General features: G+C 40.5%; 9 protein-coding genes across 9 annotated transcripts; 5 read left to right on the plus strand and 4 right to left on the minus strand.

Moving 5' to 3' along the window:
* Nucleotides 1-8,034: 8,034 nt before the first annotated feature.
* On the minus strand, nt 8,035-12,862 carry LOC307251794 (homeobox protein unc-4 homolog; the record flags this gene model as incomplete). The annotated part of the gene is made up of 3 exons (XM_080029210.1): nt 8,035-9,204; nt 11,723-11,898; nt 12,598-12,862. The coding sequence occupies 3 exons, from the start codon at nt 12,860-12,862 to the stop codon at nt 8,035-8,037; spliced, it is 1,611 nt and encodes a 536-aa protein (XP_079885336.1).
* A 12,778-nt stretch (nt 12,863-25,640) lies between these two features.
* LOC307252283 (ubinuclein-1-like) lies at nt 25,641-32,505 on the plus strand (the record flags this gene model as incomplete). Its single annotated transcript, XM_080029920.1, has 12 exons — nt 25,641-25,886; nt 26,473-26,577; nt 26,760-26,855; nt 27,273-27,410; nt 27,601-27,692; nt 27,783-28,380; nt 28,479-28,549; nt 29,318-29,447; nt 29,534-29,658; nt 31,242-31,352; nt 31,533-31,676; nt 31,932-32,505. 12 exons carry the CDS (start codon nt 25,641-25,643, stop codon nt 32,503-32,505), a joined length of 2,430 nt encoding a protein of 809 aa, XP_079886046.1.
* Nucleotides 32,506-33,913: 1,408 nt separating this feature from the next.
* LOC307251873 (intercellular adhesion molecule 2-like) lies at nt 33,914-39,947 on the minus strand. Its single transcript, XM_080029307.1, has 7 exons — nt 39,803-39,947; nt 37,940-38,144; nt 36,859-36,934; nt 35,096-35,231; nt 34,699-35,013; nt 34,507-34,572; nt 33,914-34,278 (listed from the first exon to the last, which is right to left on the minus strand). The coding sequence occupies exons 1-7, from the start codon at nt 39,855-39,857 to the stop codon at nt 34,208-34,210; spliced, it is 924 nt and encodes a 307-aa protein (XP_079885433.1). The 5' UTR covers nt 39,858-39,947; the 3' UTR covers nt 33,914-34,207.
* A 9,157-nt stretch (nt 39,948-49,104) lies between these two features.
* On the plus strand, nt 49,105-51,558 carry LOC307252471 (uncharacterized protein). Its single transcript, XM_080030145.1, has 3 exons — nt 49,105-49,259; nt 50,051-50,329; nt 50,455-51,558. Exons 2-3 carry the CDS (start codon nt 50,065-50,067, stop codon nt 50,619-50,621), a joined length of 432 nt encoding a protein of 143 aa, XP_079886271.1. The 5' UTR covers nt 49,105-49,259; nt 50,051-50,064; the 3' UTR covers nt 50,622-51,558.
* A 3,298-nt stretch (nt 51,559-54,856) lies between these two features.
* Nucleotides 54,857-58,406, plus strand: LOC307251858 (caspase b-like). Its single transcript, XM_080029285.1, has 3 exons — nt 54,857-55,029; nt 56,018-56,296; nt 56,436-58,406. Exons 2-3 carry the CDS (start codon nt 56,032-56,034, stop codon nt 56,597-56,599), a joined length of 429 nt encoding a protein of 142 aa, XP_079885411.1. The 5' UTR covers nt 54,857-55,029; nt 56,018-56,031; the 3' UTR covers nt 56,600-58,406.
* Nucleotides 58,407-62,951: 4,545 nt separating this feature from the next.
* On the plus strand, nt 62,952-71,061 carry gpr108 (G protein-coupled receptor 108). Its single transcript, XM_080030010.1, has 18 exons — nt 62,952-63,297; nt 63,810-63,929; nt 64,351-64,401; nt 64,635-64,726; nt 64,829-64,887; nt 65,050-65,228; nt 65,307-65,369; nt 65,452-65,553; nt 65,643-65,776; nt 66,486-66,561; nt 66,673-66,746; nt 66,843-66,960; nt 67,042-67,172; nt 67,433-67,476; nt 67,566-67,615; nt 68,154-68,237; nt 68,796-68,917; nt 69,306-71,061. Exons 1-18 carry the CDS (start codon nt 63,202-63,204, stop codon nt 69,391-69,393), a joined length of 1,683 nt encoding a protein of 560 aa, XP_079886136.1. The 5' UTR covers nt 62,952-63,201; the 3' UTR covers nt 69,394-71,061.
* A 947-nt stretch (nt 71,062-72,008) lies between these two features.
* On the plus strand, nt 72,009-76,812 carry soul5l (heme-binding protein soul5, like; the record flags this gene model as incomplete). Its single annotated transcript, XM_080029921.1, has 7 exons — nt 72,009-72,113; nt 73,070-73,129; nt 73,504-73,585; nt 73,995-74,115; nt 74,207-74,346; nt 75,505-75,668; nt 76,164-76,812. Coding segments are annotated over exons 1-7 (1,218 nt in total). The 5' UTR covers nt 72,009-72,111.
* Nucleotides 76,813-78,973: 2,161 nt separating this feature from the next.
* Nucleotides 78,974-96,743, minus strand: LOC307251691 (calmodulin-regulated spectrin-associated protein 3-like; the record flags this gene model as incomplete). Its single annotated transcript, XM_080029086.1, has 19 exons — nt 78,974-80,781; nt 80,977-81,095; nt 81,196-81,308; nt 83,143-83,242; nt 83,338-83,624; nt 83,740-83,861; nt 83,964-86,385; nt 86,553-86,583; nt 86,680-86,741; nt 86,894-86,945; nt 87,053-87,146; nt 87,539-87,678; nt 88,050-88,188; nt 89,175-89,222; nt 89,757-89,792; nt 90,075-90,164; nt 90,698-90,838; nt 91,282-91,559; nt 96,608-96,743. 19 exons carry the CDS (start codon nt 96,741-96,743, stop codon nt 80,458-80,460), a joined length of 4,734 nt encoding a protein of 1,577 aa, XP_079885212.1. The 3' UTR covers nt 78,974-80,457.
* A 5,488-nt stretch (nt 96,744-102,231) lies between these two features.
* lpar2b (lysophosphatidic acid receptor 2b) lies at nt 102,232-119,464 on the minus strand. The gene is made up of 5 exons (XM_080029759.1): nt 119,092-119,464; nt 111,028-111,477; nt 109,739-110,233; nt 108,118-108,377; nt 102,232-104,362 (listed from the first exon to the last, which is right to left on the minus strand). The coding sequence occupies exons 2-5, from the start codon at nt 111,281-111,283 to the stop codon at nt 104,258-104,260; spliced, it is 1,116 nt and encodes a 371-aa protein (XP_079885885.1). The 5' UTR covers nt 111,284-111,477; nt 119,092-119,464; the 3' UTR covers nt 102,232-104,257.
* Between the last annotated feature and the right edge of the window lie 5,761 nt (nt 119,465-125,225).

Genomic DNA, 125,225 nt, shown 5'->3' on the forward strand with positions numbered 1-125,225 from the left:
TAATTGTTAGCTTAAAAAACAGCATGTCTTTATCTGAAACCGTCAAGGAGATATGACGCTCTAAAGAATATATTGTATGTCGGAGCGCCGGCCGGCGCTCCCGTGGGCATGATAGAGTTAAAGCAAGGAGAAGATTTTCACGTGTTAAAGTAGTATTTTGGAATTGGAATATTCACATTCCGAGTTACAGTGGAGGAAATAAGTATTTGATCCCTCACTGATTTTGTATGTTTGCCCACTTACAAAGAAATGAGCGGTCTATAATTTTAAAGCTAGGTTTATTTTAACAGTGATAGACAGAATATCAAAAAGAAAATCCAGAAAATCACATTAAAAAAAATATAGAAATTATTTTGCATTTCATTGAGTGAAATAAGTATTTGATCCCCTACCAACCATAAATAATTCTGTCTCCCACAGATTAGTCCTCGTGCTTTAAAAAAGTATTCCTAATCTCAACTAATTTCCTGTATAAAACACACCTGTCTCAACTTGTTACCTGTATAAAAGACACCTGTCCACAGAGTCAATAAACCAAACTCCAACATCTCCATCATGGGCAAGACCAAAGAGCTGTCTAAGGACATCAGGGACAAGATTGTAGACCTGCACAAGGCCGGAATAGACTACAAGACCATTGGCGAGAAGCTGGGTGAGAAGGAGACAACTGTTGGTGCGATTATTCGAAAATTAAAGAAACACAAAATGACCATCAATCTCCCTCGGTCTGGGGCTCCATGCAAGATCTCACCTTGTGGGGTATCAATGATCATGAGAAAGGTGAGGGATCAGCCCAGATCTACACAGGAGGAGCTTGTTTATGATCCCAAGGCAGCTGGGACCAAAGTCACCAAGAAAACCATTGGTAACACACTATGCCGTAATGGATTGAAATCCTGTAGTGCCCGTAAGGTCCCCCTGCTCAAAAAGGCACATGTACAGAACCGCCTGAAGTTTGTCAATGAACACCTGAACGACTCAGAGAATGCTTGGGAGAAGGTGATGTGGTCAGATTAGAACAAAATCAAGTTATTTGGTATCATAGTGACTCACCATGCTTGGAGGAAGAGGAATTCTGACTATGACCCCAAGAACACCATCCCCACAGTCAAGCATGGAGATGGAAGTATTATGCTTTGGGGGTGTTTCTCTTCTAAGGGGACAGGTGGACTTCACTGCAAAGAGGAGTGGTCCAAATATCCTCCTGAGATGTGTGCAAACCTGGTCATCAACTACAAGACACGTCTGACCTCTGTACTTGCCACCAAGCACTAAGCAATGTTTTGATAGGGGTTCAAATACTTATTTCACTCAATAAAATGCAAAATAATTTCTATCTTTTTTTTGTGATTTTCTGGATTTTCCTTTTGATATTCTGTCTATCACTGTTAAAATAAACCTATCATTACAATTATAGACCGCTCATTTCATTGTAAGTGGGCAAACTTACAAAATCAGTGAGGGATCAAATACTTATTTCCTCCACTGTATACTGTCTGTGCTTACATGTTTGAGGGACTTTAGTAGTTTTATGTCATGCAAATCTAACTGAATCATGTTACAGCTATACGCACTCTACAAATTAAGATTCTACAAGTGAAATATGACGCACAGACCGAGCAGCATAATAGTAGGCCTATCAGGAATATACTCAATGAGAGACATTGTAAAGGTGTGGAAAATAACCAATTTTACTGTACAAGTAATGCACTTCTGTGATTTGTATGCTACATCATGCTCCCCTGCATTTATCCATTAACTGTATTTGCTTTAATATAGGCTATGTATATGATCAACATGTGATCATCATACAGTTATTAGAAACTACCAAACATAGTTAAAATAAGCAACCTCCTTGACCAATGGACATTGATGCATTAGGGATGACAATAATATAAGATATGGTAATTCACATTATAATCACATTATGTTGTGTAATAAGTAGGCCTATGTTACTGTCCTTGTTAAATGCACATCATTGTGTGCAATGTCAATCAAGTTAATAACAGTTACGACCATTTTCCCGCCCTGACACTGTACATTTTTGTTAATGAATTTTTCTACTTAAGTTTTATTTTCACTACAGGAAATAGACGTGTTGCGGAATTTTCCTAAAGTGCGGTTTTGCTACTTTTTCTAAACTAAAGGGCCTAAATGCATGATCAAGTGCTGCAGGTCCAAGAGCTTTGTTAAAGGGCGCACTATAGCTAAACAGTCAACCAGCCAAGACAAATATATAAGGTTAGTATCGATGATCGATATGTGATGAAATTGTTCTGTTTGAATCTTTTGTCTGGACATGTGTCTGTCACCCCTTTGCTTCAGTTAACCCCAATCAGTTGGTGCCAGACCTACTATTGAACTATTCGTCTCATATACACTGCAGATAAATAATACACACTATCTATCTGTTTCTGTCTGTGTGTGTGTGTGTGTGCGCGCGTGCGCGTGTGTGTGCGTGCGTGCGTGCACGCGTGCGTGTGTTAACTCTCTGATGCTGAATCAATGCGACACCTCAGGGATGGCACAGCGGAGGGGGGAAGGGTCGTATGCCAGGCTCGTTCCTCACTTTTTTTTTTAATATTATTTTTTTTAAGGAGAGGTGTGTGCGAAATAATACCCGCTCATTAGGAGCGCGCCGGCTCCTGGTTAATTCATCCTGGACTGTCATGGGCTTGTGTACGACCCCCGGGTAACACATAAATCACGCGCAGAACCAACCGGTCGAGCGGCAAGCTTCGTGCCCCTAACGCCGCTGATTTATCAACCAAATTACTGCGAGTCCTGCTCGGCCCCAACACTTTGCCGAGGAAATCACCGACTAACCCCTGAGCGAACCGATTTATTGAAAAGCTGTCCCCCTCCACTTCCATCTCCTTTCCTCCCCGCCCTGCCCCGCTTTCTGCGTCACTCCACTCATCTCTCACTGACTTAATTAAAATCTATCCCGTTGGCACGTTGGCATTTATTACAACCACTGGGCTAATGAAACAAAGAACACGACAAAACCAAAGCTGCTTTGTGCCCATAAACGTTCATTACAGTGCAACACACACACACACACACACACACACACACACACACACACACACACACACATGTATACTTATTGGCATTTAAACAGTGGGGCCTATTTGGCATGTGTGTGTGTCTCAGTCAGCAATCTCAGCATAGAATCACTGAGGAAAAAAACAATAACCATTAAAAGCAATTCAACCCCTGTGTTTGTTGACATTGGTTATGATTCTTCATTGTTTGGGGTTACAAAGCTGTATGTGTAAAACAAACAATCATAATTGCAAAATTAAGATTTTAGAAATAGACATTTTACTTTTGTTCTGATCTAATTACAGTAAAGTGGCATCCTTTCCCTTTGCTGAAAACTGAGTTTCCACATTTCATTAAAGAAAATTAATAAATATTACATTGAAAATAAAGCATTGTTTTTACTGCAAATATGGAAAACATTAAGAGCCACATATGAAGAAATATATGCTGTTTTTGTTTGCTAAAACTCTTTTGGATGTACATGACTTAATTGAATAGATGTACTGTTTTTTTGACTTTATATGTTTGACCTCAGAGAGATGTAACTTTCTGATGTTATATTACTCCTAACAGTAATCCAAATAAACGTTTTATTTTTTATAGTTTTATTTAGTAAGGATTTTGGGGATAAGTGTCAACACTAATCACATAAAGTTTATGAAGATTTATTTTTATTTAACCATAATTCACAACTAGAGTCTGCAAAACCCAAAACAGAAAGGACATTTTCTTCAGGTGTCTTCAAGATAATGGGTTCAAAGCCTTTTTATGAGCATTTCTCATCAAATCAGACAAAGTCATGAAATATCACTGTGATACAACTTCAACCAAGTTTTTTTTCTGAGCTGTGACAGAGTCTAGAAGAACATTGAAAAAATTAAAAGTTAAACAACCGTCAGATGTGAAAGAGAGAAGCACACAGCTCTGAAGTTTAGTTGACAGGATAATAAAGTATTACTATTATACATAGGCTATAGTTAGCTAATTAGTTTTGACATAATTAGAATTGTCTTCAGTGTGTGGGAATAAGTTTAAATTGGGTTAGAAAATGTTTGGTGATCAGGTGCTTGTGGTTTATTCAATAAGTAAAGGTTGGAGGCCCTGGATTTCATTATTCTCACTTAACATTTCGTTGAATCACAGGTGTGGAGGAGGCTTATCCTTGACCTTTGTAAAAAATAAGTGTGACATCACTTAACTCAAGATTCACTTTATGGACAACTTTAAGTATAGCACCTTTTCAAAAGCAAAGTCACAAAGTGCTTTAGTGATAAAACTGTAACTGGACCCAGACACAGCATGGATCTACTGGGACAAAAACTGATTTGTTTGAACAGCAGAAGTCATAAAATAAACCTTTGACACTGGACAAGTTGCAATATAGGCTACTAAAAGGCCTGCAAAAAACTTTATTTTTTCCAAATCATTAGACTATATCCTACTATTGTGAATTTTAATAAAACCCCTTGCAATTTGCTTAAAGGTACTAGTTTTGCTTGTAAGATTGGGTTCATGTCCGTTACACTTCATATCAATAGCCTGAATGTTTCTAAGGCAGGGCCGATGGGAGGATCCTTGGTGTGTCGTGTTGGCTGTGGGCCCATCCAGTCCGGATCAAATGTGATCTGAAGTCATAAGACGCCTCTAAACCTAATGACAAAAGCTGCTAATTTACTGGAGAGTCAGAGATGGGTGGTGGTGGTGGTGGTGGTGGATTGTTAAAGGTTCTTGAAATTACGCCGTTAATTAATTGTGCCAATTTGTTTCTATTAAATAAGAATAACACGTATTAAAGAACTCAATTAGGGTTAATTAATCCTGCTTCTAAATTGCGGTAGAAAGAAACAGCTCGGAGTGGAGGACTTTCTCTGATTCTTTTTAACCTCAGGGTTTGTTTCTTCGTCCACCTCTTCCCTCTTGGAGGTTATATGCAGCCATTGGTTTCTCTCCTCCTCTCCACTGCTCTACCCTTTTTTCCACTCCTTGCCTCCTCTTGAGAATTGGAAATGGGGGATGGAGACGGGGAATGTGGAAGGTGCTAAATTAGCTGGCTGATCCGCGCTCATTGCCGCATACACATCCCCCTATTACTGCGCCCCAGCGCCGCTTAATATTCCGGGCATGGCGGGCACGTCTAGATAGCAGATTTATCAAATGGGAAAATGAATGTATGATGATCAGTTAAATTGAAAATCAGCGCCCGGGTGACAGGCCGCGCTGACACCTCGGTAATTAGAAAGAAAAATGATGGCGTCCGAATGCATAATAGAGCAAAAACAATTTACGCTATCCCCCCACGCCGTAATGATCGCGCGTTCAAATTGAAAATTTCTCCCGGTTGAAATTGAATTCATAAAGTGTGATGCATGAGCGGCACGGCCACAGCGGGAGGGCCCGCCCGGTCCAGGCTCAGGCTTGATCGATTGGTCGTTTGTGTTGGTTCGTGCCACCGAAACATCTCTCTCTCTCTCTCTCTCTCTCTCTCTCTCTCTCTCTCTCTCACCCACTGACTCACCCTCATTCACCCAGAGTTTACTCAGGGTTTCTTGTTTTGACATCTGTTTATATTTTTCTGAAAGTCACTATAGCAAAACAATGTCCAAAGCAACTCAAATCATATGATGGCTTATAAACATGTTTCTGGAGTTGATTTAAACTCTGCATTCTGTTATAATAAGTGTCATTATTATCTGCAAATTAATTAAAGCTGCGGACATATTGGCTCCAGGTCCTACACATTATTGTTCTTCACTTGGATCCTAACGTGAAATGTTAGGTTTCCTTGATGCTTAATAAATGCCGTCTTTTTAAGTGTATCACTTTGATTATATTGTTACCCATTTTTTGCATTTGGCTTGTCTCACCACGCGTGTCCTATAAGGTCTTGCTGAAGGGATACCAAACCTATATTTTCTAATTTATCGCACTCTTGAAACTAACCGATTATAATAAAGCGTTCCCCCTTCCAAAAAGGGGGAGGGAATAAAAGTAGAAATTTCACACTGCGCACGCGGAATGAACGATTTAATGTGATTGTTTCAGTCGAAGGGGACGTTTCCTGAGGCCTTATGGGAAAATAATGTCCTTATGAATTAAATAATAGGGTTATTACTTTCATTGATTTTAGCTGTCTGGGAATTTAGTGTTGAGCTTCGGTCTTAACCCATCCTCCCCCTGCTGCTTTTCACTCTTGCTCCCTCCTCGTCCTCTTGTCTAATTATTTTCCTATAAGCCCCCCGCTTCCTACAGCGCAAATAGCAGAGTCACTGAGCGAAAATTATGTAAATATTATTAAAGGGACTGAGGCACGGAAATTCATTTTTAGGTCGGCGCAGCAAAGTAAAGCCCTGTCCCTCGGATCCCCCTCAATTTATTTGCAAATAAAGGCGAGGTGACCGGGAGGGATCAGGGATATTTAGCCGGGCTGTCAACACGGCTCCTCCGTGCAACTGGCTCGCCAGAATTAATGGTTTTAATAATTGGGATTTCAGTTTCCGGGGAATTGGTGGCGTTTACACTTCATAAGCTAACACACACTCTTTTCCTGAACAGGCGCGCGAGCACGAGTAGCGAGTGCACGCGGACACACACACACACAGACACACACAGACACACACACACACACACACACACACACACACACACACACACACACTTGCACCTTCAGGCTATGAGAATCTGTCTCCTCTCCTGTCCCTAAACATCTCTAATTCAGCAATTCTTCAATCTTACTTTCTCCCACCTTACTTTCTTTCTTTTTTGAGCTCAGCCAACTATTGGTCAAAAAATTATTAATACAAGCCTGGCACATCACTCCCCTCTCCCTTCTCCCTCTGCCTCCCCTATATCTTTATCTGTCTCCCCCCGAGGGACACGCAGTCCTATTAGAACAAATGACGAGGGGCCCAGGCGCTTTTGTGAAAAGGCGCAGGCGGGCGGGCGCGCGCCTGTCCTATTATGTGCGACACATGATCAATAGGGCGATAACGCAGCAACATCAATATAAGCGACAGAACAATGAGGGATATCATCGAACATCTATCTTAATATAGCCGACTACAAGGGCCGTCTGACAACCGCGGCAGCTCATGAAAATTCCGCCCCACGAATCTAGCACCATCTCCTCCTCCTCCTCGCGCTCAATAGATGCGCACTCACGCACGCCTGCAAACACGCACACATCCACGGTGCAGCTGGCGCGGCTATTATTTTCCCATTTCAATTTGACACCCCTGCCTTTCATGCTAATTCTATTATTGTAGGAAGTTTATGTGATTCCATATCACTAGAAATCGGTAATGTCTAATAACCCTTTGGGCTGAAAGGAAGGGAGAAAAAAACTGCCTCCAGACCCGCGGCAGCCAGTGGGAAAATAATTACTTTCATATCAACTCAGCAGGAGGCGCAGGGTCCTATAGCCCGCGGCCACTAACCTCATTCCAGCTCGGCCTTTCAAATGAATAAATTTGTTAAAGCAATAAATACAAACAGCCAGACGGACTTGAGCCTCAGCTCTGGCTCACTACACAGAGAAAAAGGAGGGTTTATCTGCTGTAACATGACAAAAAACCCACGATCCAAGGTTTCCCCCATTCAACATGGCTCTAGAAAGACAGTGAATCAATTTAAACAATAACTTTATTTATCAAAATGTTTACATATAAATATCTCGTTTTTACAACATCTGAGGATTTCTGTTGTGTGTAAGATGTTTATTGAAGCCTATAGTTTCTGTTACAAGTTGGTCGCCAAAAAAGAGAGAAAGAACCTGCTTCTAAAGGTGTATAGGCCTAAAGCCTGAATATGAGGACAGCCACAGCTTTTTGGGGGGCCATCTGGATTGATCACACATTATGATTAAAAAATAGATGAGAATTAAGTCTCCTGATTCCTGATATGTTTTTAGAGTGTCTCAGCAGAGCTTTGGGAATGTTTGACTAGTCTGAGCGGTGTTGGTCCTTTGTTTATGTTTGCTCCTTGCAAGTGTTAGTCCATATCGACATCCTCTCCATCTGTTGCGGGTGTTTCTTGACAGTCTGTGTTTGCCTCGAGACGCGCAGAGAGGTCTGGAGACGCTCGCTCCTCTCTTGCACCCTTCTCTTTTGCACACGGCTCTGCAGCTTGGCAGCCATTGGTCGCTGCCTCTGTAGGAACTTTCATACACCTCTCCTCGCTGCTGTCAGAGGACTGTGGGGAGCTCAGCCTGGCCACAGCTGTCTCAGACACTCTGTTTGGTGGAGGAGACCCAGGGAATCTTGTGTTACTGCAGTCACCACCACACTCCTCCACGTCTGTCCCCTCCACTCTATTGCTAATGTGATTGTGATGATGCTGCTGCGTATTGTGCTCCGTATGATCCAAGTTAACAGGCTTAGTGCTGGACAAGCTGGAGAGGTCAGAGGGAGCGGGGCTCCCTTCACTGGGCACACACCTCTGTCCTAGGCCCAGCCTGTCTATGCTGTTGTCTGGACACGGTAAGGCCTTCAGCGCTGTTTGGGGAACTAGAAAGCCCAAGGGCTGATGGGTAATGGGGTAAAGCAAGAAATGACCTTTGCCCACAAGTGTCCTCTGACTGGGCAACGAGGGGAAGTCCAGGTGAGTTTTGCGTCGAGGCGTGGCATCAGAGAGGAGGCTCTCCACACTGAAAGGGTTGCGTTTCTGCAGGGCAGAAGACCTGGGGCCTCCAGGGCTGGAGCTGTGCGTGCTGCCTGGAGAAACCTGCTCGGGTTCTCCTGCGGTTCTTTGGTTTTGGTGGTTCTGTAGTTGGCTGAAGTTGTGTCGTGTTTGGTCACAGCTGGATTCAGTTTGGTGTCCTCCTGCACCCTTTGTTGCTGGCAGTTCCATGTGAAAAGTCCCGTTACCGTTTGAATGCTGCTGGTCGCTGTCAGTATAGAGGGAGGCCCCGCTGTCGCTCTCTGAACCTCCAGGTGTGTGGAAGTTGTCGCCGTGGAGAAGTTTGTTCTGTGACTTGAGCAGCTTCCTCTCCTGTTTCCGTTTCTTCTTCTCGGCACGCTCCTGATCCCTGCGTGCGATCTCCTCGGGGTCCATGGGCTCGCCACTGCACGTGGTCGGGTGGGAGTTGTGAGCAGGCCGCCCTGGCCCTTTCTTTGTGTTCTCCTTTTTTCTCCATTTCGCACGTCGGTTTTGGAACCAAACCTATGCACACGTAAAAAAAACACAAACATGAAATACACACATGAGAAATGTACAGAGCTGATTTTTGTTTGAAAACAATTTATTTCTATGTCAATATCTGTCAAACTTTTTGTATTTATATCAATTTGTTTGTGCAGTTTGATAAGGCTGATTAATGTATTAGATCGATTATACATAATCCTCAACTATTTCAATCACTCAGGTCATTTTTCAAGGAAAAATACAAGATGTGATTGTTTTAGCCTCTCTAACATAATTATTATTAAATTTTTTTGTAAATCAAAAATGTATGTGTTTTGGAGTGTTCAAAAAAATCACCTTAGACTCTGGAGGAAATATGATTATTCCCTATTTTATGACTAGATGCTCATTAAAAGAATGTATCAATTAATCGACAATGAACATCATTTTTATTCTCAGCATTAGTTGAGATGCATGGACTATACAAGTTTTAGAAAACAGGACATTCATTAATTTTATCCTTATTTTCAAAATCTGGCACACCACTGTGAACACCAATCTGGTGCATTCCATTCCAAAATCCCTGCAATAAACACCTCCTGTAAAGACACTGAAATGTTAATTTGTTGAGGGAATGATTTGATACAAATCTGTGCTCATTTATAAGGATCTTTTCATTTTCTTGTAATAATAAATCATCCCCCTCAAGAGAACAAAAACACTGACTTAGGCATTTTAGACGAAATGTCACTCAGGGTGTGTTTAGACAACCCCAGACAAGAACAGACCCCACACCTGCCATGACAATAAATCAGTGTCATGGTGGTTATCAGATGGTAAGGACGAAACCATATTGCCTACAAATCCAAATAAATTCCACAAAGCCCTGAAACAAATGAAACCTTTGTCCTCTGCCTGTCCGTCTATCTGTGTCACTGCAGCTCTCCCTTCAACTACACATCTAAAGAGTACAGGCCTACATTAGGTTAATAGGTCACAGAGGTGGACCAGCAGATGCACATATGTGCCCGTGTTAATTACCACTGAGTCAGTGTAATAGGCGCCAGTTATATTTAATTGTACCGTAGCTAAATCAGCCATACCCCGTCTCTATATTCTTTCACACCCAGCCCTCCGCTCATATGGGGCTTAACACTTTGACGGCAACCCCCGGCTCTCCTCCCTCCGCACCGAGCCAAGAGAGGGCGCTTCCCCCGCCTGAGAGCTCTCACTGCCCGGCCTCTGGGCGCGCTCTGGGCCGTATGTTAGGTGCTGATAACGCCAGGAGTTTAGCATGCAGAAGCAGGATCCGCGAACATTGCATAATAAGGACGGGACACCAACATCATGTGCGACAATGGCGCTTCTTATGAATTGTTAATGTTGGTTATATCTTTCCCCCGCAAACCTGGTGATAAAGGAGCGCTAAGCAGCTTGAGGGAGCAATAATCTGAGGTTTAGAAGCGAAATCCCCAAACAACACGCAGCGACGGAGAGCTCTGCTCCTGTGCCGCTTTTACTCGATCCAGCCATGCATGCGAAGTGTATGTGGCTCATCTTGAAAATACATGAACATGCCTTATATTACAGAGAATGTCCTACATGGATTCACAGCTTTTTCATACTGAGCAAATAAAATGTAGTCTTTTAAACTTGCATGCCTTTTTAAATCATTATTATTAACATCATAATTACATTAGGCTAATTTTGTTATTATTCTAACTATTATCATGCTAATGTCATATTATTATGAAATTAGATACATCTCTTAAAGAAATGTGAAAGAGAAGCTTCACTTTTCACGTAATTGCTCAAAAAGATGCACCCAAAGCTCTGGGCTTAAATTAAATTGTATTATTTATTTATTTTAAATAATATTTATTTATCATGTAAATAGTGCTGAATATTTTCCATCACACACAAAACATCTAATATTGTAATATTAATGTATGTATTGAATTGTATTGCTTAAATAATATCGTATCAATAATAATAACAGTTATTATATAATATTAATAGTAGTCAAGTAATAAATAGTGTAATAAATATAATAACAAGTTACTTGTGAGTTTAGCTTAAATGAAGCACATTTTACTGAACCACCAAAATAAAATAAAAAGAATTAGCCTAATGGTAGAATTGTGAATAAACTGTCAAATATTTAATGATTATTATTATTATCTGAAGATAGAGGAAGAATACTATAGTTACCATTTTCAACCCTTTTGCTCAGTAAATAGTCTTGTTTTTATTAACCCATAAATCAATAGGTTGCCTGCATGCATAATTCAAAGGAGACCCTTTATTGATGCTTTGATAATTGACAAATAGCGAGCTCAGCGTGGGCCAGGCCTTCATGGGTCATCACAAAACAAACGCCCCTCTGACATTTTCTTTATAATTAGCCTAGTAGTCTATATGTTTTGTGGATTTTGACATGGATTGAAATTGAATGAAATATCCGAACAGTAACCCAGAACAATAACACAAACAACTCAGTAAATGAATTCATGCTCCTCAAAATAGCCTATCTGACTCTTTTCTTTGGCGTATTTACCTGAACCCTGGATTCCACGAGGTCGAGCCTGAGCGCCAGCGCCTCCCGCATGAACACATCCGGATAGTGACTTTCGTTGAAAGCCTTCTCGAGCTCCTCCAGCTGCCACCCGGTGAAATTTGTCCTCGTGCGTCTCCGTTTACAACCGGGACTGTCCTTGTCCGGGTCCCCAGAATCTGCAGTGGTCGACGTATGTGTTTGTGTGTGTGTTAATAAGTGTGCATGTTAGTGTTTGTGTTTGTGTTGGTGTGGTGAGTCAGTGAGAGAGAGAGAAAGAGAGAAGAGACTGAATTTGCTTGTAAAGTACCAGCTTGGTGTAAAACTGACCGCTGTCACAACTTTTCCTTTTAAATATGTTGTTGCTTGTGAATTCTGATAAATCATTTCACACATTTTACGCCTAAAATAAACTTTAAGGCTATAGCCTAATTGATATTCAAAAAAAAATATGAACATTCCCAATAATTAAGGCCTAATATTCAGTGAGTTATGGAACCAAAATAATTAGCTGCCAATATAAATTTGATACAGATTAATGACAATTGGTCAATAAGCCTTTTTGCCCATATCTTAACCTAAAGTGTTTTTTTTGTCTGCAGTAAACGTACTTTAATTAAACTGCATGTCATTTATTTTTTAATTCACCAAGCTCCAAAACTTTTAATCAATATGTTATTTATTTATTTTTACACTTAAGACTGACTTTGTTGTTCAAAGATCTGCCTTCAAAGGCTACGAAAGTGATTCATTTGTTCTCAAAATCCCTAATTTGGCCATAAAACAACGCAATTTCATTGAGTACACTTGATATTACAATGCATTGTCTTCACACAGGTGCATTGATGAGGCATTGGACTGAAAGAGCCAGGCCTTACCTGAGAGTTTGTACTGCTGGCTGTCGGAGGAGAGCAGCGCGTTGGAGCTGACCACAGAGGCCGAGCAGGAGCCGTTAAGTAATCCGTCTATAGAGAAGGGGACGGTGGCCGCGGACTGCAGCTGGTGCCCGCTGGTGAGCTCGTAGACGTGCTGGTGGTGATGGTGGTGGTGGTGATGGGGACGGAGCGGGTAGGGGAATCCCACCAGCCCGCCCAAGGAGCCTCCGAACTGGGCGTGAGGATGCTCGAGTACCCGACTGTCCATGCTCGCCCGGGCTGCGGCGGGGCCGAAGTGAAGAAGCAGAGGGAGGCAGTGTGGCTGAACATGCAGTCAAACCAAAACAAAAAGTCACGGAGAGGAAGAATAAGAAGCTGCGAAGAGGAAGAGGAGAGAAGGGAAGCCAGGCGGACGGCCGTCTCCCGCGGCCACGGTAGGCTACAACGGTCTGTGGTGGAGCGACTGAGGAGAGCAGGCTATAGGATACGAGGTATTTCACGTTTACGGTCCAGCCGAGATGTCAACCCTGCTCTTTCTCTCCGCGAGCCAGCTCATTAGGACTCCTCCATCTGCTCGCGGGACCAATAAGAAACGTTAATCGCCCTGTGACGTCAGAGACGCGGTTAATGGAGTAACGGAAGGCAGCGCGCGCACGAGGAAAAATAGAGAGATAGAAAGAGAGAAAGGTTTTTTTTCTTTTCGGATCGATCGCTAATTACACCTGGCGCGGTCCTTTAATTCAGCGCTGTCAAAACAATGAGGACGAAGCTAAACCGGCGCGTCGAAGCGGCCAAGTGAATGATAGGCTGACTCCATTAGCCTGCATTGAATATAACCTGCATATTTTATATATGTATATATATTTTTTTTCTTAATATGCGGAACAACGATTTCCCCTAACTTTTAGAAGTAGACCTAATCCCTCTTTTTTATTTCTCTTTTCTGCGTCTAGTCTCTGCTCTGGTGCGTGCGCGCTTCGGCATCATGTGTGCGTAAGTGTTTTACAGGGGCATTCAGGGCCAGATTGATCCAATAACTGCGCCTTTATCATCCCCCCCCCTTTTCCTGAGCTGTCACATCGCATTTTAAACTACAAGCCTCTCACCGTCTCCCAGCACACACCCCCCCCCCCCCCCCCACACACACACACACACACACACACACACACGTACCACAGTGTGTGTGCCGTCTTACCAAAGCCAAACCCCGCGTCATTATCTCGATTTTTCACCTCAACAGCTTACACCGATGTTTAGTTGTAAATGACGAGCAGAGTGTGTTTCAGGCTACATGGGGTGACGTTTCCAATAACTCCATACATCGCATGTGCAGTCTCCTTTCAATCTGATCTATGCATGTAGGCTATAGCCTATATCTGCAAGTATTTTTATCCTGCTGTCTATTACTTTGGCAGGAATACTTTGCAACTATTGCATTTATTTTTACTGGTTTCGTCAAACAAGATAAGTCTAAATAGAAATAAAAGACATGCGTGTGTCATAGACTGCTTCTCACCTTGGAATTAGCCTAATAATAAAGTATCTTATATTGCACTTTTCAAAATACACTAAAGAAAAGGGAAAATACACACACACACACACACACACACACACAAGGTTTAAACATAAATATAGTTATCACGTATACAAATAACCCAGGATATCAATTAAATTAAAGTTAACTTTAGATTATAAACATACCATTATTATTTAAGTGGTTCAATTTCCACCCATTCTTGTCAAATGAACTGATGCAGTCTGTGTAATATAATCAAAAAGCTACACAGCAGCGTGTGTATATCTTGATGTGAGATTGTTTTGTCATCTGCTGTTTCTAATATCATGAATTAACTTTAAAACTCATTCATCAAAGACCCAAAACAAACTGGCAGAGTGCAACCAGTGAATTTCTGCAAGTATTTGAGTGTTTTGATCCCTCAAGTGAAATCCTCTGCTCTATTTTCCACCAATAGATGGAAGTAGAGAGCATCTACATACAAAGTAGGTATGAATGCTAGTATACATGTTTTGCTGCACCAATATGATAAATGATAATATGATGTGAAAAGATGTGAATCAACCTACACCGACTTCACTTTAATGATATTCTTTACAGTTTATCTGGTGGGCCTAGTTCAGAACGTATTTTCCAGTTAATTGAGGACACTCAATTAAATGGTTAGGGATGAAAGTGGCTTTCAAAATAATCTTTATAAAGAAAGAACACACATTATGACTGTATTTATTTCTTTTCTTTAAGTTAAAACTTTAGACCATGCACCATTCACTATTGTGTTATATTTTAAAAGCTGGATGTGGTACAATGAACTGGATTGATATCACAGTAGAAACAGGTTCCACAAAATATGTATACGGCTTGTGGATGCTATGTGGTTAGCCGAGGCTTTTCTCAGTTCTCTCCGCCTTTTATTAGCGGCACTTGAGATTAGCGACATTTGAACCCAGGTTTGTGTTCCTCTAAGTGTTGAGCCTCTTCTTTGAATGGTGATCTCCTTTGAATAAAATCAACCACACAATGGACACAAAGCCTTAAATGGCATTGAGTCTCAGTGGCTATGGGCTAACAAACAGCGGTAGAAAACCACAAGCTAAAAGGAGTCTTAAGGCCCTGGTGGTATTAATTCAAACACTATTACTGCTCCATTATGTATAGTTTAGGAAATATAGCAGATTGATCAGAACGCAATGCAGAACAAGCACAAAATTGGACTTCTTTCTTTGGAAAACCCTTCCTCCTCTGATTCCTAAAATAGACACTTGTGGCCAATTTGTTCAAAGATTTCTTTAGATAAATTGTGGAAGATAGTATTTGTATTTTAATAAGAGGTGAAATGGCCTTGACAGAAACTGGTCAGGGGGACTAGCATCTGAGGGCCCTGAAAACCCTAAAATACTACAGTCCGGTGAGTTACTGTTTGGGTTCTTCTAGGACAATTTCAGTGGTAGGCTAATAACGTTTTACTTTTAATGGAGATGTCATGGTTAGAACATTTATCACTTTTTATCAATATAGAAAAAAAAATGGCATTATTAGCCATTGAATGGGTGGCGACTTAAACAAGACTAAAGCTGGAATTATACGTGCTTAGTTTGTCCACAATAGGCATGGACCGGTATGATATTCTGACAGCATGATAACCTTAAGCCAAAATACCACGGTTTCACGGTATTGCGATTCCAGCTCTCAAATGTGTTATTTTGAAATGTCTGGGTAAAAAACAACATTTCGCCTGAACTGATCTTTTAATTTTTCAAACAACATGTAGAATTTTCTGAAAATTAATAAACTTGCGTAAACTTAAGATCATTGGCGGTATAGAAACCTTGACTTTTTCAAACCCCGGTATATATACCTTGTAAAGCGGTCATTGTCCCATACCACATAACACGTTGTTGAGTTTTGGGAGGTCTGCGCATCAGTTCATCTGTGAGTCTCTCCAACCTTTGGTCACCCATAAAACCCTTCTCTGTGTGGGTCAGCGATTACGTTTACGTGCAGAAAAGGTTTTCCCTCGAAGCTGCCCATATATAACAGCTCTGGGAGGTTTTACTTATATTAGTGGGCTGGAGTTAAATGCTAAGGTTGAATGCTATCATGCTCAGATTGACAAAGCTATACATGCCAATGTTTAGCATGTTTAATGTTTACCATGTTAAGGTGTTAGTTTAGTGTGTTTGTTATTTGGACTAAACACAAAGTACTTTACGTTTTGGGTAGATTACAATGTTGACCTGATGATGGCTGAAAAGTTATGAGATCACCAAAGTTAACATAGTTATTCCGCTGGGGGACATGAATGGGATGGCAATCCATCCAATAGTTGTCAAGACATTGCACTCAAAACAACAATTTTCAACCTCAAATTGCCCCTAAAGGAAAAGCAGGGTTCATCAGGTCACAGTGATTAGGATTCATCCTCTGGAAACAATGAATGTCTATAACATTATACTGTATATTAGATATAGCCTAAGAAGACACTGCCTATTCCTATCACAAACAAGGCAATTTTAGCAAAAATTAACACAACACAGAAACAGTAAGTATAAATGTTCTGTCGGTCTGGTGGAGTTTAAAAATATAAAGAGAAGGTAACTGCAATTCAAATTTCAAATTATCCTATTGAGTTAAGGGTCTGGTTTAATGGAAATTGGTGCTTGAATTGAAGTGTGCGTTGGAAAATGAAAGGTTTTGGAAATGCACAATAGTGGCACTGGCCAGGAGCAACTGAGGGGTCCAGGTGGACATATTTGGGGAAGCGATGGAGAGAGAGAAAGAGAGGGAGAGAGAGAGAGAGAGAGAGAGAGAGGGAGGGAAAGATTATACATATAAATTGTAAACGGTGTCACAGGGGCCAAATCTTGCCCGAGGCGGTGACTGCTTCATTTTGTGTTAAATTTCTTGACAGAAAGCCACCCGCGTGCTGGTGAATACTGAATGGTAATCAGAGCTGCTTGAATAAGTGCCTCCCCCCTCCCTCTTCCATTACTGTGAATTAATTCGACTTTATTTATCCAATTTCTGGAGCTGACAGAATGTTAATTTGAGTTGAGATTTCTCTCTGCTGTTCTGCCTGTGACCCGTAGCCCTGGGATTGGCGTGTTGTAATAACCTGACTCTTTCACCAGAAGCTCCGATAATTGTTACCTTATTAGCATGTAAATTGTTTAATTAATATTATTATGAAGAACCATATAATCCCTCAGTTACTTGACCCCAGGTCCACATCGCGAGCAGGCGTTCTGCATTTCAATGTCTAGTATTTAAAAGGACTCTTTAATGTTGGCTGGTCGTCGGGCTGTTATAAAGCCCCTTTCCCCAATCTTAGTGCAACTTTGAACGGCTTGAGAGGGGCTTTTGATGTCAACCAGTCTCTATATCTCTCTTCTGCTCCCTCTCTATTCCCTTTTTATTTCCTTGCTTCTCTTTCTGATGTGTATTTATTTTTCTCTGCTGCCATTTTTTGAACATCAAAACCCAAACGCCTTTTTTGTCATTTGCTTATAAAAGCTGTTTTTTGAAAGGCCCCCCTCCCTCTACTTTCCCAGTGGCTGTGCGAGCCAAACACATGCAGAGCTCGATGAAAAGCAGCCCTTGACATGAGGTCCTGAGAGACCGCAGCATTTAAATTTGCTTTTTCTTCCTCACTCGTCCTTTTTTTTTCTTTTCTCGCTGGGCACGAGTGACATTGTCAGATGCTAGCTTTAATTAATTTGATAATAAGATGGGCGACTCACACACAGGCCCGGGGTTTAGCTTTTCCTCCAGTCTTTCTTCCCTCTCTCATCTGTCTGTGCAGGCAACACAACCAATCCCCCACTTGAGGGAGAAAGAGACAAAACACTGGTCCCTGCTGAGGTGATAACTTCTAAGCTGGTGTCCTCCTAAGAGCTTGCGTTGCCCATCTTGACACAAACAAGTATTTTTTTTATTTTCTTTCCAGTGAAGAATTGTATTTGGACGTGCTTCCACTGCAGTATCCCAAAATATCATTGTCACAGATTTGCCAGCACAAGCAAAAATGGTTCAAGTGTGATCCCGATTTCTTCTTAGGTTATTTTTTTACTGGACTTCATCCATTGTGAATCTAAAGGGAGTGCTGATCTGAGAACTGGCCCTTTAACATGCACACGCCCTTCAGAATAGCTAATCTTAGCCCATGACCTCACTAAACTTGGCAGATGACGAGAGGCTGATGTACAAGTTTGACACCTTCATTCTGCCAGTTAATAATTAATAGCCAAACATACATGTACAGTGATGAGACTGGGACCTCCTGACTGCCATAACCTCTTGAAACCACTTAACTGAGACTGGAAACAGAAGGTTTAATCAACGTTTGGTGCTAGTTGCTTTGTTCATCATGTGCATTGGAGGGGCTTAAAGATGATAAGTTATATTAGCATATTAAACCAAAGGATTTATTTAGTCTTTGCTGTGATGGATCTTTAATGTTGTTGGTCTGTTGTCCACCACAACTATCAGATACAGACGTGTATCCTACTGACTTTGGTGATCCACTTTCTTTTCCTATGGCACCACCATGAGTTTCACATCGATCTGGTCTAAATAAACTTCACCGTTTGTATTTACAACATAACTGCACTTTTAAAGGGATAGTTCAGTATTTTTGAAGTGGGGTTGTATGGGGTACCTAGGCAAAGTTAGTGCGTTAAAAAAAATCAATTTAGCGTACAATTGAATTGATATTTAGGTTTTAGGTTGGCATTTATATATTTGGAGAAAATGTTTTTATTCTGGCCACACCTGCAACAGTACAATGCTGACTTCTGCTACAGCACATCTCCCCCAAACTCCTTCAGGTGACTGCACTGACTGCCATCTCCATAAGGTGACGCACTAACTATAGGTACCCCAAACAAACTAACTACAAAAATACTGAATTATCCCTTTCATGGCATTCTTCTCTGCCTCAGCTGTACTTTGCGTTTAGTGCAAATTACCTAAACTTCATCATGTTAGTGTTTTCATTGTGAGTATGTTAGCAGGCCGACGTAAGGCTTTTGCTGAAGGCAGTACATCCTCACAGAGCCTGTAGCATGGCTGCAGGCACTACAGATGATCTAACCGCTATCAGACATGCAGCAATGTGTATCAGGTCAGACACACAGTCTGCCGTGGGTAAATCAGTTTGCACTTTGGGGGCTGTGTAGTACAACCACAGTCTCACCCTGTCGGCTGCTGAGAAACTTCCCCAGCAGGACTCTGAGGTTTTAATCTTTGCTCAAAAGCAACTCGACTCTGGGAGGGGTGAGGTTTAGTCTTTTACTTCCTCACCTGTTTTTCTTACCAGAATTCCTATCACAACTCCCACCCACCCTGTATTTATAGACCCTCACTGCCACCACACATCATATATAGAATCAAAGCTGCACTTGTGACCATCCATTAGCAAATAAGCTCCCAAAGTCAAACAATTTTAAAGCTCATTTTATTTCTAACCAAGGTTAATTTGAGAGTAGGTTTGGGAGTATTTCAGGTTTAGGTTAGAATGCATTTATTTGATGGTGATATCTATTTTTGAGCTCACTTTAGACTTTATTTCAGCTTTCAAAACTTCCAGAAAAGGTCCAGAAAGGGCTGAATGGAACTGAGTAGCCAAGTTAACCAGTTTACATACTGTCCTTTACATGAGGTTACCTACATGGTTACCTGAACTATCCAACGAAGGCCCCACATTCACATTGCAATCAGGACATAGAAACATCATGTCTACACAACAACAACATGGAGTATACAGTATATAAACCCCTGACCATGTGATAAGTTACTATGTGGAAGAATAAGAACTTCCTTTGAGCAGCGAAACCCTCAATACGTCTCCTGGGAAGAGGAATCAAGTCATATTTATATTTTAATTAGCAAACTAAGGTGAAGCACGGAGAGTTAATTACTCAATTACTGCGTTCAAGTTAATTTTTAACTATCTGAAATGAAGTCAGTCATTATTTAGGCGATTGGTTGATAATTAAGAGTCTAATCTAAATTAATTGTTGGGAGGCGGTGTTTGATCCTGCAGTGCGCTTTCTGCAGCCTAAAACCAGGAAAGGATGCGATTCCAATTAAAAGTGACTTGATGTATTGATGTGCTGTTTTTTTTCCCCTCCAAAATTTTTTCTACTTGTTTTTCTCCTTCCTGACACATTATGGAAGCTTTGATGATTTGGAAAAAGGAAAGAACCCATTTCCGGGCGAGTGCTTTTCAGCTCCTTCTCTCCATGCAATTAGCAACTTTTCCTCGATCTAATTATGAGCCTAATTGTGGCCCTGATAGAAATGGGAGGAAATGCACGTTGTGATTGATTTAAAGTTATTTTCTTTTAATTCCCATTTTGTTTAATATATTAAGTGATGCCTTTAAAGTCTCCATGCGTAGCCTATATTGTGTATATAGGCTAAGTTTAACGAAAGACAAACTTCCTCCATTTCAATTAAAAGTGACTTATCACCTTTTCCTGAAACGTGCTTAAAATGCCAAACATATTCAATGCTTCAGAGAGTCCAAAATGCCATTTTAATTGTTATCAGCAAGTCAGATCTCCCCCTCTCCTCTCTCCCTCTTTCTTCTGCCCACCCCCCACCTTTTCCCCCCCTCCTTGGCTGTCTTGGCACAAGCCGCACGGAAATAGACCTAATTAACCCCCCTACCCCACAGGGAAATCCGCTATGCAAATTAACATTTTCACAATAAAGTAATGATATAATTTGAGAAATGGTGACGCCAATTTTTCACGCACTGGCTCAGGGTATTTGCATATGCATTTAAGCAGCCCAATCAATACTTTCCCTCTCATCTCTTGATCATATGGAGCGTGCGCGTGGCTATAGAGAGGAGGGGGGGGGGGGGGGGGGGGGGGTTGGAACAAATTCTCAGTAAGGATGGATTTGCTCATTCTGGCCACTGGCTGGCTACTGGAGCTCAACACAACCATCTGCCGGGAGTGGAGGGGTGGATGGAAGGAGGAGAAAGTCACCTCCTCCCTCCCCCAAAGAGCTCAGCTTAAAGCCGCTCTGTAAACGAAGAAAGATGTTTTAATTAGGAAGCAGGTTCACGCGCATCTCATTTAAATCCCCTTAATGAATGGCTCAGCCGTGAGTGGCCCGCGTGCACAGAAATGAAAGCGGACTGATGCAGTTTGAAACAAAGGTTTTTTCTTTGGTTTGGTTTTCTCAGATACTTTTTAATATATTCAATTTAATGCATAAGTAGCTAAGTGAGGAATAACACTGGTTAAAGAAAAGTCAAGTCGTCACAGCTGATTAAGCAGCAGGCCAATAAAGCTTAATCATAGTGTCTCCATTATTGAATGATCATATTTAAGTGTTGGTGCCAAAAGTTTAGTGTTTGTCTGCACCAATATATTATCAACCGCCTACATCACCTAAATCTGTACAGTATTATAGTCCGGATGAACTGACAAGCTACAGGGAGTTGTATGCATATGTTGGCTACATATGTGCTGCTAAAGGGGAAATAGGCATTATTCTCAAAACTGTAAAACAGTCATAATTTGTAGAAGATGTGCAGTACTGACTGTGGGACTATTGTGTTAAGGTTGTTTGAACCAAACAGACACATTCAGCTGTCTAGCTCACAGATATTCTTTGGTTTATAACCTTTGGGCCAAAACTTTACTGCTGTGTAAGTGTGTTTTTTGAGTATACACATGTATCAAAAGGTCATTCCACAACCACATCCTTCTGATTTTCACAGCTTGGCTCACTACTTTTCAGGAACCAGTGTTTGTGATGTGTGATCTACAGTTGATAATCCAGAGAGAGAGAGAGAGTCACTGTTTTAGTGGAACCACTACTTTAGAAGTTGTATTTAGATGCTCAGATGATTTAGACAGAATCATTTTCTTAAAGCTTCTCACTCAGGAGATTCAAGTTGAAATCTGACTGATTCCGGTGCCACTTTAAGGATGTTTGGTATTCTTAAAAAATTTTGCCAGTACATTTTCTTTTAATTCATTTTATATGTACTCATACAGTTTGGGTAAATCAGTTAAGCGTCTTAACTTTTGTTGCATTGTCGTTACGCTATAAATTAGAATAAAAGATACAGACTAAATTAACTTAACTGAACAACGTAACTGTGGATAATCGCTGAAGCTATAACTCGATCTTCAATTGCAAGATTATTGGAGGAAAGATTAAGAAAATGATGCTGGTATTAAGGCACTCAAAGCACTTCTCTTTTAACTCTGTAATTATACTTCTGTTTGTTAGTCACTCAACCACTTTTCTAGCAGCCTTTTGTTTTGCTACAGTCATAACAGCATGGAGCCGATGGCACCCGGCCAAAATGACAGGACAGTTTAAGCAATTAATGCTCAAACATATCAGCCAATGAGTGAAATAATGCCGGATAAACTGCCAGTCCACCAAGCACAGCCTGATGATACCCTCTGGAATATCCCATCCTAACATATGCCTAATTGTTTACTACTGCTTGTTTACATAAATACAAAATGTTGGAGGGAGGGGGGTAGGTTGGGTGTATGAGAGAGGAGAGGCAATACACTATAAGACGAAGCTGGAGAATTAATAACAATTTGTGGCAGATAATTACTTATCAATTAAAGCTGTTATCCTGCCTAATTAGGCGACGTTCATTAAATTCAGCCAATTTAAACCTTAATCAAAGTTAGCAGGGCCTGACAGAGAGGGAGCATCAGTGGAGGAGCGCCCCCCAGTGGAGTAGAGGGGAATTAAGGTTCCCTCAGTGTGTGAATGACAATTTTATTGATTATTTGTTTATTTTTGTTTTTATTTATTTGACTTTATTCTGCTCTGAAAATGAATTGCTATTATTATTATTATTATTATTATTATTATTATTATTATTATTATTATTATTATTATTATTATTATTATTATTATTATTATTATTATTATTATTATTATTATTGTTATGAATGGTGGTGTTGGCAAAAGTGCAGAACTTATTTTACTAAAGAAACATTTTAAATAACAAAGAATAAAAATGATTTGTTACAGATAAAACTTCTCATTCTGTAGAACATTTTCCAAATATTAAATTAATATTTATTATTATCCATTATTATCATAATTGTTGATTTCTATATCGCCAAAGAAACTCAATCTGTCAAACAACTTCAGTCAAAGTATAATGTAAAGTAAATCTGGGCCAGATTTTGATGGCTGAAAAAAAGGCAGGAGCATGGATGTAGTTTCAAGTTTTCAGTGCTATTTAAAAAATATCAACCAGGGACGAACAAGCCTAAACTTCTGAAACACATATCAGTACTCAAAGCTAAACTCTTCTCTAATAAAATTACGAAAAACCAATTGCCTAACAGTGGGCCTCTGGCTATCAGGGGTCTCTGGGTTCTGGGGCAGTTGAGTGTACTCACATAATTTAATAAAGAAAATGTACAATACAACAAACAATGTAAGAAAAATACCCTGTTACATTACAAGGTCTTGCAAAAGCAAAAGGCAGCCTAAGTAAAAGTGCTCATTATATAGATTGGCTCCTTTCTGAGTATCATAGTCGTTTTATTATTGTTGATGCGGACTAAGCAGCAAGGTGGAGCTATATGTTTCATCTATTACATATAATCCAGTTGATAGCGTATTATGTGTTTTAAATCTCCGATTACACATTTAAATCTCCAAAGTAGCCTAACTCTAAAATGTAGTTGAGTAAGAAAAAGATACCTTCAGCCAATAATAATTATTTCATTTATTTTTTCACAATCATAAAAGTCTAGACCTGGAGGTTTAACACAGCCCTTCACCCTCTGTGGTGTGAGCTCTGACTTTCAAAGCCAATTCGCTTCCAAAAATCTGTTGTGGCCCATCGACAACAAAGCACGCGCTTCTCGGGGCGCCTCGGCAAGAAGAACGAGTTAATTAATATTGGCTCTTGTTTGGTCTAGTTAATGAATGAGTGAATTATGCACCTCTGGGACACTGCCTCCCCGATCGCTTTAAATTATCCCCCACACCCCTCTTCCGAAATTGTCCTCCAATTTCCCCACTCTGATCCTGCACTGATGGGGTCCCTGTCAGCGACTAGACCACGACACACACACACACACACACACACACACACACACACACACACACACACACACACACAGAGGCTACCCATGCCGTCTCCATCTGTCTATCTTTGTCCCATACTCTAGTATATTTGAGTTCTTTGTCCCCAGCACATTTATTGACGCCTTTTCTTTTCTCTCTTTTTTAATTCAACGCACTGTTCGACCTCGCTTCGTCAGCTCAGGGTGGTTAAATAACTTCCAACCCATTAACTCGTTTGAGAGGGGAGGCTAGTCAAACAAAGCTTGGCTGCAATCTGATCCTTTCTCTCTCTCTCTCTCTCTCTCTCTCTCTCTCTCTCTCTCTCCCCCCCCCCCCCCCACACACACACACATACACACACACATCTCTGTTGGTCAGAGGAAGAAAAAAAGAAAAGAAAAAATATCCATATTATTTGCATTAAAAGCCTGGCACCGTGAAATTCATTTCTAATTAGAAAGCGGGGTGCTGTGTGTGTTATGCAGATCAGGGACATGTGTGTGTGGGGTGAGTGCCTCAGATTGGTTATTTTTGTGATATGTTAACACGGAATGTATGGTGACAGCTTGCAATTATCCTGTTATTGTAATTGTCAAAGTCAATTCACTGCTGGCCGAGTGCAGGCTGCATGAAAAAAAGTGCAGGATTTACACACGACTTCCATTTTGCTTGTCGTTTTTTACCCTCTTTTTTATTTTTCCTCCATTTTTTCTAAAGTCTCGGCTCTAACAAACGCACTGTTGTCGATCCATCAACTCAACATATAGGATGACGTTGCTCCTAAATTTGAATTAAATGCTGGACTGGACTTGAACGCTTTTGTATTGGTCCATTTGCTTCAATATCTGGTAAAACTTAAACACTCACTTCTAAAAATAAATAGATAAATACATCGCAGAATTTCCATTTACAGTCTGCACCGCTCGTCCTTGTGGATCTCCAGCGCCCCCGCCTGGTGAACAAGGCGCTGTGCATGACAGCGCGGCAATTCAATCAACGACCACTTCTTCGTGCACTGGCTCAGTGTGCTGTGCAGAATATGTTGCCTACAGTATTTTATCATGTTCACGTGATCACTTTTCTTATGGTTATACGAAAATTATTGATACAAAAGGGATGGAAATGTATGATCTTTCATCAGTGTATGGTTTTGGTTTGTCCCCGCTTACAACAACACATTGAGCCTACATATGCCCGCCTGAATCTGCCATTAGGCCTCTCTTCCAAAACATAAACATCAAACAAACCTTAACCTTGATTTTTTAAAGCTAGATTTAGAACACATATCCAACAACGTTTTGAAGAGGCCATGTTTCTAGTTGGCAGGTCAGTGCAGAGGTGAGACGGCTGAGCAGTGAGCACGTGCACACCTGCATGTATTTCTACCTAATTACACCATTCATGCCTTGTTCAAACCAAACCCCAGAGTGAGCTCCTGATGCCAGTCGTGATGGCTGCTTCCCGGAGAGTTCAGTTGACCACTCTGCCCTGTGATGTCCCTCTGCCCTCTGACACGCCGAAGCCCCCGGCCGGTGTGCCCCCTCCAGCTGTGCCCCCGTCAGGTGTACCGCAGGGGGAAGAACCGCGTCCAGACCGACCAGCGGACACCGACACAGTCCGACTGGTGCTCACGTTATTCAAGCCGGATGAGCGAAGCTTTCCCGAGTTCAGCTACAGTCAGCTCGTAGAAAATAAGGTGGGACTCTATCCTGACTTCTGCTGAGAAAACCGAGTGAACTGGGAGTTTGTTTGAACAGTCCCTATCTCAATACCCGGCTGCTACAACAGTAGCCTGCCTATTGTAGCCTATCCTTCTGTGTAACAGACTGTGGTTATGACTGAACTTTTATCGATCAAGAAAAAATTGTATATTTGCCTGTTTTTGTTAAGTTTTTAATAGGCCTGCATGCTATCCATGAAACAAACCTTTTTGGTTACATGTAGGCCTACAGATATTTGATTTTTGAAATAACCTAAGTTATTACAATTACATTTAATTACATTACAATCTTTCCAAATTATTATTATTATTCATCTTCACATCATTGGTTTAATTATAACATTTAATTTTCTGTCAACTCACTCCAAATTATTTGGCCTTTTAATAGAAATATGTGTTTTCAACTGGATGCTTTCTTCCTCTAAAAATTATCTGAATGATCAATTAATGATCAGTTTATAGTCCTTCGACAAACAGACATCATGTCTCTGTTGTTTGTCTGGTTTTTGTGTGAAATATATTGTTGTTGATATGAGACTTGACGATAGGCTACATGTTTTAGATCAACCACACAGAGGTTAAAGTCCCGCTGAGCAGATTTGAAGAGGAAGAAAAGAGAGCGAACAATGAGGCTGAAGCTATGGTGCTGAAGTTGGAGGAGAAATATGTGAGAAGCTTTGCTGCAAACTTTAAAAATCTGTTCTATTTCCCAAGGTATTCTTCAGTAAAATACAGACTGGCCTCCAATTTTAAAATCATTTTGAATTTGACTCGATAGCCACTTTTTAACGGGCAATCTCTTTAAGTGAACTCAAATGGGCAGCGAAGTCTTGCATCTTCTCGTTGCAGGGGGGCAAACATGAGAAAAAGGACCGCATTCAGGACCTGATTGATATTGGATACGGATATGATGATGAGGACTCCTTCATTGACAACTCTGAGGCCGTGAGTCATTGTTAAGCCACACGTTTGGATTTCCCAACCATTCTAACCAATCTATGTTCTTGTACCAGCACCTTTTTGAAGAGCTGTTGTGTTGTGTTGTGTAAGACACATTTGTGAGATATTATATCTAGGCCTTCGTTTTTACCATATTTATTAGGAATTCCTGGCTTTTTAAGTTTATTATACTCATCATTTACTAGATATCTTCTAGAGGAGCCCATGATGCTCAAGAAGCCTCACAATCAAAATGCAGGTTAATCTGAAAAGCGTCTGCCTTATTTCCTTTGCTCAGCAATATGGATGCTCTGGTTATCGGTTTCCTCAAAATCTAGGACCCTTTTCTTTATCTCATTCTAATATTTCTCTCATTAATAAATACTATTTTAATCAATCCAATATTGCTTCCGATCTCTGTAGTATGATGAATTTGTGCCAGCTTCCCTCACAACCAAATTGGGAGGATTCTATGTAAATTCTGGGGTGCTACAATTCCGCCAGGCTTCTGAAGACACTGAAGACCTCACAACAGAGGATCAAGTACAAGAAGCCTCAAAAGTAGGTGAAGCATGCAATTCTTTGTAATTGGTGTTCTGTCAATCTCATGAAACGGTATTAAAAAAATGTCTTCTAAAATTTGAAATATGTTCCAGAGTGATTGAAAGCCAGACTCTTCTTTGCACCAGTGTTGTTTCCCTGAAAAGTTCTTAGCTGTATCTGATGATGACTTTCAAACCTGTATTTTTAGAAACGTAAACTGAATGGTGGACAGGATAAGCCAAAGAAGAAGTCGTGCAGAGAAGACGGAGAGATGAAAATAAATGTTGATTTGAAGTCGAGGTGAGGCATTTTTACCTCCATGATTTAGATCCAGTTTGAGACTGCTGTGACATTTGATTGAATGACAAGCAACATCTTTTTAACTTCTAGCGCTTTGTCTGAAATTGGACCTGAAGACGGGATCAAGAAGAAAAAGAAGAAGAAGAAGTTTGGAACATTGAGTGTCACCAGCATGTTGAAAAAGTTTCAAAGAGAGAAAGAGAAGGAACGACAGAAGACAGACCAGTCAAATCGGAAGGCAGCAGCGGTCATGGGTGGTGCACCCACAATCCCTCTGTGCCCGGCAGATGCAGCGGGGGGCGGAGGTTCAGGATTCACCGACCCTCTCCTCAGTTTGATTGGATCGACCAATGACCACGCTCTTATCCAGGCAGCCAACACGGTGGACTTTGAGATTGATTTGGACTCCCTATTAGATGTCAGTGAAGAGACTTCAGCACCTAAATTGCTTCCTCTACCTGCCACAGAGACGCTGCTTTTCCAACCCAAACCAGATGATCAGAACCAGCCTGACACTACTAATGCTCAAGCCCAACCTCCCTATACAAAGACTAACCTGCAGTTGAAGCCTCATTCAGATCAAGTCGAGGTCCAGTCACAAAGCAGTTCTACCTCTGCTCATCAGTGGCTCCCTCTGCCAGAGAAACTTCCCCCAGTTCTGGAGGACAGCATACGCAAACTCGTGACGGTAAGGTTGAAGTGAGCTCGGTCTGATGAATAATGGTATCAATTGTAAATGGGCAAGTCCATGATTGCTTCTCATCTGACGCACACTTATTGTTTCAGGCTGCCAGGACCTCAGAGGGGGAGTCCAAGCTCAAGTTCTTCTCTCAAGAGATCAACTCAATCCTACTAGAGTGAGTAATGCAGTTATGCAGACACAAGCATATTTTGCATTTTTTTCAAACTGTTGTCTAACACCAGGAGAACATTGAAATCGTTTTTTTTTTTTAACTGCAAGAATGGTCATCTTGCAACAACTTCAGTGTTTAATATGCTGTTCAAATTTGGGTTATTTGCTAAGGAACATATTTTTTTTACACCAATACATTGTCTTAATCCCTGAGACCAAACACATTTGATTTCCTTCTTATATTAAATTTTTAACTTTTAAAGCTCACATATTATGCTTAATCTCTTCATTTCAACCCGTGTCTGAAATGTTCCGTTTTAGCACCGTCTCTATGCCCCACCTTTCAAAAAGCCAAGTCTGCTCTGATTGGCCCTGAATCCAAGTGCCAGTTTTAATCAAATTGCCAGTTGAAATCAGGGGTATCTGGGCAGGGTGCGGGTGGCTTCTCCCCTTATGACATAACAAGGGAAGATACATCTGACTGGAATTTTTAGACAGGTTTCCAGAGGGGTGTAGAAAAAAATATGTTTTTTTCTCATACTTTGGGAAACTCTATTCACACAAAGACCCATATTAATGTTGAAAAAAACGTGAAGTGCATTTTGCATAAGGTGAAATTGAACCCAGCATTGTTTTCACATCGATGGTAGCTTGCAGACATTGTTTTATTTTTTAAACCATAACGCTAAGTGTTCCTGGCCAAAGCTGAACCTGGTGATATTGATCATAGTCTTTTAAAGTGATATTCAGCTCTGTCATTGTCTTCATCCAGCATTGAGTTGCAGTGCCGGGAACTTGGAGGGCCGCTGCGCTCCAAGGTCTACACGCACCTGTCGGCTTTCCTGCCCTGCAGCAGAGACACTCTCCTCAAACGTGTAAAGAAACTGTTAGTCAAACATATGGTGAGTGTGTTGGATGTTTTCATTATCGCAGGTATTATGGCTTGTTATTTTTGCATGCGAGTGTGTTCTTGAATTTGACTGACAAGGAGGAACCCCCTGATTTGGAGGATCCCATGCACAAACTGAAGGAGGCCATTGGCAAAGCTATGCCCGAGCAGATTGCATGTTTCCAAGAAAACTGCCAAGTCTATGAGCAGGTCAAGACTTCCAAGTAAGTTCATCAACTTATATCTTAGGGTAGGGGAGATTGGCCTAAGTTGTACCACTTTTTACTCAAAGTGATTTTAAAGTGAGGCCTTGACAGTTATGTCTCCAACTCAAATATGTACATATATTTAAGGATGTTGTGCATCCCTGGCAATAACAACTTTGGATCTGGAATAAACTGTTTAAGAAATATAGCTTTTGGAAAAAAAATGTGGTGTGGTGTAAGTAGTGCCACGAGAGAACCATGGGGTAAATTGTGCCATTGATATATATCTCATAAACTGTAATGCAAGACAAATCCATAAGACAATTACTTATTTAAGGTTTATTTAAAGTAAATATTTTACAAAGATTGAAGGTCAATTTTCTTAAACAAGGCCTTGCAGATCTAGGTGGTTTTGCCTGCAAAGCTCACAATGACAAAGTCACCATTATCATCTTTCTGGCCATCTGAACTCTCATCAGTGGTGTCGTTAAGTGGAATGGAGATTTCAGTCTCTTCTGAGCTTCTGAGCTACTGTAGACAATCACTTTCTTTTTAGTGACCAGTGTATACAGCCATGCCACTGGCACAACTCTCAGAAATGTACTTCGCACTAGTTGCTCCGTGCTTGTGACTGCCACCTGACAAATGTGATTCCCCCTCCATTTCTGCCTTTAAATCAAGGCTCAAAACCCATCTGTACACCCTGGTTTTTCCTCCCCATTAACTATCTTACCTCTGCACTACTATCTTTGTTTATATTTGTGGATGTATGGGCTTTATGTCTTTTATTTGTTATTTTACCTTCATTGTTTACCTACTGAAAGCACTATGTACAGCACTTTGGACAGTGCAAACTGTCATAAATGTGCTTTTATAAATACATTTTACTTACTTACTTACTTACTTACTTACTTACTTACTTACTTACTTACTTACTTACTTACTTACTTACTTACTTACTTACTTATAACTCACCTAGGCCCTTTGGCACAAATCACCCCAAACCCAGAATTTTGGATAATAGGCATGATGCAGCAGTTCAGGGCTGACATCGTGCTAACTGTATAGACTCAAAGTGTAGCATACTAAAGCACTAAAACATGTGTCAAATGTTTTCAAACTTGTCTATAATTGTTCGGACACAATCATCAAAAAACCTTGGTCATGGAAATTTTACTTTGAAAGGCAAAAAACGTTTTTAGCTTAAATGTGCTTTAATCTTATTCCTTGTGTCTCCCTTCTTAACAGGATGAGTCAAATGGATGGCTCTTCTTAAATATGTGGTCACATTTTCAATTTCTTCCACGGTTTTCTAGAAACAAGGGGTGGCACAACTTCCCCACCGGCACAATTTAGGCCACTCTCCCCTAATGGCTTCGGAAAACGATGACTTTATTTACTGTTAAGTTGTCACCATTTATTAATAACAATTTAAAACAATGGCCATTGGAGGGAGTTGTTTTCAACAAATGTCATTTGAAGGAAAGATGTATAAACATTTCTGAACAGCTAATATCACATTATGTTTTTTTTGTGGGTTTGGGTTAACTGGAAATGTATTTTTCTATTTCCTATCTTGAACTCTGCATGTACCATGTCAGGGCTACAGAGGAGGAGAAACACAAAGTGTCTGTTGGCTCAGAGGACTATGCAGAGGAGAAAGGCGGTAAAAGAGGTCCGAGGAAGTTATTCAAATGGAACGAGGAGATCAGGTCAGATATAATGAAGTTCAATGGGATTTGAAATGGACTCATACTTAAATCTGACCTTTTTTTATTAATATTTTGACATTTGCTTTCTGCAAAAAGCAAAGGGAAATAAAGAAATGTTCTTCACACACATAATTCCATTCAAACTTTTGATTCAAAATAATCCTGTTTTATCTTAAATAGGGAGTGCTTGTGTCATGTGTTAAAAGTGAAATTGGAAAGCGATAAAAAGGAAATTAAAGGGAGCCAGGAGTTGGAGGAATATCTTAAGACCTTATTAAATAATGAGGTCAAACCGCTTTGGCCAAAAGGGTGGATGCAATACAGGTATGTCATTCACACTTTCAGAACCTTCATACTAACCTAAAATAAATTCAATTTATTTAAATCTAAATGCAGACATGCCATTTATCAACATGTTTTGTTTTAGGGTGCTAATACGAGAGAGCAGGAAAATGTTAAGTCTCTCATCATTACCGTAAGTACAATTTTTAAAAGCTGACCTCCACCTGCATTCTGTCTCTTTTCATTGGGATGAACCTCTATATACAAATTCCCTTGATGTTTCACATGTGCATTCAGAGTAAAGAGGACCAGACCTGAGAAGAAGCAGCACCAGCCATCCATAAGTGGTCCTCCCAGTGTTCTGCCAGACTCCCCATCGCTGAAAGTACTTCCCCAGGGGGCAGATGATGTCTTTATGGAGGGCTCAAATATCTCCAGTTCCATGCCACTTGGTGGTGTGATGAAGGTGGGGGATACAATGGGAAACGGGGCAACAGTGGCCGCTTTTTGCTCTACACCCACACAGTCTGACGAACCTCTGGTCAAAGCCACATCTGCTCAGACAAATTCACTCCTGAATCTCCTCGCTGATCAAGCGCTGGCTCGGGAGCAACCTGGCTCGGTTTCCCAGCACCTCATAGCAGCAGCTGTCGCCAAATACAAACTTAAAGTCCAGCGCTGGAGCTTTGGGGTTGACAAAAGTCCTCCACTTCCTCCCCCGCCTCCTCGGCCCAGCCCAGTCAATTTCCCCATGAGCGCGGGCTGCCAGGTGGGTTCGCCCAAGGTGCTGCAGATCGGAGACTTCGCCAGGCACATGGATGCTGGACAGGTGCAGATAATCTCCGATGATTCTGACACTACAATACAGTGATGACTCGCAATGCAGATTTACACAAGGTAAGGTTAATTTATGATTATTTTTTTGTTGTTAAAATGTTGTGTATGGCACTTCTATAAAGTTGGATCAAGGCATAAGATATCCTGACTTTTAGGCCCTACCACCAATCAAGCAAAACATCCTATATTTCCCATAATGCAACAAATGGCAAAAAAAAAAATATTAGATCCTCCCTGCCTGTGAAATGGCCACATCTTTTTATTATAGCCCATAGTTTTCATTATTTATTTGGAAAACTACTGTTTCCAATATATAAGACAAAATTGCTGTTATACCATGCATCTGACGAACTTAATTTCCATTGATAGTCGTTAAGATGAAACAACTACAATACAATTATTGTGTTCAGTTGCACTCAATTTTTATAGATGTTTTTCTTCAGCTGTCAAAAGTTGCTGTCCTCAGCATTTAGTGATCCTGTATCTTCCTTATTTATAATATCAAGTACCACTACCTTGCAGATTAATACTTTGTTTCAATGCCAGTAACACAGCTGTGACATTACAGACATCTTGACTGGTGAATAGAAAGTAAGCCTTGTACGTTGTTATTTGTGCTTTCTTTCAAAAGGGAGCAGATATGTGATGATGGATTGGACACATGATTCTTACAAAAACCGGAGTTCTGATATGAAAATCAGCAATGGAATACCGCTACCCAGCACAAGCTTATACACTAGTATTAATTAGGCTGTGTTTAGCTGAAACAGTGGTTACTGCTATTTGCTCCGTTATCTTCACCTGTTTGGATGAAAGTAGCCTTTGTACCAATGAGCAGAAAAGTTATGACATCCCACCAACCCTTATCTATTCTACAAGATAAAATCTTGTAGAAAATGTTAACATTGATAATCCACTATGATGATGACCCTTTATCTCAACTTGTATTTAAAATGCTTTGTTTTGAAATGTAATTATTTTTTTTTAATTAATAAATATTAAAGAGCTTACATGGTGTGTAGCCAGTTATTTTAGCCTAATGTCCTAAAAGGTTGACTATGCAAAATGTTTCAATAAAAAAAAAAAAGTATATAGTCGCACACAAAAAATCCGACTCAATGATCATTTCTGCCCCACTAGAATGTGTGATGTGTTTATCTGCAATGAAAATGTTGCATACAGCAACTAAAGAAACTGAGCATAATTCTTTTGTTGTTGTGCTTATGCCCTACACCTTTTTATAGTGTGAACTCGGAAGTTAAAGTTTAGGTCACACACTTTTTAAAACACATTTATACCCATTTTAACACTACTTAAATCAAATATGTTGCCACTTTTACGTGTTTGACATTGTATGCAAATTTTTAACTGGAATTACGCTCATTTTGACAATTAGTGAGGAAATTCAAGTCTACAGGGAAGTATTGTTTTGGACATGGATTTTAATGTACAGCAGACAGAACATCACCTCAGTGATAGATCAGATGCAATGTTAAAAGTAAAACGCGTCACTTCCTTTTCGTACAATATATACACAAATACCACGTTCACAGATCTACGATTATTCAAATGTACAAGACTTGGGTGGCTGGGTTTTTTGAAAATAAAGAAAAAAAGACACTAATGATAAACTAATCAATCTGAACTATCGACAGACAACGCAATGAGTCTTTCCTGACAAACATTTCTAACAGCAAAAACTGTTCATCCAGACAGCATGGAAAGCGTTGGGTTCTTTACAGCCAGGTGATCATCTGAAAGAGCGAGACAGCCAGTAGAAAATGTCTAATACAGCTGTTTGAAGTACCTAGAAAGAGGAAAGAGACTAATTAATTCCACCAATATAGGATGAGTTTTGCCTCAGTTTATTATTTACTCTAATCCTTTGATCACGCAAGATCTTAAAATGAGTACAGAGCAACATTTCTCTGAAATTCAGGATGACCTCAAAACGAAAAGTTTATACACTTGTAATGTGAGTTTTTTTAAAGTGCACTTGCAACATTTATTGATTGCAGACAAAACATAAACCTACCACTGTTAGGTAGGACCTCCACCTCCACTGTAAAGTGTTTATGTCCAAGAAATCCTTTCGCCAAGACTGTGCAAGGATGAAATGTTTAAAGAGAGGCAGAGACAAAGGGAGTTAGGTTGAAAATAATTATAGGTAAAAATTATATGCTTTTTTTTAAAACATGTAATAAAGAATGTGAACAGTTTCACTCACAGAGCTTTTGTGACTTCACCACTGTAGGATGTTGAGGTCCTTCAGGTCCCAGTTCCAGCTTGGCTTCACACCAGTACTGGAGTCCGTCATCTTCTTTACTGGTGTTGATGTTCAAGGTGAAGATCTCATTCACTGGTGTCTTCTCTGTGTTGTTGGACTTCAGTTGACCCAGTACTGTCTTTCCTCTGTAGAAGGTCACGATGAGGTTTTCAACAGGAGCGACATCCTGCACTGTGCACCTCAGAGTGTACTGACCATCCTCAAACCGCGGCCCAGGTTGGTTAACGAAGCCGAAAGATACACTCCCTGGAGGCTCTTTGGAAAGAAATCAACAGAATCACCACACAGGAAACGTTTGATGCATTTTCTTAAGTGTCAGTCAAAATTATTAACTCACTGAAGACTTTTAGGGGAAGCTTGATTTGGCACTGCCCAAAATCAGTCAGTGCCCAGCAGATAGGCATGACGCTCCATTCGGTCATATTCTCCACACTCCAGACCACAAAACTCTCCCCTGTTGCATTTGGAGCTTCCTATTGCAAACGATCACAAATCACAAAGCCATACAATTGTATTTAGATCTGGTTGGTACTGGTGTATTAGATCTACGTGATGTTTAGTGTGTCTTGGCCCATGGTCATGTCTCTGCCTATACAGTGCTGCTCGAAAGAATGTGAACCCCCTTGAGCATTTTGGAATTTAATTTAGTTTAACCATTAATCATACATTTTTAACAATACCAGTATTTTTTATATGAAATAAATAACAGATGTTTGTTTTTCGTTTCAACATTTTTCTTTTCTGGAAATCAACAGTTAAAACAAATGATTTGCCAACTTTTGTATGAGCAAAAGTTTGTGAACCCTGAGCTGCATTACTTAAATCGAGCAGGTAAACACAATCAGGTGGGCCAAATTGAGTGATGAAATGGACCAATAATAAGAGATCTTTAGAGAAGAAATTGGGCGGCACTAGATAAAGCAGAGATCAAACCAGGTCAGTTTGGGCCCACCAAAGTGAACCCATAGAGGTCAGACACCTAAAAGGGAAATACAATCTCAGAGGATCTTAGGAATAGAGATGTGATGTTGCACATTCACTAGATGTAATGTTTGGGTTGGCCTTTACCAGAAAAATCACTTTTCTTGTGACGCTTGTGGATATTTTTGAAGGAAGTCTACTTCTGGGCAGATGTTCAGTCACTCTTAAAGCTCTCCATTTGTAGATGATTTGCCTCACGGTGGACCGATGGAGCTCAAACTTTTTTTAAATCAATTTTTAGCTGTCCCCAGACAAATGTGCAACATCACAACTCTATTCCTGAGATCTACTGAGATTTCCTTTAGTCTTGGCATGTCTGACCTGAATGGGTTCACTTTGGTGGGCCTAAACTGACCTGGTTTTATATCTGTTTTTTCTAATGCCGCCCAATTTCGTCCCTAAAGATCTCTCATTACATTGGTCTATTTCATCACTCAATCTGGCCAACCTGATTGTATTTACCTGCTCGATTTAAGCAATGAAGCTCAGGGTTCACAAACTTTTGCACATACAAAAGTTGGAAAATCATTTGTTTTCTGTTTTAACAATTGATTTCCGGAAAAGAAAAATGTTGAATTGATAAACAAACATCTGTTATTATTTCATATACAAATACTAGTATTAATAAAAAATGAATTAGTAATGGTTAAAATAAACAAAATTCCAAAAGGCTCAAGGGGTTCACATACTTTCAAGCAGCACTGTAGGTGGGCTGTTGAGTATCTTGCCTTCTTGGAGTGTCTGGGTGTGGTTCAGAGAGCACACCAACTTGGTATTGCACAGTTTTGCTCAATCATTTTAGCACTCACATGGAAAATGATGGAAAAGACTGAAGAGCTTTAATTAAATTAAGCATATAATCCATATATGCTAGATTCACGAGACATAAAGTGAAAATTCTCAGGCCTTGTTTATTTTTTACAGTTCATGAAAAAAAAACCATCTTAAAATATTAGATTATTCCATGAGGCCAATCAAAGAAAGGATTTTTAATACAGAAATGTCGATCTTTTGAAAAGTGTGTTCATTTATGCACTGAATACTGCTGGTGTAGGTCCACTGTGTTTTATCCAGTTCAAAGTCAACACGTAGTATGTTATAGAGCTCAAATTCCCTTACCAATGGGACTTCCCAACCAATAAGAGGAAAACCCATCCTTCGCAGGGAGCAGTTTGCTTTCACTGGATCTCCAAACCTGTGACAGGAGAGTTTTACACGATTGTCACAAATGTACACAGCACTACACTGATAAAAATATCTTGCTCAATCTACTTTAAAAAATCAAGGCAAATGTTTGCATAAAATTATTATGTAGACCTCACAAGAATACTATTTGTATTAACTACATAATTTTTCTAACGTATGAAATACATTTTTCAAGTAAAGGTAACTAGATTTTCTTAAAAACGACATAATTTGTTTAATGTAAGAAATACATTTTGCAAGTAGAGGTAACTAGATTTTCTTTGTAAGAACTACATAATTTTTTTTAATGTAAGATACTTTTTGCAAGTAAAGTCAACTTAATTTTACTAAGTAGACTTTACTTGCTAAATGTATTCCTTGCATTCAAAAATATATATAGTTCATACAAATAGTATTCTTGTGAGGTCTACATCATAATTTTATGCAAAAAGTTGCCTTTATTTTTTTTTCAAGTAGATCGAGCAAGATATTTTTATCAGCGTATGGATAAAGTACATTTTCCTAACAGGTTAGTGGTAACACAAAGTGAAAAGGAGGCGATTGGTTCAATAGCTGATAGGAAAAAGCCTTTTCAGTGTTTGTTTGACTTGTAGTGCCTGCATTTAATTGCAAAATTTGTATTCTATTTTTTCGGCATTGCACAGCTTTCCTCTGTTTTAGTCATCAGCTGCTAAATAATCATAGATAATTGTCAGTACGATGTGGTTGTCCTGAAAAGTTCTGTTATGGGAGGAACAAAAGGGAAGATGCATGAAAAAATGCTATTTGGGATACTGTAAACAGACCCTTTAATCACTGAGCCTCAGCCCCACCCTAACATAATCCCATTCTATTCCCACCGGTGTTTGGTGTTTTGTGCTCCCAACAGAGTCTTTAATGCAGCGCTGGTTAAGGTTAGGGTTAGGAATAAGGTTAGGAGATAAGGCCTTCCAGACAGTGCTGCCTGGTAGGCCTCGTTGGGGGCACAAAACACCATCGAGCATTTCATCCATACCTGACCACCAGAGTGGAGGGTGAAAGCGTCAGAGGGCAGCTGTCTTCTTCTGTTGACTCTCCAGAGTTGCTGATGAGGGAAGGGGTGGAAGGTGGGAGACTCGCAGAAGGAAAAGGTAGAGATGGGAGGATGGCCGAAGAGGGAGAGGAAATTTGCAATGGAAGAGGTGGGGCCGATGTGTAAATGGAAACAGGCAATGAGGTAGCTGGGGTCACAGGAGTGGCAGAGAGATTAAAGACACAATCAGTCATTTTAAATATGTGAACATATAAATAAACATATCTAATGCATCTTAAAGGCTCCATCAAAATCATTGTGAATCAGACGAGTTTCAACACGGTGATGCTCTGAATAGACATGAAAGGTTATTTTTGTTAAATAAAACATTTAACATCAAAACATTTACACTATTTAGTCCACTAATAATAAATACAGAATATAACCAAAAAATACAGGATTTAAGGAGTCTTTGAAAGTGACCTGAATCCACACAGGTATAGGTAGTAGTGATGTATGTTAAAATATCTAATACATAGTATCCACTAAAAAATATATTGTGTATCTTGCCATGTGTTTATACTGGTGGTGCTGTGAGTTGTATGAACGTGTGAGTCATGTTCCACTGTCTTTACATAATACAGTCAAGGGTCAATTGAATTTTGCCATCTCGTGAACTAATACTCTTTTTAGCTGATCTATTGTGAACCATTGTTTTGTAGCACACTGAATACACCCAATGTGTTCCTTTGAGGAAGGAAGGACACCCTGCCCAAGTCAAAGAACTCGCTCCTCTTTTCTATGACCATTGTTCCACTGAATCCTGAGGTTGTTCTCCTGCCTATCAGATGATCTCACTCACAAGAGCTTATTGCTGAGTGTGTGTGTGTGTGTGTGTGTGTGTGTGTGTGCGTGTGCGTGCGTGCGTCACGTGTGCGTGTGCGTGTGTGTATGTGTATGTGTGAGTGTGTGTATGTTTGTGTGTGTGAGAGAGAGAGAGAGGCCGGCTGTCACACTGTTTCCCATATGCCACTCAGCAAAAAGTAGGTAAATAAGACCACTGGTAAGTTATGACAACACTGACAGCTCATCTATAGCTAAATCTAAATAAGTTAATAAGATATACAGTATATATAAGAAACTGTCATGACTGAATGTCATCTACTTTAACCTGGTTTCCTGGTATCCAGGGATGGAAGAAGTACTTTGATCCTTTATTTAGATAAAAGTAAAAACAATAGCTAAAGGCAAACTATACTTAAGGTATACATTTTTATTAAAGTACAAATACCTAAAAATTATACTTAAGTTAACACTAAATGTACATAGTTACTTTTCACCACTGCTTTTTTCATTCAGTATAAACTGACTATACTATAATTCAATGTCCTGCACATGTACCAGCCGACTGATTAAATGCCGTCATAGTGATGTATTTCCCTTAATATCAGCTGTTCTACCTGTTGAAAAGACCTCCAACTTTGGGATTAAGACCATCCCAAAGTGTCTCAAATGAATCTGAGGGATTGCAAGTTAATTTAAGAGAGTCAAAAAGAAAAAGAATGTGATATATGTAGTCAGTTTTAAAACTTTAGAGTTTGACCTCTTTAGTCCTCCAAAAAAGGTCTTAAATAAAGTTGTACTGCTCACTCCTCATTTACATTCACAACATTGGACAAAGACTCGCAAGTGCATCCATCACAGCAGTGACGCAGCAAACTTAAAGTGATCAAAGGCCAAAAATTAACTAATCAAAATAACCAAATGTTTGTTTCATCTGCTCTGCCCTGACTGCTTCCCCATTAGCCTGGTTTGCTAGCAGCATTTGGTCTCTTAGTACATTCATCCGTCTGTCATTTCACTCACCTGAGCCGAACAGGCAAAAGAGCACGAGCGTGATTGGCCATCCAGATGCCCTCATCCTTCATCGGTTTCCCTGGTTCAATGTATTGACTGCTGATTTGGAGTCTCTCTTAAACATCAGTTGCTGGCTGTGTGATTCTGGCAGTTACACAGCCAGAGACTTCTGAGAAAAACACAGGGAACTTCAGGTTTTTATGGGCATGTGGGTGTGTACAGAATAGAATGTGCGTGTGCGTGTGCGTGTGCGTGTGTGTGTGTGTGTGTGTGTGTGTGTGTGTGTGTCTGTGTGTGTGTGTCTGTGTGTGTGTGTCTGTGTCTGAAGCTGATGATCAGGCGATTCCTTTGCTTTGGCCTCTGAAACTCACCATGGGCGTTCTCTGTTGGTATATCAAGAGAGGAAGGAAGGGAGGGTCAAGAATAATGCAGTGTAGCGCTGTAGCACAGAGGGCAAGATTGAGTGGTTTGTGTGTGTGAGCAGTTACACACAGAGCTTTTGAGAAATCAAAACGGTAAGTCAATGTAAGTTGTGGTTTAATTTGTTAAAAAAAAACATCTACATATCTTTATTCTCCAGTTAAAACCACATATTTAAGCATTTTTCCATAGCACATGTATGTATGTATATATACATATACACTCACCGGCCACTTTATTAGGTACAGCAGTTAATTTTCTTGTTAACACATATAACTTATCAGCTAATCACATGAAAGCAACTCAATGCATTTAGGCATGTAGACCTGGACAGGACAACTTATTGAAGCTAAAACCAAGCGTCAGAATGGGGAAGAAAGGGGGTGTAAGTGACTTTGAAAATGGCATTGTTGATGGTGCCAGAAGGGCTGGTTTGAGTATTTCAGAAACTGCTGATCTACTGGGATTTTCACGTACAACCATCTCTAGGGCTTACAGAGAATGGCCCGAAAAAGAAAAAATATCCAGTGAGCGGCATTTGTGTGGCTGAAAATGCCTTGGTGATGTCAGAGGTCAGAGGAGGATGGGCATACTAGTTCGAGATGATAGAAAGGCAACAGTAACTCAAATAACCACTCGTTACAACCAGGGTATGCAGAATACCTTCTCTGAACACAAAACACGACCGACCTTGAAGCAGATGGGCACTACAGCAACAGAAGACCCCACCGGGTGCCACTCCTGGCAGCTAAAAACAGGAAACTGAGGCTACAATCTGCACAGGCTCACCAAAATTGGACATTAAAAGATTGGAAAAGTCTTGCCTGGTCTGATGAGTTTCGATTTCAGTTGTGAAAGTCAGATGGTAGGGTCAGAATTTGGCCTGAACAACATGAAAGCATGGCTCCATCCTGCTGTGCACCATCAACCACGCCATGTTCAAAGTCACTTAAACCCCCTTTCTTCCCCATTCTGATGCTCGGTTTGACTTCAGTATGTTGTCTTGACCACGTCCACGTACCTAAATGCATTGAATTCCTGCCATGTGATTGGAAGATTAACTTTTTGTTTTCATAAGCAATTGAACAGGTGTACCTAATAAAGTGGCCGGTGAGTGTATATATATATATATAAATTATATATATATACAGTAGGGGAGAACGGGGTTATATGTCACACGGGTTGGTTGTCACATTCAGTATATCTCGACACCAGAAGGCACTGTCTGTGAAATTTTGGTATGGAAATATCCAGAATTGGGATCAGAGGTCACCTACATAGTCCTGCTTGGAGTTAGACAGCTGAATTCTAGGTGAGAGGACAGTTTTTCATGTAAAATTGAAAATATTTAGCTCCTCAGTATTTTTCTCCTAGGCTTATACGCAATGGGTTTATAACAAAACACTTGTGACCCTTAAAAAGTGTGAAGGGAAAGCTATAGTTAAGGTTGTTGTTAGCTAGCTAACTAGTTGTTGGATGGTTGTAAGCCTTGATAATAGCGAGAAATTCCAGTTGGGGTTGTTCGTCACATTTTTGGGGGGGTTGGTTGTCACATGTTATCCAAAGGCTGCAGCCAGGAAAGGAACCCAATAACGAAAGAAAATGTAAAGCTGTTTCCTCACTGACACCCCAGAGAAGGAAAGAATAGAGCAGAAAAGGCAGCTATCATGCAAAAGAAAAAAAGGGCTACAAAATCAAAATTACCCAGTGCATCCCAAACTAGACCAGCTGCCAAGGCTTTTGCACTACAGTGAATTCCACCCCAGCTGAGGAAGAAAAAACAGAAGAGAAAGAGACAGGAGGAGGAGTCTTCATCAGATGAAGAGGATAGTTTGTGTTTGGTATGTATGGAAACGTTCTCCAACAGCCGTTCAGGGGAGGTAATCGAGAAGTGTTGTATGTGCAACCAGTGGTCACACAAGCTCTGCTTAGTGGGAGTGAGCAGACCCTAAATGTTCCATCACTGTAACTCAGATAGTGAATGTGTGTAGCCAAGTTGAGTAGGCTATTATTGTTAGACCTATTTGTTTTGTTATTTATGTTGTTATATAGGCTGGTCTTAATATAGCTTTCGTGTTTGTTTGTTTATTCCTTTCTCATTTTGTGTTAAGATGCATTAATTTATGTAGGCCTATTTGTCAACTTGACAATGCAATTACACTTTCAAATTTAGTTCTGCTTTCTTGCCTTCTTTTTTTTTTTTTTTTTCCCATTAAGATAACATTGTGACAAACAAGTGTGTGACAACCGACCCCTTGATGGGGTTGGTTGTCACACTGTGTCAGGGTGTCTTTGATGATTAATTTATTCTATATTACAATAAATTGGAAACTAAGAGGGGTACACATCTCAAGCCAACACCTTAATCTTCAATTTAATGTAGGAATGACTTTTGAAAGATGTTTTTTCCCCTATATAGGGGAGAACGGGGTAATCTGAGCCACTTTTTACATTTGCTCCCCTCTAAAGGCTGTTACATACTCCGGGAGAAGAAAGAACAAAGTTCTCGGTGACAGAGCTGCGAGAAGTTCTTTCTGGTCTGACATTACATACTTCACGAGAACTCAACTGCCGAACTCCTCACCGCGGTGCATTGTTACCATGGTAATTGACTCAGTAGCGCCAGCTGATTTCACTTCGCTTTCCTCATTGACTTCAGACTGACCAATCACACAATAGTTCTCGGACAAGCTGCGAGAAGAAAGTTCGGCCCGGGTGATGTGTCGAGAACAAGCTGCGAGAACAGCTAAACAAGAGCTGAGAGAAGAAAATTACGTCAGAACTTTGTTCTTTCTTCTCGCGGAGTATGTAACAGCCTTAAGGGAGCTACAATTATTTATCACTCAAATTTACACATTTCCCATTAATTCAGGATGTTTCCTAGAAATGGGCATTAGCAGAATTTTTTCTAGACAAAGGGCAGTGAAAATATGATTGTTTTAAAAAAAGTTGTCATGTGGCTCACTTTACCCCAGCTGTGGGGTAAACTGATCCACTTACTTGTTCCACTCTGAAACTACCATAACAACACATATTGTAACAGTAAGAATCCTGAAAGCTAGCCACACATTCCAGAACTAATGTCGGACTAGTAAAAGAATGATGGGGTTTGGTCAATTAAGCAAAGCAAATTTTCTAAACACTTGAAAGTAACTCTGAACAAAATCTAATACAACATATTATAATTCAAAAGGTTTTAATAAGATTAAAATGAAAGATAGAACCAGTTAGATTAGAACACAGTCTGGGGGTCAGAACACAGGACCCTTAGAGCCAGCTAGTGTCTGGGGGTCAAAGCATAGGAAAATCAGAACCAGCGAGAACAGCCTGGGACTCAGAACACAGGAGAAGACCCAACTGGATTATAACATCAGCCTGTCATACTCTACAACTAGGCCTACTCTACATTCCAGCCCTGAAGGTTACAGGAAAAGATGAGAAGGTGCTCTTTCCGTGTGGTTGCCCCAGGTCGTCTTCCTGGTGTATTTCCTTGGCATGATGACTTTTCTACAATGTGTATGACATTAAAATAAAACATATGTCATGTAATATTACATTAAAATATGTTTAAGACTAAACTTAACTTGTGCCTCATGGTGGGGGAAAGTGAGACAGTGGCTCACTTTCCCCCACAGCATTTGGCTCACTTTCCCCCACCACCACAATTTGAGAAAAAACTACCTCTCTTAGCATTTCAGGCTAATCTTCAGTTATCAGCATCACATGGTTTCATATGTTGGTAGTTCATCAACACGTATGATAGAAGTTGTTCTACTTGAATACATTTGCTTTGGCACAACATTTGATTAAGTTGACAGCAAGAAAATTTACTTTTACATGCAAAATACCTATTTTGGTGAAAAAAACATGCTTACCACAGCACCATGAGGTCCTCTCTTTCAGGGCCATGGGGAAATGAGAGGGGCTTAAAAACATATATCTCACATGACCAAAAATGTTTTCCGTTGCCTTGATACAGGGGGTGGCTCACATTACCCGATGCCTCAGATTCCCCCGTTCTCCCCTACTGTATCTATTATATACTGTGTATAATCAAAAAATATTCTGCTCTACAGGGCATTTCAGGTACTCTCAGCTCGCTGTTTTGATTTTCCAGCCCAACAGATTTTCTCTTCTGGTTCACACCGCTCTCCAGTGGTGACCTGAATCCACAAAGCATGTAGGTCTACTGACCTGTACAACCACAGGTGCCCACAGCATCACCCAATAAACAAAACAAAATAAATACTTGTATACTACTACTACAATATAGTCGACTGTTAATGTATATTAACAGCAAATTTGTAAAGGATCAATCTAGCCAATAGCACCCCAAGCTCAGATTCTGCACTAACAACTGAGTGTGCAAACGCAAAATTTTGAGCACAATTTGCGCAGCAGTAGTTTGTATTGTTATTTTTTTTAGTATCTCACCATGCAGAATGTTTGGGTTTTTATTTGCTGATTTAAAAAAAAATGCTATCTGAATTTTTCAATGCTGTGACGGCCATAACAAAAAAAAATCCATCCTCCTCCATTGTAAAAGAAAGGAGGCAAATACACTACATGTGTGTGTGTGTGTGTGTGTGTGTGTGTCTTTGCAAATTCCTTTCTCTCTGTATTATTTTTTTGTAATTTACATCTAACGTTTTATTGAAGCATCAGCTTCCTGTGATATGTTTGAAAATTCAATAACTGAAGCTCAGGAAATAAATATTGAAATTATGGTATAATTTTGATTATACGTGAGATTAAAACACAGGCCTATCTCATGTGGGGGAAAAAAGCTAAAGAAAATGCCACTATTTGCCTTCTGGTGTGTAGCCTAACATGTCTTCTTCAGAAAACAGATTTAATAATGGTGTAAAATATCCTTCTTAGAAGAACATTTTAAAAATCATGAAAATGTTTTTAGGTGAAATATTGTGGTCTTTCATGGCCCAAGAGAATCAAACTGTTGCTGTAACTACTTGAACTTCCAAAACTCTTGTCATCTTTGCTGTTAGCTTCACGCTGAACTTTTCACAAACTTCCTTAGAAACCGAAAGTAAAACAATGCACCATTCTCTGTACATTAGGCTTCATCCCACCGGTGTTGACAGAAGCTGAGTAGCCTACATTATTTTGGATTAAACTGCTCATTTAAATAGGGGTTTGTCTCGTTGGATCTGGTGTTGTGCCGCCTGCTCTACTGCTTTGGTTCCACACTTTGTCAACTTTTTCTTCAAGTTACAGCAGGTGAGTAAAACCTGACGACACCTGTTGGGTGTTGTATCACTGTGGTGTTTATTGTAGGTCTGTTGTTCTTTCTGCAGTCATATTGATGGTGGTGTTGTTTATTGATGTAGCTTATTGTAATCATTGACATTGATTCTCTTAATGTCATTCTTTCACCGCATACAGTCAAATGTTTTTACTTGAGTCTGTCGTCCCTGTTGTAAACACTTTTCATGAATGCGGCAGTAGGCTAGTTTAGAGCCTATACAGCAGTCAGTTCCTTTTATGAGTAGGCCTGATAAGAGCAAAGGGCGAGCCACTAAGTGCAAGGTTTTGTTACATCCTCATTCACCATGACACTTACTTTGTCTTTTTGAACCAACCCATGATTGGAGTGATCATTCTAAATGTATTAAAGAGTCAGCTAAAAATACATTTGACAACCTGGCAACCCTAAAGTTGTTCTTATTGATGCCTATAACTGATCTGCTTCAGCTACAAGATGCCATCCTAATCCAGCCTGTAAAACTGCAAATAGGACAGATATGAGGGTGATATTATTCCTCTAACATTGAAGGCTAATCTAGAAACTAATTTACTTTCTTTCAACAGTTCGGTGAGCAGAGATGGGGGTTCCACAGCTGCTCCTCAAGACTCTCGAAGGTCTGGGCACTAATGACTTTAAAACGTTTAATTGGTTCCTCTCTGAGGCCGTTCCTGAAAACTGTGAACCAATTCCTCCATACCGTCTGGAGAAACATATCCGGACAGAAACTGTGAGTGCGATGATAGAGAGATACTGTGAAGAGCCGGCTGTGAACATCACTGTTGAGATTCTGGAGAAGATGGGCCTCAGAAACGCTGCAGACAAGTTAAAGAGAGAATACACAGGTGCAGTGATATGTTTCTTAAACTACGTTATGAGCCAACCTCAGTTTCTTTACAGTTGTTGTTTTGTTATGTGACTTCTTACATGAATGTGTCTATGTTAATTATCTGTCTCTGTATCTTTTCAGCTGCAAGGGGGAGAACCGCGACACCCTCCTCCTCTGCTGTGGCTCCTCCTGCTGTAAATATGTCGGCTACTGATGGATCTGGGATAATCGCCCCGACATTCACCCAGACATTTGCCCCGACATACGCCCCGAGATACTCCCCGACATTCAATACCCCGACATACAATGCCCCGACATTCGCCCGACATTCACATTCGCCCTGACAAACACAATTGCCCCGACATACGCCCCGACATGCAATGCTCCAGAGGTGTCCTCAAGTGTCATAGTAAACGGTGACAGTGAACCAGCGAGAACAACATCAGGACCCTACAACTGAAGCCACTATATGGAATCAAGGCAAAATTCAAATGAATAAATTATAATCAATAACACCTGTGCTTTGACCACTCGGACAAGTCAAAATGTCTTTCTTGGTAAAGGCTCATAAATGATATTTCCTTCACATCTGTTTTGACACAGATACGGTTTGTTGAAGTAAAACTGTGACTGATGGTTTTATTTGCTGCTTTGATTTTGAGATATATAAATTGACAAGAATGTAGTTTTCATAGCATTGACCAATATTAAGAAAAAATCCGTTGACCTCCATTGTATTATGACGGAAACACAAACACTACTTTTTTTGAGACCATTGTGTTTTTCTTGTTTTTTTTCCTGTATTTTTCTCCTATGTCTGATTTCTATAAACATTTCATATTGAACCTCTATCATCCCTTGCTGCTGCGCTAGTTCCACATGGTCAACATTTCATCAACTTGTAGCAGGAAGTGAGTCAAATCTGTTGGCACCTGTTGACCTATAGTCTTGAGTGTTGTATGGCTGACTGGTGTTTACTGTAGGAATGTCGTTATTTTTACAATGTTCATTAACACTGCAGAATATGTATTAATATTAATAGTATTAATAATGGTGATGGTTTTCAGATGTTATCTAAATAATTTAACGTATATTTATGTCGTAATTGCAGAACCACAAGACATTTTTCAATCCTGTTTAAAAAAATATATATATTTCATTAAAGGTGCTGTAAGCGGAATGGTTCTTTTAGCTAACTTCCTGTCAGTTACTGCAGTTAGCAGTCCCCTCGCTCGTCCCTATGTCACCACATTAATGCACTGCGGTCTTCAAGCAGCAAGTTATCTAGCATCATCTCAGATCCTTAAGTGTGATAAAACATGATAAAAACCATCAAAACAGACATTGGGAAGGATTTTTACCTGCTCCGCCATTGTAGGCGCATAAACATTCACCCATCTGTTGCTATGGCGTGCACCGGCAGTGAGACCATGAGTGAGACGGGTGTCAGTTTGTAGCGTTCTCTCTTGTGATTGGATAAAAATTTCGGGATCCTCCAATAAGTTTATTTGCCGATTACATGCAGAGCAGCTGACTGAGAGATCGGCTTTATGAAACGCGCACATTATGAAAGTGATCACTATATGAATAAAGAGCGATTTAACACTTACAGTATATTAACATAAATAAACCGCTTACTTCACCTTTAAAGCTGAGGTGGAGGATTTGGGGAGAAAATGGCAGTTGGGATAGAGATTCGAATTCAAACACCTCAACCGCTCCACTTGTTCTCTTTGGTCCCTCCCCTATGGTCCCTCCCTAACACACTCTCCACACCAACAAAGTTGTGCCAAAGTGAATGGACAGTCCCAACAGCCAATAAGAACAGAGAATCGGAGCCTCGCTCTGATTGGTCAAAGCTCATGTTAACTTTGACCAATCAGAAGTCATATACCCCAGCTTTAAGGTGGCAGGAGTTTAGAGCTTTGGAGTTCACTGGCTATGACAACAAGCAGTGAGTTTCCATGACACTTCTTATGTCTTTTTGAACTAGCTCCTGGGGTACTGCACTGATTTACACAGAAGGTTCAGTGTTCTCATTGCCATTGGGATCTACTCAGCCTGTGAGAACAGATTGTACTCTTCTGGTTCACACTGCTCTCCAGTGGTGACCTGAATCCACAAAGCATGTGGGTCCTATACCTGTCTACTAATCTGTACAACCACATGTGCCCAAAGTTTCACCCAATAAACCAAAAAATAATAATTCTACTTTTAAACAAAATGTTATAAACAAACAAATATAATAATAAATAGCTAGCAGGAGAAGTAGCCTACTGTTAAAATCTAATCCGAATAATATAATGCAACAACAACAAAAATCCATCAAGTACTCCTAAATAGCCACAATGAAGGATAAGTGTGTATCATTTTAGTTCTTTGCCAATTCAAAGTAAAATCAATGTTATTGCTTTTTTTTCCAATACATGTTGTTAATCCTGAGATCAAAACACATCCTCATCTGATGTGGGAAAAAATCTAAAGAAAACGCCACTATTAGCCTTCTGGTGTGTAACATGTCTGCTTCAGAAAACAGATGTAATAAATGAGGCAAAATATCCTTCTTGAAAATTAAAAATATACTGTATATCAAAGTGTTTAGGTGAAATATTGTGGTCTTTCATGGCCACAATAGACAATCAAACTATCACTGTCACTACTTGAACTTCAATTGTCTACTCAACACTTTCCTTTTTTGACTTCAAAAACTGTCATCTTTGCTGCTTGCTTCACTCTAAACTTTTAACAAACTTCCTTAGAAACCGAAAGTAAAACAATGCACCATTCTCTGTACATTAGACTTCATGTCACTAGAGTTGACAGCAGCTGAGTAGCCTACATTCTTTTTTATTAAACTGCTCATTAAAACTAAGACGGTTTTGTCTCGTTGGATCTGGTGTGGTGCCGTCTGCTATTGCGCTGGTTCCAACTTTTTCTTCAAGTTACAACAGAAAGTGAGTAAAACCTGACGACGCATGTTGGGTGTTGTAACTCTGGCTGTGGAGTTTACTTTATGTAGGATGTAGGTCTGTCGTTCTTTCTGCAGTTATATTGATGGTGGGGGTTTACAGATGTAGGCTATTTATTTCAATCATTAATTATCTTTATGTAATTTTTTCACCGCATACTGACGAATGTTTTCACTTGAGTTTGTCGTCCCTGTTGTAAACAGATTTCATGAATGCGGCAGTAGGCTAGTTTATACCTGATAGAGCAGTTATAGTAGGCCTGTTAAGAGCAAAGGGCGTGCCTCGAGAAGGCAGGTTGTGTTAAATCCTCATTCACCATGACACTTACTTTGTCTTTTTGAACCAAATCTCAAGAGTTTGGCTAGGCTACTCCATATATTCTACACATGAAGTTTGGTAGGCTTACAGGCTACAAACGCCTTTGGATCTTTGTCTGCTTAGCCTGTGAGAACATTTAGAAAATATGATTTAGGCCTAATTAAATATCAACTGGTATCCATGTGTTTTTGACAATTCTTTTGTTTGTTTAATTATTGAATGTTTGAGTCCCCCAACTTAATAAAAGTGCAACATGAAATTGCATAAGCTGCCATTTTAGTTTTTCTTATTGATGCATATAACTGATCTGCTTCATTGTTATTAAATATTGTCATTTTATTTTATAAAATGCCGTCCTAATCCAGCCTGTAAAACTGCAAATAGGACAGATATGAGGGTGATATTATTCCTCAAACATTGAAGGCTAATCTAGAAACTAATTTCCTTTCTTCCACCAGTTCGGTGAGCAGAGATGGGGGTTCCACAGCTGCTCCTCAAGACTCTCGAACTTCTGGGCACTGATGACTTTAAAACGTTTAATTGGTACCTCTCACGAGACGTTCTTGAAAACTATGAACCAATTCCTCCGTACCTTCTCGACAAAAATATCCGGACAGAAACTGTGAGTGAGATGATAAAGAGATACTGTGAAGAGCCGGCTGTGAACATCACTGTTGAGATTCTGGAGAAGATGGGCCTCAGAAACGCCGCAGACAAGTTAAAGAGAGAATACACAGGTGCAGTGATATGTTTCTTAAACTACGTTATGAGCCAACATTGGTTACTCTAAAGTTATTGCTTTGTTTTGTGATTTCTTAAATGAATGTGCCTTTGATAATTCTCTGTGTCTGTATCTTTTCAGCTGCTGGGGGGAGAATAGTGACACCCTCCTCCTCTGCTGTGGCTCCTCCTCCTTCTGCTGCTGCTGCTCCTGGTGTAACTATGTCGGCTACTGATGGAGCTGTGATCTTCGCCCCAACACTCACTGGTTGCAACTCTGGACCAATGAATTTCACCATCAATAGATAAACTCATGAGAAACTCAAACTGGGATAATTATATGGAATATTTGATATGTTTAAATGGTTTGTCATTTACTGCAGATCACATGTGTAATGTCATGTCTCCAGTAAAATGAAAACCTGTGTTCTTTATAACCCCCATGTCTTCCAGCTCCACATTTACTATTTTCGGTATTTTTTAATCTCAGCCTAGGAATTTTAAACCTTTTAAATTAAGTTTCTGTTAAGTTTCTTTATTTGTCAATGTACACAAGGTATATCGAAATTCCTTCTTCGCAAATCCCCTCTCAAGTTACCACACTTCGGAAGGGGTCAGAGCGCAAGGTCAGCCATTACGGCGTCTCTGGAGCAGTTTGGGGTTAAGTGCCTTGCTCAAGGACACAATGGTAGACATGGTGGGCAACGTAGATGTAATACCAGCCACTACCATTTTACAAATAACACCCCTCCTGTCTGGTGCCGGGGATCGAACCAGCGACTTTGTGGTTACTAGTCGGCCCCCTTTCCTCTAGGCCATCTTATTTTTGGCAACCCTTTTCTATTTAACATTTGTCTTATAAAGTTTTAAGCATTAAGAATGGCTCGGTTTAATTCAAGTGTCCAACATCGGGAGCCTGTAGCAGCTAAATGGAATTTAGGCAAATTTCAAATGAATAAATGATAGTGCACACTACAGAAGAAAATGAGTTTATAGCTAATTCCAGTACTGCTAATGAGCTGTGCATTGTCCCTGTCAAATAAACAAAATAATCAATAATACCTGTGCTTTGACCACTCGGACAAGTCAAAATGTATTTCTTGAAAGGGCTAATAAATGATCTGTTGTTTACATCTGTTTGGCACTAATACGTTTTTTTCACACTTCTAATTTCTATTACATTTTTATATTAAACCTCTAGCTTCCCTTTGTTGTGTGTTATTTGTTTGGAAATGCAATAAAGGAAGTCCCAGAAATAAATATTAAACATATTTTTACAAAATATTTAATGTTTTTTTTCCTGGCAATTATTATAGATTTTATTGTGATATCATTTGACTTCCTGTAGTTTTTCCCTGCTTGCACTCTAAATCACCCCAAATACTAAGCTGCTGCGCTGAATATTTCTCAACTTCCTCTGAAACTGAAAGTAATATGCGCCATTTTCTGTAGGCCTACATCATCTCTGGCTGGTGTCCCTGCAGGCTGCTGATCACACGGTGCACCCTTTTGTATTAAACGGTTAATTTACAGGTGGTTTTGTCTCGTGGGATCCAGTGTGGTGCTGCTTCCTGATGCGCTGGTTCCACACTGTCAACATTTCATCAAGTTACAGCTGAAAGTGAGTCAAATCTGATGGCACCATTGTTGTATGGCTGGCTGTAGGTGTGTCGTTCCTTATTATTAATAATGGTGGTGGATTTCAGATGTAGGCATATCTAAATAATGTAACTTATTTATGTGGCAATTGCAGGACCAAAAGATCCTGTTCAATCCTGTTAAATAGATTTTGGATGTATAGATCACTGACTAACAAGTGTTGAGTTGCCAGGTTGCATTCAATTCTTCTTCACCATGATACTTTTTTACATTTACCTAGACATAGAATGAAGATAGATAAGACATGTACTTTAATTTGCTTTCATACCATAATTTGCCACAATGCCTCTTACCACACAGTGGACTGGAGTAGATTCTGACATCGTCATCTGAACTGAAATCGGGAATTGTTTTAAATCTGGAATTGAATCCTGACCCAAGAATCGGAATTGACTCATGGGATTCCAAAATATTCACACCCCTTATAATATATAACCCTCCTGAACATTTTAAATATATATAGGACAAATTTGAGGGTGGTGTAATTTTTTTAACATTGAGGGCTAATCTGGAAATTGATCTCCTCTCTTCCACCAGGTGGGTGAGCAGGTATGGGCCTTCAGAATCTGCTCATTCATACTCTGAAAGAGCTGCCAGATTGTGACTTTGGAAGGTTTAAATATACGCTCCTGCAAACCTACGAGTCAATGTCCAATCTTGAGGCGGCATCCCGGGCTGAAACTGTGAGAGGGATGATAGAGAGATGCGGTGAAGAGTCGGCTGTGGACATCACTCTTGAGATTCTGCGGAAGATGGGCTTCAACAGCTTTTCGAGGGTGCTTCAGGGGAGATACGATGGTGCAGTGGATGATACATTATTAATCTCATTTATGAGTCAAAAAATAATTCTGCTTTCATGTTTCGTTTTTATTTTTTCATTTAGTGCTTATACTTTATCTCTGCAATTGTATCTTTTCATCTACAGATTGCAAAAGAGCTATATGTTCCACCTCCTCTTCTGCCTCTGCTCCTCCTGCTCTCACAACGTCGGCTCAAGGCAGAAGTTGGACCATCGCCCCGACAGTCACTGGTGGCATATGTGTGATCGTCGCCCCGACAATCACCGGTAGCACCTCTGGATCATTAAACTTTAATGTTAACGTCACTTCTTAAAAAACAAACCAGGATAACTAGAAGGGAATATAGGATTTGTATGCGGTTTGTTTGAGATGTACTGCTGTTTACCATGCAATTACATGTCTCTGATAAAACCTCTGGAAAACATTTTATTTTCATTGGATGTGATAAACTAAAATGTAAAACAAAGCTCATCTCAGTATCCTTCTTTCATGAAAAACTGTATAGGTTAAATAGCTTAAGAATATATAAATATAGCCTAAGGTCCATGTGTCAAAAATGGTAGTCATTGTATCTTTGCTGACTTGGCAATCAGGAGATTTCCTAAAACATGGAGGGTCATTCACAAACTCTTTCAGCTGGAAGCTGACTGCCAAAAAAACGGACACAACCTAATCTGGTCCAAGTCTAAGTCATGACTGTTGGCCTATATGAGGTATCATGGGCGGTTGTCTCAGCAGAGTAGTATATACTGTACAATTCTGTAAATTGGTTCCTTCTTGACTGACCACAGTGAATTGTATGTTAATGTCAGTTCACGTGTGTGACCTTGACCTTGGAAAGAGGACAATAATACAGTCTCATGCTTAATTTATGGAAGGAAATTTAGCAAAACTCAATCCGCTTATGACGACAGGGAGATGTGGTTGACAGTTATTGTAAAAGGTGAACAGTGAGGTAGGATTTTGTTTGTATGCCGTGGTTATCTGGCCATGCAAATAAATAGTTTATTCTTTATTTGCGTCTTTTATTTTGATATGTCACTATGTGAAATGTAATTTTTTTAATGAGATGAAAACAATGATATTCATTGCCATTTCTTAGGCTATATTTTGGGGTTTTAACACGGTCTAGACAGCGGGTCAGGTCTAAAATAAAGTCAGTGATGATCACTGTAAAAAGTAAAACTATAAAATGAAGTCCCCTCTCTGTCTTCACTTCACTGCTGGATATCAGAGCGGGGTCTGCTGGCACTGGCAGTAGGACATAGACAATCATCTGTCTTTAGCGGGTCCGCATTCAAAAACCTGCGTCGAACTGCTAATTTTGTTACAATGTTATGTTACAGGTGTTATGCTCTCATAAGGTGGTTGTCATCTCCATCATGTGCCAGCAGGTGGAGCTGGGTCCTTGTGGACCATTTCACAGAGGACGACTTAAGACAGATGAAATCCTCCAAGGTGAAACAACTGTGAGAACGTATACATACCTGAAAATTAATCAGTTGACTTATCATTAGGTCCTTTATCAAATAAACCCAGTTAAAAAACTTTGAAATGAGGTGAATGTGAAGCATGTCTTTCCCAGTTGTTAAGACATAGGCCTATACAGCATGATTGCAAAGACTTTTCCTGACGAAATATTTTCAGATTTGTATCAGTTTTAGTCATTGTGCGCTGCTTTTTTGCATGGATAGCTGGACGTTTGATGGCTGTCCTCTCTAAACTTTAGTGCATCCATTGTTTACTCGTGCCATATTGCTATAGTGCTTATCCACAGCGAATACAAGCTAATCTTCATACTTGTTATCTTTGAATACTTTCTTTCACCTGTAGGCTATGTTATAGAACGTTGTAGAGATGCATCATGGGGCATACTCTTTTTTTCCTGCTTATTTGTGATCTCTTATACTGAATATTTTACTGGAGCCTTACTCTCAATGCTCTCAAAATATGTTACCAATGGCAATAGCTTTGAATTGTTTTCAAATCAAATGAATGTCATCACTGCTGCGTGCAGTCTGAACATTTCACAAACTTCCTTTGAAACCGAAAGTAACAATATGCGCCATTTTCTGTACATTATAGACCAGTAAGGCAACATCTCACCGGTGTTGGCAGCAGTTGAGTAGATTACATTATTTTGGATTACACTACTCATTAAAAGGCGGGTTTGTCTCGTTGGATCTGGTGCGGTGCCGCCTGCTGCTGCGCTGGTTTCACACTTTGTCGACTTTGTATTCAAGTTCGTACAGCAGAAAGTGAGTAGCCTGTAACCTGACTGTGACTGCCCGTTGACATAGGCCTAGCGTTCTTTTTGCGGTTATAATTAGGCTTATTAAAGGCGGTCATTGCACCGCCAAAAGGATGATATTTTCTCGATTGTTTTCTAAACAATCACCAATAAACAGATTAAATTTAAGGTGGAGTCAGCGAGTATGGAGAACGCGTTTTGTCAAAATCAATTAATATCCCCTCACGATCCCTTACCAGTCCTTAGGCCTAGATGTGCACTGAGAAAAAAAGCTGCAGTTAGCAGACAGCCTAGGCTCTGTAAACTGGTAGGCCATATTACAAAGGGTAACTAAGGGGGGGGGGGGGGGGGGCATAGCTATACCGTGAGGAGATATTCATTGATTTTAACAAAAAGTGATTTGACAACTATAGCCTTCTCCAGAATCGCAGACTTCACCTTTACCAGGACAGGAGTGTAGAGCTTTAGAACAGGTTTTTCTTGATTGGAGTGTGATTCTACAGAGGAGTAGCTAGGCTACGGCCAAGGGTTGCGATGAGAGGGATTTTTTATTATTATTATTATGCACTGGATGGGTCCATGTTGAAATCCAACAAATCATAAACGGGAATCGAAGCATAATTGACAGCTGAATGGTCTGTATCAGTGATTTGTTCAAAACAATGCAGGAATTTTTATTTAGTCTACACACAGCAGCTTGCATGAGAATATGATCTATATTGAGCCTGTTCTGAATTTATTTATTGTATTCTTCCCAAAAATTATTAAAATACACAACCAATAAGCATTATTGAATGGTGTCATTTTATTTTATAGGTTGCAGCTCTAATCCAGCACATAACCCTGTAAAACTGCGAATAGTGCAGAAATGAGAGTGGCATTATTCCTTTAATATTGAAGGCATATGGCAAGAGGAATTTTAGAGCGTCAAGCTAAGGCTTCATTCAGTGGAAACATCCAGTTAATCTGAAAACGAATTCCCTCTCTTTCAACAGTTCGGTGAGCAGACATGCTGGTTCCAGAGCTGCTCCTCGAGACCATGGATGATCTGACAGATGAGGAATTTGAAAAGCTTAAGTGGTTCCTTCACATGAAAATCTTTGATACCTGTAAACCAATTGCTAGGGCTCGTCTTCAAAACAAATCTCGGTTTGAAACTGTGAGTGTGATGATAGACAGCTACGGTGAAGAGTCGGCTGTGAATGTCACTGCTGAGATTCTGAAGAAGATAAACCAAAACTCTGCTGCAGACAAGTTAAAGACAGAATACACAGGTGCAGTGATACGCTTCTTAAAGTCCGTTATGAGTCAACATCAGTTACACTATAGTTATTGTCTTTTTTTTGTCTTTTAAAATTTTTTTTTTTTACATAAATGTGTCTATTCTAATTTTCTGCGTCTATATCTTTTCAGCTGCAGGGGGAAACACAGTGACACCCTCCTCCTCTGCTGTGGCTCCTCCTTCTGCTGCTGCTGCTCCTGGTGTAACTATGTCGGCTACTGCTGGAGCTGTGATCTTCGCCCCAACAATCACTGGTTGCACCTCTGGACCAATGAATTTCACCATCAATAAATAAACTCATGAGGACATTGAATCAGGATAATCAGAAGGGAATATTTGATATTTTAAAAAGGTTTTGTTTGTAATTTACTGCAGATCACCATGTGCAATTTCATATTCCCAGTAAAATGGAAAACTTCGTACTTTATAACACAATATGTGGAAGTCCTCCACCAGTGAATTATTATGAATTATTTCCTGTATCTTCCAACAGCTTTGGAATAAATACATTCTGGTAAGACTTTTTAAATGTAATTTAGCAATTATATTAGTTGTAAGCATTAACAGTGGCTCTGTTATTGTTCAACCCGGTATCACGCCGAGGCGTGAGATAGACACGCATGGACCGGCGTGTAACTCACACGCCGTGCCTGACCAGGGCGTGTGAGTTACACGCGCATCTCCCGCCCGTCTAAATGAACGGAGGAATAGCACCAAATGAACGGAGGAATAGCACCAACAGGGGCCGACATGTTCTCCCAGCATTTCAATACTATCCAGCTGCAGCCCCGCAGACAAACACCCTGGCGTGGGTGGTTAGGGTTAGGGCAAGGGGACAGGGAGAGGTTAGAATATAGATAGAACATTGACGGAACACCGCGGCGGCCATCTTGACTACGGGAGGTGCGCGTGTACACCGCGGCGGCCATCTTGACTACGGGAGGTGTGCGTGTAACTCACACGCCCTGGTCAGGCACGGCGTGTGAGTTACACGCCGGTCCATGCGTGTCTATCTCACGCCTCGGCGTGAGATCGGGTTGCATTGTTAAGTGAGCAACATCAGGACCCTGAAACTGAAGTACCTAAATGGAATTGAGGCACAATTAGTAATAAATGACAATCAATTACCCCTGTGTTTTTTACCACTGGGACAAGTCAAACTGTCTCTATCTGTTAGCCACTGCACTGATAAGCAGTTATTGAACTAACCCTGTGACTGAGACAGAGTTAAAGGAGCTGATTCTGGAACTTAAAGGTGGAGTCAAAGATTATTGAGAATGCTTGTTGCCAAAATCCCTTTTTGTCAAAATCATTGAATATCTCCTCATGATCCACCAACTGTATGAACTGTGTGTGTGCTGAAAAAAAGTCCAGTGTTAAAACATGCAGCATAGGCTCTGTAAACGGGCATGTTTCTACATTCGTTAACAAAGGGGTAAGTAAACAAAGTGGCCCCCCTTTGTTTACATACCCCTTTGTTAACGTCGGTTTACAGAGCCTAGCCTTTGCATTGACATCAGATTAGTGGACCCTGAGGAAATATTCACTGAATTTGACAAAAGGTGATTTTGACAACAACCAGAATCTCTGACTCCACCTTTAATATTCACATAGCTATCTTGCAGAAGGTGGTTGTAATCTACACTTGGTGCCAGTAGGTGGAGCTGGGGCCCTTTGAATCTGTAAATTAGTCAAATTTGAGGCTTCATAAGCTTCTTTATGACTGTTGATATTAAATAAATCCAGTTAAATATCCTGAGGAGTGAATGTGAAGCAATGTAATTCCTAGTTGTTATGACTACAGCATGATTGTTTATTGCATTCATTCTTTGCCCAGCCTACATTGTTGTTATTTTCCTTTATTTATCCTCGCAAGATCAATTGGAGGTGACCCTCTTTTACAATGACGTCGAGTTAGTACAATACACAATACACAATGAGAATACATAACAATTTTACAAAGAGACAACAACAATTAAAACATTCAGATCAATTGAATGAGTTATGCTTTCTAACCAACAGGGACATGTACTATTGTTAGCTTGAAATTACTATTTTATATCTGACACTATTACATTTCTTGTACAAAATCCAGTCAATAAAACAATGCATACCTTTGAATTATTTATTTCTCCTGTATCTTTTTGTAGAACATTATAGAGATGCAACTTTTACACAGTTTTTGTCCTGTTGATTTGTCCAATTGTTAGACTGGATATTTTATAGGTCCATTGGCTCCCAAACTATTCTGTCTCTCTCTCTGATGAGTGCATATCAGAGGGATAAACTACTTGAGAAACTGGTCAACTTCAGTGGATTTCCCAAGAAACAAAGGAATGTTTTATACAAAAAGCAGACAGTCAGATGGAAATTTCATTTTGTGGTGGTAATTTCCTTCTTGTGGTTATTATACGTGAGTTGTCTTGCTTTCACATGTGTGATTCCATAGGGGAACAATTTAACTAAGATCTTTGTGGTTTTTATACATGCTTTTTAGAAGTCCTTTGGTCAGCCTTGTTCTCTGAAACATGAAATTGAACCCATGTGTTCATGTACTTGTGGTTTGCAAGGGTCAAACTTACTTGTCATTCTAAGTTAGAAACTAAAAGTAGTCTATGAGTAGATAAACTTCTGTCAGGACGACTGTATAATTACTGGGGCCACTATACGGTAAGACTTTTACTAAGATATTTGAGAAAATAGTTGTCACATGTTGTCTGTTCATGAACAAGTACTACATGCATTGCTTGAACATCATAATACTTGACTATATCTTTGTGAAGTTATTTACTGGTTTGTGCGGTGGTGATTTTTAAGATGATTTTACAGCATTCATCATCAGCATATCTTGTTTTATTCTGCATGTTACTGTTAATCCTGGCGACAATGAGTTTTATTTTTTTTGGTTTGGTTTTCCTTTGTGTGTTTAATAACATTTGGATTACGATTTTATTTCTTTGACGTCCAACCTTACTGTGCAGTGATGAATATATGTTACACATATTTAACAACTACATAATGTGTTTGGTCAATCTCTTTTGCCGTTATTGCCCTTATAGTTAAAAGTAGAGATACAGAGAGGACACATGGAGGAAGAGAAAGTGGTACAAAACGCAACAAAGGCCCCTGACCAGAATAATAATAGAATGTAGATCTCTTAAAGTGGTCGTGCTGTGAAAGTTGAACATGTGATATACAGTACAGTATGTATTAATAGACAACACCTTCAACTTTTTGGTCAATGCAATCATCTAAAAAAAGAATGCTTTTATATATAATAATTGAGGTAGAGCGGAAATGTTAAAGGCACATTCTGCCGTTCAACAGATAAAAAAAACATCTTGAGATATTTTGTGCAAGTTCAAAACAAACATCTAACAATATGAAAACAGAAGAGGTTTTACATTGTTGAATGCCAGCCCCAACGGATTTCATTAGAACTTCCTCCACAAGACTGAGGAAGATGAAGACTTTCATGCTGGACTGAACTCCACTTTCAACTAAACATTAAAAAGTGGTTCTGACCCATTCATCAAATCACAGGCTGATGAAGCTCATTTCCCCTCCTTGCAGTGAGAAGAAATGCAGGTTCAACTTCTGCTCTTAGACACTCTGGATGAGCTGGGTGTTGAGGAGTTCAAGAAGTTTCGGTGGATCCTAACTCAGCCGGTGCTAGACAGGTGTCAGCCCATTCGTAAAGGCTACATAGAGAATGCAGACCGGCAGGACACCATCAGTAAGATGATAGAGACCTATGGTGAAGAATCTGCTGTGAACATGACAGTGGAAATCCTAAAGAGAATGAACCAAAACAATGGTGCGGAGAAGTTAAGGAGAACATATGCAGCAACAAATGCAGGTGGGGCAGATCATGAGCTTCAAGGTAATGTTAGAAAGTCTTACATCCTCAGCTTTTCTCCTATAAATAGGAAGTTAAGTTATAGTTTGTTTCTGTTTTTCATCCCTAGGAGGATCGACAGCTGTGCAAACCCCCTATCCTCCAGCTTCCTCGTCCTCCCCCTCCGGTTTGACTCCTGCTGCTCCTGCTGTGGCCAATGTTTGTGCACAGGGAAAAAGTGTTATCGTTGCACCCAACATCGCAGGCACCAGTGGTGTATCATTTAATCTGAACATAAATACACAGTAATCGATTTCTGGCATTGATGTTGAACGGTTTAACATAAAGAAATGAAAGGATGAAGGAAGAAATGACTTCATCTTTCATCAAGATGTGAATGCAATAAAACACTCCCTTGCTCAATTTAATCAACTCAGGAGTTCTGTTGCAGCTAGGCTTCCTAATCTGGTATTACCAGTAGTAACAGATACACATGTTATTGGTTTTATAACAGGGTACGAAACGTAGCAAGCAAATAAACTATTCTTGTACATTAGACAGACACCCTTCTTGTTATACTTTTATTACGAAATAAACACAGTGAACCCAGCCAGTTGGTGCTTTTCTGATTTTCGATAGTTTTATAGGCAGCACTTATCTTGTGAAAGTATGCACGAGTGAGACAAATAACACTGGTAACTAATTATTACTGTGACTATAACTGTTCTGGTTCACTCTCAACACTGAAGTTGAATATCTTATTTAAAATAGTCAGACCCCTCAGCTGACCCCCAACTATTGCTTGATTAAAACAAATAAATAGCCTATAGGCCTACTCACTGTTAGAAAAATAACTCTAATTTGTATGATATTATGCCCCCCCCCCCATTAATATTACATTACTCTTATATACTCAACTAATAATCAAATACAATTATAACGTGACCTAAATGTTCTCATTTCAGTACAGAGCAGGGAGTGGAGAAAGGAGGAAAGTCTCAGGCCTTAGAAGAAAGTTTGGTGGATGGTACAGACCTGACTCATCCCAATTATCATAGATAAGAAGTAAATAGCCAAGGTTAGGAGCATAGTTTCACTTTTCGGGAAAAGACGACGAGGTCAGGATTGGTCAGAGAAAACGCATGGCAACGAGTTCAACCAATCAATAAACATTGTCAAGATATGTTAAAAGACTCTGCTGTAGAGAGAGAACTTCACTTTTTTGTCCTGTCAAAATTGCTTGCATCACCTGTTCTGTGATATCACTTCATTAAACATCGCTCTTGAGAACTTTGAAACTTTTTCCTGTCATATTTTTTCTTCCATATATCCGAATAACGAACACGGTTTTTTATTGTTATTAAATTCACACTGGTGGGTATTTTGAACACTAAAAGGTTTAATCACAAAAATTGATCAAAAATAGTGCTTTTTAATGAAGACCTCCTAAAAGCCTAATGTTAACTCTACTTTCTACTTTATCTCTGTAAAAGTTAAGGGCAGAATATAAATAGAAGAAGTCTATAGAGCTGTTAAGCGGAAGTCCCTTACTTCCGGGACATGGGACCTCTCGGCTCGAAAAATTACAACGGTAGTCAATGGAAAGAAATGTATTATTTTCTGGTCCCAGTCATGAAATGCCTTCGATTACACATATGTTTTGTATGGATTTAGATGGTATTTTTTCGTGCAAAGAATGGAACAATTTAGCGAGTAGAAGCTGGATACGGTCAGGTTTTGTGCAGAGCGCTTTTGTGGACTACAGCTCTTCGCTGCTCTTGACGCTTATGATATACGTCACCACCACTAGCACCCGTTTAGCTCCGAAACATGGCTGTGTCAATAATGCACTTTACTGCCTTCTTTCAAGGACAGGACAAAAGTCTTCAGCGTGGCGAAAACCACTACAAAAGTGGACATGTGGAGAGTTTCACTTTCTCGAGTGGGGAGATTGTCGGCGTCACAGAGGCGACAAGACGTGTAGTTTTTTCTCGTTACATTTTTTCAAAAGCCGTCAGACGAATAATCATAGCCTACAACATACCGTCAAACTCTTCACATGAAAAATTATCATTTAGACCCATACAAAACATATATGTAATCCAGGGCATTTAATGACTGGGACCAGAAAATAGTAGATTACTTTCCATAGACTCCCATTAATTTTTTTTCAGCCGATAGGTCCCATGCCCCGTAATTCCGCCACTTCCGCTTAACAGCTCTATAGACTATATGATACAAATATAGGCTATTGTTGGACTTATTGTAAAGTTGTGTTCATTCAACTTTATACTAATTTTAGGATCAAAGGTCTCCCAATATTAAACACACAAAAAACGGAGGGTCATAGGCCTATAGATCATACCAAAATTGTTTTATGACATGTGATGTGTTTTTCTTTCAAACAACCCTCTTTCAAATTTAATCCGATGAGATAAGCTTCTTTGAACAACTGGGCCGTGCTGGATATTTCAGGATTTCATCCAACGTGGAGGGGGATTCACCATTCACGTGAACACGGTCAGCCGGAAAACTGAAGCACGTGACCAAATGTAGGCCTAGTAGTACAAGGTTTAGTCAGCACTGTGGCGGTGGAAAACTTGATTGTTTGACAGAGAATTAGCGCACTAGTATGAGCTAATAACATATAGAGTCTCTTTAACTGAAATATATCCTGCTTTTAGTTGATTTGCCCGCACGGTATCTCCTTCCGGGTGATATATTTGGCAGTGTACCGGATGTGAGCCTCACAGCGGGTGACGTGGTGGTCCGCACCTTGTCCAATGTTTTGCTCTTGATTCAAGGACCCGGAAGCGAGAGTCTGGCTAGCTTTTACAGTTACCAACCTAACGCGGCTAAAACTCAAAAGAATAGGAAACAACACAACATACACAGCTATAATTTGATAACAAACAACACAATGGAATAACCGATACACTGAATGTAGAGTTTACGTCACTGTAACTCTCCTTGTATTGTGTTTAGTATTTAGCCATCAAGATAGTCGCTCGCTAGCATTAGCAGTAAGTCACCGTTAGCAAGTTGGTTACTGCCTGGTGATGGCTGTGGCACAGAGAGGCTGTGTTGTGGCTGGATATTTACTTCTTCTGCTTCTGGTTGGGTGTAAAGCAAGGATACACTCGTTAACTCTCAAGGTAAGGCGACAATGTTAAACTGGAGTTATGTTAGCCAGCGAGCTAACGTTGAGAATTATGCTCCCACGGATATTTATTAGCTGGCTACTTAGCTTTGACAAACGACGATCAAAACATGGCACCATTGCTGTTGATGTTTCAATTTAGCTTATTTATCAAATGCACAGCAAATATACTTGTTGGCAATGCAATTCTTACATCTCAGGCTCCCTCTAACAATGCAACACTTAAAAATAATGTATAACACACAAGTGAATCTAAGGCATAAATAGACAATAGTTATGAACAGGTGGTTTAATTATACATGTTTAAACAGATTTTAATATAAGTGTACTGAGAACAGTCTTATGGCCGGTTGTTGTAGTTATATAGTAATTCAACGTATTTTTGGAGGATTGCAAAGTTCACAGGAGTTTTTCTGCTTGTGAATTTGAGCTGTAAAATCACATTTGAATCATTTTTCCCAAATCAGGCCTACAGTTTTATTTATTTTATTTTAATCTTCTACCCAGAACGAAACCCGCTTTGCTGTTGACCTCAACAACTTCGGTTTCTATGCCAATGGGACTCTTGATGTCAACCTGCTTTCTCTGCAACTTCCACAACAGCTGGTGAACTACAGCACGTACCCTGTAAGAAGTGTGTGTGTGTGTGTGTGTGTGTGTGTGTGTGTGTGTGTGTGTGTGTGTGTGTGTGTGTGTAAACAGATACACATGACATGATCCAATATGGTCATGTTGAGACATTTATGTGACACACATTATCATTGGGTTTTTAGTTCAATGATGACATACCAGATTTAAAAAGAAAAAAACTGTTTTCAACATTTGAAGTAGATTCTATTACTATTTCATTGGACCAAATCAACCTTTTCTCCAATGTCTTTTACCAACAATGAATTGATCATTGGGAATGGAACATTGGGAGCTCTAATTTATAACTCTGGAACCAGAGTTATTAACTGATGAAACCATGAAACTGGACATTTTGGATTCATACTGTAAATCATGTTCTTTTGACCGACTGACCGACCACATTTATTACTCTCTTTAGGTTGGTTTCAGCCTCTCCAGGTCACGTGTAAATGGAGTCTTGTCCTACACAGTGAGTACATACGAAATAATATTTTAGAACACAGTTATGTTCAGACTTCTTTTTAATGAGCTACGCCATGCTATGATGATTGAAGGAAAACTTTTGTCTCATGGTCTTTGGTATGAATTGAAGGAACTGATACTAATACATCATATTATTGATATTACGTCGTAGCTTTAGTGTATGTGCGATGGGCTCTGCAGATCCTGTAATTTGAATCTTTAAAAAAAAAAATTCTCTAGGCAGAGGAGACAGAGACCTGCCCGCTCACTCTCTCAAAGATGAACAACAACGAGCCTCTTATTCTTTTTCTCATCGATATCCACACGGAGAGGTGTGTATTTCAGCAGCATCAGTGTTCAAAGGTGTATATTTATGTGGCCTCATTGCCTAATGTTAAGGTTAACTCTATGATGTGTGTGGATTGTTTCTGTAGTGTCAGAGTGACAGTTATGGGGGACCAAGACAACATCTTAAGAGCAAAGCCGGGCAAAGGTCAGTGCCGCTAACATTTAACAACTCTTTCAAAATCAAGCACCAGAACGGATGATGGAATCATTGTTAAGAGATTGTACTTAAAAAGATCCTGTAATGATTCAAACATAGTCAAGGAATATGACGGACAGCTTGGTGTGTCCTTTGTCTGTATTTCTGTAGGTCAGAGGAAAACCAGAGCCGCTGATGATACACCAATTGTGGCTAAAGCAAAGGTGACAGAAAAACCAATTGAAAGTGTGAATCAGAACCCAAACGATGATTTGAAGAAAGAAGATGAAGCTGAAGAGAAGCCAAAGACTGCAGTAGAACCTACGAAAGGGGACGAAATGGAATTCCTGGTAAGAGGTGTTTGTGGTTCTCTTTGTGTTTGCGTGATTTATTCATGAAATTAATTTCTAATATGTATTTGCTTCTAGCTGGGGAACAACAAACATCTTACTTTAGCTTTGGACAAAGTTAACGGCTCCTACAACTTCAGAGTAAGTTCGAAAGTATTACATGTAATGTGATACAATGTTTAATGTGCTTTACTCTTGTGTGACATTTTTTTCTTTTCCACAGTTCCACATGTTGTTCGGCTTGCTTGCCGAGGGTCTCTACAGCCTCAAGTTCCACTACTGTCAGAACAGGTTGCCTGGAATCAAATTCCCCTACTCATTCACTGTAAGTTGTGTGTGTTCAGCAAGTGCATTATAAGGTTTATGTGTGTGTGTTTGTGTGCGTCTGTTAATTTGAATTTATATACTCTACAGGTGGAGGTGACGGAAATCAATCCAGGCGGCTACCTGTCTGCAGCAGAAATCCCTCTGTCTCGCCTCTACATTTGTATGGCTGGAGTCTTCTTCGCGGCTGCCTTGGTCTGGGTTTACACACTCATGAAGCACAGGTATACAAGCATACAGGCACACTGACATGAATGTTCAGGTTACTGTAGCAAATTATTAGAGTTAGCTGCCTTCATTTAAACATCAAGCTGCAGAGTCACTCTGCGGTTGCAGAGTACCTTTTTTTTTGTTGCATTTCCTGTAAAGTTCTTTCAACCACATTATTAAAATACAAAGCCACTTCACAGCTCTCACAGGCTGCACTTAGCTAAATGCTAAGGGTGGAGTACTAGCATTCTGTTGTAGAGGTTGTGACTTTAATCATGAATTTCTCATTCTGTCATATTTAGTGACATCATTTCCACTTTGTCAAAGGCTTTTTTTGTATGCCTGTTGGACCAAACATGCTTTTCATAATCAGAAAGAAATTTAGCAGCAGTCCTCAAGGTTCTCGATTGAAATACAAATAGCAATTGTAAATGATAAACGATAGAAAAAGGTCAAATATATAAATAAATATTTAATAGAAAATAAGCAGGAAAAAAACAAAGAATTTAAAATATGAAATGGATACAGTGAATTATACAATTTGTCTTTTTTTATGACAAGTTTAAGTTCATGTTTTTCTGTTTTCATTTTCATACTTCTACCTAAAAACCTGGAATTGTACTAAAACTCAAGCATTTTTAATAATTACACCACTCACCCCACTGGTAGATTCACTACTATATGAAATATTTAAACATCTTCCTCTGTGTGCTATGTTTATAGGTACAGTGTGTTTAAGATCCACTGGCTGATGGCAGCACTGGCCTTCACCAAGTCCACATCATTGGTTTTCCATAGTGTAAGTTGAGCTGTTATCTGTTTATTCTGTCAGTGTGGCTGCTTACTGTGCTCCCAGTCCACCTGGGCTCTTTGTCTTTCTATGCAACCCCTCTTCCTTTCTCTCTCTCAGATCAACTATCACTTCATCAACACTAAGGGGCATCGTATTGAAGGCTGGGCCGTCATGTATTATATCACACACCTGTAAGTTCAATTTCTCCCGAATGTCAAGTTTAAAGTTATACAAGAGTGTATGTATTGTGTTTTGAGTTTGACAGTTTGTATTGATGTACTTTCCAGGCTCAAGGGGGCTCTTCTGTTCATCACACTGGCACTGATTGGTACCGGCTGGGCTTTTGTTAAATACATCCTGTCTGACAAAGAGAAGAAGATCTTCATGATTGTCATCCCTCTACAGGTATGGAGCAACATACAGTACATGTGTGATTACATTGTGTTTATTTGGTTTGTTGATCCACTCCCGCCCTTTTTCCTCCAGGTCCTGGCTAATGTGGCCTACATTATCATTGAGTCTACAGAGGAAGGAACCAGCGAATACTATCTGTGGAAGGAGATTCTTTTCCTGGTCGACCTCATCTGCTGCGGAGCAATCCTTTTCCCTGTTGTCTGGTCAGTGTGTGTGTGTGTCTGTGTTTGTCCGTCACAACACACAACATGAAAGATTATAAAAACGACTTACATTTTTCAATTAGCCAAGAAAAATATACAAGTATAAAATTAGAAAACAAGTTAATGATTGATATTTTTTGGAATGACAAAATTACTAAAAAAAGGTAACATGTACCATGCAAGTTTACACTTAATGGTAAGACTCATTTAAGTCTGTGTGCACATCTGTTTGTAGTTCTGACACATACCTGTCTTCATAGGTCTATCCGTCATCTACAAGAGGCGTCTAGCACCGATGGCAAAGGTAAGAATCTTTATCAATTGCAGCCACAATATTTTATGAATTGTTGAGGTTGTATTTTTTAAATTAAATTTGTTTTGCGTATCTTTTAGCTGCCATGAATTTGGAGAAACTCAAGCTCTTCCGGCATTATTATGTGATGGTAAGCCCAGCTCAGCTGTATTTTTTTCTATTCTTCCATCCATCCATCCATCCATCCATCCATCCATCCATCCATCCATCCATCCATGATCTGACCATTTTAAGATTGCCACTGATTGCCCACAGTATTGATAGCTTCTATTTTAATCCTCTCAGATTGCATTTAATGCTGAGGTTGTTGATGTTGTTGCTGAAATGACTTGATTATTATTTTAATTTTTTTTTCTTCATTATCTTGATTCAAACATTATTCTTACAATAAATAATACTGTGTCACGCTGTTTGGCAAGGCCAGCCCAGGCTTCTCATTCTGCAGAGCCATTGCTCTAAGGAACAAAAGCTTGGCAAACGACCTCACGTACCGTTTGACCTTTTTCATACTTTATGTCATTATACCCTGTCGCAAAGCAAGTCTTCCTAACCTTGAGTGAGACAATAAGGGGAAGATTCAGTTAAAAATAGCAACTGAATTTGTTCAAGCATAATACTTCAGTCTTTGTATGCTGTAATAAAAAATTCTATTTATTTTTTATTTTCAGATTGTGTGCTACATCTACTTCACAAGGATCATAGCCATTCTGCTCAAGGTCACTATGCCTTTCCAGTGGCAGTGGTGCTATGAGGTAAGATAGCAACAGCCAATAATAATGACGATCAAACGTTATTACATTAGCGCACTTGTTTGTAAAAGGTCAAATACATCCTGTTCCTCATTCTGACTCAACAATATCGAGGCAGAATTGGCTGCAAGTTTGAATACTACCGAATGCCAACAAGATGTTCGCAAACTCAGTACATATTTAATGGCCATTATTATAAATAAAATGCAAGAGAGAAAACTACCTCCAGAGGTTTGATAAGATATTTCCATTAGAAAAAGTAGACGTTTAAGGCTACACTGATTTAAAGCATGTTACCTGTTGTGTATCCTATCAACCGAAAGAGTAACTGCACAGGGACTAAGAGTTTTGTTTGAAAAGCCTGATGTCAGTATTATGAATCTCATTTGCCTGCGGGCTGGGAGGTTATTTGTTTATTATGACGAATAAAATGTTCAGGTAGCAAGTAGCATTTATTGATCAAACTGTCAACGGTGAGAAGTCTATGTCATAACTAACGGTTCACATGTTTGTTTTTCTCCTGATGTCATCAAACACACACACTTTCTTATGTTCCTTAAGTTTTTGGTGGAGGTTTCTACTCTGATCTTCTTTGTGTTGACGGGTTACAAGTTCCGACCGGCATCCAACAACCCTTACCTCCAGCTTCCCCTGGACGAGGAGGACGTAGAGATGGATGAAGTGTAAGCATAAACTGTCTGCCCACACCTTCTCTGTAACCCAGTGCCCCTCGACTGGTTTTACTCCCTTAATTTACAGTCTATTGGCACATACAGGTATTGCACATTATATTCACAGGCTGCAAAAATTGTAAATGACTTGAGTTCTATGATGTTTTTTTTTCTTTTGTTTTGCATCTTAACCAGACAGTGAGCAAACTAAGATTTTCAGCCTGTATTTCCTAACATTTTCCATGAAAAGTCACATCTTACATACTGGCATTTCCTGTTTGCACCATAACTATGGATGAACAACAATCACTGAATCACATGTGTTAGTGAAGAAAACATGAACAAGGATTGATGAAAGTAAACTCCCTGAATACAGTGCTGTTGATCCTCTTGTGTACAGAATGACTGAGTCAGGTGCACTGGAGGGCATTTCCAAAGTCAAGAAGACGTCTAATGGACGTGATCGCCAGAGAGAGTCCACCTTGTGAGCGGGGAGCTGTGTGTTATAGGGTGGGGGGGTGTGGGACCCACTAAACATCCCCAGGCCCGCCCCGGTGAAAGGGATGCTCATGGACCAAGGCTCCTCACCCCCCATTTACAGCTTTCCTTAGCAAACTCTTGAAGTGGTAACAGTGAACTTGCCCACTGTCTGGCTATGCAAAAAAAATAGAAAAATGAAAAAAATAGACTACCTTTGTTGGACGCTCTTCATCTTCCTTGGAACACTCCACCCTGAAACTCTGAAGGGTTTCGGAAGGAAACGGGCTCCTGCCACATGGATGAGTGGAGATATGGAAGGGAGCTCTGATGTTATTAACTTTCTCTTTCTCTCTCTTTCTCTTTCTCTTTCTCTTTCTCTTTCTCTTTCTCTTTCTCTTTCTCTTTCTCTTTCTCTTTCTCTTTCTCTTTCTCTTTCTCTTTCTCTTTCTCTTTCTCTTTCTCTTTCTCTTTCTCTTTCTCTTTCTCTCTCTCAAAATTCTCGCTCTCTCCCCCCAAAGATAATAACTGTTTAATAGAAAGACTTGGCTTTCTGTTGTGTTATCGGCTATTTATAACGGTACTTCTGCCTCTTATTTGTACCTTTTCACGTGTGATGTGAGTACACATTTGTGTGAATGTGAAACGACACACTTTTCTTTCTTTTTTTGTCAACCCTTTGGAGACAATGGCCCGCTCTCAGGCTAAAAGCTAATCAGTATATATTTACAATTTAGACAACAATCTTAACATGTTGTTTCTGTTTCCCACTATTCTGGGGTCAGTAATGTCCCATAGGTCATTATAAAACTTCATCCACACATAGTACAGGTTACGTTACTTTTTTTTCTTTCATGTTTGATTTGTATATTGAAATATAGGCATATAAGAGGTGGTATATTTCAATATATTTATTTGCATTTAATTGCATATTGAAATGTTTTATTTCAGTATTATTGTGTATGTTGGAGAGGTCAGAGCTCCTGCTGCTGTAATTTAGTGCTTTAGTGGTTTGAGGTGGACTTGCATCTCTGTGAATTCAGCCCAGATGGTGACATGTGGACCTCTTAAAGAATGAACAGGTTTTTGGATCTGTCTCTGAAATAACCGGAGCCGTGGCCCAACTTATGTTCCAACATAACGGCCTCGTTTTGTGTTGTTTTCTTCTTCTTCTTTTTGGTCATGCTGTGCCAATCCGGGAAGAGAATGACCTAACTGATCATTTTTGAATTTGTCTGCTTTTGGTTTTACCTTGTTGCTCTTGATGTGAAGCTTATTTTATTAATTATTGAGGACTTATTGGTGAAAGATCAGAAATGTGCGCAGCCGGGCGGGGTAAAGATGGCCATTTTGTAAATAATTTACAGAGGAAGACTGTTGATACAAAATAAAGAGGAGGCTTTATACACAGACAGTTATGATAAGATTTTCGGATTCTGTTTAATAGACACACAAGAAGAGTAAATATGAGGACTCAAGAAGGAGCTACTGAGATTTAACCACAGACATTTGTGTGCTGGGCGGCCAGGGCTCCACTGTGTTTACAGACTGGTTACTGTGTGTCCGGTCAGGACAGGAGTAAATGGTCTGTAAACCAGCAGTGAAAAAGGTTGTGTGCTCATTACGGAGGGATGTTCCATATCTGTGTGAACTGTCACAATAAAGCTGGTGTTCTGGAAACCCAAATGAAGCTACGTCTTTTTTTTTAACCTGTGTTTAGAGAAATATTTTTATGTAGATGGAAAACGTATATTAGAAATGGTCAAAATCTTGGCAACAGGTTAATATGTCCTGGCTTCATGGCTCACACTTTCATGCATGCATTTAGTTATATTTACTAAGTCATTATGTTCTTAACTAAGTTCCCAGCATTACTACATTTTAATGTAAGATGGGCAAGGATGAATTCAGACTTTGATGTTCATTGTGCTAAAAAGCCTCAAATTTCACTGATAATGATGAGTCGATCAAATGATGAGCTGTGGGAAGAAATTAATCTGCAACGATTTTGATAAGTGATAAGTATTATTTTCCTTTCTAACTTCATATCTTTGTTTGGGGAGGAAATTGACGTTTGAAGATGTCACTTGTTTCCCTTGGCTGATACTTTACAAAACAATACATCCAGAGAATAACGAATTGATCATGAAAACAATGGTTTGTTTCAGCCCTACTAATGAAAAAAGAAAGTAAAGTAAACCAAATACCTAAAAATGGCAAATACAAATCATCCAAAAATCAGAATGGGCCAAGTGGTACACTCCTTTTATATTCAGCTTTTTTTGTCCCACTATATTTCAAATTACAATTGAATTTATGGCACTTTGCTTTGACTGCAGCAAGTAGCCTAGACCATTAAAACAGCCCATGGGACAGTTTTCATGTAGGTCAATCCTCTCATGCTGGATTTGGTGATGGCGGATTGTTAAGCACACCTCCTCTCCTGATCTCCCTGCTGCTGCAGCGCCGGAGGTGAACTAAAGCGACAAACACTGTCCCATATCATGTGTCCAGTCTTGGTCCAGTATTTGGCAGACCGGTGCCGGCTCAGCCTCAGCCCCGCCCTTCTGTGAGCTTCACAGGGACGCTGGTTCTTCACTGCAGTACAACCATCGGAGCCCGTCAGAGTACTGCAGAGTGCAGTCTCCATCACACACTTCTCTGCTCCGCTCGCAGGTGGAAAGGACACAGACACACACTCACCCACCATACGCCACGCGACCTGGACAATGTGAGTATAAGCTATTCTGTTGTATAGTTTAAATTACTATCACGCATTTAGATACTGGCATGAAAATGTTGGACCATAGCTGATGTCTATTGGGGCGAGTTTTCTGCAGCGTCATGGACAGGTGAAGTTGAGTTTTTTTTTTTTTTTTTTTTTTGCGTCATTGTTGAGCGTTTGCGCGTGCATGATAATCTATCTGACCCATTTACTCCGAATGTTTTACAGGCTGCTGTAATACTTTGTCCAAAAACACAAATACAGCAACAGAGATAGGCTATATGAAACGGAACCGATGATTTGTAGGCTATGTAAGACAATCCACCTCTTTATATAACCTAAATGTTTTTTGAAACAGTATTGGTTTTAAATTGGGTGTTTGGTTAAGTTTAACTGTAAAAAATATATATATAAAAAGGTTCTGATGAGCGGCATGCATTGCGCTACTGCACGCTGTCCCGCCATGACCTCAAAACGCCTTTGATTTGGAAAAGGCAGAGCCTGATGATGCAGCAGATCTCTCCCCTCTTCGCAGGAGAACGTGTCCCGTTTCATCTCTGCAGCGCAAACTCCCGAATGCAGCAAACTGACGCGACACGCACAATAAAGCTTTCTCAATTCTGACAATTCTGTCTCTGGCATTTCAAACATTTTCAATCTTTTTATTTTATTTTTATTTTTATTGTATAATATATCTTTGCATTGTATGATATGCCATATCATGCTCACATTTATTCAGATGGGATAAACTCTTCGAATTGTTTTCTAGGGGGCCCCACAAACACAGATAGGCCTACACACAGTACAAACTATACAATCCAAGATTCGACGATGATACGACAGACACAAACAACTTAACACAGCAACACATTAACACAGGGAGGCAGTTGGTGAAATAACATACTATTTTTGATGCATTTTAATTTATTTTTTATTTTTATGTCACTTGTTTCCTTCCTCAGGGCTTTCATCTCAGTCTTGGTGGCTCTGGCCCTAGTGGTCTCTGCTGAAGGGAGTGTTGGGTGAGTTGATCAAAGTGCTACATGAATAAAGTCATCTTTGCTTGCTGATGTTGAGTGATCACCTGGCATGCATTCAGCTCATCCCAAAGGTGTTGAGTTTTAGAGCTCTGGATTTGGCCAGACAAGTTCTTATGAAGCAAACTAGACAAAAAAAAAACCCCGCCTCTTTATGGTCCCGGTTTTGTGCACTGTCATTTTGAGACTTTAGAAGGCTTTCACCGAAATTGTTGCTGTAAAGTTGGAGGCACACTATTGGCTAAAATATCAATGTATGCTATAACAGTTTAGCTCAAAATAACAACGCTGTCCATAAAAAATGTTCTGCAAAATTTTGATATATAATAACAATGTATTGTTTTTTCATTATGTTATAGACTGAGTACCAACAACAGCTTTTGCACAGAGTCAAAGGAATGTCTGGAATATGAGCTGGTGTGCAAAACAGATGAATATGAGGTGGGTCGGTCAAACAGCACATACAGGTGCATTTAAAACTATATAACCATAACCACTACACCATGAGCGCCCCTGAAAGTTTTGCTTTTTGAATTAAATTACAGAATAAAATAACTTTTCCATGATATTCTAATTTATTGTTATGCACCTGTACAGAATACCTTCCCTTGAAGCTGCTCCTTCTTAGACACTAAGGTTCTCTAATTTCTGTGTTTGTGTGTGTGTGTGTGTGTGTGTGTGTGTGTGTGTGTGTGTGTGTGTGTGTGTGTGTGTGTGTGTGTGTGTGTGTGTGTGTGTGTGTGTGTGTGTGTGTGTGTGTGTGTGTGTGTGTGTGTGTGTGTGTGTGTGTGTGTGTGTGTGTGTGTGTGTGTGTGTGTGTGTGTGTGTGCGTGTGTGTGTGTGTGTTCAGGTGCGACACTACAGCCCCACTCGCTGGGTGTCGACAGATGCTGAAGCCTATTTCATGGGCGTGGGTGCAGCCATGGCCTTCAGGAGACTTTTCCAGTACATCACTGGAGCCAATGAAGGAGGTAAAGTCTATAGGGTCAAATCAGAGCTCAAGACTGTGTTCACATTGTGTGTGCGTGTGTCATGCTATGTTTTTGTGTGTGTCGTGTGCAGGTTTCCAGATGGAAATGACCGCCCCTGTCTTGGTCAAGATCCCAGAAGATACTAAAATGTGGGAGCCGGCCGTCTACACACTCAACTTCCCACTGCCAGCAGCCTATCAGGACAAGCCGCCGGCGCCAACCAATGACAAGGTGAGCTGAGGTCGACAGGTGGCGAGGGGGGAGGTACTGAGCTTTTATGGGTGAGGCCATTTAAAATTTTTCCCGGTAGTTGGCGAGCTTGTCCTTGCCAGGTCAAATGCTTTTTATCTTCCCTCTATCTGTGGGTAATTTGATCACTTATTTTTGCTCTAAGATCAATAGGCAACACTTACTGTATATGTATGATGTATAGAATTCAGTACTCTCAGCAGAATTGAAAATAGTTAGTGATGGCTCATGATGCTATCAGTGCTGCTGTACTGTATCTGTTTTATTATTTCAGGATCTAGTTGGTGAGCGTGTACTTTCTTGATCTATTAGATTTATCTGATAGGGACTGTAATTGATAACCTAAACACACTGTTAGCAGTAGGGCTATGAGTTTTCTTTTAATGTTTTAGTTATTTCTTACAATTTCTAATGACTAATTGTTCTGTGTCTCCCTTACCGTGACTGACTAACTGTTGACGAAATCTATTTCTCTATGAATGTATAACATATTAATGCTATTCATTCTATTCACCTCACATTGAACTCTGGTGTACATACACTGTGGTAAACATGTTTGTACTCTTATTGCTTGAAGAAGTAAAACTGCCTCGTAAGGAATTTTGACACACAGCAAGATGCGAACACACACACATGTTCAAGGACGAGTACTTCTTGCACTCGAATCATTTTATTATCAGTGCAATTAAAACTCATCCCCCATATTTTCCAGAAACTCAGATGACCAGGTCATCAGGACCTGGTCAGACAAATACGTGCCAGTATGGGTATAAAAGTTGTAACATCCCTCTCTGACTTTAGTCATTTCCCTGTTATACTACATGTGTGTACATGATAACTGACTCAACTAAAGTCTCTGCGGATGATGAAATCTGACTCCTGACTCTTTGTGCATTATTTCATACTTATATTGAAATTAGAAAAGTTACAGTAACACTAACCTTTACAGAACTGAATATATCCATAATAATATTTAGATAGTACCAAATTCTTTTTTTTAAGTCCAAGAGACAATTATTTTTTTCCCTAAGCATTCAGGCTTTCAATAGTCAATTTCACTCACATGTTCGCTTTTATCTATTTGAATAGTTTTTTATGTGCTGAATCACTGCTCATGTCGCACCCGTGTCTCCTGCACAGCTGTACTTCACTGAGATGCCAGCGATGGACGTCTATGTGAGGAGTTATGGAGGCTGGATGCTGTCAGTCACCTCCAGGCTTCATGCTCACCTGCTGACTAAAGAACTGGAGAGAGTTCGAGCTTCCTACAACCACAGCTACCACTACGGAGTGGGCTACGACAGGTATTACCCACATCCACAAATACTTTATCAATTTGTGAATCCCTTTCAACTTTCTCCCATTACAGTTTATTACTTTACAAGTTTGCATGATATTATGAAAACCTCTGCCAGAATTATTATTTTTTTTCTGATAGAACAACATTTTGTTTTACGTGACATCATGCAACACCACCACATTAACATTAACAGCAACAACTGAGTTGACATCATTCTGACATAATCAGTATTATGCTTATCATTTAGCACACGTCATCCTTGTACATACATTAAATTCGACTGCAGGATTATTTATTCTTCCAAATCACTTCAGCAATCAGCATGATTGTCTCTGAATAATTTGCACGGATTAAAAGCAAATTCCAATTTTCTGTAATAAGTGACTTAATTTAAAATATTTTGTGGGCTACATATACACACTGCACATGTCGATCACCTCTAATTGCCTTTATTTACGTGTGTGTGTGTGTGTGTGTGTGTGTGTGTGTGTGTGCGCAGTCCATTAAAGCTGTTGAACAGGCACAACGAGGTGTGGTACGTGGCCGAGGGGGAGGTCATTTGCACCGATCCGCAGGAACCGACCCCTGTGCACACACTCAGGCCGACTGTGACCGACTCACCGACAGGCTCTCCCCCGTCTGAGCCTCTGGCACAACACATGCTGGCTGATTCGCCCTCCCTCACTCCCTCCGACCTCTCCAACCTCTCTCCCATGTCAAACCTCTCCACTATGTCCAACCTGTCCACCACGTCTAACTCCTCTACAGCATCTAACTCTTCTACAGCATCTAACTCTTCTACAGCATCCAACTCCTCTACAACACTCAACTATTCTACCACATCCAACTATTCTACCACATCCAACTCGTCCTCACCAGCGCTCTCTGACACACCTGCTGCCCCCCCATCCAACGCTCCATCCAGCCCTTCATCCGCCCTGCCCGCTGAAGCCACCACCTTCAGCCAGCCTCCCACCTCCGACCAGATCCTACTGGACCCCACCACCACCAACTCCAACTCCTCCCACCCGGCCTCCGTCAGCCCGTCCCTGGAGCCCCAGTCAGATGGTGCCCCGAGGAACAGCACAGCCCACAGCTCTCTGGAGGCCAACACTAGCCCCACGGCCGAGCCAGACGAAACACATTAGCACCCCCAGTCAAATTTGATGTGAGCAGCTGTTCCAGGTATATTATTAACATGGAATATGAATAGAAAAAGAATATCAGGTTTGAGTTTTTTTGCAGAAAAATTAGTGAATGTGTGCGCTAGATGGACAAGCTGTTCTGTTCTTATCTCTCTATTCCTGTGTATTACACCAACTCCTCCTTATGGCACTTAAGTGTTTAACTATATGTTCTATCACAGCTTTGCACCTGCAGCTTTCCGTATCTGCAATCACATGCCTGTCCACGTTGTCGTTCTGAGGTTGTCATATAGCCGCGTTTAGAATTAAGATGTATGCATTTAATTATAAAGTTAGAATTCATGGTTATGGTGTTGATTCACCCGGCTAAAACTGAAGGCAGCGTTAGACGTCGTTTAAAATCAGTTTAACCCTGAAACTAACTTGGCAACACATAGGGAGTCAATGGAAATTAGTAAATGGTAAGGGCAGTATATGCTGGGACTTAATACAGTAGAGCGATATATCAGAGGAAACTTAGAATCATCTGTTCTAGCCACACTTGTACATGGAGTTTGACGCTGTTGCAATTAGTGATTTCTCAGAGTTTCCAATCACAACATACTACAAGCTTCTCCTTTCTGTTTGGCTTCATGTCAGTTGATTTCATGATAGATGTGGCAACATATTAGTGCTGAGTCGTTATACAAATTCATTGTGTATGTCTATTGGGATCTTTGTGCAGCCTTAAACCTATTAAGTTGTACTGCTAGATTATATAGGTGTTTTTTTATACCTTGGATCAAATCTTTTTCCCTGGTATTTGTGCTCAAAAGTGCCTGTTAAACATCAGCAATATGTTTTGTGTTTGCCTCCTAGTTTAAGGAATTAATAAAATTACCTAAAAGTCTATTTTGTTTGTTTGACAAGTACAATTCTACTAAATGTATGCAGCTCTGGTCCCCAATCCGTGGTTAGTTTGTGTTCACTTTTTTTTCTGATATAAAAACAATTAATGTATCAAAATGTTTAAAAAAAATAGACTCCTATAAACATATCTAGTAGGTGGCAAAAATATGACATTAAAGACGAATATATTTACAGCAAAAATACCGAAACAGTATTCAAACACCTTAGGGAAAGCAAATATTTTATGTTCTAGGAATTCAACAATTGTGTAAGGCCACAAGGATATTAACTGGTTTTGATAGAAGATTAACAAAACCATCTCAGTCCAAAGGGAATCCCACATGGTACCTTTGACCTATTTTAATTTTTTTACAATGTAGAAATTAAGGCACTAACTCAACTCTGTCCTAATGTCAAATGGACACTTCCTTATCTGAACAATCCTTAATTGAAATGTTTAGCCTTGGTATAGTGTTGGTCTGCAAACTGTTTGGTGTGGAATCATGGTACAAGCTAACAACAAGAGGTAAGAGTGCCCCCCAAAGATCCCAAAGAATCACACCTGATGAACCAATGCAACACAAGTTAGACCATTTAATAAATGATTCTGTATATATGTGTCTGAGCTACTTACTGTATGTTCTGAGGAAGGTGCAATAAAAACCATAACAATTTCTTGTTGGACTCTTTGTGGCATTAATATCCTTGGACTTGATTAGCCAAGAGAATTATTTATTTATTCTGGTTGTCTGAGTTGGGCCTTCAATGTTTAGGATTTTCTAAATGTCTTACTTTTCCGCCACCAGCTGGTGGTTTCAACAATAACACCTGGTTGTTGAGTACTTTTCCAGTCTTGAGAAATAAGCTTGTTTTTAGTGATTCTTCTCAGTTCTTGGTAGTGGGCTCCAGCTTCTGCAACCGCTCCAGATAGGCACTATGTGTTAACTAAAGTTTGTAAGGTAATAATATGTCAATGTTGTATTTTTAACTGGTTGTATTGCCCCTAAGTGCACCAAAAACATTCCAATACAGATTTATGGACTCCACATTTTCTTACAAAACTTTACCGTTACCCAGGCTGCCATCGACTACTTGTAAAAATATGTTGTTTGTCAGTGTAGAAGAAACAACAGGCCATGTGGGTGATGCAGGATCGGAACAATTTGCCAAAAGAGAAGAACACAAAAGAGGGAAACAGCTTGATCAGTGGAGTTTAATCCAGTCTGTTAATTCATACATGAACGCTGGTCTGAAACACACCCATTTAAAAGTCTGCACTCTACCAAGGGTAGAAATGGGCTACGATAGCATTTATCAAATTTGAATCCAGCTTCAGATCCCATATCGAATTTTCTTTGCTGCAGAAGCCGAAGATGCTACAATAAAAAACAATGTAAATTTTAATAAATCTGCTTAATTATTTGGGAAATATCGAATTAATTGCTGATTTCTATGCCTGCATGATACACAGAGCACAGTGTGACATCAGTTACGCAATCACCCTTTGAAAGTTATCAAAAACAAGCTCTTACTTTACTTTACTTATACTAACATAAAAGTCGCTAGATAGATATTCAAGCAAGGACTTGCTGACTTTGGTACATCAGAGTTCAGCAAACAACCATTTTCAGTCAGTCTCACTAGAGACTGTGTCACCGAGCTAGCACATGTTTGTGTGCATCACCAAATGTCTTTTGGAGACGTCTGTAATGTCAGAAAGAGGTAATCTAAGAGATATTACCATCTTGAAACTGGATCGATATGGTACCAGCTACCGTAGCCCATACCTGACAGAGAGCGCAACAATCCAGCTACTAGTGTAAACCTTGGCTTGACACACGGCATCGCATCCTCAATATGCAAAGTTTTGTGTTTTCTTGATTGGCATCTGGTGTTAAACGCATACCCATCATCAACATAGTTTCAACAAGTTTTTACTGTGATATTATTTAGAAATAAACTTACACCACATTCACTAAATAACCATTCATGCCGTGGCAATCAACTCTGAAAGACCATTGACACATTGACAGATCTTTGACGTTCACTTCAGTTCTCTGCATCTTGGTCATGGCTATCTTTCATTTTGAAAAACAAATGTGCTTTGATCCACCTACTGACCGTTGTTGGTAGAATTAAACTCGAAAGGCAGTCACTCCGACACAGGAAGGCATTTTTCTCAGTTTTTGGCTTAATGTATAAAATGAGTGTCCACAGAACTACATGGGGAACAGACAGTAAGTGTGTGTCTTATGCAAATCTGTATTTTTCAACAAAGAAAAAGAAAACATGCCATTTCTGGAGTTTGCACTTCAATTTATGAAAGTAATGAGAAGTTTTAAAAGTTACCCTTCCTTGCGCAGTAAACATTTTACAAAACCTTCCTCTGGGCACTCTGGATGTGGGTGCATCTCTGTCTACGAAAAGAAAGCTGTGCTGTTCACATCTTCATGCACATTAAGGGGGGTAAAAAATATTTTTTCAATTTTTTTTGTATTTGTAGTAAAATCCAAGGGGAAGAGAGGTAAGGTGTATGGATGCAAACAAATGGCTTAAGGCTCATCTTTGTGCATAAAACAGTTTTTCATGTGTGACTACAGTTTGTACTGTAATAACAATGTTTTTTCTTCGAATGACCCCCACCATGATGTGTTGTGTTCTTCCCCTAAAAATAAATGTTTCCTTCTCCTCCTGCTCACTATAATTTCAGTGTGTTGATAGTGTTTTCTTTAATAATCTGTTACTGAGATGTTATGTTCTTCACTTGGAAATAACCGCCTTCTTAGTAATGCTTGCTCTCCTGCTTACTCCTCCCCCTCCTCCTCCATGCCAAAGCTGGCTGGGGATGGTGAAAGCATCCACACTCATGCCCATTGTTTTAGAAGGGATGGCACTAAACTGCTTCCTGTCTGAACTGTACTTGAAGATGGACTCCACCTGGGCGGAGCCAATTGTCCGTGGCCCTGCGCCAACCAATCGTACGAGCTCCTGGGAGTCGTAGTTCATGGTGTAAACTCCCCTGAACTGGCAATTGGTATCACGGAATAGGATGAGGAAGTGGTTGGCAGGACTCTTCTCCATCTCCTGAGGTTGGAAGAAAGAGAAAGAAAAGATTGTCAATTAATAATGGCTGTGTGTTTCAGTTTTTAACTGCTTATATGATTTTAAAATATACAAGTGACCTTGTTTAGTGCTGATAATCGCATAAATACAAGAATTCACAACAAAATATTTTAATTATTTATGGCGTGATTTTAGTGAAGGGAAATAATTGTCTACCTCAACTATCTTGTTTTTCTGTGTCTCGTTGACCTTTCCAGCGAGGCAGCAGCGAGACAGAGCGTTGTTAATGATGAATTTGTTAGACTTGAAGCTTGGTTCTTTGAAGAGTTTTGGACCTGAAAAAAAAAAACAGGCGTACTTGTTCATGCAAACCCATGTGGGATCAATTGTAGGGCCTAAGTATACGAGTACTCATGATGTACTGTGGTAGTGTACCTGTGTATTCGGGGGCCGGCGAGGTTCCACTGGAAACCGTCTCACATTCCTGATTTACGTTCTGATTTGCCAATCTACTCGGTGTCACACATCCTGAAGGTGAATCAGGACGACTGTTGGACAAGTCAACCATAGAAAAAAATATTCAGAATACCGTCAAGGCCCATGCACAATACAACTTATTTGGCTCTAAAAACAAGTATGTTTCTCTTCATTTAGTAAGAAGTCAAGGAACCATACAGTTGACTAGTTCCCTTAACACATGTTATAATACCTCCCCCTTCCCCTTCAGGCTGCACTTGAAAATAAGAATTTTGTTCTTAATTTGCTTGCCTGGGTAAATAAAGGTTAAATAAATAAATAAATAAATACAAAGTATTCAGAACTTAAACATTTGGTTTTTATCAAATCTTTTAATTTAAGCTTGTAAAACATAACATGCTATGATGCTAATGTTAGCATGTTACTGTATTAGTGTACTATATATTACCGTTATACATTGAGCATTAACCTCAAAGTGCAGCTAATGTTCATGCTAAACGTTAGCATGTTGCCTTAAATTGCTCACGTTTTGCATGTTACATTATTGAAAACTAAAGTAGGCTTATGATAACGTTCAGGACATTATTGGGTAACACTTTACCATAAGGTACACAACATTGTAGTAAGTACTACATAGTTATGCATTGTCAACTACATAGTTTTTTTCAGTTTTAATTAGTTTTTAGTTCCTAGACAACTACCTTGTTTTTTGTTATTTTTCAAGTAACTATTACATAGTAATGCATTACCTACTACAAATCTTTTTTTATTAGTAACTAGGGGAGAACGGGGTAAGTAGGCACACTTTTTACTCTAGTGAGAATTGCTCATCACCTAAACATCTTTCAATAGTCATTCCTATATTAAATTGAAGCTTAAGGTGTTGGCTTGAAATGTGTACCCCTCACTTTTTCTATCTTATTGTAATAAAGAAGAAATTAATCATCAAAGACACCCTTACACATTGTGACAACCAACCCCATCAAGGGGTCGGTTGTCACACACTATGGGGTTGTTTGTCACAATGTAATCTTAATGGGAATGCATTGTCAAGTTGACAAATAGGCCTACATAACTTAATGTAGGCTTGGCAGCTGGTCTAGTTTGGGATGCACTGGGTTGTTTTGAGTTTGTTGCCCTTTTTTCTTTTGCGTGCTAGCTGCCTTTTCCTGCTCTATTCTTTCCTTCTCTGGGGTGTCAGAGAGGATACTGCTTGACAATTTATTTCGTTATTGGGTTCCTTTTCTGGCTGCAGCCTTGAGATAACATGTGACAACCAACCCTCCAAAAAATGTGACGACCAACCCCAACTTGAATTTCTTGCTAGCATCAAGGCCAACAACCATCTGACAACTAATTAGCTTGCTAACCACAATCTAAACTATAGTTTACCCTTCACACATTGTATGGGTAACAAGTGTTTTGTTATAAACCCATTGTGTAAAAGCCTAGAAGAAAAATACTGAGGAGCTAAATATTTTCAATTTGACATGAAAAACACAAACAGTCGTCTCACCTCAAATTCAGCAGTCTAACTCCAAGGAAGACTATGGAGGTGACCTCTGATCCCAATTCCGGATATTTACATATCAACATTTCACTGACAGTGCCTTCTGGTTCCGAGATATAACGATTGTGACAAATTACCCCGTTCTCCCCTAATGCATAACTATGTAGTAGTTACTAAAAACAAAAAAGCTATCTAGTAGGTAACGCATAACTATGTAGTAGTTACTAAAAAAAACTATGTAGTAGTTACTAAAAAAACTAATGTAGTTACTTCAATTGTGTGTACCTTATTGTAAAGTGTTACCCATTATTGTAACATAACATATAGGATATTGTAATTGATGTAAGAATTATGAGAGTAAAAGATGCCCACAAATGCCTTATACAGCAGTGTACCTGTTGGGTTTCTTAGTGGGGACAGCACGGCTGTTTCCTGGTTCATCCTTGGCTGCCAGATTGAGGGAGGAGTGAGAGTAGACTTTGGTCAACTTAGAGCCTGGAGACACATAAATATTAAGACATTAAAACAGTTAAAGTCATTGAAATCATCTTCAAACACTTGTTAAGAACTTTTGTCGCTTTAGACTTTACCAAGTGATCCCTTGGCTGGACTCAGAGACAGCTTTGTTTCCTCTCTGGTCAGGCTGCGAGGCCGGGAGCGGGTTTTCTTTGCGGATGATCGTCCTTGATTGGCCGATTTGTGTTGAAGCACTTTATCCAAGTCCTCCATGATCTTGAGTTGATGCCTCAGCGCATGCTCCCCTCGTGTGAAATCGCCCCAGCGGACTGGTGTTGCAGGAGGTGTGGGGAAAGGTGAGGTTGTGCCTGCAGGAGGTGTATTGGAAGGAGATTCCACTCTTTTGTCTGACGATGCTGGTCTGAAACCAAGAGGAATTTGATCACTTTTACATGAATCTCAGCTTTTCAAAGTTCGGTTGCAAAAAAGCATCCACTTTGAGCATTCCTTCGTAAAAGGTTTTTTCTTTGTTTTACCTGTTTTCCATTTCTTGCTCATGCCACTGTCTCCTCTTCTTCAGTTCTTCAGTTCTCTTCTGCTGTTTTTCCAACAGCAAAGCTCTTCGCTGGGCCATCTCTTCCTCACTAACTACGTCCTCCTACAACCACACAAGCACAAGATCATATAATCAAATGTAATGACAAAATGACATGTAAGATAAACTTCCCTTTCCCTTCCGTTCTATTTTGCAAGCACCCACCTTAAAGAAATATTGAATTCCTCCTCTTGTTCCCAGTTCATTCAGTTCTCCGCTTGGTTCCAAAGTTTCAGTCTGTGCGGCCTGCTCTTCCTTGGATTCAGCCGGTTCCTCTGGCAGACTGCCGGCTCCAATGGCCAGATCCACCTGCTCTACGGGATGATGGGATTCTGCACCAAGTCCTATGGCAGATTCCACAGCGGATTCTGTGTGGTCACTCATAGAATCAGAAGAAAACTCCTGCCCTTCATTGGTTGGTACATCACTGCCTCCCTCTGGCGCTCCAAGAAATGACAGTGAGACCTCAATCAGGCTGCAGCGCTTCCCTTCGCCTCCACCTCCCACTCCATCACCTCCTGCGCTGTAAAGGGACAAAGTCTCGCTCTCAAATGAGCACTCGGACGGAGCGCCAGAACTGCTCCCGCAAGCAGTCCTCGGACGATCTTGTCTGAATTGCGGCAACACTGGCAACCCTGCCATAGCCTCCAAATCCTCCAGCTCCAGACTGAACTGGGTTGGTGTCTCGCTGGAGGCAGTGTCTGAGGTGCTCTCTTCAGGCTGAGGCAGCTGGCTAGGCTGAGGAGACTCTTGAGGAGTCCGTGGCCCACCGATGCGGAAGGAAGAGGAGGTCTGAACCTGACACTTGCTGGGGCACGCACGCCGCAAGTGGGGAATGGTGTCCACATTCCGGGTCGGCGTCAAGGCCCTGTTGAGTGGGGGGAATTTGAGTTCGGAAGGCCGAGGGGGAGGCTGATGCTGGATACGCGGGTGGTGCTTTGGGCTGCGGGGAGTGGAAGACGAGTGGATCTTAGTGCGAGGAGTTGGACAGGAGGAAGAGATGATAGAGCATGGCGAGGTAAGAATGTGAGAACGCCGAGAAGGGGAGGAAGCAGAAGGTGGACTGGGACCAGGAGGAATCACCCAGGCTTTGGTGCTACTCCGTGTAGGAGTCTTTGTCGGGGTTCTTGGTGGTGTCTTGGTTGGGGTGTGAGGAGGGGTTTTGGGTTGTGTTTTGGCTTTACTTTTAGGGGTGGTTTTGGGTGTGGTTTTGGGTGTAACTCTTTGGTTGCTCATGAGTTGCTGCTGCTGTTCCGTCAGCTTCTGCATGTCCTTCTGCAGCGACTGCAGAGCTTCACTCAGTTTATGCACCACATCGTTGTACTCCACTAGGACGCCTTCACCTCCTTTTTCTTTCTCTGCCCCTTTCTTACTATCAATAGAGAATGTGACCTGCTTCTCTAACCGAGGAGGATTGGAAACAGACTGCTTCTCTTTCCCCTTCTCTCCATCTTTTTCTTTCTCTGTCTTTTCCTTCTCCTCTTCCTTTTGCAGTTGCTTCTCCATGTGTGTGAGGCGCTCCTCCAGGCTAGCACTATCCTCCTCTGCTCCCTCCCCTCCGCCCTCTCCTTGCTCTCTTTTCAGTTGAAGGAAAGCTGTTTTTCCAAGCCTCTGCCTGTGCTTGGCAAAAATGGCTTCAATACGTCTCTTTTGGGCTTCTATGCTTTTGCGTTTTTCCTCAAGACGAGCCCCCAGCTCCCAGGCATCAGAGCCTGGTTCAGGGCCTCTGGGAACTGGGCTGTCCTGGCCCCCAGGGGCCCCTGCTGGGGTGGAGGGTGTGTTTGGAGTGCCCGGGGTTGTTGGGGTCGGAGCAGTGGCTGACTCCTCCCCAGGAGCAGCGGGCTGTCTTCGTCTGCTGTCTCGTCGCTCAGCAAAGTTTGTCATGCGTGGACTGTTGCTGCTGTGGTTTCCCTGGCGACCGTTACTGGGCCGCATATTACCAGGAGCATTTCTAGGGGCATCATCTGATGCTTCAGAGGAGTCGACGCTGCCATCTCGTAGAACTGAGTCGTCATCGCGTGACATGTCGGAGTTGCGTTCTGATCGGTCCCTCCTCTCTTCCCGTCCTTGCCTTTTAGTATCACCCACTTCTCCTCCAACAGGTCGGTGGAGGACTCCAGAGCGACAGGGAGCCGAGCTACTGAGCTGGAGATCAACTTCCTCTGGGGAATGTAGGAAGAAACCAGCTGGGGCTCCTTCTGGACATAACCTGGGCTCTGGCCTTCCCAACACCCCTCTTCCACCCTTCTCTACTGTCTTTGCCTTTCTGAGCTCTTTGCTGCCAGGACTGGGAACCACCTGTAGCGCCTCCTCGATGGTCGGCAGCTCTCCAAGTGGAGTTGTGTGCGCATATGGGCCCCAAGATGAGCGCTGCGATGGTGCTGAAGCGCTGACCAGGTGACTGAAGTCCTCTGGAGGGCTGTACGGGACTCGAGTCATCCCCACTGATGTCATTGCAGGGATGCCGGCGCTGAGGCTGTCAGTGCTGACAGAGCGAAAGACAGAATCTATTGGGTTTCCCATGACAATGTCAACATCACTGTCCAGCCCAAATGGGATGCTGAAAGTCACTGCTGACAGAGGACGACTGCAGAGAGGTGGATGACGATGGAAGGATGGACAAATGGATGGGGTGGGCCACACAATAATGGAAAAGCACGGACCACAGAAGCAAAAAAAAAATTAAAAATTAAGATAAAATATGAATGCAACACCACATTTACAATATAAATCACATGGGACTTTCAGAACTACCTGACTTGTTTCCTGGTCCAACTTTTGTTTTCTGTAAAAACAGTTAAAAAATTTTTTTGGTTTATTTTATTTCTTTGTTAAATTAATTTAAATGAAATCATTCTCTGTAGTTATTTTTATTTCTTACCAAATGACACAGGAGAGGAGATTGGAACAAAGGGTTGTTTGAAGATGTAGGATGGAGAACCACTGAAACAACAAAAAAACAGTTACATGATATTCATTCACAACAACTTTTATAAAAGCCAATGTAAAATATAAATATTAGACAGAGTAAGGTTGTGCCTAATTTGTCTACCCTGACTATTTTCATGTAGGTGATATAAGTGGGATTATGGTACCTGTTGCTGTTCCCACTGACAGGACTTGTACAGTCTAGGAAACCTGATAAATCTGAAAGACATAGAAATGTTCAGTGTGAGGCTGATCATGTGTGTGAAATGTAATCATCTAACAGCCAATATAACAATATTACAGAAATGTTCCGATTAATCACAGACCTGTGAGGTCGATGGGTTGTATGGGTTGGACAAAGTCAGGCTTCTTGACCTCAAACCACTCCAGCAGCTCAGCTATGAAGCTCATGATGTTCAGCTGAGGAGAAGAGCATATTGGACCATGTGAAGTGTTTATAAGTAAGGCAAAATAAATTGTCGTCTCACAAAGCGTAAGTAAAGACTAAAACATGCATGAACGACATCATCCCAAAAAGCAAAGGAATGCTGCATAGAAAGTGGACTGTCAACACCTTAAAGACGAACTACAGTCAGACTTACATTGCCGTCTAGCAGTTGCTGGGACCTCTGCTCGCCGCATGTTGCATACGATAAACTTGAGCCTTCAATACTTATACTACTTTTTAGAGAATTAAGTTGCCCTTTTAGAATTTGTGTGCATGGCTTCTATTATGTGTATATGCCTCTTGCTACTGCCTTTAACTGCACTGATGCATCTCCAGCATTAATGTGAAAGTTCATAATGCTCACATGCAGAACAGGCGGAGCGTAGAGCAGATCCTCCACGGCCAGGGGGCAGCAGCTCTGCAAACTGCTCTCACATAACTCTTTGATAAGCTGCAGGTTGTAGAGACTGTCAGCCAATGACATGGTGTCCTTCAGACACACATCTGGAAGGAGCAAAGGATAAAGATAAAGATAATAACACATAAACATAGTAATACTCATAATAATAACTTTATTTATGTAGCACCTTTCAAAAACAGAGATAGATCATTAATAACATTTGATACAGTTCAATGAATTTTAGCAACAACAACAAAAAGTTACATGTTCTAGAATATAACACTTATACTGTGAAGTTCTCTCCCAGTGAACGACCACATTTGTTGGAAACTTTTTATTTTTTTTAACTAATGGGACAATGAGTTAAGCTGTTTACAGTCCGGGAGCATACGTACATTAGTCAAATATAAATATTTAATCATCAAATGTTTGGGTGTGTATGCATGTTTGTTTGAGTCTGAGTACATTTGTGTACCCTCTAAAGGCAGCAAGCTTGGGCAGTAGTAGTGCAACACAGCAGCTATTGCGCAGCCATTAGACAGATCTTTGACCACAGAAACCAGAGGGAAAGTAGGAGTCAGCTTAGACTGCACTTTATCCTTCCTATAGCGGATCTATGGATGAAAAGAGAGGAGAGGGGGAGGAGAAGGATGATGAGAGAGAGGAGGGTAAAAGGTATGAAACAGGAACATTAATGGGAAAGTTAGCGTAAGAGAGGAGGGATTACAGGAAAAAATTACAGATATGAAAATAGATAAGGTTTATATTTAAGAGAGTTAGAACAGACACAAAAGCAATGCAAAACAAGTCAGGATTGTCATTTCAGATAATAAATTAAACCATTGACTCAAACTATTTAACCAATCCAAACTCCAGGGTAATTGCAAAGAAGAAAAACCAACAGAAACAAAGCGCAAGCGATGCCTCTAATTAAGCAACATTTGCACGGACACACATCCACGCACAGACACATACACACACCAACCAGAAGGTGCAGTGCAAAGTTTGAAAAAAATAACAACATTGCAAAAAAGGGATAAAGTGTACAATGATAAGAAAACCATGGGTAGAATAATGTCAGTGATTCTAAGTGAATATTAGGACGTTTGTCCTTAAGTGTCCATGCAGCAGCAAAAACAGGCACTGATGACACTTAGCCTTCAACAAATATAAAAACATAATCTGTTAAAAAAAAGGTGAATTTTATTCAATTGATATCATACATATCACTTGTTTAATGTGCACATGGGATAAAATACACCCCAAAAAAAAACATACGCTGCATGTGCATGAGTAACATCCAGTCCTATTGTGCCTCCTGTAACATGACTTTGTAACATACACTTTGAAGTAAAGCAGTGAAACATAAATAAATGTGGGGCAAATACTGTTAAAGGCTGATGAGTTTTGACTGATCCATCCAACCTCGGGGTTGGAATAGTGAGATTAGTTTTCGGTCTGTCTGTCGGTCATTGATATAACTGCGTGCGGGAGAGGTGTGGCGATTGGTCAGTCTCGTGGGTCAGTCAAGTGAAGTGTGTTGCTATACGGGAGACGTGAAGGGATGAGGGTGAGAGAAGAGCGAGGTATTATACGTTACCACAGGCGGCTTATTCCCCGACTCCTTCAAACAAAAAGCGATAGCATGCTGGATGGGGGATGGCAGAGAGAGGGAAACAAGCATAAATGACAAGGGGTCCGTCACCGCGGGAACCGCCACACCACAAAGTCACATGGCACTGCTCAGGAAGAGAAGGGGCAACATGGGAGGAGAAGGAGGACGGGGACGCACAAAGGGGGGGCACAGAGGCAGTTTAATAACCGGCGAGGAAGTCACTTCACCTCCCTCCCTCATCTCCTTCCCCCCCTCCCCTCGGCTCTGATCATCTGGGCAGTTTGAGATGGAACTGAAGACTGAATGTAACAAAGTCGTAACTGTAACACCCTAGTGTCCAAAACATCATCAAGTTATACTAATAACTAGACATGTAGATACAGGACATTTTCAGTGGCAGCTTAATTGGTCAATTGCAAAAGGTCAGTAGAAATATGAACGTCATGTACACAAAGGCACTTTTCATTACAGGACAGATACAATTTATGTGTATCATTTCCCAGCAGGCACGATAATGCCAGCCATAGCAAAAGGACAGACTCAGAGGTGAGAGAAGAGGACACTTACTGGGACTAGTTTCCAGTACCAACGGGTGGATTGACACTGCCAGAGAGCAAGGCATGACAGAGACACACCAGGGGGACAAAACAGAAAGGCAGAGCAAGGTCCATGTTAGAAGCATCAGCAACACAGCTACAGTGTGAGAGACAGCTGCTTCATAGCAAAACATCATGCACATTGTGTGTGTGTGTGTGTGTGTGTGTGTGTGTGTGTGTGTGTGTGTGTGTGTGTGTGTGTGTGTGTGTGTGTGTGTGTGTGTGTGTGTGTGTGTGTGTGGTGTGTGTGTGTGTGCGTGCGTGCGTGCGTGTGTGTGTGTGTGTTTACCGGGTCTTGGGCGGGCTGCAGGTCTGTGCATGTCTGTGACTTGGGGGGTTCTTCTAGTTCTTCCGTGCTTTCTCTCAACTTCTGGTTCAGCTGTAAGAAGTCGAAAAAAAGGGATTAGTTCACAGTTTTCCAGTCCAAGCCTTATTCAAATAATGCTGTTATCAAGAACAATACCGAACCCACCCTTAAACAAACAATATTGGAAGGCTAAATATTTCAAAATGAAGCTGCCTTTACTGAGATGACATGCTACGTAAAAATTTAAAAAACAAGAGCAAGGTGTATCATAATACTGATATCTGTAGATGATTTATAACATAGGAAAGCTTTACAAAAAAACGGCATTTTAGTTTTTCTAAAATAAAGGAGTCACTGTCAGAATCATGTAGTGACTGACACAGTCATGTGAATCCTGTAAATGATCAAAGACATAATAATTTGTACTGTGATTCATCTGCTTTCTGAAGGCAGAAGATATCAAAGTGAGACGTATGCAGCAAAAATTGTAAGAAAATTGACAAAGACAGTGAACATGTCCTCTGATTAAAACAGCTTTCTAAATAAATAAAGTGGCAGCAGTTGAAAGTGACATCGGCGCTGTTGCCATGACATCGCATTCTCACCCTGTTGACCCAGAAAAGCAAGGCGTTCTCCCACGGAGAGCCAACACCCATCTGCTCTGCCTCCGCTGCCATCTCCACCTTGGCCACCGTCTCTTCAGCAGCCAGTGTCATCAGAGCGTCAATCAGGGCCAGGTGGGCTTTCTGCACCAATCACAAGAGGGATCACTTAACCATCTTACTTTGTACTCTTCAGTCATCTTCTCTTACTTATAACTATTATCAGGACTACCCACAGCTCTAGAAAAAGGTTAGAGACCACTGCAATTTTTTCTATATCTTTACATTGATTAATGGAAATTGGCCTAAATGACAATATTTTTTATTCAGAATGTAGGATACATGTTGTCAGTAGTAGTCTAACATTTTTTATTTTACTCAAACATATACCAAGTAAAACTAGAGACACTGATCATTTGGAGAGGTTTCTTAATTATTTCCAGAATAGAATGTTCCATTGTGGTGTCCACAAATAAATAATTCCTGAATAAAAGGACCATAATCATATCAGCTTAAATACTGACTGAAGGATAACACACTCCCTGACACACTCATCAACAGCTCAACACAAACACAGACACGCCTACCGTCTTGATGGGGACATGGCTGATGTCGTCCTCGGTGACGTCTGCATCCTGGACCTTTGGAGCGAGGCCTTTCTTAATGAGGAACTGCAGGAGAGCCGAGGTGTCAGCCGGGGACCCCTGCTTCGCTGGCAGGGAGACCCCGTGCACCTGGGCCAGCAGGGCCTGGGCTCGACAGTAGATCTCCGGGGAAAGAAGCAGCTTGGAGATGGATGGCTTGAGGTGCTCTTGTTCATACTGGTCCTTGTAAAGTGGCTCCCGCAACTCCACAGGGACATTTTCTGAAGAAGGAAAGGAGCCAGTGTTGCTGAGATTTTTTAGCCGTGCTAGCAACATGGCTCTAAAGCTAACGTATGTCTGTTGATTACTTTGGTCCAGACTGAAATATGTAAACAACTATTGTCATGGTGAATTGCACAGAGATTTGTGGTTCTGAGAGAATGAATCCTACTGACTGATGAATCCTGATGACCTAGATGATCCTGTGATTTTCATCTGGCGCAATCATCAGGTCAATACTTTCATTTGTCTAACATTTTGGTTTATGACCAAATACCTGAAAAAGGTATACATTATACCTGCTTATTATCAGCATGTTAGCATCATGGATGTGGTTAGCTTGAAGTTAGTATTTTGCTCAAAGCACAGCTGAGCAGCCTAAAAAGAACTGCTAGCATTGGCTGAATGCTCTTAGTCATTAACTTATAGAAGGAGAGACACAAGCTTAAATCCATAGTATATCTTCCGCAGCTCAAGATCCCATAATATAATATCTAAACTTTGAGAGGACGTAGCTCTTTCCCAAGGTTCAACATACTTTGTATTTATGAGATTTGTTAATCTTTGAAATCACTAGGCAAACAGCTGTAAAGTTTGTTTTGAGTGGTATATAAGATAGAGCAGGCGGACCTAAAGATTAACCCCAAAGAAACAACATTGCTCATGAACTCAAAAGAAGAATTAATATTTCAGTGTAAGTGGAAATGGTCGACTCGACCATTATCTACGAGGCGGAAGTGATAATTGGGTGGAGGTGCTCATTCATCTACTGGAGCACTTTATCTGAGCTGCATGTGAGGAGAAAACACCAACCATAACAGTTATGGTGCAGATATAAGACATTTCTTGCCTTCTTGCAGATTTAGGAGACGAGGAAAATGAGTCAGCTTCTCTCTTTCCCAGAGAGCAATGCAGGGGATTGCTTTATCACAGAGCTCCACCACAGCCTCTGTTCTGAAGGGAGAAAACTACTAACTTACTACTGGGTAAAAAGGAAAGAAGTCTTCCCACCGTGGAAATTGGGTGACAGTAAGAGCCAGCGTCTGACTGCAGGAGAAGATAATTTCATCATCTGCATGGACAGCTCAACTAGGTTCCCCCAGACAAGTGTAAGTGTGTGTGTGCGCGTGTCAAGTAATCTACAGTGTGCAAGAGGCACAGACCACTAAGAGTGGGTCATTTCATAGACATACACAAACCGTGGACACAGAAACACACACTTTCCTGACTGACCCATATTCCAAACTGTGCAGCCTCTGGAAGGCTGTGCCAAGGAGTCGGGTTAATCCTGAAGATTGGAGTGAATCTTTAAGAGGGAATATCACAATCTCTTCCACTCACTATTACAGTCAATCCTGATTGCCTTCAAGCCTTTGTCAGTTATTTTCCACTCCTTCAACTGTCCCCGTACATCTAACTATGACTCGTAATGAGGGCCACAATTGCCTGCCTTTTCTATCTGTAACCTATACTGTTGTCAGGATGTCTTATGTAACAAACCCCTTCCTCCCATCCTCTCCTCCATCTCTCTGCACTGCTCTAATCAGAAAAGAGAAATTACTTCATAACCATGGGTAATTTCAATTAAAAAAACTATCTGTTCCGCTACATACACCACAGTTCAAGCACACACTCCATTGCAGTGTGACACACACACACTATTTGGGGTTAAACCCACGTCTTTCACACTCTGCAGCACTGGGAGGAAATAGGACTGCCGTCGCTATGGGGACGGTGGAAATGGAAAGCGGCCATTCTATCTCTGTAACCACAGGCAATGAGACTGGACTGCAGAGTAGGAACCAGCTAACCCATTCAACATTTACTAATTCAATCAGGGGAAACACAGAAACAGACAGAAAAAACAGCACAACAGTACATTGATGTGTGCTAGAAATCACAAAAAATATGATCAACAATTAAATATGACTCATATGTGGTGTTGGTCAGACACAATGATGAAGACTTACATCTATATAGGGGAGAACGGGGGAATGTGAGGCATCGGGTAATGTGAGACACCCCTTGTATCTAGGCAATGGAACATATTTTTGGTCATGTGAGATATATGTTTTCAAGCCCCTCTAATTTCCACTCGGCCATGAAAGAGAGTACCTCATGGTGATGTTGTAAGCATGTTTTTTTCCACAAAAATTTATTTTTTGCATGTAAAAGTAAATTTTCTTGCTGTCAACTTAATCGATTGTTGTGCCAAAGCAAATTGATTCAGGTAGAAAAACTTCTATCATACATGTTGATGAACTACCAACATATGAAACCATGTGATGATGATAACTGAAGAGTAGCCTGAATTGCTGAGAGAGGTTGTTTTTTCTCAAATTGTGGCAGTGGGGTAAAGTGAGACAAATGCTGTGGGGAAGAGTGAGACAGTGTCTATGCCCTCTTTTAATGAATCCATTATATTTGAAGTAGCAAGGAGACTAGTTTGAATAAGACAAAAGACAATGTGGGCTGAAGGTGGGGGTTGATGGTTGAAGGGGTGTCAGCAAGGGCATGGTTTGGCACGTATATATGTGGGGGACAGGAGAGTGACCTTTAACATCAATAGACTCTAAGTAATATGTCTTTATTCCATGAATGATCCCAATAAAACAAATGCAGAAAAATATTAATCAAAGACTGAAAAGATGGAAAAAGCTCTGGGTCTAGTCCTGTGTTCTGAGTCCCAGGCTGTTCTAGCTGGTTCTGATTGTTTTTTGCTCTGACCCCTAGACACTAGCTGGCTCTAAGGGTCCTGTGTTCTGACCCTCAGACTGTGTTTTAATCTTACTGGTTCTATCTGTCATTTGAATGTTAATTATTTAATATGAATTATATGTTGAATTTGATCAGAGTTACTTTCAAGTGTTTAGAAAAATGTTTTGCTTAATTGACCAAACCCCATGATTCTGTTACTAGTCCGACATTAGTTTTGGAATATTTGGTTTTCAAGCTAGCTGTCAGGATTCTGTTACAACATGTGTTGTTATGGTAGTTTCAGAGTGGAAAAAGTAAGTGGATCAGTTTACCCCCTTGATTTCTCTGGTCTGTCTCAGTTTACCCCACAGCTGGGGTAAAGTGAGACACAAGACAACTTTTTTTTAAACATTCATATTTTCACTGCCCTTTGTCTTGAATAAATTCTGCTAATGCCCATTTCTAGGAAACATCCTGAATTAATGGGAAATGTGTAAATTTGACTGATAAATAATTTTAGCTCGCTTAGCCCCTCTAAACAAACAAACAAATGTAAAAAAGTGTCTCACATTACCCCATTCTCCCCTACATACACTCAACAAAAATATAAACGCAACACTTTTGTTTTTGCTCCCATTTTTCATGAGATGGACTTAAAGATCTAAAATTCATTCCAGATACACAATTGTACCATTTCTCTCAAACATTGTTCACAAATCTGTCTAAATGTGTGATAGTGAGCACTTCTGCTTTGCTGAGATAATCCATCCCACCTCACAGGTGTGCCACATCAAGATGCTGATCTGACATCATGATTAGTGCACAGGTGTGCCTTACACTGTCCACAATAAAAGGCCACCCTGAAATGTGCAGTTTTGTCTCACAGCAAAATGCCACAGATGCCACAAGCATTGAGGGAGCGTGCAATTGGCATGCTGACAGCAGGAATGTCAACCAGATCTGTTGCTCGTGCATTGAATGTTCATTTCTCCACCATAAGCCATCTCCAGCAACTTCGCACAGCCATTGAAGAGGAGTGGACCAACATTCCACAGGCCACAATTGACAATCTGATAAACTCTATGCGAAGAAGATGTGTTGCACTGCATGAGGCAAATGGTGGTCACACCAGATACTGACTGGTTCTGAGTCCCCAGACCCCCAATAAAGCAAAAAAATGCACATTTCAGAGTGGCCTTTTATTGTGGACAGTCTAAGGCACACCTGTGCACTAATCATGATGTCAGATCAGCATCTTGATGTGGCACACCTGTGAGGTGGGATGGATTATCTCAGCAAAGCAGAAGTGCTCACTATCACACATTTAGACAGATTTGTGAACAATGTTTGAGAGAAATTGTACAATTGTGTATCTGGAATGAATTTTAGATCTTTAAGTCCATCTCATGAAAAATGGGAGCAAAAACAAAAGTGTTGCGTTTATATTTTTGTTGAGTGTATTACTGATATGATGGCTAGTGAAAATTATATAGGCCTACCCATGGAGCACCACAGTATGATGTCATCCAATACATCACCACCACAAATAAAATACATCTTTGAGACAATGCCAACAGTTTATGATAAGCCTTACAAAGTTTGGATTGATCACAATGTTATTATATTGGATTACATTACACTGCACAGGTGTTGAGTCCCTTTATACAATAGTGTGCATGCTGTATTTGTTGTCCGTTCAAATACAATACAGGTACCAAAGCGTGTTTACATCTTCAATTTAAAAAATGCATTAGCAGTTTTCACCAAACACACTCCATTGTCCTACAACACCTACCATTTCACCTTCACTATACTGCCACGCGCTGTAGCAAAGCGTGCGTGCGTAACACTGACACAAATATTATGCTCCTCTGACCCATTTTTACAGCATGTCTTTCTGTAGCTGTTTAAAAAAAAATTGTATTCTATGCAGATTATCTTAGTCTGGTGAAACCCTCCACATTTTAATATAGGCCTGATGTAGCTCAGCTCTGACAAAGGCTTTGTTGCACTGCAGCGATGACAGGCTTTAGTTCCTGCGTGCATTACGCACAACTAAGGAGATTCCATCTGACAAGGATCATATTCATGCCAATCATTGGCTGAAAATCCTCCCCTTCAGTAATATAATAACCAAACAGAGTTAACGATGCAGGGTCCCCGATGCGGGACGAGCGGGTTGATAAGGATGCTTTGCAGACGGATGCTGGAGGATCCATTGGACGCGAGATCAAAACGACTAGTCTAACTCGGAGCTCCACACATATGGTGGAATTAATTATTAAGCGCCCCACCCAAGCTGCAGCGCCTCATTAGTGATGTGAACAGCCACACTGGGCTGTAGACTCCTAACCTGCAGAGCCGTAGGATTTGGACAGCAGCCACCGGACGCTGGCGCAGATCTTGGCCCGGTTGAGGTCGTACTGGTCCAGCGGTTTGATCTCCGGCACCGAGAAGGTTTTCTTCATCTCGCTGGGGGAATCCTCCATGGCCGTGCTGCGACGCACGGAGACAGCGGCGGCAGCAGTAGCAGCACCGAGATGATGTGAGGAGGAGGAGGGATGGATGGAGGAGGAGAGAGTAGAGAGGGGGAGGACCATGTGATGCAGACTGAAGCATATGATAACAAGGCGACAAAAAGTCAAACAGAAAGAGTGCAATTATAAATATGTGTCCTGATATCAGCCTCAACCTGAATATAAAATCAGTTGAATACAGAATAAAAGACCTCACATAATGCAACCCGGCTCCACGCCCCATAAAACGTCACATCTTGGCCAGCGGCCGGGGATGCCACAGAAAGAAAAAGAACACGTCTTCTAAGATTTCATATTTTCGACATACGTGCTAATGGTTGTAAAAACCTCACATTTTTCAGTTTCTTTTTTTTTTCATTTATGGGGGCAGATTTGAGATTGCTACAATGGCTGAGAACATACCGGAACATACACGTCAGTTACAGTGTGCCCCTTCTTCCACCTGGAGGTGCCCTTGAGCAAGGCATCGACTGCGATCCCACCAGCCGCTGACCGAACGAGCCAGTCAGCTGAGACAAATGAGGACTGTGGATGTAATTCAAAGTAAAGAAAAAAAAAAACTGCATAAAGAAAAATACACAAAGTGAAGTTTTCTTGCTCTAATGGTTCATGTAGGATAGGGAAAATAAGCATTGTGGCTTCAGCCTATAACTTTTCCTGTCAATGATTCTTGTGTGCATTTCAATTTGTGTGAAATGAATTGATGTAAACAGGTATGTTTATTTTTTTTCAGTTGCACAGTCACACACATTAATACGTGTTCCACATAATGTTTAATGTAGCCTATGACCAAAATAAAGTGTTCATTTATTTATTCATTCATAAGTGATTTTGTGGCAGATATCAGTGATTTTGGTCCATTGCAAAGTGCAAAGCCATAAGGTCCCCATTTCTTATCAGTCAGGTCAGTCCTGATGAGACCTAAATATGCAAAAACAATGGGCTTTACGTATGCTTGGCTGCAGTTGAAGGTTGAACACACCGATATGGTAGTAATACTGGACAGCAACAGAGCAATACACAAGTGACACACAAACAGACTAATGTGTAGTTTGTGTCTGCATCTTCTGTCTGTGCATACCACAAAAAACAGGAAGAGGAAAACCATGACTACTAATTAAAGCATCCACATGTGAAACAACAGGAGTCAACAGAGAGTGACAGAGTCAGAAAGCTCTATGGTCCACAAGAAGCTCCTCCTTTTATCAAAGTATTATCATGCTATCCCTACAAAGGGGGAAACAATTATTTGACCAAACATTTTTTTTTAAAGATTGTTCTTTTTGTCAAGGTCTAGTGGCGTGCAAGAAACAGGAAACCAAATGACACATACGTAGCTGTTGTGAGCAAAGATCTCATGCAAGAAAACTAAAAGGTGAAACCAAGATTAAAGTCAAGTCTACACAGTCTAAAAAGGAGTGAGCGGGGAGGTTGTTTTGTATATGAAGTTGTTTTGGTTGCTGTGAAGTGTTTTAACAAACTGCTTGTGGACTTGAGTAATGGTTACATGGAATAAACAAGATGAAGAAGAGGAAAGAGGGCAGATGGTCTTGCTGTGCATGAGTGAGTGCGTGAGTTACCCTCTGGACCAATGAGGTCCATGCTCATTCAGTCTTTATTGGATTGTTAAACTGAACTGTTAGTGAAAGCCAACCCGTATTCGGCCTAGTTGTTGTTAGAAAACACAGAATTTAGCTTGAGTCCTATAAAATATCCTGGGTGTTTTTAGCATGACTAACGACATTGCCATTTAGTGTTTTGCTCCAATCAGTGTTTGGACATCCAAACCTTTAAATTGTTTTCTGCTGTAATCCATTTTTGTTGATTCCTGGCAGAACAAAAGATCAACGCCAGTGTACACTGTGTCACTCAAACATATAGACTTCTCAAGTGGGCATAGAGCCCAGCCATGAGGCAGCACAGATGTGACATGTACCAGCAGGAAAAAGAGCAGCTTTAATAAAACCAAAGATGGCTGAATTTCAGTTTCAGGGTCCTGGACCTCAGGGCCTTACTATTAAGTTAATGCTGTTAGTAACACCCTTGCTTTTCCTACTACATGGGAATTTGTCTGCTGGTAGATAATGTCTCTACAACTACCACAATGACCCATTAAATGCTGGCATAAATTGCTTTATGCACACATATACATACAAGATATACTGTATATAATAGGAGTTTTATTGGACACATTTGGCAACTCTAACAGGAATAGAGGCAGAGTCTGCCACTAACAATGTCACAGAACCAGTATTTCTAGTTTGTTACTTTCCTGTTTGGTGACTGCATGGTAGAAATATATACAGTAGATCACGGAAATGACATTGTTTTACCCTTGTAGATCTCTCTATCCCAGTTAGTGTATGTGAAGACAGTGGAGCCATCTGATCTGCTCCATCAGTGGCCTTACATGGAACAGGCTCCTCAACTTTAATCGGAGGACGGAGCAACGCCTTCCAGTGGACAAGAAAATAGGTGTGTATGGTATGGACATTGTGTGTGTGTAATCAAAAGCACTTAGACTTAACCTCCAACTCAGACTACCGCTTTCTGAGGGGTTAATGCTCGATTAGGTCGGAGCATTGGAATGTATACAAAGCTATAAAATCATTTCTGATTTGTCTTTTATTTTCTTGTTCAACTTTCATGCATTATGTGTTTGTATGAAAGGTGATCTAATGAACAAAAACATGTTTTATCCTGATGCTAATGTCTGTTAGTAGCTAGTGTAATATGTACATCACCATTGGCATAACAACTTTTATGATTCAATATTCTGCTGAAGAGTCCACATTAAATAAATTAAAGCGCATTTTTGCTTGTAGCAGTTCAAGTGAAATAATTTTAGTTTTGACTGTTTTCTTTATACATTTGGAGAAGAATTAGAAGTGAACATCTTTGGAAGCACAGAAAAGCCACATCCACTGTACAAATGTAAAAGTACACTATCTAACTTTAGGTGTGTGTCAAAGGTATATTTTCAAAACTGAATAAACAAACTTCAGTTAGAGAACTAGCTGGAAATGTGCTGTTTCACAGTCCTTTACAATGGCCCCCAGTTTTGGTGACAAACATAAATCTCTTCAGGTTGCTCACACGTCTTTCTTCCGACTGTAGGTCAACTGGCGATGGGTGGCTCGTCCTCTAAAAGAACCTTTTTCTGGCAGAAAAAGAAAAAGTCCCCTGTAAACAAAGCCTGGAGTCAGCTGAAGGGGGCGCTACCTAATAAGAAACGCAAGAAGAGTAAGAAGAATATTCTGTCTCTGGATAAACTGAAGGGGGGTAAACATTCCAAAAAGAGATTCTCACTGTCAACAGACAAGAAACAGCCAACATCGCAGAAAAGATTCTCTCTTGGTAACACAAGGAAGGAGTCCACTGGCTCACTGGGAAGGAAGCATAAGGACGGAGGAGGGCTGGCCAAAGTAGGAGAGCAGATTAAGAGGAAATTTTCAGTGCCTGCTAGTCAACCACACCAGGCTACCCCAGCCTCTGTGGACCTGAAGTACAAGAGGGAAGAAAACGAGCTGGATAATGGAGCAAAAGTCTCAAAAAAGAGACTCGGTGATATCATGAAATCTATTCATCCATAACTACCCAAACAGGATCCACAGCATACAGAGAAACAACTTTGCATTTGGCAGGCAGACAAAAGGAAAATATGTTATCAGACCAAAGGAGTGTCACACAGATAGACAAAGTCAAAGCTTTTAATGACGTCACTGTCAGTTACTGAGGGCGGATCATCATGGTTGGAAATTAGACACCGAAGCGTGTTATAGTCATAAAGGTTCATCCTGTTTACATCTCCAGATCAGTTTTACTAAATGTATGCTTAAATCAGCTGCATTATTTTTACCCTATAAGCTTCATATTACTGATTTCTCAAATTAAACGTCAGAATATACTTGTTAAAAAATAAAGAGCTTAATGTACCTTTATGGTGTTTTTTTTTGTTTGTCTGTTTTTTGAGTTTAACTCCAACGGCAAATCAGTGCACTTACAACTGTACATGATATCTACAATAACAATTTGAACATAAATTGAGTTTTGTATCACAATCAATTTACAAAAGGAATAGTATGTGCCTTTCCAGCAGAGACAATTAACATGTTGCAAATATTACACTGTTGGCAACATTCAGCAGAAAAATAGAAGAAATATAACAAATAAAAAATTAAAAAGCTTAAGGAAGGAACAGCTTATAAGACAGCTACGAATGCAGATGTACTCAGTATCAGCCGTAGCAGAATGTCAGTCAGGACCTCATACTTTAACTGACAATGCAGTGTGTTCACGTTGATATTTATGAGAAGTCAAATTTAGACAGATCTGCATTAAAACATCAACATGAGGAGATTGTGTCTCTTCCACATTATAACATGAGCGCCATTATATGTCTGAAATATAAGCTAAAAATATCCAACATCTAGAAAATGTCAAACACTTGTACCACACACATAAACCCACCATGATGTTGCTGATTTGTTAACAAACTGTTAAGGGGTTTAAAGTACCGCTACTTTACAGGACTACTTTGAAACAAGGTTCTAAATTCAAACCAAGGCCTTATCAATGTTGACTAAACATTTAATTATGATTTTAAATAAATTATAAGAAACGGTTTACTAATGAGTTGCCGCCAGGTTGGAGAAGATCCATAGGTTTCGGTACAGCCTGTTTCAGCACATGTCCCCATCTTCTTAGTTCTCTTTTAAATGTATCCTAGCGGTTAATAAGACAGTCGAGGGTTGCGTGTTTATAACTTAATAGTAAACCTTTACGCATAACGAAAGACAAGCACCGAACTCGGGACCAAAAGTGCACCAACTCAGTAGGCCAAAGCAATGGATAAACAGGTGGTTGGCCCAAACCTTGGTGTAAAAAGGAGCAGCAGCAGTAAAGTTCAAGTTCTTAAAGCTCCCATATTATACACTTTTCGGTTCTATTATACACCATATTATATGGTCTTAGTGGTCCCTAATACGTTTTTCTTTAATTGTTTGCTGAAAAAAACTTTCAGATAATTTATTGTACTATGCTGATGTTCAGCTAATCTCACAATGACCTATTTTTTAAAAAAGAGTTGCAGGTCCCCTCGTAAATATACAATCTTTGAGCACCCCCCGCCCCCTGTCCGGAAGCGAAGCCAGATACGCCTCGCCCTCTGTCTGTCAGGGCCGTGGACCAATAAGAAATAGGGGTGTGGGCTGCACAGTGGAAGCTTCTGGCTTTACGGTTTGTGAGGTCAGAAAAGGGGATAATTCTGACTGGAGTGTTTTGGGGGGGAGGGGTGGGGGTTTCAGAAAAGGGGAGAGTGAGAAAAGGAGAGATTGTTATTTTTTTTGATATTTTGGCAGTCTCTAGACACACCGTGGACGCATGGATATGTTGGAACACATTTAAAAAGTGCATTTAGCATAATATGGGACCTTTAAAGGTCACATATTATGCTAAATGCACTTTTTAAATGTGTTCTAACATATCCATGGGTCCACGGTGTGCCTAGAGACTGCCAAAATATTTTAAAAAATAACAATCTCTCCTTTTCTCACTCTCCCCCTTTCTGAAACTCCCCCCCCCCTCCCCCCCAATATACTCCAGTCAGAATTCTCCTCGTTTCTGACCTCACAAACTGGAAAGCCAGAAGCTTCCACTGTGCAGCCCACACCCCTATTTCTTATTGGTCCACGGCCCCGACAGACATAGGGCGAGGCGTATCTGGCTTTGCTTCCGGACAGGGGGCGGGGGGAGCTCAAAGATTGTATATTGACGAGGGGAGCTGCAGCTCTTTTTAAAAAATAGGCCATTGTGAGATTAGCTGAACATAGTACAATAAATTATCTGAAAGTTTTTTTCAGCAAACCATTAAAGAAAAACGTATTAGGGACCACTAAGACCATATAATATGGTGTATAATACTACCGAAAAGTGTATAATATGGGAGCTTTAAGGAAATGGATTTGGCTCCTGTGCCGCCTTGCAAGTGGACATGCCTGGCACCTACATGTTGCTGTGCAATAAATTGACCATTCAATGGAAAAACCATTAAGAAATTAATTTGATATAACTTTAACCATTATAATGGCTTATATAAAGTGGCTATGGTAACGCATATTTTGGGCATTAAAGATCCCTAATAATATCTGACTTTCAGTGAATCCATGTTGGCATCTTAGTTGGCGGTTTAGGAGGTAGGCTACACAACTAGAACTAATGCATTCTAAATACAACAGTCCTGGAATAAATCATCCATTTATGAAGGTCATAATGTCTATGTTTTGTTTAAATTGTTAGACATTTGTTGAAATTTATTTTCAGGGGCTGCCATTATTTTGTCCACTCCAACTCCAAAAAAATTATAATGGATCCAAGTTAAACGGCACCTAAAAGTCTCAAGCTTCAACAATTATCATAACGTTCACGGCTACAACAAAAATGAATGTTATAACCTTCATGAATGGAGGTTTTATTGCAGCACGCAAGTTCAGTTGTTGGGCCACAGCAGAGATGGTATGAGCTGAAACTGCACACCGAGATGAACATATTGGTTTACAACCGTGTTATGGTCCATTACACTCACATCAAGATATCTGAATGATCCATATTGAGCTTTGGTGTGGCAGTTTTACAGCCATGTCCGACACATGTCAGCTGGCTATAAGGTAACTTAGGTTGAGCGTGCTGCATCAAGTGAAAATATTAATAATTGAAATAGGGATGTCTATATTATTATCGCCTTTTCCCCCTTTCTGCACCCTGTGGTAGCCTACCTATATATTTTTCCATAGAATGATATCCGATTGTTCACCCCTCCCCCCCAACAAAGCCAGGTTCAGTTGAGAACAAAATTACATTAAATGCATTTTTTTGTAAAAACAGACAAAACTAGAGAAACACCTTACTGATGGCACATTTTTCTACTCTTCCAAACATTTTCAGATATTCATTCTTTACACCGCCAACATGTTCCAGTTGTTTAGCATCCGCAAGGTAAAACTGGCAGTGCATTAATGTCACAAACATTAAATATGTTCTCCGATGTCCTCCGTGTTGTTTAAATGGTAACATTGTCCCTTCCCATGTCTTCAGAACATCGACGATAGCGCGCGCGCGCGCGCACACACACACACACACACACACACACACACACACACACACACACACACACACACACACACACACACACACACACACACGAGTCTACCATAATGTCAGCAAGCTGACATTAAAAGTTAACCAATTCACTTTGCCCCCAAGACCAACTTTCCTTTAATGGACACAGATGAAATAATTAGCAACAGAGGTAAAAAATCTTAATTCTTTTACCCTGTCAGCACAGTCTGCAGGCTGAGACAAAACAGGTCTTATGGCTTGTTTATGTGCACAGACACAGAGCAGATGATTCCAGTGTCAAGTGTGTGTCTGCAGGTCTGGAGTGTGTTGGAACTTTATTGCTCGTTGAGTTAATTCCACTTTTCTGAAGAGATGGTTGGGTCTTCTGAGCCCTCGTGCATGAGAGGCGTCCCGTTGCTCCTCTCCACCGCTTTGGAAATACGAGACTTACAGTTCTACAGACAGATCAGAATATAAGGCCAGAGTTGAAACGACAAAAGGGAGTCAGGAGAAAATGGGAAATAAGGAATGGGAATTAAGTGCAGAAGATAGAAGGGAGAGGGAAAGAAGAGAAAACGGGTTAGTAATTTCTAAACTAGCAAAAAGAGCTAAATGAGATGAGAAGAAAAGCCCAAAAACCCATTTATCCGCAACAGAGTCCAAATGTCATTTTAGCTTAAAAGCAGACGAAGCAAAGATGACCAGACACATCACTCAGGTAGACGGATTTACGAATTTATTCATGTTAGTTGTGACAAAAATAATATAAAAAAAATTTCTGGAAGTGTCATACAAAACGGTTAGCCTAGAAAAATTATGAAAAAGAGTATAATCACTATAGTTTAACTGAAATCTGAAGACAAAGACAATAGTTTGAAAAGAATGTTGTCCCTTTAATAGTTTCTTGTAATGGTCATCCCTTACCAGTACTTACGGTACAATATTTGCTATAATTCATTAATGTCGTCAATTGGTGGGAGTCGATGCATATTTTACCCATTGATAAGGAAAATCAGTCAACACAATCACACATACACACAAACTGCAAAATTATGACAGCACTTCCTGCTCACAGCAATAACAGGCTGCATGTGTGTGCGCAGGCAAGAGGGAGTGACACAGTGCATGCCTTCAACACACACACATGCCAGAGTAACAAGTCAGAAGAAATGTGGCAAGGATCATGACCCACTCCAACCACAGGCACACATCTGGATTGCTTTTAGACTGTCCAACACAAGCACACAATCTGACACACGCATGAGCTAACGGCACAGAGAACATAGAAATGTAGAGTGCCCTATAAACTAAGGAAGAATTGGAAAAAACAACAGGCTAATTTACGGCATTTGGGTAATTCCACAACTTGACCCGTTCATAGCATGAGGCAGTCTGAACATTAAGACCTTGTTTAATGAGATCTAAGGAGTTTGATCAAGGTCACCTCTTGATGCTCTGTTTCAACATCTGGCATGGATGAAAGCACACATGTATGCTATTTAATACGCGTCTTAATTCTGAGTTAACAGGGGACACTTTAAAGCTCAAATAATGAGGATTTGCACGCACACAAATTTAATGTGTTCGATAAATTATTATCAAACCTAGACAAGTAGTTACCAACACTAATACAAGAGATAGGATAGGACCAGAAATTACATACTCCAATTCACTGATAAGCTAGGGTTGAAAGCTACAAATGAAATCCACCCCTTTTCAAACCTAGCTTAAATTGTGGCCAGGTGCAACACTGTGTGCAGGCAAACTTGAGATATTAAGAAGAGGAGATACACTTTGAGCAGGAGTGGAAGGGTTTGAAATCGCAAAGAAAAGAGGAAGCGCAAAGAGGGCACCTTTTGCACATACAGTATGCGGAGGCCGACAAACATACAAACACGTATTAAGCATAAATGCACTCCTATATCCATCAGAATACTATTTTTCTGATGGATTAATTTACTCCCATTATTTCAGTTTCTGTTAAGCACAGTGGAGTGAATGGCACACATGTTTTGGCTTTGCCTTCTACAGTGTGTATCAGTTGTTCAGCTTTAACCTGAACAATATTACATGAGTAGAGTTGTCCTGTAAGACCATCAGCAGGGACACATATTTTAAAGGAGCTGTAAGCGGAATTGTTCTTTTAGCTAACTTCCTGTCAGTTACTGCAGTTAGCAGTCCCCTCGCTCGTCCCTACGTCACCACATTAATGCACTGCGGTCTTCGAGCAGCAAGTTATCTAGCATCATCTCGATCTATAAGTGTAATAAACATGATAAAAACCATCAAAACAGACATTGGGAAGGATTGTTACCTGCTCCGCCATTGTAGGCGCATAAACATTCACCCATGTGTCGCTCTGGCGTGCACCAGCAGTGAGACCATGAGTGAGACGGGTGCGGACGGGTGTCGGTTTGTAGCGTTCTCTCTTATGATTGGATAAAATTTCGGGATACTACATAAAGTTTAATTGCTCATTACATACAGAGCAGCTGACTGAGAGATTGGCTTTATGAAACGCGCACATCGTGTAAGTGATTACCGTATGAATAAAGAGCGATTTAACACTTATATTAATATAAATAAACCGCTTACTTCACCTTTAATAGTAGCTGCCACCTGGTACACCTGGTAATACATTGACTGGCATTGTTGACTTACAAGATGCAACTCTGGAGCAAAGTTCAGGCTTGCAGTATCGAGTAGGAGGGTTTTACACACTGCAGATTCTGCCCCCTCCACCAATCAAGACCCCCATTAATCCAGCAATTAAAGAAACATATTAGCCAATTTTGATAGTTAACTAAACTCACAAAGGATTGGCTTCTTTCTTTGATAATAATGTGTTGAATATTTATTTCCTCATCTTAAATACTGATGTAGGTTGTCTTGACTGTTGCTGTGATTAGCTCAGCCCGGTGGGGGGGGGGGGGGGGGGACGACACCTTAATCATCCTCAGCTTCAAATTCACAACATATAATTGCATCATCCTGGCAACAACCCGACTCAAATTAGCAATGAGTCAACATGAGCCAGGAAGGTGGAAGGTGTCAATCATATCAAGGAGGTGGACACTACACAGTCTTTGATATTGTTGAAATGACACAGTCTTCATGGGATTTAATTTGGTTGGTAAAGTGTGATGCAGGAACTGCAATATGTAAAAAATCCGAGAGTCACACTGTCATATAACAGATGCCAATCATTCGACACAGAGCCGCAATCTATAACAAGATCTGCCGTCACAGCAACAGGGTCAGTTCGTCAAGTTCACCACAGCTTCACTGTGCTTGTGGTGGGTTTTTAACCACCTCCGTGTTTAACAACGGTATCTGTTCTCTGTTCTAGTTTGAACACTAATTTCTGAAATGAAAAGCAGAAGTGCATGCTATTGTCAAAGCAGCGAAGTAAAGGACAAAGTGTTAACTGTAGTGACTTCACAGTGCAGTTGCTTAAGCCTTGAGCTGATAAGTTTAATATGTTAGATAACTGTTGCTTATTTACACATTCAGCAGTCATGGAGAAACCGTAGCTTTCATTTGGAGTCACATTTCTGGTCACTTGGCCAACTCAAGTGCAATATTCAAAAAATGTTTAGCTCGGCTTTTGGTCTCCAACAAGATATTTACAACTAGTCTTGAATATCTTGTTCTTAAGCTAATAAATGCTGCACAAAATGTCACAATCTAACAATGTTTAAGGTTAGGTGCTAAGCAGGTAGTGTGCGGAGGGGTTTTAGGGCTTTTTCACTGCAAGCAGCATGCGGCTGAAAATGACAATATGAGAACAGTTAGGTTGCTGAACAGCTAAAGGAGCTCAAACTTGCTCTGTAAAGCTGACAGGAGTTGTAGATTCAGGAGAAAATCCTTTTTCAACTTAAATAGATACATTGAAAAAACAAATATAATAGTATATGGTTTGGTTAAGATGTTTTTTTTGTTTGTTTTTTTAAAATCTGATTAGCATAGATTGTGTTTTTTACTTTTGACATTTCCAAGAAGGACTTTTAGATTATTTTGAATGAAAGATAAAACCAAAAAATAAGAAGCTGCATTTCAATGGTTATCACAGCATGGCTCTGAAACTGAGTAACAGAGGAAAAAGGTTGTGCTGTATATGGTATATGTCTCAGTGTGGAGTCCTTAGTGCTTAGAGGCTGTTTTTATCTTTGTGATTGCTGTCGCTGCCTCCGTTGCTCTCAGACAGTACCTCATGCTCCATGGTGTTAAAGGTAACCCCAAAGTCGCTCTCTTTGGCTCTTCCGCGCCGGCAGAGGAAGCACAGGATCTCTTTGAAGGTCTTCCTCATGTCTCTGTCCCTGAAGCAGTAGATGATGGGATTGACGAAGGAGTTGCACTCGGCCAGCACCAGGCAATACTTCTCATAGCGCAGCACCTTACAGCTTTCACAGCCCAGACCGTCCAGCAGCAGCACCACCAGGCCAGGCGTCCAGCAGATCACAAAACAGCCTGTCAAGAGGAAGGGAAGATCAAAAGGGACATGAGGTCGTTAGAAGACTTGTTGTCATTACACTAGAATTCAACTCCAAAAAGTCACCCATCAAAGAGGGAAAATGAAAATGAATGGACAGAGTTGTAAAGAATGTGAATACGTAAGGGGGCAGCGAAAGGGAGAAAGGAAATGTACTGTAAATTCCTCTGTAGACAATACACACACACAGATTGAGTTTAGACTGTATGATAGGATTTCACTATCATAATACTTGATTAGGCGGCTCAGGAATTCATTATGTGCACACATTGGCATAACAGCACAAATATATGCACACGTTCAAGCTGCAGGCAGAAATGTGAAAAAGATGTGGTAATACGAACTCACACGCACAATGTGTAATGCATTCCTCAGTGCCTGACCATAACCTTAACTTGTCACAGCTACATGCTTAACCTCATATGTAAATCTAAAACCAAGCCTTAACCCCCAATCAGCCATTTGAAAACAGGAGGAACAGCCAAAATGTCCTCACTGTCAAGGTCAAAAACTCAAGTTGGTGCTCGCAAACATAAAAGGTCAAGATTATACTCCCCACACACTCCCAGTGTTGTCATATGGGCAGGAGAGAAGCTGTTTTCTGTCACAGTAACTGAACTATGCAGCTCCCTGTCAGGGCATGCTCAGGGTTTTTCTTGCCCAGCTCGCATGCCAGAGGTGCTGAATCCCCGCTGCTGAGCGACGGGAGAAAGACAAGTAACATTTTTAAAACGTTAAGGAATTTAATCTAAAGTTCAAAATGCGAAAGCAGGAGCAGGGGAGGCTGGGACAAAGAGAAGAGGAACAGGCCAGCACAGCAGAAAACAAGAGGAATCGTCGGGAGAAAGAGGGAAGGAGTGAATGTGTGCGGTGACTAAATTCTGGTTAGACAAGTACAGACAGGCCGAGAGGGGAGCCTGCTGCATTCATAGGTTAAAGACGCTGGCCGCCTTTTTTTTTATTTCACTCTGTTGGTTCAGAAATGTCTGCAGCTGTGCATGAAACTATGTCATCAAACCACATCCTGACGGAGAAAAAACTAAGTGAATACAGGAGATAGAGAGCGGAAGCTTTTATTTCTTCAGAAAAACAAAGTAAAAACAATAACTAAGAAAATGCAACTGAGATGCTGAATATGATTCTTTCAAAGTAAAAATCTTGACTTCAAATTTGAGTTGTTAGATTGAGAGAGAGTGTGAGTGAGTGAGTGAGTGAGTGATTTATAATGTAGGTCTCTAGGTTTTTGGTTTCCTGCTCAGCCCATTGTGTGTGTGTGTGTGTGTGTGTGTGTGTGTGTGTGTGTGTGTGTGTGTGTGTGTGTGTGTGTGTGTGTCCTCACCCAGGATCATGGAGACTGTCTTCATCAGGTTGAACACCGTCTCTTTGCGTCTTATCTGGGACGTGTGCTCCCTCATCTGCATGCTCTTGTGCCTCACATAGATAAAGATGCGGGTGTAGACGGCCACCATGATCATGAAGGTGAGCAGGTTGAGGAGCCCCCAGAACACCAGGTAGCTGCGGCTGTACATGGGCGCCATGGTGGAGCAGTGTTCCAGGTCACACAGGCAGTGCCAGCCCATGGTGGGGATCAGGCCCATGAGTATGGCCACCACCCAGATGAACGCGATAATGACAAACACACGCCGTGTGCTCATCTTACTGTGCAGCTGCATGTTGAAGATGGTTTGGTGACGCTCCACGGCCACAGCCAACAGGTTGAGGACTGAGGCTGTCAGGCTGGTGTCGATCAGACTCTGTCGCACAAACCACTGGTTCTTAGTCAGCTTACTGGTCCACGGCCCAGTGTGGAACATCAGGTGGAGGTAGGACACACCTGTGAAGCGGAAACAGTTCCAATAGAGACACACCTTTAACCAAACAAACATTTCACATTGGTGTTTTGCAATTACAAGATCACCAATTTTACAAGACATTAGATTCCTTTTACAATGTTGATTTTAAGATATCATGAAGAACTGTGCCAAATTGTCGGAAGTAACCGCATTAAAAGGGTAATTTTCCTACTCATGAGGGAAGCAGATCTTGACCTGTTAAGGACATATTTCATGATGAAAGTTACAACACTTGCAGCATCTCTTTTCTAAGTCCCTGAGCTGTGTTTGATCTGGAAACACATACCAGAGTCCCGAAATATCACTGCCTGCAGGGTTTATCAAGTTAAAATGAAATGTGGCCAAAAAGGTTGAGTTAACCTTCATAACATGCATGTTCAATTACATATTTGCTCAAATCAACACTGATGCTCTTCCTTGCTTTCTGCTATAGCGAGCAGCAGTGACAGTCTTTGCTATAGGTTTGATAGTGCTGACTGAAACTGTCTCAAAAACCCCACTTAATGTCAAGCGTCTCTTTAAAACCTGATACAAAAATATCTGATATTTAACATTATGGCCAACTTATTTTATATCACATTTTTGTGGCAATGCAATATCTTTCCTTTTCCCTTTCTTCTCAGAAACTGTTCCAGTGCACTGTTCTAGTCTCCAGCAGCACTAAACCTTGATAAAAGGCATATCCAAGCAGTTTAAATATGACAAAGTTTACTTTATATTCATATCATTTCCAGTACAATAATAACTCAGTCACACGTGATTAAAAAATGTGTACCTGAGAAGAGGTCTGACAAAGCCAGGTTACCCAACAGGTAGTAGATGGGAAAGTGAAAGCGTTTGTTTTTTAAAATGGCGCACATGACCAAAAGGTTGGAAAAGATGACGACAAAGCAGACACTCATTCCCAGAGTGACGATAGTATAGTCACGGCTGCGCCAGTGGGTGCTGATGTTCTTGCCACTCTTTTCATAGAAAAATGTGACGGTATGGTTGTAGTAGCATCCCTCTTCGTCGTCATGGTCTCTATCCATGTTGAGATTATATTATCTGGAAGGTTTGGGGATCAGAGAAGAGTTGAGGACAGGGAGTAGAGGTAAAGGTCTAGGGTGCCATTCAGACTGGCCCTATCTGTTGGGTTAGAGATCAGCATGCCATCAGCTGGACAGGGGAAGAATGGAGGGATCCAGTTTGAAGTGTGAGGCCGTCTGATCCACTGGTCCTTAATCTGTGGAAAAGATTATGGATCAGTTAGTTGTTTAAGACAAAAATAACCACTATGCATGAATTCATTTCAAAATCAATTTGCTAGTGCTCCACTATAAACCAAATGTATTAAACTACCAATCTAAATGTATGCATGTATGTGTTAAATGTATTACATATTTTAAACAGGTTAATGCTACAATGCTCAATAGTATCTAATCAGAGGAACAACCATCCAATCAGCCCAGTTCACAGGTCGAGAACATGCCAGTTGTGTGAACTTTGACGAACCCACTATAGGACATTATGTACCTTGAAGGCCTAAACACACACAGATCATATTTAAACTCACTCGGGTTAAAAATATATACAGACAATGCAGGAAGCTAAAGATAACCGTTACTGGGGGGGTTCTTGTGGTTGTGTTAAATGAAGGTATTGCAAAAGTTTAAACCAGAAAATCTTGATTACCAGCATATTTATAATATTACTAGTATCTAGGTGATGAACATCTATACATGCTGACAAGTCCCAACAGGAACATGGGAGGCTTTTTGATAGCTCACTGGAGTGGAAACATGGCCAAAAACAATGTGCTTTAATCTTCTATTTACCGTAAACCTGTACGGGCGGCATGGTGCGTTTTGAGTCAACATCACTCCCTCACACATTCTCCATTTCCCTGCTAAAGCCAGCGCAGCATGAAGGCGCATACTGTACCATCCACTCCAAGTGGAACTCTCTCGACAATGGAAACAGCAGAGCAGCTCCGTACAGCAGAGACACACCTCACAATTACACAATCCAGCTATGTAACTCAATCTCAATCCAAACATGCACAACACACACACACACACACACACAGGGTGGGAGCCTCAGTGACCCACTATCCAACCAAAAGAGTGTGTGGAGACAGATGCCAAGTCAAAACAGAAAAATGTGGAGAGTGAAGTGAGGCTTAAGAATGAAATAATGGATGAGACAACTAAAAGAAAAGGGTTTGATTAAGGAAATAAAGTTAAACTGTTCAGGAAAGTGTGGCGAGAATGTGAATGTCAAAGAAAGAATATGTCTTTAGCCTACAGTTACCTAATAAAGCCTTTGTGGTGTGTGCAAATAAATGTTTGAGTTTGTGGCTGACCTCAACAGTGCCAGTTCTCATCCGTGTGTTGTGCAGACAGCAAAAAAGTCCTCGGTGCTCAAAGGTTTTTTCCCCCCGTTTCTCTTGACTGCCTCGACCGCTGTCAGAGACATGAGCCGTCATTCAAGTACTGATACTAAGGTTGATCTTTGACACCAGACCCTACAGATCGAAGTCATGTGTACACAATCACTGCATTTCTTTCACATGAAGTGCACCGGAACCATCATAACAGCACCATCCGCTCTAGGAAAGGCACCTGCCAGGGTTGATCTTTTCTCTCCTGGCTGGTACCAACCTTGATACCTCAGCTGAGGTTTAATTTACGTGAAAATCATTATGATCCCTTTCACTTAAAAAGGTGAACTCCACCTAACAAAGTCTTTTAAGCTCATCTGATTTCTTGGGTCAACATGGGTTGGGGTTGAATGCTACAAATTAGTGAATTGAATTAACATGGATGGATGGTGGTGTGGTGTTAGTACAATTCTTTGTAGACCACTGCCTTACTCTGCTTGAGGCTCCAGACTACATTAGCTAGTAGGGTAGTACACCTGAATAGGGTTGCAAAATTCCGGGAATTTTCAAAGTTGGAAACTTTCCATGGGAATTAACGGGAATTTATGGGAATTAACGGGAATTTTGAGAATTAACGGGAATAAACGGGAATTTACTCAATTTAAAGCAACCCAAATGCACTAAATTCTCCTAACTATGTTATTTCAGTCCAGGCAAACGTTCTAGACTGTAAAAAGCAGTTTTTTCAACTAAGTTTTAATATATTTATGAACATTTAATTTCAAATCAGATTTTTTTTTAAAGTTTATTGAGATACCCAACTTGATATCATAAATTGATTTTTACTAGACCAGGTTTACAGAGGCTTAAGCTTTGATTTTAAATATAGTTGGGGACAATATATTTTAGCATAATCTTGACTAAAACAACCAGATTTTATGCAAGTACACTTGGCAAATTGCACATAGCACACATCCTACTGCAGGGGTACTGAGGCCACGTCCCCTACATGCTCTGTGCATTCCTCCATCACATGGTGGGGGGCATTTGACTTTATTTATTGAATGGGTGGGGTCAGACAGATGAGTAATAATTTACTCAACATTCATCTTTTTGTTGTTCAGTGAAATTATTGATTGTTCATAAAATAATCAACTTGATAAAGTTCTTCTTACAAATAAATCTGTTCAAATGTAATGTTTTTTGATTGTATAATTTTGCATGGATGTCTGCCTATGACCAAACATAGTGTTTAAAAGTTTAGATTTATGGTTGGTTATGAAAAAAAAATCATTTAAATTACCGCCATTTTGTTAATTCCTATAATTTCCAATTTTGAAAATTCCCAAAATTCCCGAGCGAAAGTTCCCGTGGAAAGTTTCTGGAAACTTTCCGGTAATTTACCGGAAACTTTCCACCCCTTTGCAACCCTACACCTGAATATCCAAACCAACTGTTGGTCCACACGTTTTTTAGGGGGTGTAATGCACCAGGGGCCTGTTTCAGGTAGCTGGTTTTACATACTCTGAGTTTAATCCTGGTCAACTCAGCGCAGGGTTGATGAGCAACTCTGGGTTTTCAGTTTCAGAACAGTGGATCAGCGTTGGGTCAATCAACTGAGCGTGTTCACTCTGGGTTGAGCGCGTGCGTAAAAGCCATTGTCAATGGATCGCTGATAACATGATTCACCATGGAAACAGGAAAAACAAATGCTTGATCCTCCCACTTCACCACTTCTCAAAAAAGAAAAGAAAACCTCTCCGCTCCTCCCACTAGAGTCAGAAATATTAACGAATGAGCGTATGGTATGGAGAAGAATTAACAGGGATATTGTCTCATAACTCTGATCTAATCACCTCGGCAAATCAGAAAAAAAAAACGGGCAAACCAAAGAGCATCATTGCTTCCATATGAGAAGCAAAAATAGACTGAGGTTGCGTTCCGAATCGCATACTCTCTTTTTTCTATTCTACATCCGACGATAAAAAGAGTCTAGCTAGCTATTTAACGAGGCTCGTCTGTTACTTTGTGATCACGCAAGTGAACAGTAGCCTAACGATCGCGTGCAGCCGCAGAATTACATTTCAACCTGACAGAGTCTGTTCAGTGGCACAAACGTTAAACTCCTGTTAATAAAAAATAATAATAATGAGATACATAGGCCTACAATACAATAGGTTTATTAATCTGAATGTAGAGCATGTTCGCGAGGTGTAAGGTGGCCGCATATGAACGGCACGAGGGCTGAGAACTATGCTACTGATCAGATAAAGGATCGATCAAACGTAAAATCATCAGGAAATGATAAAAAACATCCCGATGGAGATTTCTATGGAGTGATTTTGCTTCGAACTGTACAGGATCACGTTGTGACAGTGACACTCTTTCTTCAGTCAGAGCTGCAGCGTAAAGTGAAAACAAACTCAGAGTACAGTGTTTCCCCTACCATTATACAGGCCTGGCGGGCCCGCCAGGCCAACGGGACCCCCCGCCAGGCCAACAGCTGCCCAAAAAAAAAAAAAAAAAAAAAAATGTAAAAAAAAAAATTATTTATTTATTTTTTTTGTCTGCACTACGCCGCGCGATGCACGTGTGCATTCGGAGCGCACATGTCAAACAGGGAAACATGACGAGAAAGAACCTTCCTTTATAGGTCCATGGTATAGGCTACACTGGAGATATTTAGGACTCAGTAACAGGGAGTTGAACAGGAAAAAGTGATGAGCAAAACTTAGAAAGTTAAAGTCGCTACGTCGCCATGGCAACCAATCTGTATCAACAGCTGAGACAGCGCAGCAAGTTATCTTGAAAACAGCAGGCTATAGTAGCCCTACAAGCTTTATTTTTTGGTATTTTCAATGCTACTTTATTTTTATGTTTTAAATTGAGAACTAGGCTACATGAAATATAATGGGTCAGAATACAAAATGTTGCTTATTTTGCACACATTTTGATTGATAGGCTAATCATGATGTGTAGCCTAGGTTAATTCATTTATTTTAAATGAATATTTGATAAATTAAAGAAAATGTTTCATGATCCAGATTATTCCAGAAATTAATACTAGACAGGATATACCTGTCTATATTAGGTCTTCGTGTTTATTGTATTTTATTTTCATATCTGTGTTTTTCTTCAATAGTTTATATGGCTTGTTTCTCCAAATTATTCCATAAAATTGTTTTAGGCAGGACATATGACAGCTGTTTACAGAGCAAAAAAAAAAATCAGATTTAGCTTCTCAAAGTGCACCAGTTTGATGCATTTAACTTAAAAAAGGTAAAGGTTTTCTTCCGCAGGGGCATGCCCCAAGACCCCACTAGAAGGTCCATTCTCCCCCAGCAGTCTCAAAAAATCCTGAGGGAAACACAAAATGTACAAACGTACCGAATGTGAAGGCATAACCCTATGCCCTGATTTGTAGCGGGCTGTCAAAAGAGGCTCATCCATAATACAGTTAGTTTTGGTCAATTTCTACTACAAATTTGGTATGCACGCCGCGCGCATACTCTTTATCAGCTTTTACCACCGGGCCTAAGAATAATTCTAGGGGAAACACTGGAGTAGGTCAAATCACTTATCCAGCAGGTTAGACCCACGGCGTATGTTGCCGTAGTAACTGACTCTCGGTTGCGCTGAACCTGCTACCTGAAACGGAAAACCCAGAGTTTCCACTAACTCAGAGCGAACAAACTCTGGGTTACCTCAAAACCAGCTACCTGAAACAGGCCCCAGGTTAGGATAAAGTAAGAAGATTGTTTTGTTTTTGTTTTTTGAACAGTCCATCCTGTGTCCAACATAATTTCATTCAATGGCCAGATATTGCTACTAGTATACTACGAATGAATGGATCAAAATCCGAATTTAGCCGTCAAGATTTGGACTGAAGTCTTCTTTTTAGCATCTGACATTGTCTGCATTAATGATAATTCTGCTCACTCGTGCACAATTGTAGAGCTCTTCCTTGTAAAGGACCAAAAAAAATTACGTAATTTTTCTATTCAGAATTTTGACTTGCCTTTATTACTTGCTTTATATATCCAGGATTATTGTATGCACCAATAGACCTAGGCAAATACCTTGTACGTGTAAACTAAGTTGGTGATAAACTTAAGTCTGAAAATTAGCCTTTAAACTTGAAAGGAACAAATGATTCGACTCTTACTGCTCAGCCCTAAGTGAAACTCATTCAAAAGCTTTGGGTAAACTTCTAAACTTGACCCTTAATGTTTACGAGCTGTTTGAGCACGAGTTGTGTATTCCTTCTCATAGAAACGGACATGCTACTTGTCTCTCTGACTCTGGAACATTTCACTGCAGTGCTTTCACTCTGTGTGGCTCCATTTGCATGACTATGTTTTCATGCATCGTACGTCTGTGTGTGAATGGACTGGATTGAATCAGTAAACACTAGTTTGAATAAAAACCAGTCATTACCAGAGCTGCCACGCCCGAGTCTCTTCTTCTCTTTCACTCTGAAAGTAAAGCCTTAGCTCTAGCAAGACAACTTCAACCAACATTTCTTCCCAATAGGAAAGATGTACACACACACACACACACACACACACACACACACACACACACACACACACACACACACACACACACACACACACACACACACACACACACACACACACACACACACACACACACACACACACACACACACACACACACACACACACACACACACACACACACACACACACACACACACACACACACACACACACACACACACACACACACACACACACACACACACACACACACACACACACACACACACACACACACACACACACACAGGTTAGTAGTGACTGCATGTGAGTGACAGTCTGTGACCTCTAATTCTGGGTAAAAAAAACAGGAATTCTGCTCATCTCCTCACAAGTTCCCTGTCTTGGTGTATTTGTTGTAATTACCTGCCTCCTCTAAAACGTGTTCATCCAGCAGCTGAGAAGTGTTGACACACAAGTGGTTGATCCCACCGGGTGTCACTTCATAGTAATTGCCTTTAGTCATTTAATCACACAAACACATGCACAGACACAGACACTTCCTCTCTTCAAATATCACACATGGAAACAAATGCAGTTTATCCGATATCTTTTTTTCTCTTTTTTACCAGAAGACCTGATTGCACTAAAGGCCACACGCATTTTCTGACACAATAGTTGTTCTCTTGGTAGCATAATGGTAATAACATACCATTTTTTATTTAATTCTTGATCACATAAAATACTTTGATGACACCATCAGATGAAAAATGAAAAGTAATATTCAGCCAATATATCTCTGAAGCTTTTTAAGGGTTGTATGTATATATTTTATGTATGTTAAATGTCTACATACAGATAGCCATACCATAATCAGAACTAATTCTCTAAAGTGAGGATTTGCACATGTAACAGAAAAAAGAAAAATCTTTGCATTTTAGGACGTTAGTGGGACAAAAAGAAAGCTAGGTGAAGACACTTTATGGAGGAACAATAAATTACTTCTACAATAAAAATCTTAACGGGAATCACTGACACATTATTACACACCAACGCAACACAGCCACTAGTAGCCTACAGCCTTAAAAACTGACTGGACTTGAGTCAACATTGTTTCACAGTGTCAACAAAACCTGAAGTGTAGGCCAATAACCTTCACACTGACAGGGTTTTACTGTGGGGCTGTTGTACTGTAATGCATTAGATTGAATTGGAAACCAAAACCCATGCACTGTAAAAACAGAACCATAAAAGCTTATCATGGCATTCATTTAGCTTGTCTGAAATAGAGCATAGGTGAGCCTTTTTATGCGTACGTGCCATAGTACCCCAAATATGTGCTGAGGTTTATTATTTAATAGGCTAGGCATAGTCTCTGGGGTTTACCAAAAAGAAAGCACACACGTATGAACTGCTATACTTGAGGACATTCATTGACATAATGCACTCCATAGCTCCTTAGCCTGACCATCCAAACTAAATACCCTTCCCAACCCTAAACTAAGCTTAATTCTAACGTGAACCTTAATAGCCTACCTTATTTTAACCCTCAAACTGTTCCAAAAGAGAGAACTGGCCACAAAGTCCTCACTCCTAAGGTCTAAAACTCCAATTGTTTGTAACACAAATAGTTGTAGAAGTGGGACACACACACAAAATATAGGCTATATCTTGCATGAAAGATAGATAGCACTGCCTATCATTATATTTTTCCAGAAAGGGCACGGTCAAACTGACATTGTTGAGGATGATCAAGGCTGCAGCAAAGCCCAGACTCGGTCTTCATCGCTTTGAGACAGATGCCTCAGCATGATGATGGGAGCCCCCCAGCAGAGGAACAATAAAAAAATAAGAAAGAAAAACGCAAACAAACGCACCTCACCAGCACTCACTTTACAACTTACGGGAGAGGTAGGCTATTTCATATGAAAAAGAAAATCAAAAATTTAAAAAGAGGGCAAAAATAGGAACTCACTTTTTTCTTGTCTCTATGACCTCGCTAGTCAAGTAAATCCAGCCCAGAGTCCTCGTCGAGTTGAGAAACAATGTCGTAGGCTTCCCGAAGTCACCTCCGGGCACGAGGTGGAGAAACAAATAAAAAAAAAAACTATTATTCTCTTTTTGTTGTTGTTCTTCTTCTTCTCCTCTGTTTTTACCGAGTCTCCATTCCAGTCATGTTTTCTTTTTTTTAATCTTGCTAAAGTAGCCTAATCACCGTCACCTGTGTTCGGACTTCTCCCACCCTTTGTTTCCGGTATTTTGAGCGGTTGCTACCTGTGCGCAGTGATCCAAGCAGTGAGTGAGTCGCACGGAGGAACAGAAAGGGTGCGGCACGGTCCTCCTCCGCTGCTGCAGCCACCTCTCTTACAAAGGAGCGGGTTTGAGCTCTTTGGTATGCTGCTCCTGCCAACCTGAGCGCATAGTATCCGCCCCCAGCTGCTACGAGGAGGCACAGCAGCCAATGACAGTGGAGCTAAACAGCGAGCAGGGATTCTTTAATTCAGGCGCGTTTATTTGATTTTGACAGCGGTGTGAAGTGATGCCCAAGGTCAGCCGAAGGTTAGCACTATGTTTCCCATGGCTGCATATTGTAGTGAGGTAGTCCTAGGAGGATGTTATTGGATGTAATGCAAAGTATGAATGTGAGCTCTGAATACAATTTCCATTTTGAAAAGGAACTTAGCCCACCAAAGGACGTTATAGACACAAATTCAATAGCAAAAAAAGTAGGAGCATCATTGTGCAGGCCTCAGCCTGGAAAGTAGCCTAAGTTACTCAGGTATCATATTTCTATTTTACTTGAGTATTTATGTGGCCATACGTACACTCCACTATATTAGGGATATGTTGTAGGCTACTTTTTAACCTTCTAATTTTATTTAAATAGCTTAACAAGACTTTTAAGTGACTTTTCCGATATTTCAGATTAATAACATGTATAGAAGGTCTTATTAACAAATACATTCTGATGTATTATGTAAATTAAGATAATAATTTACTGATCCTTAAGCGAAAATGTAAGAGCTACAAAGCAGTATATAATGTAGGCTAATTAAAATAAGCATAAACCCTACTTTTACCAGGGATGATGCGCCAATAATTCTAATCCAATAGCACAATATAAATACATTATTCTGAAAGATGAGGGCTTTTACTATTTGATATTTCAGTTTTCTCCTCTTAGTTATTTATTCCTGTTTTATAATGTTCCTTCCTTTCTTTAATTGTTTTCTTTTAAAAGCTTCATGTGGACAGGTGTTGAGAACTATTAGCATGTTGGCTAAAACAATGAGTTGCATTTCTCTGGATCTGTGGTTAAAAATACTTTACATGTACGTGATGGCGGCGTCTCCGGTTTGATTTCTCAGTAAAACGACATACTCGCTTTCCCCCCATGTTTCCTGTCATCAACTGTTTATTAGCCTACTGAATAAGGGGGAAATGCCTAAGATACTTTCATATGCCACAACTGCTTTCAGTGATGCGTAGGTAGAAAGTCCCCATAGAATAACCATGAAAAACTGAGCCTACCTCTGATTTTTTTATTTGTTTTTTGTATGTCCAGTGCAGGTTTTTTCAAATCTTAGTTTCTGCCTTCCTTTTGCTACATAGCTTAACTGATCCATGCCATTATTTGTATCTCTTCAGTATCAGAGTTACTATATGGGCATGCTAAATGCTGATGCCACATTTTTGATGGTAAGGTAAGCTATTGTGATATCATCCTTGAGCCAATCTCTTACCCCTATAGGTTGTAGCCTGTGGAGTTCTTTCTTGATTTTGATGCTGCTTTGTTTGTTTGACATCTGGTTAGTGTTCTAATGGGTCAGAATTACAACCATGTTACCATGAGATATTGTTCCCTTACCTACAGCAGAATTACTAATACACAATTCTTCAGGGGATAATAAATCCATTGCCAGATGTACAACGCTGCATCATTTAAAACCTTTCTTTGTTCAACTGACATTTCCTTCATCCTCATCTGAACCAAATCTGCCTCTAGTACAGTACAATAATGACAATAGCAGCCGCCTTAGAAACAGCCCCACTAACCTTCAGCAACAATGGGCTGTCAGGCTCATGTTTTATTCAGAAGATGAAGGCGCAAGGCCTGCAGGAAGCCAATTTCACCACCACAGCGAGAGGGCTGTTTGTATGTTTCTTTTTTTACACCAGACAAATGTCAGACACAAAATGAAGCTGTGGCTAGTTATCTTGTTTGTTTTTTCTCTCAATAATTCGGCACAGGACTACAGAATATAAACCTGCATCGTAGGTCTAGCTGTTTGCACATGAGATTAACGCAATCAAGTTTATGGCACTTCAGAGGCTTATCAGAGCTGCAGACCACTGTCTCATAATGAAAATTATGGGAGATTAAAAAAATTAAAAAATAAGAAAAAAGGAAAAGATCGGGAGGAAATAACAGGAAGATTGCACGGCAGACAGAGATGGAGCAGGAGTGAAGAGGCAGGGTTAGGAAAAAGAGGATCCTCTTTCCTGTTTACACAAATGGTCCGGGTCTGTGGAGGTTAGCATGAGAGAAATGTGACAGGCATGTTTGTTCAACATGTACAATCCGCTCTCCTTATTAGGCGGTTCACATGTCTCAGTGTGCAGCCGTTGTGTGTGTGTTCCAGCAGTCATAGTTTCCAGCTTGATGTAGCGACCCTCTCTTATTTCCTCTTAGCGTCACAGACAGCTGCCCAGAAGCGGCATACTCTGTCGCTATGGTGACAAGGATGCTGATTGCCCTCTGTGCCTGCCACACCTGTTTTTTCACCTTACATTACCGAACACATCTTTCGTGTTAGGGCATAATACCGAACAGGCCGGGGTTACCAACCGGCCAGAGCCGAGTTCTGTCACATCAAAGGTTTGAAATGTGCTGTTATTGCACCATGAATTATACGTAATGGCAGTTTTGTTGTGTGAACACTCAACTGTCTCAACGGAGCAGGATTTGTGTACCTATAGATCAATAAGATCCACAATGCCTTGGATGATTTTTTAGCATTAATAGTTTAACCTAATGGTTTTGAGCTGATAGTGTTAAAGTCCTGCTCAAACTAGCACAGTAAATGAGTTTGATTCACCGGATGTGGAGCAGTCAGCGGCTTTAGTTGTGGTGATGCCATATTTCATATGGTTTCCTATTTGTACAACAACAGGTACGAACAGGTTTGCTACCACACTTTGTCACCCAAAGACCACTGAAATGCCAACAATGTCAGGGTTGTTCTGCAAAATTAAATTAATCTGAATTTGTTTACAAAAAGCTTGCAAAGTGCAATACAGTGCTATGCTGAGAGTGTAAACACATCGTACAAAGTTAAAAGTATTAGTGTTTTACAATAATGGGCCATATAAATGTACACTCAAATATACATAATAAACAAAACATTAAGGGTCAATTTATAAATAACTTTATGTTAGTGTTATGGCCTTATACTGACAGGTGTTTCTGTTATTTTTGCCACCTCATTTATATCAATAAGAGAAGGCTAAATTAAAGAAACATCTCTCTGTAATACAGTTCAACAGAACAAAAACTAATATATTTCACTGCAGAAGCTTTAGACTGCGTGGTACAATGCAAAGGTCAACAGCAACTACTGAATGGCCCTTTGGTGATACTGTTTCGTCCACTGCTGTATCTAAGTTCAAGGCAAGCTTTCAATCTCATCCAATTTTTCCCCCTCCAATGGTGTTGATCCACTAACAAGCCTTCATTATATCATGCTCCATAGACGTACTGGTGCTATTTATGAAACCAGGGGTTCACAAAGTATAAGTAAAATAGCATTGGCAGACATAAAGCCAAAAGGTTATTTAAAAAAAAGAACTGCTCTGACACTAAAAACGTCAAAACAGTCTAAAGGGACTCTCTATTTTAGAGCAGGAAGGGGGAGAAATGAGGAAAAGGAAATGTACTGTGGATCACAAGACAACAATGGAGGAGAAGCACAACAAGTACTTGGGATTGATTTATCAAGGCGGGTGTGCACAGAGAGCAGAGACGGAGAGGGAAGGCCCAGTCAACAGCTGAATGACAGCCAGATCACCTCCCACTGCCGCCCATCTACGCCATAAAACACACAGATCCGGAGCATGAGAGCAAGTTGCGTGTGAGCAACAGAATGTGTCAGTAAGTGTGTGTGTGTGTGTGTGTGAGTGGCGAGGGGACTTGTGCAATGTTTTCAAGTCTGTCAATTGTGCTGTATGTGTTTGCGTGTGCATAAAACACATATGGAGTTGCTTATCGTCATCTGGCTTCCATTTTGGGCAGGACCTTGATTGCACTCATCAATGATTTCGACCCCCCGCTGTCCTCAATGCCATTAACGGGAAGACTGTGGCGGTTCTTACTCAATCTGGAGAGTGGTGATGAAGCTATAAACGTCTGGCTTGTGGTTCTGCACTTTTTAACCGATCCCCTTCCACCACCTCTCATAAATGCACACATTCTTCTATCTCAAAAGATGACATCACGGTCCCAGAGATACAGTATTTAACTCTGAGTGGATAGTGAGCCCTCCCTGTGTTCATGCCAATATTAACTGTCCACTGGTGCTTTTATAGTAGAACATGACATCCTGAGTAACTCTGGACGCTACCCACGAAGGGTCACAACATTATTTTGAAGGCTCTCAAGATTAACAGTGTACGAGGGGCCGACACTGACACATCCCCGAGACATTAATGTTTGATTTTTGTCAGACTTTCCTCCAAGCCTTTGCTTAAAACTAAAGAAAAAAATAAATAGACATCTTGTGCTTGTATATACAAATGAGTAAATTTACCTCGCTCCTTTGATGGTAGATATAAAACAATCTGGACCAGAACAGAGGAGGTCAAGAGTTCAAAAAGCTGTGCCTCTCTGCCGCTGTAAGAGGGTCACATGACTGCTCCACCAGCACTCAAAGCTTGTACTCCATTGAGCCAGCTCTCTAGTATCTGTTCACACATGCGACTAATGTTTCTCATTCCTTTTCTGCTATTCATTCATCTCTATCTGCACGTCACGCTGTTAGCTGAGTCTCTGTATTATTCACTTCCTCCTTCATCAAGCCACAGATGCTACCATGTTCCCTCCCCCCCCCCCCCCCCCATCACGTTTCTCATTCTCACTTCCAGGTAGGGGCCCACTGCCTTTCACTATTCTCACATTCCCAGACTATTTAGGTAGTAGGCCTACCCTGTCTTTCTCCCTCTCTAGTATATTTGTGCCATTCTTATCTAGAGAATGAGAGGCGAGTGAGGCGTATCACCAGCATCCCTTATCTTTATGCTGGGCCTTTTTTCATCCTCACCTGATAAATTCAGCAGAGAGCTTTGGCAGTTTCCCCACACGTCTAGTTTCACTGACTCTCCTCCGAGCAGGTTTTTTTTGGATATTAACAAGTTAAATGCTATGCAAAAAAAATAAAGTAAAAACACAGGGACACTCATTTGAAAGTCAAAGGCAATGGACGGGGGAAACGTTTTGGGCTTGCAGAATAAGATGAACAGTTAAAAAAAGAGCAGCTCCTCACAACTGCTGCGGTGTTATCAGTGAAGCATGCACACTATCGCAGCGCTCAAGGCCACAGGAGACACAGTTTAGGATACAGTTTCAATAACAGCGTGTAGCCTACAGTGTTATTAGCAGACTGTGGGCCAAGGCTTCAGATGTGCGATCCTTGAGGTTCGAGGCTCGCCCTAAAATGCAAAGCAGTGGTTGTCAAAACTTCCTTTGGATCGGTTTAAATCATGTGACTGACAGTGTTTGAATCTGTCTGCTGCTTCTTTCCAAACCCGCGGCTGGTTTGAACTGGTCCCAACCACAACATCCTCTGTTGCTCAGTTGTAAAAGTATATCCTGCACAGTGGTCCAATTACATCACCGGTCCTTTAACACCTTAAGGTTCTCAAGAAGCAATGTGTCCACTTTACTTTTGACTTTTTGTTTGTGTACTTTAACTATTGGGATATATGACTGGAAATACTCCACTCTAACATTTGTTATTTTCATTTTGTTTTTTAAGTTAATAAAGTTTCTGCTTGATGCATTTTATTTTCCTGCCTTTATTGTTCTTTTTACCATCGGTTTGTCTTTTTTGTTTT

This window comes from Ammodytes marinus (genome assembly GCF_949987685.1).
Source record: "Ammodytes marinus genome assembly, chromosome: 6".
Taxonomy (NCBI): domain Eukaryota; kingdom Metazoa; phylum Chordata; class Actinopteri; order Uranoscopiformes; family Ammodytidae; genus Ammodytes; species Ammodytes marinus.

What these genes read in the sequence shown, in the direction of transcription:
- LOC307251873 (XM_080029307.1), bottom strand. Translation starts at nt 39,857, where the DNA reads ATGAGGGCATCTGGATGGCCAATCACGCTCGTGCTCTTTTGCCTGTTC. An exon ending in GCTTCCCCTAAAAGTCTTCA is followed by an intron (nt 35,014 to 35,095) that starts GTGAGTTAATAA and finishes TTCTTTCCAAAG; the next exon opens with AGCCTCCAGGGAGTGTATCT. An exon ending in GGTGAAGTCACAAAAGCTCT is followed by an intron (nt 34,573 to 34,698) that starts GTGAGTGAAACT and finishes ATCCTTGCACAG; the next exon opens with TCTTGGCGAAAGGATTTCTT.
- LOC307252471 (XM_080030145.1), top strand. Translation starts at nt 50,065, where the DNA reads ATGGGGGTTCCACAGCTGCTCCTCAAGACTCTCGAACTTCTGGGCACT. An exon ending in GTTAAAGAGAGAATACACAG is followed by an intron (nt 50,330 to 50,454) that starts GTGCAGTGATAT and finishes GTATCTTTTCAG; the next exon opens with CTGCTGGGGGGAGAATAGTG.
- LOC307251858 (XM_080029285.1), top strand. Translation starts at nt 56,032, where the DNA reads ATGCTGGTTCCAGAGCTGCTCCTCGAGACCATGGATGATCTGACAGAT. An exon ending in GTTAAAGACAGAATACACAG is followed by an intron (nt 56,297 to 56,435) that starts GTGCAGTGATAC and finishes ATATCTTTTCAG; the next exon opens with CTGCAGGGGGAAACACAGTG.
- gpr108 (XM_080030010.1), top strand. Translation starts at nt 63,202, where the DNA reads ATGGCTGTGGCACAGAGAGGCTGTGTTGTGGCTGGATATTTACTTCTT. An exon ending in ATCGATATCCACACGGAGAG is followed by an intron (nt 64,727 to 64,828) that starts GTGTGTATTTCA and finishes TTGTTTCTGTAG; the next exon opens with TGTCAGAGTGACAGTTATGG. An exon ending in ATGTATTATATCACACACCT is followed by an intron (nt 66,747 to 66,842) that starts GTAAGTTCAATT and finishes TGTACTTTCCAG; the next exon opens with GCTCAAGGGGGCTCTTCTGT.
- lpar2b (XM_080029759.1), bottom strand. Translation starts at nt 111,283, where the DNA reads ATGGATAGAGACCATGACGACGAAGAGGGATGCTACTACAACCATACC. An exon ending in GACAGTCTCCATGATCCTGG is followed by an intron (nt 108,378 to 109,738) that starts GTGAGGACACAC and finishes TCCTCTTGACAG; the next exon opens with GCTGTTTTGTGATCTGCTGG. An exon ending in TTAACACCATGGAGCATGAG is followed by an intron (nt 104,363 to 108,117) that starts GTACTGTCTGAG and finishes ATCTGTCTGTAG; the next exon opens with AACTGTAAGTCTCGTATTTC.